The 144,179-nt window shown below is 38.1% G+C and overlaps 7 protein-coding genes across 11 annotated transcripts; all 7 read left to right on the top strand.

The window, feature by feature from the left end:
- The first annotated feature begins 28,942 nt into the window (after positions 1–28,942).
- Positions 28,943–35,119, top strand: LOC140279684 (protocadherin-10-like). Its single transcript, XM_072374845.1, has 4 exons — positions 28,943–31,557; positions 33,552–33,613; positions 33,705–33,817; positions 34,152–35,119. The coding sequence occupies exons 1-4, from the start codon at positions 29,029–29,031 to the stop codon at positions 34,421–34,423; spliced, it is 2,976 nt and encodes a 991-aa protein (XP_072230946.1). The 5' UTR covers positions 28,943–29,028; the 3' UTR covers positions 34,424–35,119.
- Positions 35,120–37,682: 2,563 nt separating this feature from the next.
- On the top strand, positions 37,683–46,691 carry LOC140280163 (protocadherin alpha-C2-like). 3 transcript variants are annotated; one of them, XM_072375450.1, is made up of 3 exons: positions 37,683–40,234; positions 43,245–43,281; positions 44,181–46,691. In XM_072375450.1, the coding sequence occupies exons 1-2, from the start codon at positions 37,802–37,804 to the stop codon at positions 43,254–43,256; spliced, it is 2,445 nt and encodes an 814-aa protein (XP_072231551.1). In that variant the 5' UTR covers positions 37,683–37,801; the 3' UTR covers positions 43,257–43,281; positions 44,181–46,691. The 3 variants fall into 3 exon arrangements, with proteins under 3 accessions (XP_072231551.1, XP_072231550.1, XP_072231549.1); XM_072375449.1 differs by having other exon boundaries at positions 44,178–46,691; XM_072375448.1 differs by lacking the exon at positions 43,245–43,281 and having other exon boundaries at positions 44,178–46,691.
- Positions 46,692–53,006: 6,315 nt separating this feature from the next.
- LOC140279786 (protocadherin alpha-C2-like) lies at positions 53,007–71,001 on the top strand. 2 transcript variants are annotated; one of them, XM_072374957.1, is made up of 4 exons: positions 53,007–55,796; positions 58,150–58,208; positions 61,757–61,842; positions 67,010–71,001. In XM_072374957.1, the coding sequence occupies exons 1-4, from the start codon at positions 53,256–53,258 to the stop codon at positions 67,321–67,323; spliced, it is 3,000 nt and encodes a 999-aa protein (XP_072231058.1). In that variant the 5' UTR covers positions 53,007–53,255; the 3' UTR covers positions 67,324–71,001. The 2 variants fall into 2 exon arrangements, with proteins under 2 accessions (XP_072231058.1, XP_072231059.1); XM_072374958.1 differs by lacking the exon at positions 58,150–58,208 and having other exon boundaries at positions 67,010–67,268.
- Positions 71,002–78,200: 7,199 nt separating this feature from the next.
- On the top strand, positions 78,201–84,040 carry LOC140279586 (uncharacterized). Its single transcript, XM_072374741.1, has 3 exons — positions 78,201–80,237; positions 81,461–81,535; positions 83,447–84,040. The coding sequence occupies exons 1-3, from the start codon at positions 78,325–78,327 to the stop codon at positions 83,664–83,666; spliced, it is 2,208 nt and encodes a 735-aa protein (XP_072230842.1). The 5' UTR covers positions 78,201–78,324; the 3' UTR covers positions 83,667–84,040.
- Positions 84,041–98,001: 13,961 nt separating this feature from the next.
- hrh2b (histamine receptor H2b) lies at positions 98,002–102,193 on the top strand. Its single transcript, XM_072374940.1, has 2 exons — positions 98,002–98,811; positions 100,973–102,193. Exons 1-2 carry the CDS (start codon positions 98,191–98,193, stop codon positions 101,444–101,446), a joined length of 1,095 nt encoding a protein of 364 aa, XP_072231041.1. The 5' UTR covers positions 98,002–98,190; the 3' UTR covers positions 101,447–102,193.
- Positions 102,194–114,440: 12,247 nt separating this feature from the next.
- Positions 114,441–132,567, top strand: kcnip1b (Kv channel interacting protein 1 b). Of its 2 annotated transcripts, XM_072375519.1 has the most exons (9): positions 114,441–114,612; positions 115,008–115,142; positions 128,527–128,651; positions 128,768–128,837; positions 128,929–128,999; positions 129,084–129,191; positions 129,282–129,386; positions 129,595–129,657; positions 131,124–132,567. In XM_072375519.1, exons 2-9 carry the CDS (start codon positions 115,055–115,057, stop codon positions 131,169–131,171), a joined length of 678 nt encoding a protein of 225 aa, XP_072231620.1. In that variant the 5' UTR covers positions 114,441–114,612; positions 115,008–115,054; the 3' UTR covers positions 131,172–132,567. The 2 variants fall into 2 exon arrangements, with proteins under 2 accessions (XP_072231620.1, XP_072231621.1); XM_072375520.1 differs by lacking the exons at positions 114,441–114,612; positions 115,008–115,142 and adding an exon at positions 124,211–124,603.
- A 2,154-nt stretch (positions 132,568–134,721) lies between these two features.
- On the top strand, positions 134,722–140,380 carry npm1a (nucleophosmin 1a). Its single transcript, XM_072374573.1, has 11 exons — positions 134,722–134,867; positions 136,041–136,120; positions 136,513–136,632; positions 136,735–136,828; positions 136,943–137,058; positions 137,161–137,219; positions 138,287–138,350; positions 138,429–138,509; positions 138,643–138,744; positions 138,877–138,951; positions 139,319–140,380. Exons 1-11 carry the CDS (start codon positions 134,819–134,821, stop codon positions 139,367–139,369), a joined length of 891 nt encoding a protein of 296 aa, XP_072230674.1. The 5' UTR covers positions 134,722–134,818; the 3' UTR covers positions 139,370–140,380.
- Positions 140,381–144,179: the final 3,799 nt, after the last annotated feature.

Here is a 144,179-nt window from a genome sequence, read left to right as displayed (position 1 = left end):
TTTGATATAGTCAATGTGTTATTTCCAGACATAATGATAAATTCCAACGAGGAATTATGCTTAAACAACCTTTCATGTAAATATAATCTAATTTATCTGACTTTTGAAAAATCCCTTTTCTGTTTTTAGATTAACTAAGAAACTATTATTTCTAAACTCATGATTGAGCTCCTGATTTGGTATCAATTGAAAATTCCAAGTTGGTAATTTCTTCTTGTTTTAAATCAATTCTTGATGTCAGTAATCACACAAATTAAATGATTGCAAAAAGCACTTTTTAAGGATTTATAAAAAAAAAAACACAATTTCCTCTACATTCTAAAAGTCAGTAACATTGTTTCCATCAATATGAATGCTGTTACAGAGAACTATGCAAAGTATGTCAGTACCAGATGTCTGAACTTAGTACAGACATCAACTTTAATGATCAATCTGAACACAGACAGCTCAGAAACTCACTGCGTGCTCACAGATTAATCTGCACAGTTTATACTGACAAACCATCAGCCTGACATCTGCAGACAGCTGGCTAAACAATATTTTCTTGCAAGGCAAGATTGAACATAGACAGACTGAATAAAGTGGCATCCAAACAACGATAGCTTGACCTCACCAGCTTCATATACCCTCCGCGGGAAAACAATTTCTCATCAAAGAACACAAATGGAGCAGGTTATCCCTCTTATAAATATGAGAATATGATTATTGTGTACTAGATAAGCAGTTAGCAACCCCTTCTGAGTCACAGCAGTCAAATAAACCAGGCATGTCCATACAAGTTGTGCTTGTTCATAACATAAGACCAATGTCCATGTAAGGTGCTAAACAAATGGAATGCTCTTGATTTGACGGACTGTCCAATGTCCACCACACTTTTGTGTCTCTTTGACTGAACCTACTTCTAACATAAAGAAAATGAAATAAGCGTTCAAATAAATTATCAAAAAATATATGAAACATTTCTGTGATTCAGTATCTTTAATGTATATTTAGTTCAAGTCATTTGGCATCCCGTCTTGTACATTTACAGGAGATCCAAATAAGATAAGTGAAAAGTTTATCTAGTAAGACTGCATTGGATTATTGGAGCTAATCAACATCCAAAGGAGCCGAACCCAAACCCAACTAGCATATAACCCTGCACTACAGTTATGGATGAACAGCTCAAATTAAAGGCAGTGCTGCGCCTCTAGACAACAAAGGAGGCCAAAGGGTCACAGCAATATGCCTGTCAATCTCAAAGTGCAGCGTTCAGCCCAGATTGAGTTAATAAAGCTTGGAGGCTCACGTACTGAAAGGGATTCGGCTCCAGTTGAGCATCTGTTATGGATTACCAAGACTGTATTTAGCTATAGACTTGCCTTAAAATCCCCCAAAAGTATCTGGATTGCAGATAAGGACACTATATGTTAATATGCTTACATAAACATTTATTTCTTATGTATTGGATAGTAAGTACACTAATTATTCTATCTATTTATTGAAAATTACCTGACTGGCCAAACATAAAATTTGCAAAAGTTAGCAGGAGCTTTGATACTTTGAGTCTGACAAAGCCAATCAAATGTTAGTCCAAGTTTCTTACCAGGTTTTGAGAATGACACAATGATGTACAATAGATAGTTTTTTTATGGGACTTATAATAATAATTCTTCCTTTAGAACTTAGTGGAGTGCATATTTGAGAAAGCACTTTAACTGTCTTTAATGCAGTCCAAAGGAAGACAACAGCTTGAAGTGTTCTACCTGAATTTACTAACAAATTAACAGCTTGCACAAGCCACTGAACACTTCAGCCTTGTTCTGTGCGAAAGTAAAAAAATGAAAGATAAGGAGTAAAATATTCTAACCAATTTGCCAGACAATGTTATAGTCGCACTACAGCTTCACAGTGTGACGGGCATGTAGTGTTGTTCAGAGCAGTAGTTTTCAGGGTCAGTGCCTTTAGATGCATGGTGCTCAGACATGAATTAAAACTGAAAAATTAAACACAAAAAAAGAATAAAGGACAGAGATGATGTTAACTACTCATTGGGATAATGATGAGAAAAGCACATTTTTGCATGCCAGCCTCTGCTCCATTAATTCACTTTATAAAAAAAATTATCTTAATTTATATTTTATGGGAAAATCACAGTGCAACAGTGAAGTCTTTTGTGCACTAAAGAAAATAATGTAAGATCCTCACATTGCAGTAAAGTGTGTGGAACCTAGGAGAAAGGTTGGACTTTCTCACAAGTACCTAAAAATGAAACCTAACTTTGTGACTGCCATGTGTGAACTGTAAGTCTGTAGATGTATGGTGTATTAACTGTCTCATATGACCTGTAAATGTGAGGATAAATCTCCATGTTCTCCCCAGGGTTGTTTCTAACATGCAGTTAAAGATGGAAGAATTACTTAAAAACATTTGTATTAACAGTAACAGGACCCTTGCCTGTAAAGTAAAGACAGATTAGGTCCACAATTTTTCATTTACTAACTCCAACTCCTTTTCTCAGAACAGCCATGTGTTATACATAGCATATGTACTGACTAATATTTCCAGTTTGTATTCCATATAGGAAAATTATTAATTGTCCACATCGGCTTCATCCTATTTGGTGTCTTTTCCAGCAGCCATTCGGCGAAAGGCAGGATAAATCCTGAATCCTGTCACAGGGACAGTCACTTTTTAACTGCAGGAAGAAGCAGGGCCACTCGGACAGAGCATGGGGAGAACCTGCGAACTCCAAACAGAAAGGCCCCAGCCGAGATTTAAACTGGGGAGTTTTTAATGTGAGGCAACAGTATGTCAGATGCAAAATAATCATAATCAAACGGAGAAAAGTTAATTATAGCTACGTCTACATCCTGCCCTCCGAAAATGCATTACTACTTCTCAAGATCAAATTCATTACATCTGCCATTTCTTGTATGTCCTTTTGATGTCACTGAACCACCAGTCAGAAGATGTAAGAATTCTTGTACAAAGACACAATAACAAATGTTTTGATGTCCTGTCCAGTAATATTCCAACAACATTGCTTCTCATTACTCGATCATATGGCTGGACATAGCTGTAAGAGAAAGAATTTTGAGGCTGCAACAGATAATTAAACTTATTCAAATCAGTTACAACATTGATTGCCAGCAAATTTCGTCTTTGATTATTTTGGTTTGTGATTCTATGTTTGGCAGCATCTCCCACTGTGGGGGCAAAAAGCCAGCAACCATTCTGCCTCTTGCAGCTCGCCTGATAAATTATGGGAAACAACACCATGTATTGCCTCTGAAGCAAAAGTTTACCGACAGAAATATCTCCTTTTGTTTTCTTGTTCCCTTTCAGTCCAGCTACAGCTAAGTGAAAATGACAGTGAACGCTCCGACAAATCCAAGATTTTAAGGTTTTAAAAAATCATCTGGTTTTAACACCTTACCAGATCTTGACATTAGGCAGATTCAACCTCAGATGAACAACAACACATGACACATTACACTGCGTCATTACTTATCTTACAAAAACTGGACTAAAAAGCATAAGCGATGTGTGAATAACTTAGTATAGCTCATGATTAAATAGATTGTCGTATCCCATTTTCTCGCAATAAATGGCAGTAAGTATTTTCTGTATGACATTTATAATCACTGACATCTTTGTGGGGGAATTTCAGCCCACTTTTCTTCACAATGCTGCTTCCACCGTATATTTATGCTGAGTTCTCTGAAACTCCCACCAAAGTTTTTCAATCTGATTAAAGTCTGGCCTTGACCAGATCATTACTACATCTGGATTATTTTCATTTTCCAACAATTCTGTTGTAGATGTGCATGAGGTAATTGACCTGATGATATATTTTTTTTTTCTTTCTATGATATCAATATATGTAAAGTCTTAGAACTGAGAGAGGTATGCATTTTCTTTTTAAATTGTTAAATTGTTTTGAGCTTATCTTCTGTATTTCTGTCTAAAAAAAGTGTTGCGATTTATGGTGTTTCTCAATGAACCCACCCTTAAAAGTCATATAGCACAAATAGAAGCAGATGCATATATTGATGATGCACATATATAATGTATAAATCATGAAAATGCTCTTTGATATCAAAACTCCTTTTTCATGGCACAAAAACTCTAAATATCCAGTCAACAAGTTTTCAAAGATGGGAATTTCAAATATTACCAAACTTGATTAAAGGACTTTCTCTTCAATAAATTATGTTGCCATATGTGTAAAATGGAGTCATTATAATGTATATAAATCAGTTCACAGCTTCAATAATATGACAAAAAATTTTTAAAAAATCATAAAGCACTTTTTTTAAGAAAGCCATATGAGCGGATTTAGTAAAGAAAGAATATTGTCTGATATTTGCCTGATTGGATGTTAACATCATGTAGACAACTGATTTATTGCATCATAGAGATTTGATTGTGGACCGCACAAGATAGGAGGTATTTGCTTGTATAAGCTGCCAAAGCCATTTTCTCCAGCTGTAATTTGGAAAGACATCATGAATCAGTCATCACTGTCCCAAAGCTGTCATAGTCTATGAAATAGTAAATGAGTTATGGCAACATAAGGAAGAGCAAGTATTGTGAAAGCAATCACTACTAGCAAAACAACCACCCTCAAAATGTGCTTTAGGAGTCAGAGCTGTGATCTGTTGTTTTACAGTATCAAATTTATAAAGATTAAAAATAAACATTACATAAACTCCATAAACTTGTTGGCTCATCTCCTCAGTTAACATGTGGGGGTGGAAAAAGGAAGAAGATAGTTGTGGCTGCATGCAACAAAATGTTTCTGAAATGGATCAAAAGCCAGAACATAACTTATTTTTCAATATCTGAAGATTTGCCTCCTCATTACGCATAATAAGACATGAACTCATCACTTAGTTTGCAGGAATTTTTTAATTATAATTAACTGAATTAGAATTAATCTGTACTTCAAGGTGGAAGCTCAGTTAGATGGACACAAATGGAAAGGTGCTGATCCAAAGCCTCAACTACTTGTACCCAAGCATCTTGATCACAGAGACAATCGAATGGGCAGTCATTACGATTAAAAAATTCCTCACCTTATGGCAGTGCCTTATGGAAATGCTGCAATGCTGTATGGATTCAAACATATCTGGGATTATTAAGAGACCTGAGAACAAGGTCAAAGACTTGCTGAAGAACACAGAGCAAGTTAAACTTAACTTCCACTTCATCCCTGAGGCTCTGAAAATACTTAGGAGATAGTTGAGGCAGGCTCTGTTGAAAGCTCCCCCGCCGGCATGCAAAGCTTTACTTTTGATGTTAATTCCTTGAAAGCTGTTTCTTTAGCTGGGGATTAGTGCACGAAGAGCTAGGCTTACCATGCTCTGGCTAATAAAGATGAAACATCTAACACAGGTACTCGTACATACACTCGCTGGGAACACTTCCTATAAAGTTGCCTTAATTATAGAGAACTAACTTCGCTTCAGTAGCTATAAGAATAGGACGACATTTGTAGTTTGAAAATGCTGTGGTATTAAATGTTAAAAATCCTCTGTGTTCTTAGGAAACAAGTCTAGAGGTAAAATAATGAGTATATAGGCACATCACTTGCTCAGCTCATGCGATCAAAGCTGCCTTTATAGTGTGCTTTCAGCCTCCCCAGCTTCAATCTCCTTACCATTTTGGAAAAGACTGACAATTATGAAGTGTGTCCATTACAGCTGCTGATTAGTCTCCGTGTCTGTTCTGGCTTGAGCGAATGTCGTAGTTAATGATTCTGTGGCAGCCTGCATAGAAAGCTGACACCACAATTCATCTGCTTGGCCAAAATCTCTGTGATTAATAGATGTTTCATAAGAACATTCGCCCTTTTGAATATTTGAAATGATTCTCCCCATCACTGAGTGCTCTGCTTTGACAGTTTAAGAAGTAAATTGATCAGTCCCATCACTGAATCTACCCTGCTTTCAAGTACAATGAATGGTTTTCCTTTCATCACTCAGTTGGCTATATCCCAATGATTAATACCAGTAAGATTAATTCCTGCGACCTTTATTTACTAAAATCATAGATGTTTAATATTGCAGTCTACTCACTGACAAGAAGACAATATTAGCAAATTACCTCAGTGAGCTTTACAACCTGCACAATGCGTTAAATCTTTAACACTAAGGCAATTCACAGTAGCCTCAAATCAAATCCAATTATCACAACTCAGCTTAGTGGAATTTCATTAGATGTTAGACCACACAGTTGTTCTATAGTGAATGTGACGATGGTTATTCATTCTTTGGCCATCTGCGTCCCGTGAAAATGTCTTGTACAAGGCATATTTTTATTATGGATAAATCTATGACCCTTATGGAAAAGGCATTAATATTCTCTGGTCACGGTTGTCAACTAGCATACAGTTACATCATAAGACAGGAAGACACAATCATATTAATGTCAATGAGGTTTGTAAGAGGATGATAAATCTTATCTATCTGATCTATGATGATATGGCTGGAAAACATATTTGTCCCATATTTGTCCCATATTATTTCTAGGTGAGAAAACATTAGACCTGCATAAAATAGAGAAAACGGACGTAAAAAAGTCTAAAAAATAAACAATTTGCACCATTGCCTCATGGGACCAGACTGTCTCTCTGGAAGATACTCCTTTAGAGTTAATAGCTCATCTTATTATTACTGATTGTAAACAGCATTGTTCTTGCATACTTCTACTATTACATCTCAGCATGACATTTGTAACATCCAATTCTTTTAGATGACACTGTATTTTTAAATTTTGCTTTGACTGAATGCTCAAACACTGCAAAAGGGGATTCACCTGTAAATATATTACTTTAAAGTCAACTTCCTGAGAGCTCCAAAGAAAACATTAAGCATCATCCTTTTGTAACTGTAAAAAAGCTCTCCAGTGCAATTTCACTGTACATTTGATCAGTGCCTTGAGACAAATTTAAGGCTGTGCAACCCACCTTTTCAGATACAAATCACCGGTTGGAATCTTCACAAGAATCAGCTTTAAACCTTATTTCAACAGATAATGCGTGGCAGGACCATACTTATGCCAACACAGATGCCGAATCAGATCCAAATGTCTCCCATTGGGCTATCTGGACATACTCGCTACACATAAAACAGATGCAAATAAAACACACTGAAAGCAAATGTTCAAGGAGCTAATGAAAATGAAAGGATTCTTCAAAATATGCCAACTTATGTGAACCATAACAGGAAAAATTAAAGTTTTTGATCAACAATCTTTTCTCCCTCCACAATACTAATAATAACACTCCTGTTTTCTAGTTGCTATAAGTGTGATATCTACAATACCTGAAACAAAAATCATCAGTTTATGAAGTTCCTCTGAAAAGATAAAATGGTTTTAATTTGCATTGAAAATCATCTGAATCTGGTTTTGTACTCTTATCTAGTTAAAAGTTGGCATTTTTGGATTTTTGTAATTACAATATTTTTCAGTCGTTTAAAAATCATTGCTATAAATTGCATCACATAAGAATTAAATTGTTACACCCAGGCATAACAGGGAGGTGGTAGTTTCATTACCAAATGATGTCATCAGATAAGTTGGCAACAGAAAGCACTTTTAAACATTAGGGATAAACGTGGCTGTATTACAAAGTCGTGTCATCAGCACATAAGTAACAGGGATTCTCTTATGGAACTATGCACGCTGACCAACTGAAGTGCTTTGGCAGCAGTTTGTATGCAATATATTTTTTCTTCTCAGTAGAATATGATTCATGCAAAAGCGTGATTAGCCAAGAATTTGTGTGAGAGCAGCAGTAAATTAAATGTTGAATGAATGGGATTGGTACCTAATGTTGTCCTGGCCTGGTTGTGGTTCCAAAATCTAAATGTACTTAAGGAATATAAATTTGTCTATACTCAATGATTTTATTCTGAATCTTGGGGTCAAGATTTATTTCAAAACTAAAGTCAATTCAGTACAAAGATAGAGGTGCAAAAAGAAGGATTAAGAATTAAGTATGTATGAGAGGCTTTTATATATTAGAAAGGTTACATCAACAGATTGTAATTGATTAGATAAATAAAAGTTGTGGGCTTGAGCTTAATTTGTTTTGTCCATAAAAACAGACATAAAGATAATAATAAAAATTAAACAATGGTATAACATATTTTAGCTCAATGTCTGTAAAGGAAAACAAACGCTGTCTTTGTAGACCATGTTGTCTTTTGAAACTGGCGACAAATTTAATTTTTGTGTAGAACTTCCTCTTCTGAAAAGCTTCTAGCTTTTCTCCCCCATCAGAATTCCTCCAGGCTTCTCCAAACTGAGAGCACTCTGTCCATTGTCTTCTACAAGTAAGACACTGGCAACTCAAAAGTATGACAAACACTCCCACTTTAATAAATACTGTGGGGCTAGTCTTCAAAAACTTCAGCCTTTGAATTCAGGGCTAGCTTTTGTTGCTCCTTTCTGCAGGTGACAGAGCTGAACTGAACAAAGTTGAACAAAAACGCAGAAATTAGCACTTAATGATCACATAAATGGTCAAAATCCCATTAAAGCTAGTCAATCAGAGCATGGCAACAAAAAAATTAACTTTAAATGACCAGTAATAATAATTATGGACAGATTATTTTACGAAACAGTCATTCAAAAAGATAGACAGGGAAAAATCTAGCACAACGTTTGATAAAATGTATTCAATACCTGTGACCAAGTTAATTTGACTTGGCGTAATTTGCTTTGAATTACTGTAAGAGACTTAAATAACAACATTGGGGTAACTAAATTGCCTCCATTAAAAATGCTCATTGATTTTATTGGACAACATCGCCCCATGTCACATCATGCATATATTAGATGTTAAAAGGGCAGCTTAAAATGAAAAAAAAAAAAAGAAATCATAGATTGGGTATAGATATCATTTAAAAACTTTGGGACTCATCAAGCTTGTGTTGTTTTCACATTAGGAGGGCAAATATATCTGGGTTTAACAGAGATAAGTCTCTTTTCAATTCACAATAACAGCTGTCCTTCAGCCTTATGTAAACATCTTATTTTACAGTAAGATAATTGATTTTAATGTAGCCTGTCAGTCAATACTTGTGTATCACCTCATTAACTTCATGTTGTTTTATGTGATCATTTTGGAATGGCCGCTGAAATGGCTGTTGATTCAATACCTTGTCTCTTAGGCACAAATGTGTTTTTAATGTTGCAGACAGATTGCCTTGTGGTGGTGATGGTGGGGTCGTGTTTTCTTATCTAACCAACTCTCTGGGCTGTTGTGCTGGAACCATGTTATTAATAGCACCACTAGTGATGAGCTGTCAAATGCTCAGCATTCAGTAAATGGACACATGATAACATGTTTGAGGCTAGGGGCCATGTTCCATTCAGGGAGCTGGGAGACAGTGTATGCAGCGTATCCTTCCTGACGCTTGTATCAACACTAATTCAGGGGTAGCATGTGTTGTTGCAAATACTGTGTGATGTGTTTTGTATTATCAGATTAATATCGTAAAACCGCTTGACAATGCCTGTTTTCTTTTAACGATTTCTGCTTTGGTGTGAATCCATGTTTGAGTGAGAGAAGTTGAATTTCTTCTGCATCTATCACATGTTGTTTGAAAAGGAGAAAACAGAAAGGCAGGGAATAAAAGTGAGCTAACCCCCTTACCAGCTTTAACGCTGTTGTACCTGTGTAGTGCCCAATCAAGATAAGTGCTTTATATTGATTCAGCAGTCTGTTGCAGCCCCTGCTTTTGATTTGCCCTATTAGGTCAATAGAGAAGGTGAACCCATTATCAGCATGCTTCATCTTGATAATAACAATTTGCCTTTTGCTTGTTGAAACAGGTTTCTCCTGTGTGTATGTCCATGAGTGTATGCGAGGAAAATAATCACAGATTGCTTCAGGCTCTCTGAATGTGACATTTAGATGTGTACTTGATCTTCAAGAGTTATGAGTTATACTCATCCCTCTCTGATATTTAGGTTTAAGTCCCTAAATACCAAAAACGAAACGAAATAAGAGTGAGTAATTTGAAATGAGAGCTGTTACGAAGGAGTTGAATAATAATCTCATCAAGAGCCTGTAGATAATCCTCTATATGTCAGTTCAAGAAAAATCGAAGGCCTTGGATTTTGAGCTGCTGTCAAATCACAGGAGCTGACTTTTTGTAATTTTACTGTTTAAGATTTTTCTTTTTTTTGTGCCACTGCGCCACAAGTTGTAGCCTGTTTGCAATCATCTATATTGTCAAGTTATAAAATTATATTTTGCCAAAACGTCAAAAAAGATATGCATTATACATGGCAACACATGTAATCACGGAAAGGGGCTGTACAAAAATCAAATGAGTTAGTAAACTGTGACTTACACTTCCAAGTGTCATGTATTGTTTTCAGTAACTGAGACAAAGTAAATGCAATATTACCTGCCACATAAACATGCTAATGGGCACCTGTCTAAGCAGCAAACAGTTTTATGATCAGCGCATTCAACAGCAGAAACAATCCCTGACTATATGTACAGTATGTTACATGATGCAATTCGAGCATACTGCAGCGTTTAGAAATCCAAAGCATATAATTTTCTGTCATCACAAAATTTGCCTTTTTTGTGTTTAACAGACACTAGATATTGTGAAGCTTGCATAAGGTGTTGCTGTGCAAAACCTGTTTCGACTGCCAACACAAAACCTTTTTTGTCAGTTTAAATGTATATTTTTTGTAATTCCAATCAGATTTCTGCAGTAGGGTCTTGGTCCAGATGCTCTGTCCACAAAAGAGATTTTAAAGTGTGTTTTACTGAATCAAAACTATGAAAACAAATCCATAGCTATGTGAATTACACAGAAGAACCAGTTTTGCTATCAGCAGAGAACTATGAATGAAAACAGAGACAGAGTCGATGGACAAAACTGAAAGGAACCTGTCTGAACAAGTCAATTTAGCATGTCTACAAAGTAACTAAGGTCTACATTGTTACCACAGTAGCCAGTGCAATAGGAAGGCAATGTCTGGACACACAAATCCAATTTGATCACTTGCAAATTTTAGTGCGGACAGTCTGTCCTAAAGATCTGATTTGAGAAACAAATTTGATTTACCTTCAATCTAAATGGTCAAAGTCATCCCACAACAATAATGAATGCAATAAAAGCCAACTAAGGCTCGACAAAGCAAACATACTTGCCTTCCTAGTTAAAAGAAACAAAAAGGTCTTATTGACAAACTGTGCAAGTACTGTACAACTTTATGTTAATGAAATGAATATGCTCTCATTTAAATACAACAACAAACACCTGCATGCTCTCTATTTATCTATTGGCTCTTCACAAAGATCAGACATTACATTGACTCTGTATCTGTTTTTGAGCGAAAACTGCATCAATTCTCCCTGGTTCAGATTCAGACGGTATCTCAGAATTTAGCAGATTAGTATGTTCCAAACGTATTTAAAAACTCCAATCTTGTGGCAAGGTGACTGCAACAGTATCACATTGATTCTGTTTTGATGTTACAGGACTCTCATCTTCCTAAAACTAAAGATTTTTGGTCACATGTTAAATGTTGATGTAATTTTGGCTGCTGTGGTTCAATGTGTAGAGCGGTCTCCCTTCAAAAAGAATATCGGTGGTCGATCCCCAACCCTACACAGGGGAAAGTTCCATTAGCAAGACACTGAACCTCACATTGCTCCTGAAATCTAATCGGTGTATAATTGTGGAAAAAGCAGTGCTTACTATATAAAGTGCACATGGTGTATAGTCTTAGAAGTGAAAAAGATTGTAAAGTATGTTTTAGAACATAAAACAAGGTTAAAAGGCACTACAGAAGTGCTGACCATTTACCTGTATCATGCTGCACAGTGCCTCCCTGATAGTATTACTCATTTAGCAGGAATTTATTATTCCAGCATTATATACTTATAGCTCTATTTTTATTCTTTGCTATGACAATACTCCCACTGTACTACTTTTACTGAAACAAACGTGAAGCACGCCTGCAAGCTGCCTATTTCTGTTTTCATTTCATGCCTGCCCTATAGAATAGGCTATTTGAGAATGGTATTCAACTTCAGTCTGGTAATATTGCACTGCAAATGGTACAACATAATATAGGTCAAAAGCTAATCCCAGCAAGCCATGTCCAAGTAATTGCTATCAGACAGCACTGTAGGCTACAACAATGGAAAACATGGGTAACAATAAGTTTGCTTTCCAAAATTTAACCCAGGTGTAATCTTGAGAAGGTAATAAATATAAATAACCAATCTATTCTGTGCACACATTGTCATATTATCCCAAAAATGTTCACTAATAAGCTTAGTATTGGCCATTGTGTCAACCTTGTTCCAATACCTAAACAGTTCAAAATTGAAAAAAATAAGAGCTGTTTTTTTCTTTAACAAAAGCAGGGTAAACATATCAGAACATATCCTATCTCAGGATAAAGATCAACAGTCAGGATTGTCCTGATATCCTCTGCAGTCTGCCACAGCTCCATTTCGTCTTGCTTCAGGGAAAAAAAAGCACTGTGTCGTCCAGCTGAGAGGGCCATTGCTTGCCAGTCGCTCTCCACTGAGCAGTCGTCTAATGCCAGAGCAAAGAGGAGGGCAGGCAGGATTGCCTCAGACTCTGCCCACCCAGGCAATCAAGTGCTGGAGGATTTGTGGGAGGTGGAATTAGCCCATCTTCACTGGCTCTGCCAATAGCTTATACAGCCTTCTCCCCATACCTGTCCACCTACTCAGCTATCCTTCCAACCTGAGTTACATCTCTTGACTGAGTGTCTTCATCTACTTCTACCTACTCAATAATCTTTTACTATCTACACAAACTGGTCGCATTATCAGGTTTGCTTTTGAGTACTGTAACCTTTCAGAAAAGTTTTGATGCTGAATGTCAGCAGTTGACATTAGGAATCCAGTTAAACGTTTCTCTGTCAGTTCGATGAGCTCAATTCCCCCTTTGCAATTTATGCTAATTAACTATATAAAATGTAAAAAAAATAAACTTTCAGATCCTAAATAATACATATAAAAATAAAAATGCAATATGTCACTATGTGTAGATTTGGTTTTTAAAAAAGCATTCATCTGCAGTTTTCCTGTGCATTTGTTTTGTATTAGGCATTTGATGGAAAAAATGTTTTTAGTTCCACTGGGAGTTTATGCAATACATAAGAATTTTATTACACAATGAAGAGTTCATTGATTAATCCACCAACACATCAAAACCATAGTCCTGCTGGAAACGTTCAATAAACAAATCTGAGAAAGCAAGTTGGCCCAGGATTCTGACCAACGACTGAGAGGTTTTTGTTTTGATTTTCTGTCAGCAGAAACCTGTAGGTGTACTATTCTATGAACAAGAGGGCAAATGATCTTACATCTACATAACATACTTTGAACATGATTCTGAACCTCTAACTGCTAGAGCAGTGCAGAGGCAGTCCTCCTATCGAGCAATGCTGCACCCTGACCTTTCTAGCTCAACACATGCATCAAATTGGTTATTTGTGTATCTATCAATGATGAGGTGTTCTTATTTATCAGAGAGGCTTAGATGATTTAACATTTATCGCTTGGCCTTCAGCTAGGGATAGTGTATCATATTTTGGGTGAAAATGTAACTGCAAAGAGCATACATCCATCCATCCATTTTCTATACACGCTTAATCCAACTGAAGGGTCGCAGGGGGGTTGGAGCCTATCCCAGCCGCCATTGGGCGAGAGGCAGGGTACACCCTGGACAGATCGCCAGTCTACAAAGAGCAGCAATCAATAAATGTATTATAAGCATTACCTAAAGCCTTGAACCTTAACAAAGTAATATAATAATCCATTTTGGCATGTTTTGACATTCAGGGATCATAAAAAGTTACATAATATTGCAAAAAAAGGGGGTGTAGTAAGTTATGGTACACCTTGTGTGTGCTCACAATACACAGTGTATCAAATATTTTAAGGCTTTAAATAAGACTTTATTTGAGACATTATTAATAACTATCCTGAAATGTTACATTGAGAGATTATCATAAAAAAATTAATGAGTTTTGATTAGTTTAAAATGCCAAGTTCTTCACTGATTGTATTATATAAAGAAATAGCACTACTTTGACATACACACTAACAACAACTGACAGGTGAAATACATATATCATTTTATCATCTATTTAAGAAAGCAGCTCTATAACTTGCTTTATATTACTTGCTACAATTCATGAATAGTTCTCTCAAGCTGTTTTCTCAGTTTTTGTCGGCAGCCCACAATACAAAAAAACTAATTTTATGCCATGAAATCTATTCATTTCTTATTACTGAATACAATGCAACGTTAATATTACCATTTTGTGCCAACAAGCTTTCACTTATAAAAGCAATGACCCCAAAATAAATTGGTGAATCTTAAGTACACTTGTCTCCTATGTTTGAAAATGATTATTTTCTGCAATGAGCATTATGCATCAAACCTGCTGGAAAAGCGTATGACAGCATTACTATATATTTCATCTAAAAGAAGAATCAGCTAATTGCAAATTTCTTCCCTTATTATTTTTTAAATCATACATCCCAAGTGGAATCAAATCTAGCATGAGATTGCTTTGAAATTGGGTTGCGAAAGACAGATCAATCATTTATTTCAGACAGTTATTTTTATGCTGTCTATATATCTGATCATAGTTAATATCTACTGTCTTATCCCCGTGAAAATACTATTTTGAGGGGGGAGGCTGATGAAACTCTGCACACAATATCCATATTCCATAAGAAAAAGATTAGACAGATGCTGACCTCTACAGGTATCATTTTGACTTGCATTCTTGATGGATACCACCTTGGAAGCAAAAAGTGAGCTTTTGAAAAAAACAAACTGAATTGCCATTATTCACAACTTACAAGCAGGTAACTATAATTAAGCTATATCTGTGGACTTGGTAATCTGTATGCTGTAGCAATGTTTTAAGATAGGCTGACAACAAGTCAATAAATTGTGCAAAATGATAAGCATGAGGTACTGTTAGGAAAATCAGTGGTGCTAAGGCACTAATGGATAATGAAATGTCTCACTGGAGCCAAAATGTAGTGGCAGAGGAACAGTGAGGCAGACAGCTAAACCAAATAACAGGGCTATCAACCTCTACTGACAAACAGCCCCAAGCTTGACTGAACTGGGAAAAATAAAGCAGTGGAGAAGACACAGTGGCAATGGAGCACAAAGTGGAGATGACAGCCTTTAAGACACAAGTGACAGCAATTGAGGGTAGACTGAGTACAAGTGAGTGTCAGGCAGAGGGAAAAGCCATACTGGTGCAACAAGCATTAATGGTGACTGCCACATGAACTAGAGACAGTCACAGTGGTCTCTCACTTACTCTAACGTGTTGTTTGCAGGTCATCTAAGGAGCATATCATGAAGTTTCACTGCACGATTTTTCAACCTCAGCTTGATGAGAAAAGTTGACAGAGTTTGCTTCGCTTTTTCATGTTTGACAATCATTTACCATAAGAGCGTTTTCTTGTAAAACATCAATTTTAGGGCATCAGGGATTGCTGAAGAACTTACAAATAGTATGCCTCCTGCCAGTCCATCCAATCCATTTCAGACCCTTCAAGCCTTTGCTATATTCAAGACTCCACTAAACCTTATAACTCCAGATTGATAAAGCAAAAAACAAACAAAAATTCTGCAGCACTGAAAGAGCCCAGAGAGAAGCTAATGCTAAATACTAATTGATGTTAAATGCTACAGCTGACCAACAGTAGGTAGAATGTAAATGCTAAGTGTTCTATCATACTATCAGCAATATTAGTACAATTATTGTTTATAGAAATTGGAAAATACTGGGACATAAAATTTTGGCCATATCACCCAAGCCTAGGGTACAGTAACTGTAAATTGGAAATTTAATTTTTGCTTATAAAACACTCCAAAACCTGTTTTTTGCAAGTATCTGTAAACCATCTTCATTCACTGTCAACTGTGTTTGGCCTCAAATCGTAGGACGAGTGGGTTCTAACCCAGCTGTGAAATAACCAGCCGCAAATTACTTCATAGATAAAAATAATCACACATTTCACATTCAATACAATAAACTTATAACTTATAACTTACAAATATGCAGTATGTTCAGTTTTTCACTCTACCTCTCTTCCTTTCACAATTGAACTTATATTGAATATTTACTTTTTTTAGATCTCTATTCTCTGGTAATTAATATTTCAATTATTTTATTCTATTGTCATTATTCTTCTCATGTTATTTATGTCTTGATGTTTGATTTATTTGGTCACCTGCTATCTTGTTATCTTCCGGCTGTTGCTGTGACAAGAAAATTTCCCCATTGCAGGGTGAATAAAGTTCTATCTAACTTTTCTTTTCTTATCCTATCTTCTCTCAACTTAACACTATGAAAAATAAGAGAATAATTAGGGGATCATCCAAAACTGTAAACAGGATCTTTCTAATTAACTAACAGAAAACACTTTTGGTAATATAAATCCTGCATGCTAAGACATGCCTACAGTATTGCATCATATCACACATCTGTGCTGGTGCAAATTAACCTTCTTGTTCACTCGTGACTGATTCAACATGCAGGGTTTGACATTAATGGTTGCCCTTTTGCCCAAGGCAACTAAACTGTGCTTTGCCAAGTGGAGTCTCAAACATTTTTTATTTTTTTTGCATTGAAAACTGCAATATTGTTTTTAACTGTACACTAGTTGACTTTACTGCTTTGTGCTGACTCTGTCTACCAATCATAGACTGCGATCATGACTCGCGGACCAACCAGACACATAGCGATCGACCAAATTTGGGTTTAAAATATCCTTCTAAGCATGCAAGTTTGACAAAGTTTGAGGAAAAACTAAAAATGCCAACATTCACGAGTAAATTTTCTAAGTTTAAAATTGGACAGCAACTTCAAAACAACAGGCATATCCACCAGGCAATATTAATGTTATCAAACTTATTCATCAATGCTGATTCGGGTGTGGATGCTCCTGAACTGTCTTCCAAATGGAAGGAACATAAACAGTTCAAAACTAGGGTGACTGGGGTCAGAGAGGATCCTCCTGCAGCGCTGGTTGTAAATGGACGGTTGGCAGCTCCGATGCTGCACTGAGCAGACTTTACCACCCTTTGCAGTGCTTTGCATTTGAGGATGGTGCAGCCGCCGTTCTAGGCTGTGGTGTTCCCAGCCAGGATACTCTCGATAGTGTATCTGTAAAATTTAATGAGTATCCTGGTGTCCTTACCAAACCTCCTCAGTCACTACAGAAAGAAGAAACACTGTCTCGCTGTTTTTCTTTGTATTGTATGGGATAGATGAATGTAGAAGTATACATAAAATGGTTTCTTATAAGCCAAAAATAATTTCATATAAACATTTTTGACAATGTCAGAAAGACGCATGTAATATTAGTTAACCATCACTACACTAACTTTAAACACTAAAATGTATGGGGAGAATGTATAATGCAGTCCCAATACCTTCCCACCACATTCATACAGTGCTTCTCCTTTCATATTGTACAATTTTCTGACACACACACACACACACAGACAACAACAAGCACATTGGGAGGTTTAATACCTTTCTGAAGGACACCTTCATAGCAGCTGAGGATCAAAACCACTGACTGGTGGACGACCATTCTACCTCAGCCAAATCCATCTTCAGGATAAAAGAGAAATGTGCTGCTTTGATCCCCTGGGCTGCATCACGGCTGATACTGGCCTCTTTAAGCAAATAGACAGAGTGCAATACTAGGTTCCAACTACACCAGCTTCCAGCTTGATACATATACTCAATTTCCCAAATCCTTGAATTTGGGAGACTATGATGTTGGATATGGAATTGTAATACCAGACATTAGTTGTTTTTTACCCATTGTTGTTTTTATTGTGTAGCTTTATAGTAGATTTTGTTTTTCCATTTCTGATTTATATCATCATGTACTGCATCTAAATTGTGGTTTTCCACAGCTAAGCTTGTCACCAAACTTGAACCTGAAGTACTCCTGTAAAGTCTGAAAATAGTGTTCACCAACCATTGTTAAATGGTAGCCTATGTGATTGTACCATTTTTCACACCTGGAGCTTTTTATCGAGTGCTTTTTTTTTTTTAAACCCGCAGATTTCACTGATGAAAACAAGGGTCAAAATGACATTGTTTTGCAGTTTATTGTATGCCTATAAAAACTCTAAAAGCACACCCCAAGATTTTGCTTGTTTGTATGATATTGTTTACCAGGATAAGGCATGTATAATATTAATTTAACGTTCTCTAAAGAACGAATCAATTACCTAAGCCGATATATATATATATATATAAAGAAGCACTATGTCATGAAATAACTAATTAAAATATCCTGAAAATCCCTTTTGTGATGAATTATGTGAATAATGACAAAACATAATCCTATTCCCATGTCATAGAAACCGTAAAATTAAACTTTTTCACATATAAACCGCAAGTTTCATGTTGAAACACATATGAAAATCCCTGCTTTTAGTCAAGTTTTACTATGTACAAGCCCAGAAAAGTAAGCCAAAAAGTTGTGTTTTTAGGATATGTCATCTTTGTCTGCATGTGACCTGATTCACTAATCCCTAAAACTTTTGATTTTGATATTCTGCATTTCAAATACATTAAGGAGATCTTACATTTATATGTATAAAAAAATACTTCTTCCACATACACTTTTGGCTATTTGGAAATTTACAAATAAAACCTTACTGTTCCAATGTGAAAGATGTTACAGATGTGCATTTGCATTTCTGTAACTGAGCTGCCCAAAATGTTGCATCACATTCACCACTGTCCTTATTTTATATCACTGTGGCGAATGAGAACTAAATGACAGCTGACACACACATACACACACATTAATGAAGCTTAGAAAATAGGAGTCAACATGAGTATTTTTGGCTAAAAACTGTCATACTGATAGCCTGACGTCAAAATACAAATGTATTAATGTGTGTTAAAGCAAGTTCATTTTCAATAATGTTTTACCTATAACTAATCACAGCAACACAACATCCATCCAGCCATCCATTTTCGAAACCCACTAAATCCAGTTCAGGGTTGGGGGGGGGCTGGAGCCTATACCAGCCGCTATGAGCGAGAGGCATGGTACACCCTGGACAAGTTGTCAGTTCGCAACACAACATGTCACGGAACAATCTATGTGACAACTATGTGAAATGAAAATACACTCTCCAGTTCTTTTAACACTGACACGGTAGCTTTTTCAAAAGACCACTCCACAATACTACGCCTCTGTAATTTTAGGCATCATTGGACTGGCCAAGTGGAACACTGTCTGTCCTTTTTCCCAAGCTGGGTCATGTATTGGCTAGAAGTGATGACAACCAGAAAGAAAGAACAACATGTCCTAAAAGATGGAAAAAAAAACATCTGCCAGTAAAAGGAAGCATTTCCTTCAACAATGCATAGATCTGTTTTTGCAAACACGGTTTACTCTGTAGTAGCTGGGTAGAAAATAATGCCCTAGTGTACATATAACACCAGAGATCAGTCTCTGGTTAATGTATAGCCTGGTACATTAAGCATTGAGTGCATTAAGCAAATAGACCAACTTTCCTCTTCATTTTAAGACTGCATTGTTCCATAGCATCAGAACTACCAAGTGTTTGTATCTGCCATATGGTCAAGGTGGTTAAAGATGCTACTTTTGCTGCATCAGCAAAGCGAGGCATCTGACATATGTGCCTGCTAATATGCGCCCGCTCCCACCTACTGAGCACACTGCAAGCATAGCCGATGTGCTAATGGTGCAGATCCTGTTTAAACGAGAGAGACGCATTCTGATTGAACAAATGGAACACGAGCTCCCAGATTCATCTGGTTTCCAGGGTAATATATTGACTGTGTGACATATGAGGAGTGCACTGTACAGATGGCAATTGTAATAATGACTTTGGGTTGATAGGAGGATGAGAGGAGAGATATGGTAGGTCGACAGTTTAAAAAAGCAGACTGTCATATGCAAATTATACCAAACAGCTGAAATAGAAGCAGTAAGTATCGAGAAACAAGTAGGTAAGGGACTGGTGCAGCAAAGATGGGCCCATATGTAAAAGTGAATGAAAAAGCTTAAATTCATGTAGTAACATCAATGAATCACTGAAAAAAATATTCTGTACAATTTACTGATGTTACAGTAAGAGGAGCCCTTTCCATTGTCAGAGCTGGAGACAATGTGCACTGAGTTGCAGTAGTAGGTACACATAGAAAATAAAAAACTATGTAAACAGCATGCATCAATATCGTTGACTCTTTAACCAAGAGTTCCATCATTTCTATAGATAAACTATCAAATTGCCATAAGCCCTGCACACTTATCACATCATTGTCTTGTTATCGCAGCAACAATTCTATAAGAAACTCAGACGCAAATCAATTCACTTCTGAGCATGTAATGTGAAAAAAGCAGTTTGGTTATTCAGCACAATAAATCTGCAGAGGAAACTCACATTTGTGTATGTGTAGAGAAAGATTTCACTGAAAAACAAAATACAGTGAGAACAGATATGTTTTTTGGAATCTTTTTCAGGTACATGGCAGCAAATCGTGTGTAGAATGTAACTCCTGTAAATACAGGAGCTACACTCTTCAAGGTTTCCACAAAGTGTGTGACTCTTAATTTAGCCTGAATTTGATCACTGTATCTAAAATTGAAGTAGATTTTTGAAGATGGACTGCAGCGGATTTATATCTGCGAACCAGGTGGGTTAAACAGGGTGATGCTGAGAAAAAAGATGGTAACAATTCAAATGCTGTGTATGGGGTGCGCAGTCACTTTACTGTTACATTAGAGTAACACTCTATTCCTCAAACATATCCATATGGACAACTACACTACTCTGTTGTAAGGATAAGTATGTTCTGTTTTTGTAAACAGGTTGAAAAGAGCTGTCCCATGCTGATTAATTTTTATACGGTGACAAAACTTGATTTATTCCTACAAACTTCCCAACCTGAATTATTTGTACATGTTACTTTCTCTACAGGCTCAAAATCGTCTTGACTCTTATCTGACTTTACTTACCGAACTACAGCAGCATTGGTTTAAACAAACTGAGGATGACAGCTGCTTGGACAAAGGTTTGCTCAGTCAGTGGCAAAAAACTGGTCTTTAATGAGTGAAGCGTGACTTAAATATGGTTCTCGTGTGTCAGGCAGAAATGGGGGCAGAGTAAGGCAAAATAAACACACATGGTATTTTAAGAAGGTAATGAAAGTGCTCATTTGAATAAATCTTTGCCAAGTGTAGGTCAACTACTGCAGTCTCAGAGGTAATGCTTTAGAAATGCTGATAAGGAGCATATCTACACTCAGGACGTACCATGTGCTTTAATGAAACACAAACTCAGGATGATGCTCATTTTCACCGTGTGACTGGTCTACGTCAAACAAAGACGTGTTAGCTTATTTGAAGGAGCTTCTACTTGATTTATTTTTTATTTTTTTAATCATGGGGGGCTTAGACATTTGGTTAGCTGAAAACAGTCCTAGTGTCCAGTGCAGCATGCAAACGCCACAGCACAAGAAAATAGAGAGACGTGTAAACTTTTATTGATATGACTAAGCTGTAAATGGTTTATACTTCCCTCAGCAAATAATCATATGTATCCACAATCGTACCACTTACATTACCTTCATGGTTTTAATCTACAAAACCTATCGTGTCCTAACAGAAAAATGACAACACTAATTTTTAACAAACTATGCAATTTTTAGGTGTAAATCTAATCATTACCCAAAACTGTGAACAGCTGGATCCCCAAATGTCCCATTCTACACTATTATTACTACTATTCTGCAAATATTCTGGGGCAATTAAACCCACACTGCTCTTCACTTCTTTGTAGCTTTGGATAAAAGCAGCTACTAAATGAATTTCATGGAAAATGTAGATCTTACTTTCACATTACAATGAGAATAATGTGGATTTAGTCCTCTGACCAGAACCTTGTTTGAGTCAATCAATTTGCAGCATTTATCAACCTTTTACGAATATGGCTGGATTATACAAAAAGCTTTAAAAATCATATTGCACGGTTAAAGATTAAACTACTGCTTTTCACCATTTTGGGGTTTCTGCCATCTTTTTTCGTTCCTGTAGTTGAGGTCACGTTTCAGATGTCTGAAATGTTAACAACTCCACCAAATACTGATTTTCTCCTCATAACTTTTCACATGGTTTGATTTAATTATATGTCCAAACCACCCAACAACTCCCCAGAAATAAAAGTACAAAAAATGTAAGGAGATTTGTGCCACAAACTCATTTTCTTCTGTCTTCTCTCAATCATCTTAGGAGCCATCAGATTAATCTGGTGTTACTGTGTATAAAACAGAACATAAACCATGAGTAGTTAAAACTAGCTTCATGTGCATGAGCTACAACCTCAAAATCCTTTGTTCTGACTGATATTTTAGTGTTAATAGTCTAATGACATAGTTTATGATAACTTGTGACTAAAAGTTAAGAAACTTTGCTAACAATATACATGTTCTAATTTACTGAGACTATTTTTCTACTTCTTCTCCTGCTGCTGTTCATTGTTTGTTCTTGTCATGCAGGATTTACTTACTTGGAAAAGAATATTCTTTCATTGTTGCGTCAGCACATACTTAAAGAATGTGAACTCTCATTATTTGCTTGATGACCCACCAACAATCTGCAGAAGGTGATTGAAAAAAAGTCATATGCAGTGATGATATTTGCCTCAAATTAGTTCCACCCTCAATAAAAAACACTTTACACGAGTTTAAAGCTCAGTAAATAATATATTCTGCTGTATGAGAACAGTTAGACTGAATAGACCTCTAGGCTTTACCAGAATACTTTAAAGATCAAGGAGGGCTGACTACCATCAATTTACTTCCATAACAGCCACCATACAATCGTCACAAAAAAAACGTACCTGAGATGGCTACAGTTTCAGTATTGCCATCATCAACCTGGACTGTCAACATTTTTTAATACATTTAAAAAAAAAAAAAAACAGGGATAATTCTACAACTCTTCAAAAAGCCCAGGAAACTCTTCTGCTCCCTCTTACTGTTGTTGCCAGATCTGATGGACCCAGTGTGCTACATTTTTCTACTATAAAGAATTGAAAGGGACCATAAAATACTCCTCGCTGCTTTGTCACGTATTTTGAATAGCCAACCGATTAGATTCACAAAACACACTGGACTCTGTGCCCAGGTTTTTTGTGTATAACGATTTCTGTCAAAGAATGGATTGAAAAACACATAGGACACACAAGACTTGGTGTGCTAGTTATTTAAAACAACTTTCAAAGTGAGAAAAAACACACAATACTATGAGTTCCCTGAATGCAATGACAGTGAAATAATCAAACACCATTTACAATACATATAACCTAAATAAGAAGCAGCTAAACGGAATTCAGATGTCATTTGTTGTATTGTTTACACCCATGTTTTTCCTAGCTTGACGTGTCAAAATGTCCTCTGGGAAAAAACCTGCTCTCACCTCACAACCTTGGACATTGGATGCTATCACAAGTGACAGCTGTGGTTGATTCAATCTCTTGTTGAAGGCAGGTGGAATTGCATGAGGTCACAGGACACATGAGGGTGACAAAGGTGTCTTTGTCCCCATGAGCGAGAACACTTACGGAAAAAAAGAAGAAGTAAAATAGTGTGGATAAAGCTCAGTTCAGGTAAAGGAACTAATCAAGCAAAACTGCTTTAGACCACCAGCGTGTTTTTTTAAAAATTCCACAGCAGGTAAAGCACTGGTGAAATTGATAAAAATCATAATAAATTCCTGCAATAACATGTCAAAGTGTCTGTCGTGAAAAGAGTGTTTTGCTCAATATGGAAATTAAACAAATAGTCTCAGAAAACTAATCGTCTAATATTTTCACATTTAATTTTTTTTTACAACTAATACTCAGTTGAAAACAATTAAGATATGATTTATTCTAAAAAAATAATTGCGGCACTAAAATTTAAATTTAATTCAGTGGCCTACTTTTTATTGGCTCATCTGACTGAATTCAAATTGCTGCCAGTGTAGCACAACATTGATAATATGAAACTGGAACACAGCTAAATACTCATTTCTTGTGCTCAATGTAACTGAGCAATAACATCCCATATTTTTTTATCTCTCTGTGATCTAATGTATTTGTCTCAACAATTTCACTGAATACTCCAATTTCATATTTTGTATCAATAAAAAAGGAACATTAAAATTGTCATACTGAATACCAGTAACAAACTCCTGCGTTTCGTCAACAAAGCAGATCAAAGTCACTCAAGAGCAATCTCAACTCGACTCTTCAGTCTGCTTCCCTCCCTGCAAAAAGTAATGACCACAGCAAGAGGGGAGAGCTTGCTGAAATTGGATGTCTAACATCCCATCCTTTTATTGAAAAATACCAAGCTACACCGACTGATCAGTCTTTCTGTACGTGCACGGTAGTGTGTTGCAGTGTAGAGACATCTGGTTGCTGGTGGGTTAATTGTTATGGTCTCCATGTCCAGCAGTGACCTAAATTACAGTAATCTGAGGCAGAACTGAAAAGGTCTGTCTTCTTGTTTTTCACTGTCTTCTTTTGGGGCAACTGTCCTCATCGTGTATTACTGATGTCTGCATGCTTATTAGGAGAAACTACGTGTGTGTGCAACGAATAAGGTGGGCACCCACAAAATTTGGTGGCATGGGGCCAAGTAATCTTTTCTAATCATCTTTTGTGCAAGTAAAGTTACTTACAAGAAGTCAAAAAGGTTTCTTAGGTAAAGTGTACACAAATATTTAGCTCATTAGGTCCAAGTTTTTTTTTACTATGACTTCATAGTACCCCAATATCTTAACAGAGATTTCAATAAAAAATAAATGTTTTTTAATAACTGTACAGAGCACTTTATAAGGTTGATAGGTTCTACATAGCTATTGCTAATGTGTTTCTCATTCAGATATACACATACATATTGAAGAATTATTTTGCTTTATGTGAGGTGTGACTGGTCTGCAAAAATGTTTAGGTAGATGCCAAGTGTTGAAGTGACATCTGTGTGAATGCCAGGATGTAGCTCTTCACCGAAGAACTTAGCACTGGGGCAAGATGAGCAGTATTACTCACTTTACCTGGTAGGTTTTTTTTGTTCTCTTTGCTTGGTATATGGATGTGGGTTTTTTTTGTCTTTTTATCACAAAACGATAAGCTTTTCAGGCATTCAGTGTGATTAGACACTTATGCACACAGAGGAGCTGGGGATCAAACAATCGACCTTACAGTTCAAGGATAGCTCTTCCCAACACAACACGTAAGTAAGTGATGGCTTAGATGACCCTGAACTACTTTGTGGTTAGCTCAGGCTGCTGGGGAACCTCCCTCCACACTCTCCTCTCTCGTCATGTATTTGTGTTCCATTATTACATGTCACAAACTATGTGTATCCTCACTGTATTTTTTGCTGTTCTCTTTCTGCAGAAACTGCCATATCTGCAGTTATGTGCATCACCAGGAAACACTGATATTTCTACTGGTAGGGCTGGTCATCACATGAACAAACACTGCCAAGCGTTTGTTGATGCTGGTTCTATTTTTCTCTCTCCTTTGCTGTTCTTTCTTCCTGTCCCTTAACCCCAAATCAGTCGAGGCATATGGCTGTTCTGCCTGCCTCTCTCTCTGCTGGAGGTTTTATTGTTTAAAGGGAGTTTTCTTTCCACTATTGCCAAGTTCTTTGAATTGTCAGGTCTTTTTAAACTGAGGGACCTAAGATGGCTTTTGCAGTGTTTTGGGGAACCTCTCAAAGCAGATGAATAAAGTGAGACTGAAAACCCACTTGTTTTATTTGCATTTACTCAGACCAAGATCGTGTAAAGGAGCTCTCCTGCACAGCCACTTTTCTCGGTGATGGAAAGCTAAAAAAATGATAAAGAAACTGTTATTTGTAATTCCCAAACACCACTACAGTCTGCAATGGGATTTCTGTAGTTTCACTCACTACAGGAGGGAAAACAAGATATACAGAGAAACCCCAAACAGAGAGGAATCTGAAGAGGCAGAAACATAATCCACATGACCTTCCAGTCCTTACTTGCTTCACAGAATATAACACACAAGTGATGTCATGAATTTCACGTGTATATTTTCTACAACATTATGAATTGGTAGATAGATAAAACTGAACTGAAATAAATCAGTCAAGTTTGCAGATGTTGACAAAAGTTGTGGCTTATCTAAGCTTTAGCAGTTTAAGACAGTGACCTCAAACTGCTATGTATGAGGGATTTTAGCTTTTCCAGAGTTTAAAGAGTAGAACGGTGTATTTTAGGGGTCATCATCATCAATAAAAACAGAGCTTAAACATATTAATGGCTTGTAGTTGATTTGTAAAGTCATTTTATTGACTTACAAGAATTTGGGACAGTTCGCAGGTATGAACTACTGTTGCCATCAGCCTGGCTCAGTAAACCACTTTCGACATGAATTTTAGAATTCATGCCATAACAACAACATGCCATAAAGTCACTCTTGCTCAGTGATTTATGATCGTAAGGAGAGAAACGAGTCATTAACTCACTCTTTTGTTTGCTGTCTTATGGCTGCCAGATGCCCACACAAGAATTTAGCACTGATTAATCCATTGTGCCAACAATCAGTTTCAGGGGGATGGGGTCATTCTTCTTCTTTCACCGGTTCTTCTCTCTGATGACATCTCAGCCAAGTTTCAAAGACAATAACATCTGAGGAGAAGGCCTGAGAGCTCCTTTGAAAACAGGAAGAAAGAGTAGTTACTCAAAAAATTCTGAAGGTCCTTTATAGACAAACTAAACAGATCATAAATCTAATGTTTATAATGATATCTGCGATTTTAACATGCTGGCTCCACAGCTGTTTCTGGATAAATAGCACAAAGACAAAAGCTTTAATGTTTCATTTCCTTTCATACCTTTCCACCATAGATTTTTCAGAGAGACGGAAAAAGAACAATCATTTTGTATTGAAACGGATTCTTCAATAATAAACACAATCAACCACAAGTATGGGGTAATATCCTAATGATTTTTTCACAGACTGGTAAATTAATTTTCTTGTTTGTTTTCTTTTTTTTTCTCTCAGCTTTGTGAAAATCTATGTTTAAAGTTGAATTACACAAAATGAGCCAAAACCCTCTTTTTTATTGTTATCTCCTTAATCAAACTTTTTCAATTAACTTAAACCATCACTGTCTTTCTGACAAATGCAAATGAATGCACACTGGAACAGCACATTCTTCACAGCCTTACCCTGCTCACCAGACTGTGTAAATACATACTGTGGGTAACGAATCACATACTAATTAATGTCTCTGTCTAGAGGGCTGTCCCTATACTGTCCCTGTCATTAATATAAGAGAAACATACAGGGATAGTGTTTATTACGTGGTGAGAGAAGAAGGAAAATGGTTTTGAGTTTCCATCAAAACCATTTTTTGTTCATATTAGATTGTGCATAACATGTGCAATGTCTCAAATGGAGTTGAATTAAATACAAGGCAGTTAACTGCACTTTGAAAATGTTGCATAATAGACATTTATAAAATAGTCCACAACACTTATTTCAACTAAAATCACATTAATGTTAAAAGCTGCAGAATATGGGCTAACCTATTCTAATCCCACAGTTTTAAGGCTAAAATGTAGTAAAAGACAAAGGGATTGATAGTCTGCTTTTGTCCTTGAGTGAGGGGAATAGAATAAGTGTGTGTGTATGTGTGAGATAGACAGACTGGGAAAGGGATGGTGACAGAGAGATAATCTCTTTTGTAGTTTTGATCCCTAAATGTGGCAGTTGCGTCCTCTTATCCCAGCTACTTAGTTTCTGCACTGCGTAAGTGATGCCATGCACTTAGGCTGCGAAAAGCAGGTCAATATGACCACAGAGAGAAAACCACATGTGCATCACATGGATAGCCTTGGGATTATTTCTCACAAAATGTCTTAATTCCTCTGTTCACTAATGATCCAGGGAAAATGCCCTCTAATCTCCATTCCATTAATTAAAAAGAGCATGAGCCCATGGAAAACCTCACCATCTGCTGCAGTTTCATTTCTGCAGACAGATTGTGTTTTTTGGTTTTCAACCAGGAGAACTGGGGTTTTGGAGCAACCGGGTGAAGCATGCATTGAAGTGGATGGTAAACAGAAACAGCTACTGCATTAAGAGTGTCAGTACACTGGAAATACAGTATGAAGCAGGGGATATCTGTTTCACACAGGACCAATTTGTGCAGGGCCTCAGGTAAAATTGTTTGAGTCTGAGCTTCTTGTCAGGAACAATTTCTTTTTTGAGATTTTGCAACCATTAACATAAAGACTTTGAAGATGTTGTGAAGAACTGCTGTGACAATTGTATGATACTCATGACTTTATCATAAGTCTGATTTTAGAAAGGTTCCAGTGAAATTTTTACTTCCCCAAACGGAATTGATTTTCACACAGCTTTTTTCACACTTCACTGGTGTTATGGACAATGAGTTTATTAAAAAGTTTCCAATAGAGTCACTCCTTTCTATAGGGACTATTTCATTTCGTTTTTACCACCCAGTCCTGAGTTTTGTGAGTTTGAGTGAATGTACCCGGAATGCACTGCAGCAAGGTGTTCTATTGGATTATGCTACATATGAGTTCAAAGTGATGAAACACTCTTATAAGAAATTGAATGTAGCAATTCTGACCTGCGGTCAAAGCCCAGAGACTGTGACATGAATTTGATCGGGCTAGTAGGCAGGGCAGATTATCCGAGCAGATGTCGTTTCCCCTCTATTGAAACTGTGGGGCCAATAATAAACACACGCAGACACACAAAACGCACACCAATCTCAGAGATAGACTCGTAGCCCTTGCACTTCCCTTCCTCTCTCCTCTCTTTTCTCTCAGAAAGACAGACGCCGCTCCAGCCCCAATGTCAAGTTATTATCACTGTTTTTTTATACAGTTTTGACTCAGGTTTGATCTAATCACCTTGCTTCAGTCTACAGATGGACATGCACGCAATGAGGAAAAAACTGTGCAGGAGATGGTTTTCGATGTACCATTTTGTATTGTTCACTTGCTTCTTGGATGCGGTCTGGGGACAGATACGCTACTCAATCCCAGAGGAACTAGAGCACGGGGCGTTCGTTGGCAACATCGCAGAGGACCTGGGCTTGGATTCGGGCAAGCTCTCTTTGCGAAGATTCCGGATAGTATCGGGTTCTAAGAAGCAATATGTGGAGGTAAATTTGGAAAATGGAGTTTTATTTGTGAATGAAAGAATTGATCGTGAAGAACTATGTGAGCAGAGTTTGTCCTGTTCTTTTCACCTGCAAGTGGTCATAGAAAACCCTCTGGAGTTGTACAGGGTGGAGATTGATATTTTGGACGTGAATGACAACTCTCCTAATTTCCCTTGGACCGAGTTTAATCTGGACATTTCTGAGTCTGCTGCGCCAGGATCCCGTTTCCCTCTGGAGAGCGCACAAGACTTGGACGTTGGACCCAACTCGCTGCGCACCTATTTGCTGAGCGTAAATGATTACTTCTATTTGGACATACAGACTCGCAGCGATGGCAGTAAATTTGCAGAACTGGTCCTCCAAACACCACTGGACAGGGAGCAGCAGAGTGCCCATCAAATGGTGCTGACGGCAGTGGATGGAGGCGCGCCGGAGAGATCCGGCACTGCACAAATTGATATCACCGTTTTGGATGCAAACGACAACGCGCCTGTTTTCGATCAGTCGTTTTACAGAGTGAGGCTCGCAGAAAATGCACAAAAAGGCACGGTTGTCATAAAGCTCAACGCATCCGATTTAGACGAGGGTCCCAATGCCGACATCACCTATTCATTCAGTGGCCACGCTCCCATCAAAGTGCGCCAGCTCTTCAGCGTCGACCCGCACACAGGAGAAATCAAAGTCAAAGGAGTGATAGATTATGAAAAAGCAAGAATGCATGAAATTTATGTCCAGGCCAAAGACAAAGGCCCATCAGCTGTAGCCGTGCACTGCAAAGTGTTGGTAAACGTCTTGGATAAAAACGACAACCATCCAGAGGTGATCCTGACATCAGTGTCTACACCTGTGCAGGAGGACGCGCCCCCTGGAACTGTAATAGCTGTCATCAGTGTAATGGACAAAGACTCAGGTGAAAACGGGAATGTGGACTGCGAGATCCCAAATCAGGTCCCATTTCAACTCCACTCCTCCTTTAAGAACTACTACACATTAGTAACTTCGGATTTTCTGGACAGAGAGGCAGTCACAGAGTACAACATCACCCTTACCGCCAGAGATATGGGCTCTCCACCTTTATTCACCAGGAAAACTATTCTGGTGCAAGTGTCAGATGTGAATGATAATGCGCCTCATTTCAAACAGCCCTCATATACAGTATACTTAACCGAGAATAACGCGCCAGGAGCGTCCGTTTGCTCAGTGACTGCGCTGGATCCAGATTTTGGTCAGAATGCTTATCTGTCTTATTCTATTCTAGATGGTGACATACAAGGGATGCCCGTGTCCACATATGTGTCCATAAATTCAGACAATGGGAACATTTACGCGCTGCGATCCTTTGACCACGAGCAACTTAAAAACTTTCAAATTACTGTCCAGGCTCAAGATGCAGGGTTTCCGCCTTTGAGCAACAACATCTCAGTCAACATCTTTGTTTTGGATCAAAACGACAACGCGCCAGTAATTCTGGCCCCTGTTCCGCATAACGGCACAGCACCCAGTGAAGCTGTGCCTAGATCTGTTGACGCCGGTTGCCTTGTCACAAAAGTCAACGCCATAGACGCAGACGCAGGTCAAAACTCGCGTCTTTTTTATCAAATGCTTCAAGCGACAGACCCGAGCTTGTTCAGCATTGGTCTGTACACAGGCGAAATCAGGACAATACGCCAGTTAGAGGGAAAGGACCCCACGAGGCACAGACTGGTCATTCTAGTGAAGGACAATGGTCAGCCACCCCTCTCGGCCACGGTTTCCATCATTCTGTCAGTGGTTGACAGCTTGCCAGATTCAAAGCCCGATCTGGGTGACCTGTCACTAAGCTCATACCGCAGCTTCAACTTCCCTCTGTACTTAATCGTGGCTCTAGGCGCAGTCTCCTTCACGTTTCTAGTGGCTATCATCGTCCTTGTTACAGTGAGGAGACTGAAGGGCAGAGCGCACAGCAAAGAGTCCAGCTTCCCCTCTATTGGCGGCTGCTGTTGCCGCTGCTCTCGTTCAGAACTGTCCACCACCACAGAGGTGCTTAAAAAGTCCAACTTAAATGTTCGCATGTCCTCAGGCGCATCGGGCTGCTCAGAGGCGAACAGCAACGGCGCGCTCCCGCAGGTGTACTGCTACAAAATGTGTCTGACTCCGGAATCATCCAAGAGCGACTTCATGTTCCTCAAGCCGTGTAGCCCGGTAATGTCAGTCCAACAGAATAACGCTAAGAGCATAGATTACTTGACTTCTGGATGGAGCGCACTGGACCGGAATGAAATGTCTAACAACAGAGCATCAACCCCAAACGAGGTAATGCCTTAAAATGGAAATAAATCCGTTTCATAGCCGATCCCAAAACTAAGTCAACCCTGTCATGGGTCTCACTTACCCCTCTTCTGCCTCACTTAAATAATTGATGCACATGTTTAAGACAGCAGAAATGCCACAACGTAGTTCGCACACTAGATGGTGCTAACACGAGCTATTGTCAGTTTTAAAAACGGTTTTAAAAAGACAGAACTTTAACATTTATATTTTCCTTCCGAATTATAAACATTTATGATATTGTGTATAAGCGTTAACCCCAGAATATTAACCATATGTAATTAAACAAAAAAAACAATCGTAAAAGCTGCTGCAATAACAATAAAGCATCTTCAAATAAAGTCAGAAAGGGCACAACTTGTAGCTTTGCGTGGAAATTTTGTGTAGTTTTACTTCTATTATTTTTCAGCCTGATGAAAGAAGTCTTCCAGAATACATTTTTAGGTGTTTATTTGACCTAACTTTGTCTTTGAACGTCAGTGCAAATCAGCATCCTCAAAACACATCTTGTTGAATGAAATGACAGAAAGAAATGGAAAGAATTTCCACAGTTATATAGCTTTCTCTCATCATAAAATAATTCCAAACATTAAAATTAATGATCTTGGTTTGGGCCTATCAATTAGGGTTCATCCATTTTAGAGTTGGGTGTGATTCTGTTTAATTGGCTTAGTCAAATTGCTTTTACTTTGGCAAAAATTCAACTAGTTGGCCACATGATATTGATCCTATCTCAGTGAATCAACTTGGGTCAACAGGAATAGATATTTTCTATGACTAAATTACACTAAAACAGTATTTCATATAAAAATGTCCATCTAAATAAAGTGCAATCAGTTTTCTCTTGTACGAACACAAAAAACATTTTTTTGGTGAAACACCATGTTACTCATGAGACCCACTTCATTCTCTTTACACTTAATCCAAATAGTCTCCCTTTTTGTCTGTGTTGAAATTAGCTACATATCAGCAAATTTGATAAGTTATATTTGATTAATTTAACTAGAAATGTGAAACTAGTTTAACAAACCCAATTGAATTAAGACTCAGTAGTAGTTTATCAGTTGAATCTGCTTTATAAAGTATTATTGACCCAATCCAAATACATAATGTCCAAAGGACAGAACTGCTGAAAGAAAGCCATATAATTGTGAATAAATCCTGCCTTTTTAATGTTTACTCAAGAAATGATTATTTTGGATGATTGATTTTGTGTCCAAACTACAAGAATGAATCATTTAACTAATGTAAACCTTTTACTTTTAACGCAAAAAGTTTAAAATGATAATTTTGCACTGTTGGAGACAGAAATTTCCACTCGAGAAAGTTTTTACACACATCGTTGTTTTCCTATTTCTAGTTTAGGTTTTAACTGCTAGGTTTTGGTTATAGCCGAGACAAAGTTATTTGTCAGACTGCTAAGAACATTTTCTTTTTTTAGGAGCGACAGAAAGAGATAATCAAACCATCTGTTCTAAGAACCTTGATTTAAATGTCAACAAAGTGCAAAAAGAACTTCCTCATCCAATCTTAATATCTAATTTTTTAATGTACTCACTTGCATATCCAGATATCAAAATTCAAAATTTGCAAAATAAAAGCTAAAATGAAATACATATAAATAAAAGTTTTCTTAAGAAAGTAATCAACTTGACAAGTTTAATTTTGATACATGTTGCTTTAAAATAAACTATTCCTCTACAACCTGTAGACACATTAAAAATTAGCTTGTGGTTGTTAGTTGTTACCTACAATGTTACATTTGTTTTACAAAATATGTAAGAAGAAGAAATCCCTAAAATTGCTTCATCTGGTAAAAATAAATTCAACAGAGTACACCTTTACAACTTTCTGGTTTAGTCAAATGATTGATTGCAATGCGTTCCCCCTATCAAACTAGAAGTCAACATTAATGCACCTTGATATAAATGTAGTGCATTGTATGCTTTTGGTGACTTAAAAAGTTTCTGTATGTGCAGCTCAAGTATTCAAACAAGGATTGGACGTGGACCAAGAACCAACGTAACTCAGCGTACAAGAGGTGAATAGATGAACCAGTTATCCACACACTGACCTGCACATTGCATATAAAGTTAAATTAATACTTCTGCTACCTCTTTTTTTATCTACAGGTATAGTTCAGCAAATATGGAGGGCAGTCTTTCACAACAACAAAAATATGATGCTGATGGGTTTTCTTGCGCTGTGGCACCACAATACTGGACCTGGGGAAACCATATGAATGGTAAAAATGTGGCTCATTATTGTTCACATGAAAGAGGATACTGCGGTGAATGAGGGTCTTTTTTTCTGCATCTCTGCCAGGGAATTTAGTCTAAGACGTAAAATGGTAAACCAAAAAAAAAAAAAACAGATAATGCCAGAACTAAAGTCGGGGGATTTTACAGCTACAACACCAAGATTATTCAAGTCCCTGCAAGGAGTGTTATTTGCAAAAAAGCTGAATTGAAAAGAGGCTTTTAAAACCAGCATATTCAGATGGAGCGCTCTGTATTTACATATGATTTCAATGCTGAAATAATCTCCAGATATAAGCTAATTTATGCACATTTTTACAGACTGCAAGAGGTCTCTTCAAGAGGGAGCAGTTCCTAACTACTCATGGACTCCAAAGTACCCTCAGCCTAATTCTGAACCACCAGACTATCAACACAACGTGTACATTCCTGGCACCATGTCTGGCTACAGCACACTGAAGCTGACACCCAGAGGAGAGCTGGATGTGTACAACACCTTCTCAACTTTTGGGAAGAAAAAGAAGTTCATCTCAAACTATGAACATCCTTTTGACAAAGATGATGGCATCATAAGCAATTCTGTCTTTAAATGAAGTGCAAGCACTATTGCGCTAGTGAATTTTTGTGAATTGAACTGTATGTTCCAGCTAAGCATTCATCCTGCATATAAGTTAACAGTGAACAAATGGAAGAAGAAAACTAATGGTAAGAAATAAATGCAGAGAAATATGCTAAAAACTTAACTAACTGTGCTAAAAATAACCATGACACTTTCTAGTCTTCTGAGAGAAAGGAGGCCTATTGTTAACTGTGCATTTCATACCTCATGATATGTAAAACGAAACTGGTGTCCTCAACAACCAACAACCTGTGGCCCTCTGTTGGTTTTATTATTCACAGGCAGATCTTTGTACAGTTATAATTTTCCTGTCAGCTTTATCTCCAGTCATGCCTAACTGGATTTACTGTTGTAAAAATGATTTTTGTAATAAGTCAGCAATGATGGTATAACCCAAAATCAATGCAAAAGGGTCAAGAAACTAACTGCAATCATAGTGTCGCCACTTTGAAGTGATCCTTTTTGCATGTGCTGCATCACTCTGACACTCAACACTGAAATGGTGATGACATTTTGAAGGGTAATGACATAAGTGAGGAGGTTTAACATTGCTGTAAAATATACTATAAGATTTAAGTCTCATTTGTCAGAAATTATTTGTATATTGATAAATTCATACATGGTAATGCTAAATTGGAGTGGTCACTCTGTATGTAGAGTGGTTTATGTACAGCCTATATTCATATCAATAAATCTCCACTATTTAATCTTTCTTGGTTGTTTTCTGTTTCATTTATTTAAATGAACACCTTAATTTTTACTTCTTGTTTGTGAACCAGTGACTCAGCATTGATATGCACTCATTTGATGAATTTGAGTATATTTACGTTCATATGAGTGTGTGTGGAAAGAGATATGGATATATTCTTTATCATTAAAAGCTGACAGCAAAGACTTTCAGTTTGAGGGTAACAGTGGAACAAAATTGATCTTAATTTAATTTACAAGTGAGAAAGTGCTTTTCAGAAAACAAACACTAAGAATAGAGATCTCTTCATTCTTCAACCAGTTGCTGAAACGTAGTTCCAGAGCGGTCAAAGCTGAGCCATGGAGTTATATTTTGGCAGTTAAAAATGTTTAATCTAAGCCTGTTCTCATTTTCAACCAAGTAAACTTGGAGATGCTATCAGAACAATCTAGGCAGCTAATCCCTGCCATGAACATCTGTGCATATGAAGGTGGTGGTAGAATAATAAGCTGTGGAACTGTGATTTAAGGCTAAGAATGTATTTTTACCTCTCAATTGACATTCTGGTCAGTAAACCTCAGGTTTGAAACAACTGCCGTGGAGATTCCCCTGAAGATCCACTGCCTTTAACTGACCTGATGTGGGCCAGTGGGTTAATCTTGGACTTCCTTGAGCCTGACTGTCTCAGTGAACTGCTTCACATTTAAAAGGCTGAGTGCCAGGGGCTAGTTTCAGATTTATTTCAAACTCTTGGAAAATCCTGACAAATGGATAAAAATAATATGTATATATACACATATATATATATATAAATGTATTCTTTTGCCCCTGACATTTGGAGACTAGCAGGGATTTAACCCACAAAAACCACAAATCCATTTAATACAGATAATTAGGCCAAGATTAATCTTTGACTGTATCAACAATAGTACAAAAAAGAGCCAAACTTAGTGGTCACTATATATTTCTTGTGTTATAAACAGGGACATCAGACAAGCTTCTGTGCCATATCAAAATCTATTTCAATTCCAACTTTTTATTTTTTTACTTTATCTCCCTTTTTCTGCCTCAAGTCTCTGCCAGTGCTTTTTAGCTCCATTCTGGACACTAGAGGGCACATTTCTCTCACAAATCCCACTTTTGAAAAGACCAACCTATGCATGAGAGTATTTTGGTATCAGTCTGTAGTAATAATTTATTTTATATTCAAATAAACACACATATTGGCTACATGCAGTCAAATATCCTTGTAAACAAGCTTGTTTGTTTTAAAGATGAGAATATGAATACATGTGTATGGTGAGTGTAATAAATGCTGCTGTTTTACATGCTTTGTTCAACTTAAAGAGAGCTGTCACACGCAGGTCTACCCATTGTCAATAACGTGTCACAACGTCAATAGCCCACCAGGGTCAGTGTGGCTGCACAGTACATTGTTTTATCATTTAACCACGAAAATACATTTGATTTCACAAAGAGCAAGGAACAAGCAACAGCATCATGGATGGTTTTCTAAAAAGAAAAGTCCCACAAGAACCGGACATGATTGACTGTGAAATGGAGCCTCAGCCTCCTTCATGCGAGCCTTTGTCCACCAGCTCTGAGTCTGCACCAAAGGTCGCAAAGGTAGATGCTAACAGTAAGGCTAAAAAGAGAACATACAATGACAATTACCTCAAATTTGGGTTCATCAGTTCATTTGTTCATTACTGTCCTGTCTAAATAAACAGGACATTTGCAATTACATTTAGACTATGCAGTGTCGTTTTTAATCATATTTTACACTGGGGTGCCTTGAGATTTTATGCACTTTTGAAAGGTACCCTGACTGAAAAAAGTTTGAGAAAGGCTGCTATAGACAACTGGACTTCAATCATTTGGAAAGGATCTTATAACCCTTCTTAGATTGATGGGCAGCAATTATTGCTTCTAACTTTATCTAATTCTAAGAGATGGGAAAGAAGAAAAATTAATGAAAGGGTATTTTCTTTTTCAGATTAGTGTATGTGATGACACCCCAATAGTCTTTTACTGAATTTTTTTTTGTATTCTGTTATATAAAACGAAAAGAGGCAAAAATAATCTATTATCTATTACTAAGGCTATTGCAAACTCATCTCATCATTCAGAGCAGTGGTGAAATTATGACCCATATCTTTAACAGATAAGAGTCACACACCAATGGACACATGGTAAGCAACATGGTCCTGTCAAAGGACAATTTGACATGTGTCTCCGGGAAAATGAGAATGAAACTGCTGATCTTTCAATTGACAAACTTTTGCACTTTCTCCTGAGCTACAGCTGCCAAGGTAGATAGTTAACTTAAACATTTGCCACTAAGCTTCATGTTCGTCACATTCAATCAACAGTTCAATCTTTTTCACACAAGATACAAACTGTTGGTTTTATTTAATTTCTTCCTATATGGGCACCACTTGATTTCATTGAGGCTACCCTTCCAACCCTCTCAGAGTTTGTATACGCCCCTGCACAGCGTAGCTGTGAGAGCTCAGCACCTCCAGCGGCACTGTGCCGTAAATGGCCCACTGCAGCTAGAGCTACAACTCGTGGAGACAAGAATGACACCGCCGCTTCCCTCCATCAAGACTACTTGATCATAAGGACGGATTTGTTTAATTTGTCTTTTAAAGCACCACAACAATGGCGTGTAATTGTGCACCTTTACGGACACGATTAGTCGTGGCTATTTTCACGTTCATTGCACTGTGGAGATTTGCACTCTCCATCACTCGGTACTCTATACCGGAGGAAATGGAAGAGGGTTCCTTTGTTGCCAATCTAGCAACAGATTTAGGTCTGGAGGTTCGTAGTTTGGAGGAGCGCAACGCAAAGCTCGATGTCATTCACAGCAAAAATTACCTGGACATCAACAAAGACACGGGGGAGCTGCTAATCCGCGAAAAGATGGACCGGGAGAGCATATGCATGACTAAAACAACCTCGTGCTTTCTGAAAATGGATGTCATACTTTCAAACCCGGTTCGCATTTTTAACATCGAACTAGAAATCATGGACATCAATGACAACGCGCCTGTGTTTCGCAGAAAGACAATGCATTTGGATATTTCGGAGGCAACCCTTCCTGGTGAGAGATTCTCATTGACGAACGCCGTGGATGCAGATGTGGGGGCGAATTCAATCAAGACCTACTATCTCAGTGAGAGCAAATACTTTAGCATTGACATACAAACCGGCAGCGATGGTTCCAAATATGTCGATTTGGTGCTCAGTGGTAATTTGGACAGAGAAGAGCAATCAGTTCATAATTTGATTTTAACCGCTGTGGATGGAGGGGTGCCTCCCCGCTCCGGTACAGCCAGCATTATTATTAATATCCTGGATATCAATGATAACGCCCCCCTTTTCAGTCAGCCTGTATTTGCTGTTAATGTTTCAGAGAACTCAGCAATAGGAACAGTAGTTATGACCTTAAACGCAACAGACTTGGATGAGGGCACAAACGCCCAGTTAGTTTATTCTTATACACTTTACACCTCAGAGAAGACACAGGAGCTCTTTTCACTTGATCCAAGCTCAGGTGAGATCAAAGTAAAGGGGGTGATTGATTACGAAGAGAGTCAAAGTTTTGAGATGCACATACAGGCTCAGGACAAAGGGACAAGCCCTCTGTCAGGTCACTGTAAAGTCACAGTCAGCATCACAGATCTGAATGATAATTACCCAGAGGTGACCATCAAGTCCCTAAAAAGAGCAGTTACTGAGAACGTCTCTGTAGGGACACTAATTGCTGTGGTCAGTGTCAGTGACAGGGACTCTGGTGTCAACGGAGAAGTGAAGCTCACCTTGAACCAGCAAGAAATCTTACCGTTCCATCTCGAAAAATCCTCAGAAGGTTACTTTGAACTGCTGGTGTCAAAGCCTCTGGACAGGGAGGTGGTGAGCAAATATGACATCACATTAAGAGTGACGGACAGAGGCTTGCCGCCCTTATCTGAGAACGAGACCATCACCTTAGAGATCCTGGATGTCAATGACAACGCACCCATGTTTTCCCAGTCCTTCTACACAATCCATGTTGTGGAGAATAATCCACCTGGGGCGTTATTGACATCGCTAAGTGCATTTGACCCAGATCTCAATGAGAACCAGTATTTGGTTTATTTCATAATGGAGAAAGAGATAGTTAACACATCTATGTCAATGCTGTTCTCCATCAATCCTGAGAATGGTGATCTTTATGCCTTGAAGACCTTTGACTATGAGAGAGAGAGGGACTTCCTGTTTCACATTGAGGCCAGAGATTCTGGTGTTCCACCACTGAACAGCAGTGTGACAGTTCATATTATCATTCTGGACCAAAATGACAACACACCTCTCATAGTGTCTCCTTGGCGAGCACAAGGCTCCATTGTAGAGGAGGTTATACCGAGATCCACAGAAAAGGGACACTTAATTGCCAAAGTGATTGCTGTTGATGCAGACTCTGAGCAGAATGCCAGGGTCACCTACCAGCTCCTGCAGATCAGTGACTCCACCCTTTTCAGCCTGGATCAGTACAATGGCGAGATTCGAACAATGAGGATGTTCAGTTACAGAGACCCAAGACAACAGAGGTTGGTAGTCATTGCCAAAGACAATGGTGAACCTTCTCTGTCTGCTACTGTCACCATCAAAATATCAACAGTGGAACACGCCATGCCCTTCTTAGAGACTACAGAGTTACCACTCGAGTTTGATGTCTTCACAGACCTAAACCTATACTTAGTGATTGGTTTAGGAGCTGTGTCCTTTCTGCTGCTGATAACCATCTTAGTTATTATTGTACTTAAGTGTCAAAAACCAAAGCCAAAGGCCATCAAGATCCCCCCAGCCAATAGGAACAGTGTGATCAGCAGGAACAGCGTTATAAGTCAGAGAAGCTCCACCATTGCAGATTCCACCCTAATCTCCAGCGATGCCTACTGGTACAGCTTATTCCTCGCTGAGACCAGGAAGGGTAAAGTGGTCGTGAGACAGCCCATAATTCCAAAGGGAGCTGGGTATTTCGTATCCAGTATACCCAGGAGCATAGGACCAAGTGAGACCACAGACTCCAGAGCATCCACACTGGAGGTATGTTGAAATGGCAGCACGGTTTGGAAGAGATTATGTACTAAAGTCATGACTGACAAAAGGTTAATTTAGTTTGACTGAATTTTCTTGCTGTTGTGTAATATGTTCTCATATAATTTCTCCCCTGAATAGCAAAGAATTGTTATAGTTTTTGATAACTACAGCTGCAATAATATATAGATTTCCCAGTATACATTGGTATGGAGACCGAGGATTCTCTGACCACATACATTTACTTACCTCCAAAATTGCACAACATTTGTCATGTGCACAACATTCTTCTTCTATAACTGCCTGTTACACTCATTAACACACACTTCCATGAACAGAGTGTTTTATATGATAAAATGTTTGTCATAAAAACCTCTTCTTTTCTCAATCCCATTAGGATCATTGTCATTCAAAACAATATTTATAGAAATGGTACACCGTGAAACTGTAATTTTCTGGCATGGTTATCACACTGTGAAAATGTCCTTACCAGGTCTTAGGGCAACACTAGAGTGATGTAAAGTTTAAAACTATGTGCTTCTGACTCGTTTTGAAATACACCTAACTTTGTTATGTACATTATTGGGCCTGAACCTGCCCATGAGCTCACAGCTTTGGTTTCCTGCCCAGCACCACATCACTCTGCTTTATGGTTGCTTGATATTTTCTGAGCTTTTGATGGACTCGTCGTGGATTCTTAAACAGTACAACAAATTCATGTGTATGGTGACGGTGGTGTTACATCCCAGAGCCAAAGATCAAAAGATTTGCCAAATTCTCTAGTTTAATTAAAAGATGTAGGTAAATGCAGCCTTTGATGATCACAACACATGACATATTACAAAGTACACCCTTCCTGCTTATAAAGAAATCAAGACGATATGTAGCAGCCAGCTGCTTTGTTTTGTCAATTTGCTGGTATGGTGCATTCAGGTGTGAGTTAACACAATGTCAAGGGGAAAATACCTCAGCAAAAATACATCTTAGAGAAGCAATTGTTGCTGCCTAACAGTCTGGGAATCATCATAAAGGCCATATCCAAACAATTTGTTAGGTTATTCACAAGAAGAAAACATTTAACATGTGTCACAGGAATTGACTTGCAAGCAAATTCACCCCAAGGTCAGACTATGCAATGCTTAGAGTGACTGCAAAAAACACAAGAGCTATATCTCAGACTCTATTGACCTAATTTAGCATGATAAATGTTAAACTTTATGACAGAAAAATTTGAAAAGACTAAACAAGTATGGCTTGTTTATGGCTTTGTTTGGAAAGGTTGCCAAGAGAAAGCCTCTGTAAAAAGAAAATGCCAGCATGACTTGGTCTGCATTCACTGTGTCAGTCAGGAACTTTTTATACCAAAATATTCTGGTGTCAAATGTGAGGCCATCTGTCCAGCAGCTAAAGCCTGGCTGAAACTGGGTCATGCAAGGGACAGTGATCCAAACACAGCTGCAAATCCACAACTGAATGGCTGAAAGAGAAAATAATCAAGGTGTTGTAATGGTCCTGTCAAAGTCCAGACCTTAACCTGATTAAAATGCTGTGGTGGAACCTTAAGAGAGCTGTGCATAAACAAAAGTCTGCAAACCTCAATTAACTGAAGCAACTTTGTGAATAAACTTTTTGAGAAACTGCTAATATGATACAGAAAGCAGTTACTTTAAGAGTTTGTGTGTTGTTGTTCATCTTAAGTTGTATTTGCTTATTCTTACAATCTGGTAAGAACAAGATTAGTTTTTGAAATTGTGTTGAGTCATGCATTTATATTTAATTGTTGTGGCCTTTTCTTACTTTCGTATTAGTATTGTTCTTACAGTAAACATATTAAATTAACTTTATTATGTTGTGTAATTTATGCCTCTATTCTATTGCCTTTCTGATGGATTTATTATCCTTATTCCACTACAATAATCTGACAGGGTTACTCGCAGCCTTTCAAATAAAGATTTTAGCCGGTTTTGGGACCCTCTGACACCCTCTTTATATGATTGAACTACTTGATTTTAGATCAAGCTCTTTTTATATAATACAGTTTGTAATTCTGTGTGGTTGACGCTGGCACCAAAAATGGCACCAAAAATTCTTCTTTCGAATAGGATTAGACCACAAATGTAACTTGGCATGTTTTTCAATCATCACGTTTGTACTTTTACTGAAGCAAAGAACACAAGCGCCACTACTGTGGATCTTTTTATTCACTGGCTGAAAAATCAAAGGTTTTTATTCTTTAGTCTGTGTCACTCTGAGGTTTTAAGCATGGAATATTCACCAACTGACATCACTCTGGGGGAAGTTAAACTCCTTTCCTGAGTTGTTTTTGTAAAAACATGATACAAATAAAATTAAAAAATTTGACCAATGTACTGTTTAACAGTTATTTCCGCAACTTGATTATTTATCATTATATTACATACAATGACTTCAGTAATGTTTAGATATAGTTAGATACAACTAAGGGGACAGAGTCCTACTGATTTTCATGAACTGGGTATTTCTAGAGCAAATTATCTACACTTTTATTGCATAATTAGGTCAGAAACCAAACCCCATCATTACCCTTCGCCTGCCAAATCTGCTAGTGTTTGATGTCTTATGTAGTATGTGGGTCATGTATTGCAGATGCAGTACATAAGACACAATCATAGCACAAATTGTAGGCGTAAGAGGAGGAGCACCACAAAGAAACCCAGATATGGAGGTCTTTTCTTCAAGGACAAGTGCTATCGCTTCACTAAATGAGATATTTTCTGAATCCCAAGCAGATCTTTTGTGCGCAGTAGATGGTCATCCCTGTGTAAGTGAGGAAAACGATCCAGATGTTATTTGTTTTTGTACAGCTGGACATAGAGAGTATATTTAACCAAGTGATCCACTGGAAGATTAAACAGTATGAATATGCATGCACAGGTGCTAATGGAGGAGAATACACACACACTTGTATATGATGTATATTTTATTTTGAGTTTGAGTGTCACACATACCTCTGAACTTGTCTCTCCTTTCTGTTCTGAAGTACTCAAAATGAAAGGAAGTCCATTCTTCAACTGGAGGTATGCTGGCTGCTCACTACATTTTGTGAAGCCACTATGATTGTTTAGATATTTTCAATAATTTTCTATTTGGTCTACATGTTCGGTTCTACTCAAAATTTTGATTTGATGAGTTGTCAGTCTTCAGAGCAAATCTTTGGTGTTATTGTTTTGGTTAACATATTTTGCCAATCAAATATAACAGACTGAAAAAGATTCCATTTGTGATTGGTCAGAATTTCCCTTACAAATTGCTCCAATCAAATGTTACTGTGAGCACTAAACTTGGAACTAGCTGGCTTCTCGAGTGAGAAAACCTGTCAATTTATGTTGACAGCCTGGATTAGAATAAAATTTGCTCTTGGTCAGATTTTTGCTGTGCCTGTGTGGCTAGCTGTGATGGCACAGAAAAAAAAAGATTAAGTAATGAGTTGTCCCAAAAAGATTCTCAGCATATAATATACCTGAGAACAGGAAATGTATAAACTATCCATCTTTACATCTCCACACAAAACCTATGTTTTAAACAAGTAGGAAATGTGACATAGAGTTTATTTTTCCTACCCAGAACTTTGTTATTTGTAAGACTGGCTGACCAAAATACCAAAGAGCACATAGTAATATCTGCTTGTGCATGCTTTTATCACACCCTCTGTTTCCATTTTATTTAGGCTGTGTATTTAAGTCTGATTTCTATTCATTATTTTTATGAGAAACACAGATTTGAATGAACAGAAAATCACTCAAACATACAAGAAAGCTCTTGATTTTCTGTTGACTCTAAGCATCCCTGAAATCCGATGACATATCACTGATGGTGGCAGTAACCAGTCACAATCCACTGTTGCATGAGTGAAGACTTTCTATAAGTTTATATTGAGGTGCTGTTGTGGCTAATTATATACTCTGTCCCTCAGCAGGAGCCCAGGAGAGAGCTGCGGTGATATAATCAATCTCTTCATGAATCTCTGGCTGAAACTCTCCTATGACTCACAAAGAAGATGTAAAACAGTTGTCCTCCCTCAGTCCCTCCACCACAGCTCTTGTTCTCTCTGGTTCTGTCAATCCCACTCACAGACATTGACCACTGATTGCCTCAACTTTCTATCATCATTATTCTTTTAAGCATGATACTGCATGATTCCACAAGTATTTGGACAACAAATTATTTACGGCAGGATGTTTGGTCATTACTACAGGCCTCATATGTGATCATTCTTTCTTTAACTCTTTGAAACTTCTCAATGGACAAATTTGTCTTCTCTACAGGGATTACGCTGTGTGCTGTAGTTCTAGAAGCTATCAGTATTTCACACTATACTTAAGCTGCTGTCATGCTACATTTTTTTTATGCAGGAGCTTCAAACACGCCTATGAATCAGGGAGAGTATGCTTCTTCCATGGATTTATTCAATTCACAACTATAGCTGGTTATGTCATTAATTCAGGCCTGGCACTTGGTGTTTTTCTTGTTTTTTTCCTTTTTTGGTATAAGAGTCTTTCAGTATAGTAAGGCTCAAAGTGTTAATTAGTAACTTTTAACAACATTGTTGTGCTCAATGAGATCTGAATGTCTGAAAATTACAAAAAAAAAAGAATGACAGAAAACTGTAAAATTGTAAAAACAAACAAAAGAACTTAGAGAGACACATTGTTTCTATTTATATTTGATTGTAGACAGTGTATTTGTAGTTCTATAGGAATTGTAATGAGGTCAAAAGAACAAAAAAACATTCCTTATTCTATTTATAAGACATGATATGCTCTGGATTATTGAATTTTCTGAATCAAATCAAAGTCTAGTATTAATTTGTGTACACTTAGCTTGTCTCCTCTTGTCAGGAAGGAGAGGAGGTTTGTTCTCGGCCATCACAAAGTTACACTAGTCTGGGGAATATTTAACACAACCAAACATAATGAAACATGTTTTTCAAAACAGGGTCAAATGTCAGTTAAACGCTCTGTAAGTACGTGTAATAATAACATTTTTCTTTTCTCAATGCTGGAAATATCAGAAGAATTGCTTTCAATCGTTACATAAAGTTCAGATTAAAAGTTAAATTAATAAATATAATTAAAGTGAAAATTTTAAAGAAAATTTTTTAGAATGTTAAAAGTTTTGTTCAATGACAAAAGTGAGAATATCAAAATGTATTTATCTTTGTCAGGGTACTAGAGGAAACAAGGTACAAGTGAGATGTTTTATTAATATTCATGTTTTTTATACACATTTTATGTATTATCTCTTATTGCTGCTTTTGTGGGCTTCTTTAAGGGTATTTTGTGTTGCATATTTGTAGTGTAGTGCATATGATGTTGTTTTGGTTGAGTGCTTAATTAAAAAAAAAAAAGAAAAAGAAAACTTTTCTTGACCTCAAAGGTAGTGTTTTTTGCACTACTGTCAAAGCCAGGACTTTTAATTTCTCAGAAACAAGGAGCTTATTAAGACCACTCATTAGGGTGCTAAATGATCAAATGTAATGGCATGAGGTAAGAAGATTTGATTATGAGAAGAAGAACTGCAGTACTTCAGTGCTGACTCTGCAGGCAGTGCATGAAATGTAATAAGCAGATGACAGCACTTTGAATTTGGGATGTGCGCTGAATCTAAAGGTGACCACAGCAACCCTCTTGTAATACTGGGTAGATAGAATATTTTTTGAAAGTATCCAGCTTCATACTCTGAGTCAGTGAAATTTAACCTCCTTTTTCTCCTCTCTGACTCTATCAAACTGCCCAACTTTAAAAGAATCTGGCTGGGTGTTTGTCAGACTGAAGATGTCATGCGATGAGGGGTGTCTTGCTGTCCTGTACATGTAATACTGTATGTGCAATCATTACCAGAACTGATTGATTCCAACAGTGTTATAGATTTTTTAATTGCACATAAGATGAGCTCCTTGCGTGCCTTCTGTATTGTAAAAGGTGACTGTTGACGACTGAAATATCGACATTTCCTATAGTATAATAAATTACAGTTGCTCCCATGATATGATATCTTAAACTACTTGCTGCATAGGGACAGCTTTTGGATTCAGAACAGATATAGACGTATATCTATTGTAAATTGAATTGCTTTATACTTTGTGTTTTTTATACAGTCGACCTTTTTGATATCTTCTGTATTCACTGTGATCGAATGGCACAAGAGGTGCTTGTGTTCAGTGTTGTAAAATTTTGTTATTTCTCATTTGTGTACACATCTAAGTTTCTTTTCCGTGGCTACCTTTCCAGTCAAACTGTACAGTATGCTTCGAGAGTTGCATCAGATGTTCTCCAGTTACATCCCACTGAGCAAATCAAAGATAGTATGGGTGAGAATGTTCTTGTTTTATTTTCAAGTCTTGTTAATTGACAGATTTTGATGTTGCTTATTTGGCTTAAATGTACTGCCTGATCATGCTAGTTTGAATAAAGCTTTTTAATCTGTCTCTTTTGTGTGTGTGATGAAGAATGAAATAGAAGTTATCAAAAGCCACTTCTTGAATGTGACACAACATACATAAACGCACTCTCCCTATCCCTAAAGGTCCCTTACGCACACACACACAGACACACACATTGTGACCCAGTTTCTCTTTATAACTCGCTGTACTAATTCTTAGAAATTGAAAACCAAATAAAGGAGATGGGCTGCAGTTTAAACTGCAGAAGGATAGTTGTCAGGATTTGTGAAAACGTTGCTCCAAATTGCAGTAGTCTCCTCTTTGCTGTGACCACACAGTGCGTTCAGTCTGTAGTCCTACACGAGTCTAAATGTTAAGACATTCATAAAACAAGCTTTTTCCATTATGATTAATAGTAATCTTCAGCAGTTGTACCCATGCTGTCAACCAGGACACTAGAAATGGTATGTGGCAAAATCTATCATATTTGTATATATAGGGCAGGTTTTACAGTGCCAACATGTTAACATCAGTTGTTTTATACAAATTCCAAGACAATATTCTGTCATAATGCCAGAGTGAAAAACTGACATGGTAAGGCATCTATCAAGTATGCTAGCTGGGAAACCAACAGTTACCATTCTCTGCAGTACTAAAACTTTTTGCAAAACAGGAAATGTTACACTGATGGCCTTGAGGCCCTCAAGTTACTTGTGCTTTAAGAGAATCTGAAGTAGGTCAGCAGAAAAAAGCAGAGCACCTGTGGCTACATTCATGTGTGTTGAGCATTGCTGGCATCAATTCTTCTCCCCGGTGGGCTACGCTTTCAGAGCGGGTGCTGTCCATGGTGCTGAAAGTGTTGCACAACCAAGATAAATCAAACCAGGACTACCAACAAGTGTAAATCTTTTGTAAATCTTTCGATTGTGTGACAGTAGAATGGTGTGTTTTTCTCTTTATTATAGCAATTGACTTTGCAGGATGCTGTTTATAATGGAGACCTGCGGTTCCATCACCTTCATTGTGAAACTGTTATTAGAGATGTGTGGATTGATGTGGATGAGTTTAACATAATGAGTCCACAAATATGTTGATTTCTGTCTCTTTGTTGAAATGTGTCTCTTTGTTGAAAAGTCATGGTATTTGCAGAGGGGGACTGGCCATCCTGCCTGTGGGGGTAGTACAGAAGAATGTACTGTTTGATTGGAATAATATTACGAAGTATGTGCGATTGAATTATTTACAGGAATGTGTATATGTAAATATTTATTTATTCATTTATTTTATTTTTTACAGCAATATGTTTTTGGAGTTAACAGACAATAGACCACAACAAAAGATAAGCAGCAGCAGTGAAAAACATCATCTGAGAAGAGAGAATGGTATCTGGAGGAGGTTACAGTAAGCAGGCCATTATACACAAAATTTATGCTGTGCTGCATTGCTTTCATATTAAGTCTTTGGGCATCATCATCAATAATTATACAATCTATCTCTCTTGCAGTGAAAAACTGCATTTGTTTGCATCAAGCTAGACTACTAGACTGCAGTGTATTGATCCAGGAAGTGAAGACTACTGTGTGTTTTTTAAGACTGAATACTTGAGTATGTTGCTCAAAGTGGATATTTTCAGAAGGCTAAGCTTTTTCAGAACATTTTAACCAGATTACATGGATTATCCCAATCTGGCATAGATGTTTATCATTCAAAGTCATTTTACATCTGTTTCGGTATTTCTATTGTATTCTGTATTCTTATTCAAAAATTGTAACCTTAGTAGACCACAACAGGGTCAATTAATTTCATCTGCAGTTGACAAAAAAATAAATAAATAAATATTCTCAACCTTTTGTGTTTGCTTTTTGACCTGAGATTTGAGGATGTTGACAGGTTAAAAGTGTATCATTCTGTGAGTGGAAGGGATCTTGGTATCTGACTTTTACAATTATTACAAACCACAGCTTTCCCATTATTCTTTCATTTTCATGTTATTATCAAGATTAGATCATCAGTGTTCTAATTAGGTCATATCAGAGCAGGGACTGGTTCACTAGTATTGCCTTATTTTCAAATCTGCTTTACTTTTAGAAATGAAACATCATGAGTCAAAGTGTCAGACATGCTGTGAGAGCTTGACCCACTTGTCCCATACTCTGGCTGGAGCCCATGCACAATGGGGTCATGAGTCTTATCACCTAGGGCTTTGCTTTGCATAACAGTTGAAAGGAAAAGCTAAGGACGTCTCCTGCAAGTATCTAGTGATGTGTGGCTCCAACAGCAGTCAGAGGGAAAATTGATGCATCATTCATCTGATTCAGAGATGGGGCTGTGTGAAAAGATAAAACAGTCATTTCATTGCTGCAGAAATTGATATGAACAGAGTGTCACTTTGATTTAGAGACGCACAATGGTCAAGACAGGTCAACAAATCTGTGACTGCATCTGTAAAATCTACCATAAAGAGCTCTAGAGCTCCACAGACAATGTCTGTCTTGTTCTCTTTATGTTACATCAATTTACATTTAGTGAGACAAATGATGCAGTATATAGAGAAAATACTTGTTCTGACTATTAATGTGTAACCATGAATGATATACAGCTTCACACTCACAGGGAATCCAGTGACTCAGACAGTGAATGATGATCTGAAGGCTGGTCTGATGGAGTGCTGTGATAGAGTTAAGTGCAGTGAGATTCAGACCTCTTCTTGAGTGACGCCTGTGGCAGGTTATTTAAGTGCATGGCTGCCCTTGCCAAGGGGTCGCTGCTGCACTACTCTGTGTAAACCATTCTGTGCTGGCTGTTTTAGATCACTGCATGTAACTTAAATTGTAATTCAAACTGAGTTGTCTGGAAATGTGACGTTGTCTGTGCAGAAATACAGAAATCTTCTGTACTGTAATGCTGCAGTGGCAGTCTGTGTGACATTTAATCCACAAATTAATGAACAGACACCAACTTGCTCAATGATTCAGTCCCATCCTGCGGCTGAATCATTTAAGACAGACAGAAACATAGCCTTATCTCTGGATAAAGAGGGTTAACTAGAGAGGATTATCGCAGTGTTTACTCTATCAGTAAGCCAAGCATTGCTCCCATTAACTTTTTTTGTTTGTTTATTTGCATATTAAAAAATATATATATCCTATTGTGCTGGTCCAATGTAAAGCAGTTCCTACAAGCAGGCAGGTGAACAATCGGCAGCATATTTGAATATAAATGTCTCTTCTTTCAATCCAGAGCATTAGAGTGCATGAAGTGTAATTTTTATATGTCTAACCAGACATGAAGGCCTGCTTCCAGAGTATTTTTCCTTTGCATCTGTAGATACTGTAGATACTAAAGGGATATTCTTAATAAAAACATATTTGACAAGTTTTAACACATATTTCCCCCTTTTGTTTTTTTTCTTAAAAGTTTATATTTTCACTTACAAGTGCAATTTATTGTTAATTAATGGTTTGCTAGTGAGGACAAATAAATGTTAGATATTAAAACACCAACCAGTAGCCTGGCTAACTGTATTCATTCACATGAAGTGTTGCAGCATCCCCCATTAGATGCATTCGTCCTTTAATCTATTCTGCTTAAGGCTATCAGAACACTGCCCTGCCAGCTGTTCTGACCGACAGTGCTTGTCTGTTTTGGATGGATTTCACAGACTTTGGCCTCACTCTGAAATGACTTACCCCGCTCTCACAGTGGCATGTTAATAATTCTTCTTTTTTTTTAGTGGTTAGCTGTTCACAGCAGAGTTTACAACTGCTACCCTGCGTTACTCCACTAAAAGCTTCACTCTGAGAGAAGAGCCATTGTTATTGACCTCACAATATCTGTTTGTGCCCATTCATTATGATTCGCTTGCCCTTTTAGTATACTTCTTGACCAATCCAGAGACCGACTTAAATCATGTGTGGATGTTTCTCTGAATCATTCAATCTGACCATGGTTAACATTTTCATTATGGAACAAAAAAAGATTCTGAGAAACACCATCTCTGCCTCGGGCATACGTCAGTGCACCACGAGCAGAATCTACACTCAAAGAAAGTACATATTGTCAGATTTGGGTAAGGCTGTTAATGTACTATTCATACAGTAACAACTAATGTTCTATTCATTAGATCCACAGGAACACATAAAAATGTCTTTACAACACAAGTTCACTCATTCTTTCTTAAACAAGAAAATGATCCACATCACCCTGGGTTTTCACTGTTAACTTAAAATGCACACATTCATCAAACTTATAAGCACTGTGCATTTTATTTGGATTGCAGAAATAAGCTCATTATGATTTTACTTTGACAGATCCTAAATCCTTTATCATGCTACAAGGTTCTACAGGCTTACTACTAACAAACATTTGACATGTAAAAAATCACTCAGAGAATTTGAAGAAAATTTTATTGTAAAAGGATGTGGTACAACACTGCTCTTCTGCAGGTTGTATGGAGCATTTATTTTCATTTTCACTTATATTTTACACTTGATATCAAGGTAATAAATAAAAAGAATATTCCATACTGTTTAGACTGCTTTGTCTTAGTCTTTTACAAGTGGTCACCAATGCAGCTTGCATCATCAGGTAATATCAGACCTATGCAAAGTCATGCACTTGCCTTCAATAAAGTTCTACCGAAACCTTCTAAGAACAAGTCTCTGTGGTCTTTAGTTTAGGCTTTACTGGTTATTCCTCACTCCAAACTCCTAACGAAAGGATGCTTCTCTTTGAAGTGATGACTCCTATAGTTGCTATTATAGCTGTAAATACTCATCCTTTTACACTTGACCTTGAATAATCATAGATGTAATTCATATTCTCCCTTTATAGTTCTCCAATAGAATATCAGCCTGTTAATCTGGGCTAGAATTTATATAATGAGACTCAGTCATGATCCTCGTGTGCAAAATTTGGAACAGCATGAGTGTTACTCATTTGCTATTCTAGTTTTCTTTTGTTTTGGTCACTGTAAAGTAAGATTATATGGATAATTACCATATAAGTCATTGGTTGTAGAAGTCAAAAAAGGACATGAGAACACTGAGAAGTGCCTTCCTTGAACGAAGCTTCCATTATATATACATATATGCTCATACATATGCTCCTGTCTCCTATCTCTATGATTTTTTTTCATATTTTTTCTGCCTCCTTGTGTCGGTATCCAAATAATAGTGTAGCCTATCAGGTTTCTCTTCGGGGTATATGGGGGGAAATTAGGTTTCCGCTCTGGCTTTATGGGGTCCACCGTGGGTAATCTTCAAAACGGTTATGCGACCTGACAGGCTAAGGTCTGCCTCTGACAGTGATCCATGTGGAGGGAAGGTTGCAATTGTCAGTGCATCGCGCCTTGCCCAAATGCTCGCCATGCGGTAGGCTACGCCTCAGAATAGCTACCGGCATATTAACAATCCTTGCGACAGGAGCACAGACAAAGGACGACAAACATAAACCAGTCCCCAAAACATGTGTCTGTGTCTGTGACCATGCTTTCCCCGCTTCGATGTCACACATTTGTAAAGAGTGCGATACCTTATCCTCATGCGCAACAGTGCACGAGCAATGAATGTGGTAAATAATACATTTTAGTCAAATATTTAGGTTAAAGCTCAATCATTAATGTTAAAGTCAAGTACTGCAAACCTGTATACATCAGTTGGATTTTATGTGTGGAACAAACGAATTGGTGTCACTGGGTGCACATATGCCTGTGTGGGCGTTATGTGCCGTCGCCATTGTGTTTTTTTTTCTTTTTTTCTGGAGGTGTTAGTCGTCTGGTAGCTATCAGACCCTACACCAACATCGGAATGGAGGGATGGAAGGAGAGAATGGGTGTGGAGGGAGGAGGGGAGCTGCGCCACCGCGGAGGAGAGAGCTGAAGTCTGAGCGCGCGCCAGGGTGGGATACCGTCCTTCCAACATCAAGTTAGCTATATTCAATTACATAACTTCCGGTTACATGTTAATAATAAGGCTGCTATTACGGAACACAGACTGGGCTCCTATAGATTGCCAATGAGGTACATCATTTAAGGATGTTTCAGCTACACAGCCCATGACTTTTATTAAACACAATTTCCTAATATTCTTATTATCAAAATAAGGGTTTGTCCGCAAATCAGATTTAAAAAAGTGAGTTCAGTGAGATAGAAATCAAGGATACACAAATAAAGCCATGACTCTTAGTCTTTAGTTTCAACTACCCTGTCATACAACCAAGTTAACACCTCAATGTGTTTTTCCCTCTTCTCTATTAGAAACAAACACAAACGTTCAGAAAGCCATGCATTTTATTCTGAAATGTTCACCTTTTCCCCGTTTTTGTAAGTGTAGATATACGACGTCTTTACTATCTCACAGCTCCAGAGGCAGGGAAACACACCCGTCAGCAGCGCGCATTGGAGACAAAAAAGCGTATCACGGACAAAAGGAATATGGGTGCGCTGGAGAGGATTCACCTCAGCCGGGGAAAGCACTGGATGAGCCACTTCTGTTCCATTTACCAGGAGATCAATTAGCCCACCTTAATGAGGTGCTGGGATTCAAGATACTGCAAGCTAAAAAGGCGGAAGGCTGCGTTTAATCCGTCTGCGGATCTTGTGAGCTTGCAATGGCTGTGGCGGGGATATGCAACTGGATAGGGAGTAATGTGCCTTTTTATTTTGTGCTTTTTACCTTGTTTTGTGGCCTTTCGTTTGGGCAGTTGAGATATTCTATTACAGAAGAACTAGAAAATGGGGCACTGGTTGGTGATCTGGCGCAAGATCTAGGGCTGGATATTCGAAAGCTCGCCACCCGAAAAATTAAGGTAACCTCCAACAGCGGTAAACGCTACGTGATTGTCAATCCCAAAAATGGGAAATTACTCGTCAATGAAAGGATCGACAGAGAGTCTCTGTGTGATTTATCCAGCACCTGCTTTATTAATCTAGAGGTGCTGGTCGAAAACCCCACTGAGGTGCATCATGTTGAGGTGGAGATCTTGGATGCTAATGACAATGCGCCGCAGTTTCCCCGAGACGAGTATCAATTGGAAATCACAGAATCTGCTTTGCCGGGGTCTCGTTACCCCATTGAAAATGCTCAAGATCCAGACATTGGGTCCAATTCAGTCCGTATGTATCAGCTTAGCACAAATGACCATTTCGCGCTGGTATCTAATAAACCCTCACTCAACACAAAGCACATCGAGCTTGTGCTCAAAAAGCCTCTTGATCGTGAGCAGACGCCTTACCATCAATTAATTCTAAGTGCTGTTGATGGTGGAACACCAGAGAAAACAGGAACGGCCATAGTCAACGTGCGGGTCCTGGACTCAAATGACAATGTTCCTATGTTTGACAGCTCGGTGTACAAGGTGAAATTGTTGGAAAACTCGCCCAAAGACACCCTGGTGATTAAACTGAATGCAACTGATCTGGACGAGGGCACAAACGGAGAGGTGTATTACTCATTCAGCAGCTACACTCCCGAGAGAGTCAGGCAGATGTTTAGCATGGACACAAATACAGGAGAAATACGAGTGAGAAGCAATGTTGACTATGAAGAGACCAACTCCTATGAGATGTACATTCAGGCGATGGATAAGGGCCCTGGAGCTGTGGCAGCACACTGTAAGGTGGTTGTGGAGGTAGTGGATGTGAATGACAACGTCCCTCAGATAGTGCTGTCATCTCTGTCTAGCCCTGTGAGAGAGGACGCCCGTGCAGACACAGTTGTAGCCCTCATTAGTGTTACTGATCGAGACTCGGGGGCCAACAAGCAGGTGAGCTTAGAGATCCCAGCAGGCCTTCCATTCAAGATCAAGTCATTCAGAAACTACTACACTCTGGTTACCTCAGCCTTCCTGGACCGCGAGACCACTGATGCCTACAATGTAACTCTGAGTGCCACAGATGGAGGAAATCCTCCCCTGTCTTCCCAGAAGACCATACAGGTGGATGTGGCTGATGTTAATGACAACCCACCACGCTTTGAACAAACTTCATATACAGTCTATGTAGCTGAGAATAATGGTCCTGGGGCCTCTTTGTGTACTGTGAAAGCTCAAGATGCAGACATCAAAGAGAATGCACGCATCACCTACACAGTGCTCAATGACAACAACCATGGCATCCCTGTCACCTCATATGTGTCTGTGAAGGCTGATACAGGCGAGGCATATGCGCTGCGAGCCTTTGACTATGAATCACTGAGAGAGTTTCATTTCCAGGTCAAAGCCCAGGATGGGGGCATTCCTCCGCTCAGCCGAGTTGCCACAGTCTACATCTACATAATGGATCAGAATGACCATGCTCCATTGATAGTCAGCCCTCCTGGCAATGGGACACGCTCCTTAGAGACAGTACAAAAGAACGCTGAGCCTGGTGCCTTGGTGACCAAAGTGGTGGCATATGATGCAGATGCTGGTCCAAATGCTTGGCTGGTCTATGGGCTGGAGACAGCTACAGACTTGGACTTGTTCAAAGTGCATGAACACACTGGAGAGATCAGGACCACCAGGAGGATCTTGGAAGACAACTCTACATCATTTGCTCTAACTGTTGTTGTGAAAGACCACGGCCAGCCTGCTCTCTCCTCCACTGCCACCATCAATGTGGCTGTCATGGAGGTACCACCAAAAGTGGTTCCTGACCCCAAGAAGACTATGCGACCTCACAGCACATTGCTTTTCTCCAACGTGACCCTCTATTTGATTGTGGCTTTGAGCGCCACAACCTTTGTTTTTCTTGTAACTGTGGTCGTACTGGCCATCGTACGCTGTCACGCCTATTGTACCCAGCCTGGTTCCTGCTCCCCTTGCTGTGTGTCACAGAAACCACCTCCAGATGGTGGGAGCAGCAGCGTAAGTGCTGGTGGGGCAGGTGGTGGTGGAGCCGCTGGACAGCCTAATAACAATGTGGTGCTTCGGAGAGACCTTAAAGTGGAGCCACACTACATCGAAGTGCGTGGGAATGGCTCCCTAACAAAGACGTACTGCTACAAGACCTGCCTGACAGCCACCTCTGGCAGCGACACTTTCATGTTCTACAATACAGGACGGCCCATCAGTGGCACCTGGGGTAGCGGAGCTGACCGTTTCTTCACCAGTGGAAGTGGATTTGTACGGAGACTGAGTATGCCTGATGCCTCACTGCAACTCTGCCCAGAGGTGTGTCAATCATTTTCTACCTTTGCAAGCATAACCAAGGGTCATGAATCATCATGTTTAGATAGCAGCACCTATGTACTGAAATTTCATTCAGCTGCAAGCAGCATTTAACACTCATAGCAAACCTGTATACATTGTTGCCATATTTATTTCACTGGTGTTATTTATCTTGCTGCTTGGAGATGACATTTTCTATATGTCATGCTTGATCCCTTCTTGTGGCAAAAAGTATCTTTGCAGCCTTCGTTCTCTTTGTTCACTTCCCACTTGTTCTGTGCATTCATGCAGTCCTGCCAAGCTCAGCACTCACTCTGAATTAGTATCAGCTGTGATGCTTTTCAAGAGACCTGTGTTATTGCTGATGACTCAAAAATCTGTACTTTAGTTTGAAGGTGTCATCACATCTGCACCACAAACACTTCATGCATTGTCTCCACTAGTGTCTCAGACTTTTATTTTTTGTCTGTGGATGTGTGTGAATGAGTAAAATGTAGCAGTTACATCTAAACAGTAACACTTAGACCTGATCTTAGACTGGCTATTTTTACATCTAGCACAGTCTGAGAGCTGTGCTCGGTGTATATTTTGGTCTTAGAGGACTGCATTATGATTGCAGTAGAGTGCTACAATTCCCTTATCCTGTTAGAATTCCAGGTGAGTGAAACAACCAATCATATCATCTATTTACATTGCAAATGATTGAACTTCTTTTAGAGTATAATGTACAACAACTGCTGTTATTAAAGGTAAGTGTTTAAGCTGCTTGCCATATATACAGTGATCATCTGTGTTGCTTTTAATCTTGAATTTGTCTGCTGGTTTTACAGAGTCTGGGTTGGACAAAAAAAATGAATGATCAGCATTCTCTGCTTTCATGACGAAAAGACTATAGAGGCTGATGATTACCATATTTGTATACTTGTATTGTATTGAAAAATATATTTTCAAATATAAGATTATCAAAGCAAAGGTCTTGGAGTTTAGTTGCATGCATCATCCTAATTATCAGAAGTCAGTCAGTAGCACATTAGTTCCGACCAATACAAGTGTAGCAGTGTGGCAGGACAAATTAGATTAACCTCCAGACTCTGTTTCTCAGCCCTGCAGATTAGATTTATTAAAAGAGGCTGGGTCTACCAGCAGAAAATACTCCCCTCTGATTTCATAAGAGGAGCATTATGTGCCATCCATATATGGGACACTTGCTGCTGCAGGTCAGCATTTTGTAGGTTCACAACTGGAATACACATAGTGCCGACAGATTTTAGCATTAGCTGTAATACAGTGTTCACTATCATTTCATGGTGTGCATGGGTACCAACTCATGAGGAAAATGATTATGAAAGAGTCAGTGATATTTAATGTCCATGAAAGGGTAGCTCATTAAAAGTACTGCTTCTCCCCCTATGGGATTTATATGGTTCTTTGGAATTAAAAGCATGACAAAGAGCTAAATTTAGCTTCATCATAGACAAATGAATCAAAACCCAGGCAGCCTGGTCAGTATCACCAATTGCCTAATAACCATAACTCAGAAAAACTATTGCAAGGTTATTTAAAAGCATTTGCACCAGGATTGAGGATTGAAAAATAAATCAATGTTTTAAAATAATTCAGATATCACATTGTTTTCCAGGCTTCGAGGGCTAATACCAAAATAGATTAATATTATAATAATATTATATTTAAGGTGAAATGTACAGTCTTCAGAATCAATCAATCAACATGTCAAAAGCAAGTAAGATGAGGAGAGATGAAGTCAGTACATAAAAGACAATAAAGCTATGATTAAATCTTGTCGATGACCTCTATCACACCAAAATACACATGAATGAAAGCATGTTTCTTGTTCACACCAGCCTGATAAATACTGGAGATATTAGAGGTGATTGCCCTGGCATTGATAGCTGTTGCTTATTGGATTTTAAAGGCAGTGATTTACGAGCAGTTCTGCTGGGAATTTCAAGCACTCAGTCCACTCAACCTCAGTCTGTACAAACACAGCAGCAGTTTGGGGACAGAGCATAACTCGTAGCTCTCATATTTTGTTGGACATCAAAATAAAAACTTTTCAAAGAACTGTCAATATGGCTTTCAGCGACTGTTCTTTTTAAAATTTTTGTGTGAATATCAATATGTTTGTGTGCTTGTGTGTGTGCTTCTGCAAAGGGGGACACAACCACAGTGTTCCTATCACATGCTGAACTGGGATGTGCATCATGATTAATTGATGCGACCATGGCCCTTTGCACAGTATGAGATCAAACTAAACTCACTCCCCCCCTTCCCCCTTTTCTGTGTCTCCTCATCTATCGCTCTTCTCTTTTTTCTCCTCTTCCTCTTGCTCACTCAGCCAAAAGCACCGAATGCTGACTGGCGATATTCTGCATCTTTGAGGGCAGGGATGCAGAGGTAAGCATTTTGCATCTTTGACTCTTTAGCAACTTTTGATCCTGTCAAAAAAAAGTTTCACTTTTTGTCTTTCTTACCATGTCTACAATGAGATATAACCTTCAAACACACAAAAATGTATAGTTATTCACCTCAAAGAAAATACTTTAATTCAGGGAAATAGAAACTACAAACATAAAATACACCAATGACATGGCCATTGAGGTTGATGGATTAAACCAAAGCAATCATGCAAAAGCTTAAAAGTGACATTTAAAAAGTAAGAGATTACCTGTCTTGAATTAGCCAGCAATAAATCCTGACCTAGAATCAAACCCATTAAAAACCCATGTAGAGAGCTCAGTTCTGTTTTTAAAGAAGCAACAGATGGCCAAAAAAACCATGACACCTTGGCTGAAAGATTGACTGCAGTCCCATTCAATTTAACTATTTTACATTTACTTTAACTGTTGTTAAAAGGACATATAATAGATGAATGTTACTAGTTTGCATGGGATATAGTAGCAACGTGTAAATATAGTTTTAACCATTTCTTAAAACTTTTTACACAAAAATGACTAAATCAATAAGCCACAGTGGATATTTCTGCATTTAAAAAAACCTGCATGTAATTTTAGTGTAAAAGGGATACAAGCACAACTTTTATTGGCATGTTAATCCCACTCATAGCTAAAATGGCGTCCATAAAAAGTGGATTTGAAAAGAAGACACTGCAGCGTAATACTGCAGTTCAATATCTTGAGTTTTCGGATATGACTGCTGGTAGTCCCTCAGCGTTTGATTGAACCTCAGCTCTGTATTCTTCCTTTGGGAAAATTCATGAGCAGCTCCATCAATGGCTGCAGTAGCACTCTTCCTCTGCAGTGTAATACTATATAGGTCATCTACATTCAGAGCGTTGCTTCCCCCTCTTACAGTCCTCAAGCAGGAACCATGAAGGACAAATAAGCTGACGATGACCTTTCTCAGATTGTGAGATGCACACAAGCAACAGTGTCTGCCTTTACAACTGCCCTGCAAGCACATATGTGCATTTCTCATGGGACAGTTTCAACTTACATGAACTCTTTCTTAAACTGAGGGATCACAAGGCTTCTTACTACACCAAATCCAATTTATAGACACATATTTAGTTACTAAAACAGGGCTATGACAAGCTTTCTGAGCCACTGGTACACTTTTCAGGTCTTCACGTGTAATCATCCAGAGATGTGTCATCTCCCAATAACATGATTTGCAAGATTTGGATAAGAAGGATACCATAGCTGTTGGTACAAAGAGAGATGTATGCATGAAAAAAAACAAATAAGGGTAAACTGAAATTAAGATGATCATCTACAAAAGCAACAATTGGACAAAAAAACACATCTGTCACATTTTGAAAACGATCAACTCAAATAAAAGTTCCAATAAAAAATTAAATGGAGTGCTTTTCTAATATTCTATGTGGACAGCTGGGACATCATGAACTAATGAGTTTTCCCTGCACATGCCCATGCTAAATCAAAATTTTCATAATTTCATGCTAACAATGCTTACAGCTCAGTTGTGCAGTCATCTGTTCCATTTAAGTTTGACTTAATTGGACATTAGTGTTAATTTCTATGGTGTGCAGAGAATCAAGTCACTATAACACGCCATGGATTAACACAAATCACCACTGCTTTTTGCCACTGCCATCTTTAAAATGACAGTGCCTGTAATGTACACAGACACAGACATGGCTCACATTAACCCTTAACCCCAACACAGGCATGATAGACTATGTCACTACACAAAGCATGTAGCACCAACAGCACTGACCCATATTCCTGGTGTAGTCAGACACTGTAGAATACACCAGTCCTATCTGTGTCATATTTTCAGAACTTGCTCAGAATATATCTATGCAACATATTATGTGTTATAGATTGAGATGGTGCTGGTATGCTGCATTGCAGAGGCCACATGTAGGTTTTATACTGTGTGCAGTAAATAGTATTTTTGCCATGGATGAATGGAATCCGTTCCTTGACATTATGTGTTTCAGTTCAGTTTTTACAAACACTTAAGTCTGACTATATTAAGTTATTAGTTTGAATTAATCAACAATAAATAATTTAGACCATAATTCATGTATGATGAATATGAAGCTACACAGGTAGCAGCCTTAGTTTAGATTAAAGGCTAAAAAGAGGCATAAGCCATTACCTAGCACTAATAGAAATCAAGTTTTCTCACCAGAACATCCAAATCTTGAAAACACATGTTGTATCTCTTTTATTACATAAAAACAATATCAAAGTGAGGTTTTTTTTAGCTGTGATACATGACTTTACATTATTTCTTCCAGCAGCAAGGTAGCTTTGTGACAAAACTCTACAAAGTGACTGATGTTGTTACATTTTTGTCTATGATTAAAATGTACATTTTAATGTATTTTTCCAAATTAGACTTAAATAAATCTAATTTTTAACTTTCTTTTTTTAAAATATTTTTTATATGGACTTTAATACATTAAAACTGAGGGTTAATCACAACAATCACATGACGGTGTTTAACAATGTGTCAGTTTCGTTGAAGTACAGAACTAATGGTGGATATCCACAGGATATGTACTTCTCCTGCACAATGCCATGTTATTACACTGCATGCCACAAATTATATTTCCATATAATAGCAGCCAGGCAGAAAAAGCTTGACTTTACAATGGTTTGGGTGTAACTCCACACCTAATTATTCATTCAATGGGATCAATAAATTAAGCTATTAAGGACCTGCCCACATCTCTGATCACCTGCAGATGACACTACCTGCTGTGTCCACTCCAACTCTGCACTAGTAACTCTGCTACTCTACATAATGTCCAATTCAAAAATTGGGTAATTCATAAGTACATATCTGAACCAAAGTGCAATTCTTGGGAAACATGAGAAGGAGCTAATTACAAAAGGTCACATGCAAGTGAAAGTATCAGAATGGAAATATTCACTTAGCATTGCTTACAATGACACTGCAGTAGTTACAATAATAGATAATGCAAGTCTTTGGCTTGACATATACATCAGATGGTTGTCTGATGCTAAGGTTAGCCAAATCCAATTGCATCGAGCACAAGGCTTTTCACATGACAAGTGGCCTCCACTTGGTTTATTTTCAGCGATACGAGGGCAGCAGGGACCTGGCTAGCAGGTTGGATGGCTGGGTAGTGGTGTGGCGTGCAAAGAAATGTGTGCAGGGATTATGAACAAGAGCAGGGCTGAGAGAAAACACACATGAAAAAATAAATGAAAAAATGTCCCCTTTGTAGGGGACATGCCTGCTTGTACTCAGTGTTGCCCAGGTAAATGATTGAGAATCAGATAGTTCCAGGTGCTTAATGCTTAATAACGAGATCAAAACACACCAAGTAGCTTCTGCTTACTTCTGCTGGCTTCTCCACTTAGCTTGTGCTAACTTCTCCTAACAGCATTTGCGAATAGCAAATTGTCTGTAAAGTCATGATTTGTCTTTTCAAATAATATTTTAAAAATGTTTTATTGATTTTGTGAAATGTATTTGCCTTCCAGTTCTGTCCACATGGAGGAGGCCTCGGTGATGCAGGGAGCTCAGGGGATGTTGGTGCAAAACTGGCCCACTGTATCCAGTGCTGCAGGTGAGCAGGTGTGCACTGTATTATTTAGGGCATAGGTGAAAAAGCTCTGTGTCTGTAGTGACAACTTCTTTTTTTAAATCATTTTTATTTTCTCATGTATCAGAGGCTCAACACAGATATGATGATGTTGACACTGGAGTATTGGTGAATTGTAGGTAAACAAAACAAAATATAAGAAATAAAAAGTCATACATCGACATGGATATAATAATAGAAGTTTAAAGTGGAAAATTTTAGCAAAAAAGTTACAACTTTATGTGACAAATACATGAAAAAACGTCACTTTGCCACTTACCATGTAGTATGCCATAATGTGGATTATCTAACCAACATATTTTCTTGTCTGTAAAAAAAATATATATTTGAGAAAAAAGATAAAAAATAACAAAACCCTTTAACTACAATGTTCTTTTTTATTGTTTGTTTAATTTCACATCTAGCCTATAAGCTGTGTCCACTCTTTAGGCTAACTTAACTGTAAACTCAAGCTCTACATTAAACACACAAACAAAAAAGTGGTATCTAATCTAATTTTCAGCAAGTAAGTGAAGTCAGTTCCCCAAAATGTCATTCTTTATCTTTAAAAATCCATCAGGGGAACTACTGGTGGGACAGAACTTCATAGCGAGCTATAAGCATTACAATGTTGTATCTTTCATGAAGATGGTATGATTCAGTCGTTGGATGTCAACACACCTTAAAGCAAATTCCCCCTGATATATTGCATATAATGATTGTTGGTTGTACACTGGTTTCTGAGGATTCAACAGAATTATTATTATGAATAGCTACATTGTCTAGTGATTTGTTGATGCAGAGCTTAGATGAGATTCCAGAAGTCTGGGGCACTTAAGCAGAGTGAAAAATGAACAACTGTATCAAAATGAGCATCTACAGACTGAAGACAGCAGCTGTTTCAAAAAAGGAATATGTTATCCTGGATGTGTGGCAACATTGAAAATATGTGGCAACACAACATAAGTGTGAATAAAACTGGTCTCTACGATGACCTGTGCTACAGCATTTGCAGAATCACTGGTTTAGAGCTAATGACTAAGAGCACTCGGGAGTATTATGGTGTGTAGAGCCTGACAGAAATGACTTCAGGACTGGGTGAAGGGTGGCATGACTGATTTTTTTTAGCAGGTTTCTGTCAGTAAACATGTTTGAATAAACCCTCTCTGTAGAAAAGCTAGCGTATTTGACTCAGATTATTCAGTTTTCTGCATATATCTGTGCTAGCTTTCTAATAGTAGATGAGAAGCTGCCACTACGATCATGTAAAGATCCAAATATTGTCTGTAGGCACAATGAAAAGCATACTGCAGTTCATTTAAGGGTGCTTTGTTGGGCATGGGAATAATTTGCTGCGTGGCATAGTGCTAAAGCAAAGACATACAATAGATTACAGTTTGACCCTCTTTGCAATGCATCAAGAGCTGCAGCCTTTTTTGTTACATTATGTCATGTCTGCTGTGAATTTTTTATCACAATGAAGTTGTAAAACATGTTGTGGTGCATCTAAATGCAGCACCCTCAAAACTGTGTTTATGTAAGTGACCCGTGGCGCAGATGAGGAGACATTTGTCTAATGCCAGAGGGGAGACCAGCTATTATCAGTAATGCAAGAGTGCCATGAAGAAAATGAGTGATCCAGTAACATTAAAAGCAATTTTTGAGAGGAAGAACAGAGCAGACGTACAGGGGGATGGAGGAAAATGTGAGGTGTGGGGGGATGGAGGGAGAGAAAGGTTAAGAGGATTGTCAGGTTCCTGCAGTGGTGTTGTTGCTAGGAAACCCATGTGACTTGTTGCCTGGCAACACTGTCTAACTGAGATATTGCTGCAGCAGCCGCACCCTCCATCAGCAGGGAGTGGGCGAAGACAGTTTCCATAGAAACCGTTCATATCTCTAAATGGAATTTTTAGAGACCGAAGTAGGAAGCAGAATAGAGAAAGAAACTGGTAAGGGCAGGTATTAGGGAGAAAGAGAGAGCAACTGAGAGGAGCAAATGTAAGAAAGTAGGATTTATTTAGCTTTGTCTTAGGCAGAATGCAAGCAACATATCACATAGCGCTACACAACTATTCTATTAGAAGGTGGGTTACAAACCTCCAGATAGATTCATTTTAGATGAAACTGTATCAAGACAGAAAATAGCATAGCCTATTTCAAATATAGGACAGCAGGTTACACAAAATGAGGCTTCGAACACCCCCACATCCTCATCAGGTGTCATGGCAGCCTCCTCACAAGGAGCCATACTGACCTGCTTACCAGCAGTCACACAATAATCCATTTCAGACACTCATTTTGGAGATACAGGCTAATTTAGAGAGATTGCAGAAGCATGTTTTTGAAACATTTGAACTAGATGGAAAACTCTTTATAGTTTAATAGTATAATCTGTACACAACCTGCTGGTTATGAATTAGATTTTCACAAACATACACACACAGAGTAGAATATCTCTGATTTACATCAGTGTTTTAATAAACAATGTCTTGATGTCTAGATTTGTCAATGCAGTTCAGGAATCCCCGGGATCGCCTTAGACATTGTAACAACAATCACTTGATAAGGGCTACACAATAAGCTGTCGTTATAGCTCCGCTGGTCAGACATAGGTATATGTACTGCTGGGACAAACTAAATGACAGAAATTCTGTTCATCGTTTTAGCTGTAGATAAAGAATTTCAAGAATGTCAAACATTTCCACATACTTATTTAGAGGCCATATCTTAACCTCTAACGGTCTTTCTGAAACCATAAGATACTTTTTAAATAAAAAGTGTTGCATATTTTTATACTTTGAAATAAAAATCAGCTACTTTTCTATGAAATGATTCCAACACCTGAATTATTTGTTAGAATTCAGTGGCATTGGCCAATTACATTGGCCACATCCTTGTTATCACATTATCACATTGTCCTTTTGGAGTAAAAAAAATTAAGCTTTTAACATATCTAATATGATATTAACATATCATATATGGTAGCCAGAGTTAGTTCATCTCAAAACAAGAGATGAATGAATACAATAAAAGTATGGTCTAGATAACATACAGTTTTTGTTTGTTTTAAGAACCCTGATCTTGAGCAAGGCCTAAGGGCTGGATTATTGATAAATTAAAGTGGAATATACATGCAGATAAAGTGTGTAACACCTGCTTTGGGTTTTTTTCAACACATCAAAGACTACCATCCTCACTCCCAGCTTGTGACATGCTTACACTTGATCACCTGATCTGCAGCTGCCTAACCAGCAGGTTATGCTACGGATCGGTACAACTATCAAGAGCAGTAGACTCATGCACATACAGTTTTTGTGCATGCATCTCAACTCATCTGTGGCATGTTTTTTTTTATACACAAGAGGCAACCATACTTCCTTACTGCTGATGCCATTTGAAAAGGACGTTTAAAAAAAAAGCATCGTGTCTTCCTGGGCTTAATACTCAGATTAAATACTGACAGACTCTCAAATGTAATAATCCTCTGAAACAGACTATCATTATGGCATTACAGCCGTGACTCCTTTAATGAGGAAATAAGATAAGATTTGACATATTATCAAACACATTAAATTACAACAGTCATACATATAATAAGACAAAATTATAAAAACCTTATGAAACAAAGGCCATGTCTTCTTTTATATATATATACTAGTACTTCACATGCTAATCACCTGGTGTTGTTGAAAATTAATACTTTTCGCTGTCTCTGGTGTTTCTTGTGATATAATCGCATTAGTATACTGCTACATCAGCCCCTGAACATGATATTTGACCTTTCTCTTTACACTAAGAAGGCCGATCTTTAATCCCTTCCTGCATAGTCCTTTCATGAGTTAACTAAATCAATTTGCGGTGAGTCTTGACTCAATAACATGTCATAGCTCGTTCTGTGATGTGCTCTGCTCCTCATCTGGGTGGTTAATCTGAGTGGTAATACAGCTATCTCTTGAATAGTACAGTATTGTCCATTTCATCTTTATTCAGTTTGCACACGTTATTTATTCTCCTGCTGGATGATCTCATTGTGGGGATTCAGTGAGACAATATACATGTGGATATCGCAAAAAATTCAAACTAGTGTTCCTCCCAGTGGGACAGTGGTTGAAACTATTTGAGCACTCCAGCAATGTCATAAATAGCCCACAAAGGAAAATCAAACAGAATCTTTTTGCAGCGGCCTGTATTTGATCTAAATAAAATCCAGACTGAAAGTAGGTCAGTGCAGAGGGAACCGGTGTGGGCCTGAGAGCACTGTGTCTGCAAAACACGCCTACCCCCATCCTTCTTACTGCTTCGCCCTCATGCTCTCACTCTCTCAGTCTCATCTAACACCCTCTTTCCTCTTCATTCAGAGATTATTAACCTTTGGATCCTAACAGTTAAATCTCATATTCCCTTTTCATAATAGTTATTTTCTATATTTCTTTTTTGTTCTGTGCCTTCTTTTATTTTTTTTCTATTTTTTTCTGACTTGCCATCTGGGCTTTTTTGTCTTTCACTTCCACCCTTTTGCACCAGAGGTTGAATCCCTGTCTCTAGCCTCCTGTGTGAGCAGGATTACGCTGTCGCCATTATCCAAATACAAAAAACTAATCACACTGCCAAGTTAAACATCCCTGTGGTGTTAAGGATATTGCCTCCAGTGTTCCATTTTGTTGTTACCCTGCTATTGTAAAGTCATTGACCAAGTTACAAAGTCTAAATAAATAAAACGTTTGAAAAATTGAACAGTTATTGTAAGCTAATTTCAGAAGTGGGATTAATGTATTAGGGTCAGAGACCACAGTGTGCTGCCTTGCTTGCCAGCAATTAAAATAGTACCAGTTGATAATTAATGTCCACATGATATAATTTATGGTAAGTATGCAAGTATGCAGTAGTATCCGGTTAACTACAAATTTAACATTTATTTTTTGATTTTTGTAATATTGTGGCAAAGCATCTTCAAAGCGGTGTGACTGGAAGCAAAAGTTTTCAGTCCCAGACACAGCTGAACGTGCACCCAACTTCACCCATAGCTTTGTTTCCAATGATTAACAGTGATTTCAGATGTCAAGATACTGACATTTTCAGTGATACAAAAGGATTTACCGTTTCACTATCCAGATTTGACAAGATCTTTCATTTTTCCCTCATGCTTCTCTAGATGGAGAAGGTGGTGGAGAACTTTCCCCCCCAGTGGGTGCTGGAGTCAACAGCAACAGCTGGCACTTTAGATACGGAGCTGCACAAGGCTACGGGCCCCCTCAGAATCTGAAGCCTGGGGAGATTCCCCCTGAAGCCTTCATCATCCCTGGATCTCCAGCCATTATTTCTATCCGCCATGACCAAGGCCCTGTTGATGACAAAGGTGACTTCATAAGCTTCGGCAAGAAGGACGAGGCCAAGAAGAAGAAGAAGAAGAAGAAAGACAAGAAAGACAAGAAGGATAAAGGAAAGGAAGATGGTGGTGATGACTAAAGGAGAAGGAGTGGCTAGAAGACAGGGCAACCAATAAACTACCATCCCTATTCCACAGCCTGAAAAAAAGCCTAATGCATATTGTACAGCCAAGGGAGCCTCCTTGCACCACATTTGCATAGACATTGTACAGTGGCCAAATCCTTATTTAATCAGGCCTGGCTCTCACATCATGTGAACTACAAATGTTCGTTATCTAAAGGCTGGACCAAATTGAAACAGAAACAAATTTATTCGCTTAGATGAGCCTTTCTGTGATCTGTCCAATACCCAAACCCCTTCCCCCAAGTTTGTACAATATCAACAAAAAAAAAACACCCAAAAAGGTGCACTATTTGTATCTGACCATTGTCAGCTTTGGCTGCTGGTGTTGACGTTTCTGGCAGCCTGTATTTTTTTGCCAAGTCAAAATGAAGTGAAAGCCAAACTCAAAAAACAGAACAAAACAAAACATGAAACATGGGCTTTTGCCTTCAGTATTATGGAGGGCTGGTGGCAGTTCAGATAATGTGGTCTTTTGTATAAAAAGATTTAAAAAGAAATAAAACAAAAAATAACAACGTATATAATACAGTAAGTGTACCATAAGATAAGCACCTTTAAGAGAATGAGGTGACTGAGAAGAGCTGGACCACATTCAAATAAAGAGCTCTGTTTCAGTGTAACATAGCACATCGCAGAAGCTGAGGACCTGCACTGGGTTGCACCAACTATGCGCAAGTTCGTTCCCAGGTTAGCTTATAAAGTAATGACTTCATAACTGCTAATTCATTTGTAATTACAAATTTCCTAAAATTGATTTCACAATGGATCATAAAGGGTGAGTTTAAAAGCTGTTTCTATGAAGATAAGTAGCTAAAATTAGTAGCTTATCAACAATCTGTTGCTGATGGGTGGAGAATACATGGATTTGTAAGTGAATAGATAGGTTTAAGATATATGATTGAGAAATACAATCTATATTTGCCTCCAACGGGATAGCACTTGTTTTTACATGTTTTAGTCCACTCCCTACAATTGATTCATTGCCAATCATTTAGAAAAACAAATCAGTGTCCTTATTGAATTGCTGTTGTTTTTCTCTACCTTGTAGGCATCTGTTTTGATGACTATACCAAAAATGAGTCAATAAGCTGGATCTCAAAACTCATGAAAGTTAGCACCATGTCTGGTTTAAGTGCTGTTTTAGATATATTTTCATCACATAACAGCACAGATGTTGTGTAATGCTTATCCAAATTAAACACTGACATGATACTTTGTGTAAAAACGTAAGCGATTGGCAATGTTATGTAATATGTAGAAAATGGACGGAAACATGAAAAATCCCTGCTACAGCCCTTAGAGTTGCAAAATGGCATGGAATTACAAAAGAAATAACACATGCTGTGTGAAAAAAAAGAGAAAAGAAAAAAATCCTGCTTAACTGTTAGTGAGTGCAGTTGTGTGACTTTGTATAATTTGCACCTGCTTTATTGCTTGCTTAATTATTTAGTTGTTGCCTAGGATTACATTACAATGGATTTTTGTGGTGGTATGGCTTGTAATTTAGTGTGAATTGGGATTAGTGGCCACTTCAGATACAACTAGGGAACCTAACATGCAGCTGATGCAACCCCCCCCCCCCCCCCCCACCCCCACCCCCACCCCCCCGACCTTGATTCTTGAAATATGGTCTTACTTCTGCTGTGTATCAGCACACCTAGTCTGAGGCACACCTCACTGTGAACAAACATGGACTCTCTGACTCTTATACACATTAAAACAAGCAAACACACACACAGTCTATTCCTCTTTTTCAACATACAGTACAAATGAACACAAACAGAATAATAATGTTCACCCCTATCCGGAAACCCCAACACTAAAAGCTAGCGCCATCCTTGGATAGGGAGTGTATTATACGGCTGAGAAGCAGGAACGTTGCTTTTTGCTTCATTTCTGTTTAAGCCTGATCCCTCTGCTTTTGTCGTTGAATGTCAAGTACTTGTTCTTCAAGCCCTGCACCACTGCTTCGATTGCTTCAGTGCTTGTAGGATTTGCTTGTCAGCTGCTTATTTCCTGCCTCTACTCCTCTTTCCTCAAAGCAACATTGTTGGAGGACATCTTTAAAGTCACTCTTTTTCTGTGAACTTTGCAGTCATAATGCAGTTACATTTGTGCATATTCATACTTACTCACAGAATGCACATGTAGTGACACGGGAATATGCTACATGAACCACAAAATGACAAAAGATGCTTCAGCCAGCATTGTTCCCCTAATTGTTCATTGTTGACAGCTGTGTCATCACTTGGGTTGTATGTTTGGCATTTTGAGGAGGATCCATATTGGTGTATTGTGTTGGTCCAGTACAGAAGAAAAAGACTACTGGACAAGTCAGTCCTCTTTTGCAAGGAGAGGCATTGCAGTTTTTTTTTTTTGTCTGCCAATATTGAAAACTTGTTGACTAAAGTGACTGAAAATGAGTGAAGCGCAGTTTGGCCGCAGGAGAAAGAGGTCGTTGGTTGAATTCAAAGAGAGGAGAAACCTCTTACATGTAAATGGTAAAGTAAAGTAAATTTTATAATGATGCAATAGTTAGAGGTCACAACACACAAAGATCATCAATCACACCTGAAAGCAGACCTTAACATTTGGAATCTTTTGCTTCATAGCAGCACATAAATGTTTGAAACAATGTCAAACATTCAAACTGACCTGCCGTCCACCTGTGAAGTGTAGTAGGCCTGACATTGCGAAACACAAGTATTGCAAGCAGTATATACTGGAACAGCTACAACATGATTAAAAGTGTCAGAAAAATTCACCTCAGTGTTCCTTTTTCGAGACCATTGTATTTGAAATCACAATTGGGGGTATGTAGGTGCTGCCATCCAGCTCCATCCCTCATGTGTACACAATCCCCTCCCTCTGCCCCTTTCTGCAGGTGTACTTCTGTGCTGTCAGATCACCAAGTGGCTGTTTGCATGTTATAAGCAAAGGAAACAGATTCTATATAGATAATATATATATATACATAGATATGTTTTTCCCATGGGAAATGCGTATTAGACTACATATACCTCTGATACACATTCCCGTGAAGACACACACACACTGAAAGACCTGCATTCCTCCATAAATTAACACATACCTACAGTACATTCAGATGCACTATTCTGAACAGTAAATTGTGGAAAAACTTAAAATAATCACATTTTTTATCCTGTTGACAATGACTTTAACCTTCTAGATATACATAATGCCATTGTGTTATGCTATGAAATGCCTTTTTTCTGTTTTTATCCATATGATTTTCATAGATAAGATTTCTTAAACTTGTGTTGAACTTCAAACAAACACTGTTGTGACATGGAATCATTTACCCACCCTCCATATCTGTTTGTTGCTCAGTAGAAAAAAAGGCAGAAAAAGAAGAAAAAAAAAAGTGTAAAAAAAAAAAAAAAATTGATGTATTCTCTGCTTGTGTATAGTGAATGTTCCTCAGTCGCTGGGTGTGGCTGCAGTGAGTGGCGCATACCAGTCAGCTTTGGCTGTGCAGATCTGTTCATAACTTTTTTGTACACCTGCTTATCATTGTCAAGGTGTGAATAGTGATTCATATGATTTCATTAATCTGGTAATGTGTTTTATTAAGAAGTCACAAATAAAGTTTTTTTTCTTATATATCTTAAATTGTGTTTTGACTTGTCCTTCCAACTTCTTTTTCTTCCACTAAACTTTCCAACTAAAGAAACTATGGAACCAGTTGCCTGAAGCCATGAAGATCACACACTTGAAAGTGGTTTAAGTTGGTAACGGATCAGAAAAAGGATACATTGCGCTTTAATCTGTAGATCACATGGCATGATCGTGGCAGCAAATGAACATGTTTACAAAATGATAAAAAAAGCTGCTGGAAGAATTTATAAAGAACAAGATGAAAGATGTAGTATCATAAGGAGGGAGTCTGGATAAGCTTTTATGGCATTATTCCACCCCTTAAGTCGTATATTTTCTTAGAAACCTTCCAGCAAATCCACTCTGTGGATAAGATGTACTGTAGTATTCTGAAACACAATTAATCATCGTATAGATAACAGGCAGTGTGAGATGTATAACATGTCATATAATGTAAGAGTTGATGCTGCTTCAAAAAATCTCATCTGCAGATCTACATAATTAACTGCATCAGTAATGAAGAATAACAAATGCTACATTTGCTTTAGTCTGTATAGAACTTGAGGAGCCTCTTTGTTTAATGTGTCATTCTTGCAAACCTTTGAAAAATGCACTTTGTTTTCTTCTCATAAAAAATCCAGTTCAACAATATCCAGCACAGAGAGAAAGAGGTTAACATACTGCCCTGAAATGATTTATGACTAAACTGATCATTTTAGTGTCCAAAATTGCAACAGCATTGTATTCATAATTCATAATGACCTTTTTGGTAGTGGTATGGGAAAGGATGAAAATGTCACACAAATCCAGGCAGTAACCACCAATTATCTGAATTCTGATTCTGCTTTTTTAGGTACCATAGTTGAACACATCCAAGTCATAAACACTGAACAGCGTGTTGCAACAGTCTGTTTTTGATTTTGGCAAAGGGTCGCTCTTTCCTTGGCAGCAGACCATATGATGAAAAAAGAAAAATCCAGTTAGTCTCTTTTTACAGAAACCATGACAACTGGGGTTAGCAGAAGTTCGGTCATCATTCCTTTGAGGGGAGAGGTCATTTTGTTTTGCATGTATAGTTCAATTCATTATTGTTGTCTTCACGTACGCTTAAAATCTGAATGTAAAAGTCTGATCATTAAAAGAGCACTTACAGTAATGTATTTGACTTTTGTCCAAGTAAAAGCAGTTTCCTGCACACCATCTGTGCTTACAATTGCTTTTTGAGCACAAAGTTATCGATTCGCAACAGCTGTGTAGATTTAAAGTTGGCAGAGACTTAAGACAGTGACAGAAGGCTTGATACAGAGTAACATGAGAACTCAATTTTTTCTTCTATCTGAACAAAGACATGTCTGTTTCTAATGCTGTCTGCTCAGGAGTCTGTTGATATCTGTATCACGGGCTCCATCTGTCTGTAGAATGGAGAAATATTTAACAAACGCCTCCCTTCCAACAGTGTCGGTAATATTTCCTGTAGTGCTGAGACCTGCTGATGAAAACACAAACTGCCAACTGTCCCATAGTCTTCAAATTCACTACTTTCTCCTTGTGAGCGTTAAGGCAAATGCACACAAGGTAAGTTGTCACATATAGCAAAAGATGTTATCAGTCTTACTTCCTAAATCCTAATTGTCTTAATTCTGGGACAATTCATCACAAATACACTGGCAAAAAAATAAATAAATAAATATATATATACATATATTCATCATAGCAGTTATTACTGGTAAAATTTACTGACAGCATAAAGGACTGAGTGAATCCACACTGCTGATGCTCTTCTGCCCCTTAGTGGCTACTTTTCATATTGCAGCTGTGTATACATAAATAAAATCCTCAAATATTCAGCACTTGTATTTTATCTTACAGTTTTATCAAATGCTAACTTCAGTCAATCTGACTACAAATTGCAACTGAAGTTAGACTAAAGGTGAAACCATGAGGTGTTTTACACATCTTTTCAGTAAGTCTATTAACCCACTTTAAGTTCAGGCTTCAGTGCTATCTATTTATGTAAGTATTTGTTTATTTATTTATATAGCAGGGAATGTCCTATTGGAAAAGATATCTTCTTCAAAGGAATCCTGGCCAAGAAGGTAGCGCATAACAAAATTTCAACTTACAAAAATACAACAAGCATATATTGCGTCTGGTTTTAAAACCATATAAAATAGCAACAAGTTTCCTTCAACACGGTTGAAGCTCATTCCATAGAGCAGTTTTACACAGCTCCAAGTGCGTCCTCGGCAAACATTTCAAAGAAACCTGGTGTGCGAAGGCTGGCGTTTTATGACAGAATGCTTGAAATGGAAGAAGGTAATTCATCTAACAATGTATCTGCAAAAAACAGCAATATGTGCATTCTTCTCCAGTTGAGTGAAGGCGATTCTAAACTGTCATTCAAAATGCATGATAAGTATGTGAGTCTGAATTCCCAACAAAGCATAGTGCAACAGGATATTTCAACTCAAATCCACTATATGGTGAAACTTTTCTCAAGGAGCCTATTGAATATTTAGTGATTAAACATAATTTAGTGACAAGAGTACATTTTCTTACCTCTGCACAAAGGAAAAAAAATTACTTATTTCACTTTTTTTTTCACATCAAAGTCTGTTTATATGAAAACAGGAGTTTAAAGCCTTCTGTGTCTCTGGAGGAGACGACAAAGCACATTACAGCTTGAGGCAACATCAGCATAACATTCAAGAAAGTACGACCAAACTGCATGAAGTTGAGTTGCCCTGAGAGGAAAAGGATGCCCCAGGTTTGAACAAGAAGGATGCATGAAATTAAAAAATGAATGACTCTGGTTTGCCTGCACAGGTCATACAGATGCCCTACTTTTCAGTAATTTTCATGTAAAACATTGAAAAACATTATTATTATTACATTATGGTACATTTGCTCCAAAAATACATTCAAGCCAAAGAGCAACAGCATTAGTTAAACGTAAAGCCGGTGCTCTGTGAACATGCTTACAGTTGTGGGTATGCAGGTGTGAACTGGTCTGCATCTACTTGTGTTCCATCATCAAACTGCAATCTGATGTTCTAGGCTCCACCTGGACCACTCATATGTTATCGGCCTACTGTTACCATGGTAACTTCAGCTATAATACATCAGTCTTCGTGGAAGACAAAAGGCTGTATAAGTTAACAGTTAAGGACAGTTAATATTGAAATATAGAATATTAAATAAATGTCTAAACATGAGTAAACTGTCATGATCAATAGTAAATATATATATATATATATACATACATATTATTCTGGAATATATTCTCATATGGATTTGTGGTCATTCCTGAGCTTACAAATGGTCTCTCTAAAATCTTTGTCACAATATGTCTGTCGCCAGGTGCTACTTTTGACGGGTCATGGATTACCTGATTTTTGTGAGGTAAGAGTGTTGTTAACAGCTTGCCTCTACAGACATTTGTACGACCCATCATATCTCTGGAAGGCACAAGTATTTTATATGTTAGAAGAAAACATCAGAAGTCACTTAAACTTAAAACAGATCTGTTGAAGGTGTCGTCAGTTTTGTGCAATAGTCAGGTATTTCCTGTACAAATCTGAATTTTTCCTGAAGTGCAGCAGTGTCATATTTTTCGATTAGTGAGATCTTCTGTTTAGGATGAAGACAATAGCAAACTCAGCCCAATCTCATTAGAAATTGTGAAATAAAGTGATTTGTCCACACGTCTAAAACATTGTACTTTCACAATCCAGGCTGAAAAATTGTGAGATGAAAATGCTTTGAAGGCAGTCGTTTTTGGCGAGTTACCAGGAACCGAAACCAGTGAGTATTACTATGCAGTCTGTGACACCCTATTGTTTACTAACCACTGGCTTGTATTTCTAATCTCTAAAACCTAATTGTCTACAATAATTTGGATTCTAATTCAATAATTTTTATCGATATAGTTTTGTTCCTAATGCTAACCAAAAGGGAGTGACGAGGAAGACTACGTAAAAGAAGAAAAGTAAAGGAAAAAACTGAGCAGCACATAATTTCAACCAACAATCTCCTGCTTGAAGATCAGAAGTTTAACACCACCCAGCAACACCTTGGTGGATTAAGCTTGCCTTAAGATTTGGTAAAAATGTGTGGCGCTCTGTTGACATCCCAATTTGCTTCGAGAAACCCCATAAAATTTGATGTGTGATGGATTATTGAAAATTAGTCTGAGAAATGTAGCACTTATCAAATGTATTAAATGCAGTAAGTCTGTTGCTATTCCCGGCTGAACAGAGTATCAACTTTGTTGCGATATCCATTTATTTCATTAGTGCCAAGTCTGCATTTTTAACTTGCTTGGTAATTTTCAGACAGTCCCTACCCCACTGATGCAAGTCACTTCCTCTCCCCTACCTCTTTCTTTCTCTCCCTTGTTCTCTCTCCACCCAGCAGTAGATCAGAACGCATTCATGTTGGGAAGGAGGACAGTGGCAAAAAGGAGAGGTTAGAGAAGCGGAGAGTGAGGAAAGGAAGAGGTAGAAAAGACCACACGCAGTAGGACAGAGTGTCTTGGAGGGCAGCGCACTACAGCAAACTGCTGTTTTCTGACAATGTAATGAGCATGCAGGACCAAAACAGGAGGAGAAGTGGATACATTGAGGATACAGCCTAATCAATATAAGGTAGATCACTTTAGACTGAGCAGTGGATAGGAGGGTTTATAATGCAACATTGCCTTTCAGGGCTGACTGCTTGCTGACTTTTCTGAGTTCGGAATCTGCAACCCAGGAATTGACAATAACAAGACAAAGTCACTCCAGACCCTGAGGACTTATGAAAACTGTCTTTTGACATTTGGAGTATCTTGCTGCCGGAATACAAAAACACGCAGGTATGCCTGATAAACAAAATACAATTAAAAGAAATAGAGACATTTTTTTCTTTTAAATGTAACAATCAAAGAAAAAGAAGTGTGTGTAGCTTATGAAGAGCATATTTTGTTCTACTCCATAAAGGAAACTTTACTGGTACAGTAACAGGGCAGACAGTTGTCACTTATTGTTAGATCGTGACAACTGACATAGGTCACTTTGATGAGCCAAATTAACATCAGATGACACAACAACCAAAATAATAATTCCCTTCAGATATAGATGACTAAATGCTCTCCTTGCAATTCTGCCATCCCTGGATAGAAGCTGATAAGAAGGAAGAAGAGGAGAAACGGGAGGCTTGTCAGAATTTGTTTGTATTATATATTTGTCATAAATTGGTGCATGTAAAAGGGTGCACACAGTCATTCTGACTGGCTGTATAGTGATGAAATGCATGCCTGAATGTCAAAACCCACTTTGTATTTCCATGTTGTTGACTGATGAACTGTTGTTGCGTAAATCATTAAAATGACCTCCTGCACAAATGGGAAAACTGGCCCATGGGAATTCAAGGATGTAATGGACACACACACAACCACACACCAACATGAAATCTGACCCTTTTGTTGAAGGGTGTTCCACTTTAATGCACAATTAATGCAAAATTTAATGAAGTCCTTACAGTATCATCATTAGATATTAGTTTTTTTTTTAATGTGATCTGAGTGTGAAGGAGAGAATTCATTTCAAGAAGTTAAAATTTTAGTCCACAAATAAAGTATTCTGTGTGCTGTTAACAGCTAGCAGTTGTTTTCAGAATGTGTGTAATGCTAATATGATGTAAAACAATTGCTTTCACTTCTCCAGCCTTTTCTTGTTATCAGCCTTAACGGACTGTTATTCCTATTTCCTATCAAGTCTGTGTCAGGAAAGTTGGAGCAGGATTTTTTTGTCTTATCTCAAATCTGCAGCTGATTTCTGATAGCTAGCTATCCATAATTACTGCAGTACTAAAGCAGTTTCTTGTTTCAATTCAAACTCTTTGCATTGTTTTCACTAATCTTGCTTACTTATGGATCTCCTTCCCAGCACCCTTTCAAACGCCTCTCTTGCATCTAGACGGATGTAATGGTGTGGAAACACTGACAATTTCTTGAATTATCTGACTTCTGAGTTGGTCAGGCAAGACATGGGGAGACGAGCGACTGACCTGACCACTCCAGTTCCAGTTTTAGGCATCCCTGCCTTGGTTGGGGTACGTGCTTGGAAGACAACAGGAGGAGACAGAAGTGGAGGAGCTCTGCTGCAGACGTGGGGACTTCAGTGCAGCGTTGGCGTTCAGACGTCCCCGGGGATTAGCAGACCACCTACTGAGCTACCTGACACCCTCTCAGACAACATTACTCAAACATCCAATGGATATGTTACCAAGAAAGCAAACGAAATACTACCACTAACAAAGAGTGACAACGAGAAAAAGGCTATTTTAAAGCAGAAAACTGGGGAATCCAAGATCAAAAAGGAAGTGACTTTCAAAGTATGTGGAGGTGATGCCTCAAAGGATGTGACCTGCTCTCAGAGGAACAGTGGTGGGACTTATTGCTATGCCAGGGCAATCAAAAGCAATTCATTCATTGCGGGGACTGTAACCAACGGCAGGCCTAAATTGAAATATGCTTCGCGTTACACCAATGGCAGTGTGGTTGATTCAGAGGCGATCGGCGGAATTAGTGTAGTTAACGATGAGACAGAGCCTGTAAAGGGAGCTGTCTCTCATGGAAGGGACCAACACAATCATTATGCAGATCAGCCTGCGAAGATGCTGCCATTATCCGCTGCCCGACCTTTTGCTATATCATGGAAAATATGCAAGCATTGCGGTGGGAGGCAGTCTATAATTTCCAAAGCTGCCAAGGAGAACAGTCCTACTCCTTATTCATACCTCGCAGATAAACCATTAAAGCAACCATTCACCGCGGTCTCGACTAATAGCCATCTCCAGGCAGCCCACATTGAAAAAGATCTCAAGTCAAACCAGCAAGTTTCTCAGAGCATCTTAAACACTGACAAAAGGACACAAATTACACTTAATCCACAAATATTACATCTTAATGAAATAAGAAATGGAAAAACTGCACACCCTGCAGACCCAATGCATTCCACAGGCAATCTGGTAAATTTGTCAAATGCACAGGCTGCCAGCGATGCTACAACCATCCTGCATGCTAAGACCAACACTGTCACAAAAGCCATGACTGAAAGCAGACAGGATTTTAAATGTTTCGCTAAATTCCCACAGAACACAGAGATGAACTTCTCAGAGTGTCTCACTGTGACTCCTCAAATGACCACAGCTACCAAATCAAACAACTCACTTTCGCAAATTTACCCTCAACTCTTTGAGACAACTCACCACAACTCAAGTCAAGATAGTGTGTCTCAAAATGTGTGCGTTTCTGTGCATGCTACACCTGAGAACACCCTGAGTCCATCTTCTTATATGTATACTGTTGCCACGGGAGCAGGAAACACATCCACTACAGACATACACAAATCAAAGACAACTTTTAAACTGAAAGCCGAGTCCAGCAATGCTGCTAACGTTGACGCACAACAAAAAACCTTGAACTCAATACAAAAAGCTCAGATAAGCAAAGGAACAAAAGCAACTAACAGCCCCAAAGTGCACCCTAAATACCCAGTATTATCACTGTCAACAGACATAATTGACCACACTGACAAATCAGAGCCATCTGTACATCTTACATCTGCAAGCCTATCACTTTATCCTGATAAATCCCAAGAGGAGCCCACGTCAAGCATATCACCAAGTAAAATTACTGACACTGTGGTAAGTTTACCTGCCTTTGCTAATCCACCATACAACACTTCACCATATTCACTTGTCAGCACATTAAATCATAAAGCTATTTCAGATCAAATTATGTCAGTGAGCACTAAACTTAAGTCTGTGGATACACAAATCAACTTAACTCAAGCTAACCCATCCAACTCTGAACCTGCGCTTCATGTTTCTGCATCATCTCTATGCACAACATCTAGCGCATTTAAACCTATCAACTCAAGAGCAAAGTTTCCTACAAGAGAAGCTCTCTGCTCCACAAATACACAATTTAATGGCACTTCATACAAAAATATAACACGCAGGACCATCACATTTGATTTTAGAAAACGTACACCCTCGGCTGACTTGTTATCATCTCCACGCACAGAAAAACTAAATTATGTCTTGGAATCAAGTCCAACTTTGCTTCAGTCGAAAGAACTTAGCAGTAATGAAGCCACTGACACAAGCAAAGCTCATCATACACGAGCAACAGACATCAGCACTCAAGAAAGTAATGAGCCTGATGTTTGGGGTGCAATTCCAACTCAGGAAAGCAAATCAACTACTCTACTCATGTTGTTTGGGCCACAAAATGTATCAGATAGTCATGACAGAGGCAGTGATGCTAGCAGCTGTAACCCTAGACAAACCATTAATCCCTATGAGGATTTGTATTCTGATATAAACAAATTCAGTGGTAATCTAATCAGTGAGTTAGTCGTGCATGAGTCCAAACACCAGGAAAATACTAATCTTTTACAGGTCACTAGACCTCAGAATTACACATACCTAATTAAGTCAAACAGCTCTTGTCTGCAGGGTTGTCTGAACACAGAACAACAAAAGCTTGCCCATTATCAAGGATACACAGGAACAGACCACGAGGGACACTGTGCAACAAGCCTAACAGTAAAACCATCCCAGCACAAAGATTCAAACACACAACAGTTTTCCTTAGGTGAATCAGCCAGGGACGCTAATAGTAAGCTTAAATCCAATACATCCAATACAGATAGACAGGCACATCCCAATTACTCATCATCCTTAGTCACACCACAAACTAACTGTAAACCCATTATCTCACACATAGACACACATGTAAAACCCATCACTCAATCGTCAGCCTGCCAAAACTCTGGCTTTGATACTACATTACTAACACAAGCACACACAAGTCCAGAACAATCTGTCACTATGCCAGCACCATTCAACAGCGAAGGGGAGCTCTGTGCACAAATGGGTCCTGAACATAATTCCATAATGCCATCAACATTGCTCTTGGCATCCAGTCCCCGCCTCCAGTACAGTAAGGAAGAGGCAATCGGCGAACCACATTCAAAGTTTAACCCTGCTCCCACTCAGTTGTGCCCAGAGGACACGAGTCTGGATCATTCCCACCCAGTGGATGCAGCCCTGTTACTGCCGCCTTCCACGCCGGACTGCAAATCAGCCCTGCAGCAGAGGCTTGAGGCCGTGGAGGCCAGCCTGGCAGCCAACAAGGACCGGATCACCACTCTACTTAACATTATCCATGACCTAGAGACGTGCCGCACTCCCACCGGCAGGTAATCCTGTATGTGTGTGTGTGTGTGTGTGTGTGCAGCAGCAGCTCATTTTTCTTTGTTTTGCTTTGGGCAAATAAAATATTGTAGAATCTGCTTGTGTTACTACGTAGTGCAGCAGAACCATCCCATGATGCATGTTAGACGCATAACTTATATTTTAACTGAGAGTTAAACATTGATTGACACATATCAAACCTGCATGCAGTGAACTATTATTTTTAACTATGGATATATTATATAAAGTCAAATACAAAAACAGATGTTAGAATGTGCTACATCACACTAAGAGCAATCCTGCAATGTTGATTTGTGTTATTTGTTCAATTTAGTGCATGAATTTTCATCCATAGTCTAGTGAAGAAACTACAGGTTACTGTGTTGGTTGTGAATAATTTACATCAGAGATCCAGATATTAAGCATTACCATCTGTTTCTGTTTTGCACCTGAATGCATTTATTGTTTTTAAAAGGATTGTTTGGGTTTTTGGAAGTGGAGTTGTGTGTACTGTCAGGAGGTTTAAATTTATGAAAAGAATATGATCATGATCATTTCTAACACCATACTTCGCCCATGTGGGAACCAGACCTTTGTTGCTGCGAAGTGTCAGCTGTAAACTTTGACTTTCTTATATTGAACTTGTTTCCACAAATGATTACTATAAATTTAGTAAGCTAAACAAAATTTGATTTGTAAAAGTCATTATGCACCTTCGGATGTAACAAGTTCCACAAACATTTGTTTTCAGGTGACCAGACAATTAAGTTACAAATGCTCAGGAATAAAAGATGGTTGGCATGATGATTTAAGGCTGGAACACTGTTACAAGCAGACAGGTTTGTGATAGTGTGTCAGAGTGTGACAGAAACCTACTTGGGCAATTTAGGAGGACTCATCTCAGATAAATTTATTTAGCCACGTTAGTCTTCTGGGAGAAATAACAAGAATTATGACAGCCTCCTGGCAATGTGTCTTTGTCAATCATTCTCATCTGCTGCTGTGTGTTAATAAGCTGTGACTGCCTCTGAGGTCATTTTCAGTAAAACCGACTTTTAATGAGAAGGACTGGGGTCTAACATAATGCATGCTAGACAGCTTATTACTACCAACAAGGCTCTGAATGAATGTCAGACATAGAGGATGAGTGGAAATATAATTAAACCATAAATCTAAGAGGATGAGAGTTTTGGAAGGTATTTTTAAATACTTCTTTTGTTTATTGTAGGCGACAGTGCTGCAAAACTGGACAGGATCTGAAAAACTGCTCAACCTTCCAGAAGACTGCTTGTATTGTGTACAGGTGAGACAATGATGAAACTGGTTGTACTGTGAGATGAAATGTTGTACTGACAAATAATAGGCAGCTTTTCTGTAATAGCAGACATAAGAAGTATTAAAAGTAACATTGCTTTGTGTTACTCTTTAGTGTGGATTATGGAAAGCCTTGATTTGTTAAAGTCAAAGGAAAGAAAATTAAGAGAGAGAAGAAATTATATTGCATGTCTGTAGAATAGTGAGCATATGTCTTCAACATATGGATTTCATTTGCAGAATCTGGCGGACATTTCAAATTGTGATGCAGTCCATTGGCCATTTCAGTTGGCAGTTCTCTGCCTGCCAGGTCATTTCCCTCCACTGAAAATAAATTGGCTTGCAGTAAAGGCATCTTACCAAATGAAACTGTACTCTGTCCTGCTCGTTTAACCCTTGCTAGGAGCACACAAGCATTTTCTTCTCTGAACACAACATAAATCTTTCAGAGCAACTGTCAAATTGAAGCATTTTCTGTATGTGACGCAGTCTATTCATTCAGTGGATTTATGGTGACTGAGATGAAAATTCAGAGAGAAAAGAAGAAGATTGAAAATAACTGAAATGAATCAAATCAAAAATTGGTTTGAAACTTTTAGCATCCATTGTTATTTTACTTCATCAATTATCATAAAAATATACGCCTATATGTTAGCTAAAAATAATTGAGAAGTTAGATGTGCTACATAATGCATGTCTGCTTTCGGCTCTGTGCAACAATCCAAACACAATAAACAATTTTACATTTATGAAGTTATCAAAAAGTTTAAGAATTAAAATTTCAAACCTATTTTTGATTTGTTGATTAATCTTTGAATAGTGTCAACTGAACAAAGACCTTCAAAGCATTACGAACCACATCCTAATGACGGGATTTAATTTAATGAAAGCAGAATCCTCTGGCAGATGAGGCGAGTTGCAAGAGGCAAGCATTTTCACCTATAATCTTAAAATTGAGATGTCTCCTTTTGACATTTTCATGCTCTGCTGCAAATCATAGGATACAAGTTCAATTATTCCCTTCCAACAAGTCAAATTCGATTAGAGTTAAACTTGTGTAGCACATCCTCATGAAGGTAAAATCAAGTTCCATGTAATTAAAGAAAGCTTATCAGCTTCTAATACTCACATTTCTTATTTTAGGACTTATCATGCAATACTGCAATACAATAAACAGATCTTGTCTTCGTTTTGCATTCAGTTGCTGAAATGTTGCATCAGGTGAAGGCAATAGAAAAAAACAAAGCAAAAACCCTACAATTGTTCCAGAAATGCTGTGAGTGGAAAAGAGGTTAAATAAAGCTGAGGAATCTAAAAGTATTCTCATCGTCTTTTCGAAAAAAAAATTAAGAAATAAAAGCTTCATGATGTACAAATCAAAACCTAAAACTACAGAGACTGTGTCTTAAAAGATTCTAAACATTTCCTTTGATCTAGTCAGTTTTAAAAGTGCTTTTATTTGTCAAAAAGACCTTACATAGGTTCATGTTCTGAAAGCTGTGTGTGACATCTGGTCCTGAAAGACCAAGTGGAAGATAAGGATATTCAAATAAAACATAAGTGCCTAAAGAAATGGAGAAAAGGGTGGAAAAGCATTCCCTGTTGTGTATTCCTGCCCAAACCAATCAGTCACTTTGAAGTCTGACAAGCACAAAGCTTCCCACATGAGGAGTACCACACAAAGCAAAGTGAACTGCTACAACACAGGTTATAATGATCTGTGACATGAACATTTTTTTGCACTTTAGAAAGAAATGAACTGGAAATGTAGAACTGACAGTTTAAGCTTTCATTTGCAACTTTGGAGAGAGCTAAAGTTGATAGATTTCATGTTTTACAACTCTGTTTTGGGGACGTTTCGTCATTTTTGGCATTTTCATTTTCATTTTTGTCTATTCAGTGTTGAGTATGACTTCAGGCAACAGGAAAGACGCTTTTTGGATGTTCTGAATCGCTCAGCAGGTGGCAACAACAGTTTCTCTGCACATCTGGCCCGGCCGTTAAACTTCAGCCTGCTCAGAAATGTCATAATTAAGAACTTAACAAAGACAAAACTGAAAAGCAAAAAGTTTGGCAAGACCCTGCTCAAGTGGCTTCCGAGGAAAATTCAGCAAGCGTAGATCACCTAAGGACACCTGTGTTCTGTAACTATAAGCCAGTGTTACAAATGACCATCAAGAGTCCTTTGCAATAGATTGTTATTATTCCCAGTGAATGTTCCAAATAGGCTCTTATCCAGGAGGATTTCACTCATTGTTCCTGACCTTTGTCATTTTAAGCTAGCATCATCTATGTTTAAGGACATCTTTAATTAACTTTTAAATGCTTTTTTGTTCTCAACATGCCTGCTTTCACTGTATGGGTAACCACATAACATTCTATCCAATTTTTACACGAGAGTTTTTTTTCCTTGCGCTGTTATGATTAATGCAGTTGATTGATATTTCCTCTTCATCTGTCCTTTTACCTGCCTCCACTAAAAATAAATGTTCAGTACACAATAAGGTTTCATTTGCTGGCTGTTGGTTTCTTTTTCTTTGTCCACAGTACTGTACAATTCTAATTTCTAAAACACTCATGGCATCCAAACCTTTTCACAACTGCTATCTGGTCATATGAATGCAGAAAATGGAGAAATATCCATTGTGCCTTTGCCAATTGTGCTGATGGTCTCCAAATCCCCAAACAATCTGTACCTCATAAAAGGTTTCTTAGTAAAACAATGACATGACAAAAGGCTGCACTGAAGCATGAGTCACAGACAGAATGGTCATGTGCACATACACTCACCCATGAACTCTGACATAAAAAGCAAAGAACAGCAATATGAAAATAGCCCCTGTGGATAGCATCATTGAACTTTTCATAAATCATCAATGCACAGAAATGAATTGAGTATTTTGAATGACAGCTTATGAGTAAGAAACACAAACATGTACACAGTTGATCTGAGCTATCAAGCTAAGCAAAGGTTGTGATTTCGAGTTTGTAATAAGCTGCTTACGCTTTAATTAAAATACCTTCAAGAAGAAATATTACCAAGTGAAAATGAACCTGAACCAATGGCACAAGAGGGAAATATGGGCTTATTAGAGTTTTTAAAGCCTCTATTATAAGTATTGCATCTCTGCTACTAAGGTACATTAAACTGATGTAAGTGATCTTTTTTTCATGGATTTCAAGCCTCGTTGTGCATTTAACAAGGAGCTTTGTTGCATTCAATCATTAAATTTATGGAAGACTAATAGTGCCATAAACCAAAATAGATTAAATAGAAAATGACCTTGATTTTGCTGATATTTAAACAAAACTTCCCAACCATCCAGGCCTCTATGTCTCTAAGACAAGACTGAACATGGATCTGGGTGTCATCAGCATAACAGTTAAAATGATGTGTTAATAAGAGATGTGTACTGATGATATTGATGTGTATAGGATGCCAATCAACAACTCTGTGGAACAATGTCATTACCAATAAAAAGAAAACAAAGTGCAGAGCCTCTATTTCAATACAACGGATCTGATAATACAAATGAAGGCCATGAAGTTTATGTTAAACAAAATTCAACAAAACCAAAAAGAAAAAGAAAAGAAAATTTAATAGGAAAGATGACTCATCAAGTTCATACGATAAAGTGTTATTCAATACATTTGTATTCAACCTTGCCTCTCGCTCAATGACAAATGGGATAGGCTCCAGCTTCGTAGCTTTACAGTTATCTGCTAAAAGGATCAGGTAATACTGAAAAGTGTTGATTCTAAATGCTACTGCGGTAACAGTCAGTTCCAAGCCCCAGAACCAAAGACAAATGAGTCTATAAAGCAAAGCATAAACAGACCAGACTACAGTTTACACTTCTACACCTTGCATATTGGAGAATATCTTTCACAGGTGAAGTGCTTGATTAATAAATGGTTTGGCAAGTCATTTTACAATATTAGCCGGTAATGTTACTATGTTGCATGATGGGACAGGACCGCCAAATTCCAATATTTCCTCTGCTATTACCTCTTTCTACTATCATTGTTGCTTTTTATTTTGTCTGGCTAAAATTGGGCAAAGCTCGTATTTAAGGAAAGAGATGGAAAAATAAAAAGGGGAGAAGTTAAAAATCGGATTCTTGAAACTCGTTGAAAATGTGCTTTTTCAAGTAAATGAAATTTAGATTTAGAGGTTTAGTAATTTGATTTTACAGGCTGATCCCATAGTTTGAGCATAGAAACCCATCCTGAAGTCAGGGTCATCACATCAACATCTACCATATTACTTTGTTTAGCTTAATAAAACGCATCCACAAGACAATAAGTAGCTCTGCAGAAACTGTAGACTTGTAACATTAGATATGATCACCATGATCTCGTATAAAAAAACAGATTGAGTTAAAATTTTGACATTCTGCCAATTAAAATTTGAAAAGCTGTCATCCAGATATGAAGCAGATTTTTGGAAAACCCTTTGATAAATCTTTCTGTAGCCATTCTTGACCATACATGACCTCAGCAGCCTGAAGCTCCCCTTTGCACTGTCCCAAATTGACTTTAGTGACCACAAATGTCTGTTTTTCTCATTCACAAGTGAATTGCAGGTGGACAAGAGTGAAATGTATAAATGGGAGACTGAGGAGAGATGGAAAGATGCCTTTATGAACACAGACTGGACTCCTGTGAGACAGAGAGTGTTGACACTAGGGTGAAGGTTTTTCAACTCCACCATACAAAACTCTTGTGGATGTCTGTTTTCCCCAAAGGGTTCAACTTAACAAGCAACAGATGACAAAATAAATAAGGATCACCACTGGAAAAGGCAAGAAGTCTTCAAAATTGGGCTAGGATGCTGAAATGGGGTTAGATAAGGAATAAAGTCCAAAGACTGATCCGGAAAAATAGGAAATCAGCATCTGAAGAAGAAAAGCCCAAAGGACTTGAAGGACTTTTAAAGGTTTGGAGAGAAGTCCTGTTCTACCATTCATTTTTTTCATTTACATTCCATTCAATGTCTATGCATAAACTCAAAAACAACTCACAAAAAAACACACATTTTCTTTCAATAAAAGGCTTTCAAAGCATAAACTATATCATTGGATATTTTATGATCTCCAATACATGTGTTGTTAGCTTCATTGTTTGCACTCTCTCTGAATGTCTCGCACATCTGCACAAAAAAAAGCTGCAGAAATTTTCTGGATAATCAAAAAAAACAATGAATAAATCTGAGGTACAAATGAAATGCTGATTTAAAGCTGTTATTTGAATGTTATTTAAATAGCATCTGTCAGCTGAAAGAATCCTGTGAAAGATGTTGTTGATTACCAAAACTCATATGATTCCATGCGCAGTTAGGTTACATTAATACTAGAGCATCCCACACAGATGAAAAGTATAACCTATATCTGCAGCTCTCTACATCCGTCAGCCACTCTCACTTCATTATTTTGGTTCACTGGTCTGTCAGGTTTAGGTCCAGAGGCTTCCAGCAGTCCCAGCATAAAAAAGCTATTGGCAGCTGCCATCTCCCTGGCTCAAACAAGCTGTAGCGTACACTGCAGCACCTGTGCATCCAAAAAAAGACAGGAGGATGAATTAAATAAGAGTCTGGTAAATAATATTGAGCTTAAGGCAATCCAAAAGTTCCTACCTCTGATTTACAAGCAGGTTTAAGTAGTTAATGAATCTATCGTACCGAAAGCTTTGTGACATTTTAAAGTTTTACATACTTATTATATTTCAAACTCATTTTAAAAAGTCACTTTCATACAAACTTTCAGCAGCCCTTATAAAAATGCTTCAGCACGTCAATTGTCCATCTGCGTTTTAGTGAATTAATTTAACATAGTTAGGAAAGCCCACACTTCTCTATACAAGAGCTCACAGCTGATGTCTGCATGTCAAAGTGAAAATAAAGCTGCGGTTGAGTAGGCTGTCCACGAGAGATGACGTCAAGGCACAAATCTGGGAAAAGATGGAGTAAAATCTTTGCCAAAAAAGCACAGCTGCATTCTTAAAAGAGAGAAGTTTTGAACCACTGACAGACTTCTAAGATATGGCTGTCCAGCCGAATTGAGAAATCTTGGACAAAAAGCGTTGTTCAGACAGGTAAGCAAGAGCCCAATGGTCACCATTAATGAGTTAAGTCAACATGAATAAGATTGTGTATATAAAGAATGGAATAAAGTTGTTTAATCAATAGTTCAATGACTCAAGTTATCTCAAGAAATCTGCTTATCTACTAACAATGTCACAATAAAAAAAGCTGCTGAAACCAGCACATTTTTTCAAATGAAGTGAAATGATAACAAGTTTTATCAATAAATACAACGTTATAGTAAGAACCATCAAACTGTTGTTTCATTTATTCAGTTTCCTCCATAATCAAAAGAAGTGGGCTGGTCTTGGACATGAAACTGCCGGTCTGAAACTTGGCACCACTCTGGCCCCGGCCCCCGTCCACGGTGGGTTTTGCAGGTGGGGGATGATCTTGAATAAAGTCACTGCTCAATTGTGTGCACAACCTTGTATTTAATAGCTGATATTCATGAGATAACTTTTTTTTTTTTGTAAAATGTTAATTTATTTATTCTTGTTTATTTACTTTTTTTATTTGCAGAGATAATGGTGATTATTGGTAAGCTATTGTAATGGGCCTTTTGATATAAAAATACATTGTTGGGGTGTTTTTGTGGGAATTAACTATTAGACCTACAAGATTTTTATTTATTTATTTGTCAACCAGGCTTAATTATGGCATCTAAATATGAAAGCTTGAAAAAGTATCAAACTTTTAATCTGGAACTGCTGTGAATAGAGGCATTAGTATAAAAAGTGTTTGTTTACTTTGCAAAAGTAAATAGATATTGAAATTATCCAGAGTAAAATCAATCTAATAATCTAGCTGGTTCCATTTTCAGACCATTCAGTAGATCAACACAGTTTAGAGTTAGACCTATATTTTTGTCTCAACCCAGATAACCATTATGAATTTGAAAGTAGGTCACATGTGATGTCAAAATTAAATGTCAGGTGTGTTATAACTCTTTATAAATATAAAAACACTATAAATGTGTCTGGGAGGCTAATACCTAAGTAAATTATATCTGTGGTCATGATGCCCTGCAACAGGCTTTGTTAGGGTTTCCAACTAAGCATTCCTGAATTGGCAGTAAATAACTTTAACCTTAATGTCATTGGATAAGTGGATAATCAGCTGATAGGTGCCAAGTATGTCTGTGTAGCTATGACAAGTTTTAAGAGCATGCAGGAGTTTGTTGTTCTCAGTATTTATGTGTCTGTTTACATCAGCTTATTTGATTGATAGTCTATTTTCTTCTATATACACCAACATAAACATCCCTGACTCTCCCCTGTTTCTTCTCTATATATGGAAACATTGCTGCCGGTTTGATTCACAGACATGACTCAGTTTGACGTGAAGACTCTGTGGCAGTATTCCTTGGGGACAACGAGGAATGGAAAGGGGCTGAAAGGGGCAGATTGTGGTTTACTCTTACTCCTCCTCTCAGAGTTAAGCATGCTCAGAGGGTCTTTAGAGGAGCAGAAATCCATTGAGAGTGTGAGAGATTGCCTTCCCCTGGGACAGAAATGTAATACAACAGCACAATGGCAAAGGAAGGAGAGAGCTGCACCTTCTAACAGGAGACCAGGCAAATGCCAGGGGTTTGTTCATGCCCTTCAACATGATATAATCAGCTTTAAAAGTCCTGCATTGCAAACATGGCATTTGTCAGTCTTTCTTTTTTCACTCCATCAAGTTCATTAATGAAGAGAAATTAGCAGGTATAAATGATAAATAAAGCTACAGACTTTGTAGTGTCAATTATGTATTCAGCAAAGACAAGCAAATTTTACTGAACTGACAAAGAACATGGTCAAACGAGGCACTTTAAAAAATGTGATATTTCCTAAAAAACTCAGTCATATCCTTTTCCCAAGAGGGCTATTAATCTGGCTGATAAAGATCAGAAAGTAATGCACACACACGCTAAGACAGAAAGTGCAAAAACAGCAAATGACTTATACACACGAACAAAATAACAGATTGAAAACCAACTAACACATTTCAAAATATGATACAAAACATGATAGCAGTTCTGGACAGCATCAACTAGGCTACATGTTCCAGCACTACCACATGCATTATCCCATTTCCTCAGTCCTCCAAGAAAGCAGAAACTATGTCACTTTACTTGTTAATGACAGCATCAATTATTGTAAAAACATACATGAATGTATAAAACTCAGCTCAGCATCTTGGTCCAGACAAAAGTAATTTTGGTCTAACAGTAAATCCTCATGATATTGGTGATTTGATGATTTCAAGTTTTCATCAAGCTCAACATCAGTTAGAAACCTCACTTATTCAGTAAAATATTTCACAATTATGAATGGGTCATATTTAACAGGTATATTATATTCCATTTGTCCATCCGATCATTTTCAACCGCTTATCCAAGGTCGGGTTGCAGAGGCAACAGATCCAGGAAAGAAGACCAGATATGTCTCTCCGCAGCAACACTCTCCAGCCTCTCCTGGGGGATCCCGAGGCGTTTCCAGTTCAGAAGGGGCATATAATCCCTCCAGTGAGTCCTGGGTCTGCCCCACGGCCTCCTCCCAGTAGCATGTGCCACTAACCAGATACTAACCAGATGCTAACTTCCTAAACAAATGCCTGAACCAAGTCAGCTGACTCCTTTCGAGGTGGAGGAGCAGCCGCTCAACTGCGAGTTCCCTTCCGGATGGCCGAGCTCCTCACCCTGTCTCTAAGGCCGAGCCCAGCTGCCCTACGAAGGAAACCCAGTTCAGTCGTTTGTATCCGTGATCTCGTTCTTTCGGTCACTACCCAGGTCTTGTGACCATAGGTGAGGGTTGGAACAAAAATGGACCAGTAAATTAAAAGTTTTGCCTTCTGAGGCAAGAACTCATCCACAACCCAGAGAGAGCATTCAATATTTCTTTGGTTAAGAACCATGGCCTCAGATTTGGAAAAGCTGATCTTCACCCTGGCCACTTCACACGTAGCAGCAAACCACTGCAGTGTGCACTGAAAGTCCTGGCCAACAGAACCACATCATCCACAAAAAGCAGATCCTGAGGTTCCTAAACCAGACGCCCTCCTCTCCATGATTACGCCCTGAGATCCTGTCCATGAAAATCACAATCAGTGACAAGGGGCAACCCTGCCATAGTCCAACACGCACTGTAAACAAGTTCGACTTCTACCAAGAATGCAGACACAGCGCTTACTTTGGTTATACAGGGACCGTATAGCTTGTGAAAGCTGCTCCAGTACCCCATAGCACCCCCACAGAGTCCCTCGGGGATCACGGTCATAGACGTTTTCCAAATCTACATAACACTTGTAGACTGGATGGTCAAACTCCCATCATCCCCTCTGCAAGGGTAAAGATCTGGTCCACTGTTCTACTACCGGCCACACTGGTCCTCCTGAATCCGAGATTCGACAAACGGTCGGACTCTCCTCTCCTACACCCTGGAGTAAACTTTCCCGGGGAGGGTGAGTAGTGTGATCCCCCTGTAGTTGAAACACACACTCTGGTCCCCTTTCTTAAAGGTATATTATATTGTGTGTCCTCTGTGGAAGAATTATATTGATTGATGACCCCTCTAGCTCTCCCAGCAGCTTGACATTTTTACTTTCAGGCTGAATATTTAACTGTTACTGGATTGACTCCCATGAAATATGGTCTCCTTTAATACTGTAATAACTGTAATGATCTCCTAACTTATCCTAGATGACAGTATCCTATCATCATGCCCAAAATGATAGTTTGTCTAATGCATTCATTTTGGGCTGTGCCTACAAATGTAGTATTTTTATATGATTCTCAGCTACACTTTAGGGATTGTTTTAATATTTAAAATGCAGTAATCAATAAGCTTGCTAAAGATGAGCATTTAGACATATAACCGAGGTAATGTGTTAGCATGTTGATAATAGCAGGCAGCACAACGGTAAAGCTGTCACTACTATTAACAAGCTGGTTATTATCATCTACACAAAAAAAATTCTATTTTCATATTACTGAAACTTTACACAGGGGCTGCATGGTGGTGTGGTGGTTAGCACTGTCACGTCCCAGCAAGAGGGTCCCGGTTCAAACTGTCTGTGGTATTTCTGTCTAAAGTTTGCATGTTTGACCCCTGTACCTGTGTGTTCTCCAGCTTCCTCCTACCATTTGTGCATCAACACAAAACAGGTCATGCCTTTCAATAGTAAGAAAAAGCTTGTTAGTCTGAAACATCTCTTCAGGCTCACTCACATCTCATTAATTCTCCAGAAAATGATGATGACAGCGGGAGGACTTTTTTAACCACATATAACTAAATAATCAGCAGCATGTGAAGCATACACACGTAAAAACATTGAACACACCTTTACAGGAAAGGGCAGGAACTTAACATTGTACAAGGCTGAATCTTGGTCAGTGTTTTGTATGAAAGTCAACTCACTCACGTTTATATTTTAATGTTTTCACAAAGAATATTAACAAAGAACAGTTTATATAATCATAAACAATACAACATTAAGCACATGACTGAGTATCTGCAAACTATAAAGCTGTTGTATTTGGTATTTCTACATCCACCTGTCTTTGACCAGTAAATAGTTCAGCCCCCTCATCAGTACCAACTGATGTCCAGCAGGTGGGAGAAGGAACTGTTAAAACTTTTTGTTGCAGCTGAGCAGAGAAACCGCTGTGCTATGTCATTACTTTATATTTCTGAATTGCTGCCAGTCATTCCATTTCACAGTCTGCTGATTCTGACATTACGGAGCTAATTCCGATAAACTAAAATACACTGATGTGTCTTCTGATATGATGTTTGTATAGGGGCTTTTTCTACAACTGGCTTACTGCTCACTGGGTATCTTTGGTTGTGAGGTGTATTGTATTTAATGATAATAACTAATAATATCACTTTTTTTTAAAAAAATTATACCAAAAATGGACTTGGATAACATCATTTTTGGGTTGCTCAGGGTCAGTTTCTGGTCTTAAACTACTCGGATTTATCTCATATTCAGAGTAACAATAAACCCCCTTTCCTTTGGTTTGCCTTTTTTCGATGTAAAATGTCATGAATATGATATATTTGTCCCTATTACCCTTGTTTATATTTATCTCATGCTGTCTTGCTTTATGGTTCCCTCTTGGATTGATGACGTTAACATTCTCATTGAGAATCTCACAAGTTTTCATTTTTGTAAAACTTCTTTTATTTTTATATCATCGGGCACTTAAGTAAAAAGCATGAAAACTGTTTACACATCTACACCTGTGTATGTAACTACAGTGCCAGATGTTCCAAACTGGACTTCCTGAGAGGGAGATTTTGAAGAATTAAAACTCTGCACAGCAGGATGCTCTGGTCCATCTGTGTGATCCAGTTTTTAAGTAACTTGTATCATTGTTTAATCTCTTTCACTGGCAAGATTCTTCAGACTAACTTTAATTGTTAACTATAATAGGGGGTACATGGGTTAAGAGTAGCCACGCTTTGCCTCAAGGAAAGCATTGTCATGTGACTTCCTAATTTGGAAGAGTCACTCATTTTTACAGTATTGTGAACAAACCGAAGTTGCCATGCACATGTAGAAGGTGTAACAGTTGAGGTGTTGAGGAGAACCAAGATTCACAGAGACAATTTTGTGTTACTTTTCAGTCACTTTGCACTTCCTGGTTGTTTTGCTTCTCATGTTGGTAAAAAAAATGTTTTTTTTAATCATCCTGTTCTTGTTTTTTTTTTTTTTTTTTCAGTTTTGATGAATCACATCAATTCACATCTAATCTACATCAATTTGAAGTCATTTCATGACTCAGTTTGAAATGTTTAGCCTCTCCACTCATTCAATGTCAAATTCTATATCTCACATTTAGTCCTGCATGGACATTAAGATCATTTTCGTTTTACACTTATCAGTTAATTGGACTTTGTGTTTTGTTATATTGAGCAAATATAAACCAGCTAATAAGCTAAACTAAAATAGTACACATTGTATACATAGCTGCTGAACTACAACATGTTAACGTTGTCATGTCGTATATTAGCATTAGTGTGTAATTGAAAGTACAGTCTCACACTGCTAGCTGCTGTGCTTGATCGTATTAAATCACATTGTCAGCAGCGTTTTATGTGTTATGTGGATATACTCATGACACGAGTCCTTTATGTCTGTGAGAACAGAGGCGGGGGGGGGGGGGGGTAGAGAGGGGGAGGGGGATGGGACACAGGGAGGGGGAGTGACAAATAAGTTTGTTCATATGCAGAATCAGGGAACCAGAGAACACTACTGGTCTGGAAGAAAGGACAGGATTTGATAGCTACATGAGGAGAACCATGTGAGGTGAGTCAACAAGCTATATTCTATGGCAACGTTCGACTAAAATCCTATGTGAATAAATAAGAGTGTTGTAAATAAACAGGACACTCTGAATGAGATTTGGTGGTTTTGCAAAGACATGTAGACAAGCAATGTAAAAATGGATATATGTGTTGCTTGGATATTGAGTCATGTCTCTTTTTCTTTGGTTACACATTCACAGCTTGTACGTCGGTGGGTGGTTTAGTCTTGGTTAAGCAATAGCAATATATAGCTCATAAACTGTCTACTTTGTTTGGTTTTACATTGTGAAATGTGTTTTTTATCAGTTTTGTCAATATCTTTTCATTTGAGATTTAAGACTAATGTTACATTCAGGCAAATATGATCATTTCTGTTTTAAGGTAATTACTTTTTCTTTTTTGTACGTCCTTAGAATTCTTTTAATCTTACCATCGTAATTGACATGGTGTGTGTTTCAGGTTTATTTCCAATTGAGGAAATCAGTATTTAAACCTAATATATATTGCTCTTCAATTACATTGATAGTGATTTTATATTGAAACAACATAGCAGCAGGGTAATTCAAAATTCCAAAATACCTTAAAAGGGTCGGTCCACTCATCAGAACCAGTATTAAAGTTTGAATCTCTAAAAGAGGCCAGGTGTTGTTGTTTTTTTGTTTTTTTTTTGTGAAATCAACATCGTTTTAACTAACTGAGGCAAAACACACATCTCCTGGATCATTTTCACATAATTCCTTCTTCCATGTCACATTCGCTGCTGCTCCTTGTTTCACTCTTAAGTGTTCATTTATTAATCTAAGCTTGCCTGCCTTCTGCTGTTCATATTCTGGATGTGTTCCACATAACTCTCCTGTTGACTCACATACCTACTTAATAATGCAGGGTACTTTCAAACTCAGGTTCTTTTACCAGAGAAACATGATACCATTTAATTACGGGTGATAGAAGGCTTTGTCAGTGGCTGACTGTTCTTTGTTGCTTTTATTCAGCAAGTCAAGCAGTACAAAGAGACACTGATACATGTTTAAATTGACATGTAGTAAGTATGGCTGTAAAGTCCTAGTCGATTGATCGACTTATTGTTCGATACGTTTTGGGTCGACCAAAATATCTTATTGGTCGATTTTTTCGCCATGTTAATTTCATACAGTCTATGGTTAACGTCATCAGGAGGAAAGTACCAAGTACTAATGTTGGTGTTTTCAGAGCACTCCTGTTCCACAGGTAACAGCCTGTCTTCAGAGAACACCCCCCTTGTTTTCTCTACTTTGGATTAGCCCAACCCAGTAGAGACAGGTAGATTGAAGAACGTCCACCTTATTCAACGTCCTGTGATTTACTGAATATTTATTTTTATTTTGAGTGTTTCATTAATAGTATGTCCTCCTCTACCATCCATGTCAAAGACATCTGCAGTGTGGCAGAATTTTACCAAAATAGATGGGGGAAAAAATTCGAAAACAGAATTTCAAAACAACAGTTTGCATGTCACAGCTCAACTACAAACATGGCGTATCATCTAAAAACGGTAATATTTCAATATTATAGGCTATTAATATCCTATTAAACGTATCTCAATAATGTAGTCAATCGTTTATTCGTTTTATAACCCGCAACAACGGCAGCATCCCTCAGATACACCCAGATCACGCTGGATGTTAAGCCTCCTCTAGCATCCAAACGTAATGCAGTAATACACAACTTTATTTCGTTTGCACTTGTCTTGATCTGGGATGTCCATGAATTGCCTTTTGTGTTTAGTGCCTTCTTGTGCTGATATCAGTATATTTTCGTTAATTATGGGCTATTATATTGCGCAGATGCATTTGATGCAAAACGCTGTCAGAGCCGTCAGACTCGAGTTTGCCCCCCCTCCCGATTAGTCGATTTTTAGTCGAAATTTCAGGGTTTTAGTCGACCAAGAATTTATTTGGTTGATTACAGCCCCAGCAGTAAGTAGTCATATGAATAGTGTTATCAAAGCATTTAGCCTATGGAAACACCTATGGAGACATGCTCCAAATACTATTTGCAGTTGTAAATTGAACGGCTGATCTTTGTATTTCTTCACAAAAACCTAAATTACTTGGATCAAAGGTTTTACATAAAAATGATATATCTATGGTGCCCAGTCAATGAGCCATTCTTATGCCAAAAATGATTGTTTTAACACCACCACAACATAAATATTATCATTCTGTATCCGCTGTTCTTATCGCCATTGCTCTCATTCCATCATAATTGTCTTAATTGTTATTACAAAGTGAACTATATTTTACTGGAAAATCCCTAAGCAGAACAGGAAGCACTGCCAAAACACTAAAGATAAAGTTGATCCTTGGTGATCCATTGCTTCCTTTGGATAGTCCTGCTTTACAGCTACTGAACACACACTTAAAATAAACACAAGTGAGACTGTCATGTGAAACATGGGCCATAAAGCTGGAGTTTTTGATAACTTATCATCTCTGCACCTTAATTGTATATACTTAATGTATGTTGCTTTTGGGGCAGTGTTTTTATAGTCGTGCATATAAGTTAGTTAAAGCCCAGTCCAGGTTTGTCATCACTCTATGTCTTCAAATACTCCATACAAATACAAATACAAAAAAAGTCACTATCAACTTTGTTGTCGTAAGTCAATGCTTTCTCAATCATTAAATCTTACTGACCACAGTGGTTTTACCTCCATTTGATTACCAGTGCTTGAAAGACAGACTGTTTCTTATGAAGTCCCTATTTTCTGTTTCTGCATTGAAAGAGAGAACACTCTCATGAGTGATGGTGTGGCAACACAAGCTGACCTCATCAAATTGAATTAGCTGTTACTGGAAAATTGGTTTAGCTTGTTTGTTGTTACGTATGATATACTGTGCATAAGTTGTATTCATCAGTATTAACTCATACTGCAAGACAGGACAGCTGGGGCTCTGAAAGTGTACATCAAAGGAAAAACACAGGTCTATGTTTGTTATAATTTTTTATTTTTTGTACTTCGTATTCAGCTCTTGCATGGCTAAAGAGGCGAATAAACATGGATTATGTTTTCTTGACATATTCACGTTGTCTTTAACATTCAAGATGCAACCAAAAGTGAAAAAAAGGAAATAAACCCCTTAAGTGGATTTTTAGCAGTACAGTGAGATGTTTTTGCTTGTTTTTCTTTTGTCAGATTATTCTAAAATGGTTAGATTTATGTATCACTCCTTCAACAGAAGTATTTATGATCTCTTTTGAAAACTTGTCTTTTGACCTTGCTGGTGATAAACTAATACAGAGCAGCCCACACTTTCTCTTCCTGGTAAATATACCCGTCTTTAGGGACGAGCTATCTAACATTAGCACATATTTCATGCAGACACATTCATTAGCTCTTGATCTCTCTCTTTTGGATCATCAAAGTTTATTACTGCTTTCATCGATATCATCATCTTGACCTGTTATACCTAAACATCTTCAAGAAGACTGTCTAATATACAACCACTTTAGCAAACATACAACAAATTGACTGAAAAGACAGGCCTATTCTGCTGTGCCACACAACAGGGTGTCTGAATGCTAATATTACAAGCATATAAAAAGGATTTAATATTTAACACTGTATAGGAAAGACAAAGAACCAATGAGGTGAACAAACTTTAACTGTTGTTTAACTTGTGGATGGACAGCAACTTTATTGGAGTATATGTACATATGAGAGTCGGATACAATGTATATGTGATGCTGTAGTTGGCCAAAGTGCTACTGTTTCTTCACTGCATAAACATCACTGCTGTATATAATACAATACAGTAAGATTCTCACTGAGAACTGGGATTTGTATTCAGTTTTGTCATAGAACTCCTGGTAGAAAACTGCCCTCAAGCCCAAATAATCTTTTTTACTTATCTCCAAGGGACCTTTTTAAGTAATGTAACAGACATAGGACTACTTCATTCAATGTCATATGGATTAAATACCTTTACTTCTGAAGTAATCAAATAATGAGCTGACACTTACGTGGTTATGTGAATTTTTTAAGTAATCACTGTTGTTCTTTTTTCTCCAGCAGCGTGTTTACTTCATGGGCAGAGACAATGAGGAAAACGTGATGTTTTCCCCTCAGTGAGCTGCCTCTCAACCTGATATCCTTTCCACACGGATGCCAGGAGAAGTATTATCTGATGGCAAATTGAACTGGTGGTGACAGAGAATACCTTGCCAAGTGGATGAGTAGTTTCAAATACCAACATCAGCTGTGACCCAGAGGTTGAAGGAATTATGTCTTCCACAGTTGTCCTTTGGCTTTTCCTCGTGTCTATTATCATTCTGACCATCGGTGGTAATGTGATGGTGTGCTTGGCTGTGGGACTCAGTCGACGACTATGGAGAATTCCTAACTGCTTTGTGGTGTCACTAGCGGTGACAGATCTCCTGCTCGGCCTACTGGTGCTGCCCTTGTCTGCCTTTGTAGAGCTACATGGTGGAAAATGGCCTTTTGGAGGAACCCTATGTAATATCTACATCTCGCTGGATGTCTTGCTTTGCACATGCTCTATTCTGACCCTCCTTGCAATCAGCGTGAACCGATATCTGGCCATTTCATCTCCCCTCAGCCACTCCAGGAGAGTTACCCCTAAAAGAGTTACACTGGCCATCGTCTCAATCTGGGTATTGTCACTTGCCATGTCCTTTTTGCCCATTAACCTGGGCTGGAACACAGCAGACTACAGTGTGCAGCACTCAGACTGGAGGATGGGAGATGAAGACAAGAAGGGACGCTACTGCCAGTTTGAATGGAATAACAACTATGTTCTTATTTATGCCTTTTTCTCGTTCTACATGCCCCTACTGCTTATGTGTGGAATGTATCTTTGCATTTTCAAAGTGGCACGAGAACAGGTCAGTATTTTGTGTAATGATTTTTGTAAAACATCTAAATCATAGTTCACTACTTCTAAAGCAGCCCTGACTGATAAAACTTGTATGACTTAAAATGTTCTAAGTTACACTCTACTCTACTACAAAAAATATTTTATTAGAAAAACAAAAAGTATAGTACATCATTACTTTACGTGAACAAAGAACTGTTGGGTAAAGGAAGTCATCTGACCACAATTTGTTACCAGTTTGATAAAGTTACAACTTTAAATGGTAACAAGTCCTTTAACTGATATAATCATATAGGTTGACATGACTGATATTGGTAACCTGTAAAGAGCTGCCCCTCAAAGTGTCAGGAGGGAAATATGGCTCATATGCACTTGTCCACATTGGAGCAGATGTCCCTCCTAACTGTTTACTTTAAGAAGGCAAAAAATCCTCATAAAGAGCTAGGAGGGGGTGTTAGGTGGCATGGTGAAATTCAGTGCTTTCAGAAATGTGTCCATTCATAACTAATGTTCAACACCAACGTATGACAACAGCTTCTTAACTTCTGAATTGTATTCAGTTGATGGCACAACACTTTACGAAATGACTTTTGTCACTTCCTGGTTGGATTTTGACGATAACATTTGTTAGCTGAAGCACACCATGAAGACGTTTTTAGGTGGGAGACAGGCTCTTTATTAGCCAGTAGTATAGACTGATTCAATTCTACATGTTGCTGATTTTTTATTGTATATTTCAGTTGAAAGGCAACAAGGGAACAAAAGCAAGTCTTCACAGTTTTTCTAGATACAAGAAGTAGCAAAAAACAGCTTCCTATAGACCTGTAGCTCTTTTCATATTATGCCTTACCAGATCTATGTGTACGTTTGTCAACTATAGCTGGTGGCTTGGAACTGGTTTTGATTGTTACTGTTCTGGCAGTCGATAAGTGGGATCAGATGCATAAAAACACAGAAAGATTATCATCTCTATCATCCTTTGTTCTAAGTAATATGAGCAGCAGCAGCAAGACATTAACTTTGTTTCATATTGTACATGCCACTAGTCACAAAACATGAATCTTACAGGCGTCCACTGCAGCTTTAGTCTTAATAGGTCATTCTTTGTTAACTGTTCTCAGCTTATCAAACCTTGAAAACCCGTTTTTGAATAATAGTTCAGTGTTGTCTTCACCACCTTCACCATCTATTTGGTTTAAATAAATAACTAACAGAGTGGAATGACCCGAAAGAATGTCTGTAGCAGCCATTATAAGAGCTGTTTGAATTCTCCAAACGTTAAGGAAAGGAGCTCCAATCCAATCCAAAGCTTAATTTAAGATCTCCCTCAGCATAGTATACATTGGAGCATTATTCATTAATGAAAGGAGATTACTTTTTCCCACAATTGCTTGCAGGTGCAACTTCCATGGTGACGCTCAATTATTCTTTAATGGATTTCCAGTCGTACTAGTTGTAATTTGTGTGGATAAATACGAGGACAGAAGGGGGAGAGTGAGGAGCCTGTTATAACACAATATTTCACTTAATAATACAGTCACATTGTACATTATCTATAATATGTGGTAACACCTTTGTGTAACAATGTGGTGATAGATGAGGTATCTAAAGCACTTCCTGTTGAATATTCTTTAAACACTTGTAGTTTCAGTGCTGCAGGATTGTAAATGTTGTAAAGGTTAACTTTTCCTGGGTCCACAAACCCATGATGTTTTCCAGGGTAAAGAAAAAGATAAAAAGAGATTTTTTTTAACTATTTGACCAGACTCTTGGCCTTTCCAGCCAGCTGACATCACCATCTGTAGTGCATTGCAACATGAATATCAATAGCGGATTTTCTCTAATGATATTAAAACAACGCCACTTTGAGTCTTTTAAATATCACATTTATATAGGCAATGAAAATGTTCATCTAGTATACCATACAAGTCATATAGTCAGGGTTCTTTTTAAGGCTTGCCTTCTGTTTTGTAACGTATGACCTCAAATTAGTAATCTGCATTTTAACAAAGACAAGTATTTCAAGGAATATTTTAATATGATTCATCTAAAGTCAAATTTGTCCTGTAAGATTAATGCTAGTACTATCAAGCCAGTGAGTGACCTCAGTCCTAAGATCTAATTTTCTGAGTCCTCTGGTTCTCTATCCCTGTCCTAACCAATCTTTTCAGGTGCGGCGTATTCGTGCCACCACCCCATCATTTGCACGCTCAGCAACTGCAGCCATAGCCCGGGAGCACAAAGCTACAGTGACCCTTGCAGCTGTGTTGGGGGCTTTTGTCATCTGTTGGTTCCCCTACTTCACTTTCTTCACGTGCAAAGGCATAAGGGAAAAGACAAACCCCCCTAATATACTGCATTCAGTTGTCCTGTGGCTGGGCTATTTCAACTCAACCCTTAATCCCATTCTGTATCCAGCATTCAACAGGGATTTCCGTCGAGCCTATGGAGAGCTGCTTCGCTGCAGAGCACCGTCATGCAGAAAACTGCAGGTTACATGTGTGCCTGTGCACAAACGATTGGCCTTCTTTAATGGATTCAGGGTCCCCCAACAGTCTCAGAAACACATAGAAAAAGTTAAGATTGAAATTGAGGAGAAGAACCTCACTCTACATAAGAATGGCATCCCTGATGAGCAAAGATGAAATGCTGTGGATACTGTTTGATGGACTGGACACTGATGGACTGTTGATACAAATGTTGTAATAACAAACTTGCTAAACCACTCACAGCACCAGATTAGCAGATAAGTCAGATTCTCAGTGAGTAGTGCCAAAGGTCATACAGTTTAAGGCAAAAACACAATGAATGTTACACAGATGTTTTGGTAGGGGACTGGATACTACAAAATACAAAATCCACAGTTCTAGTGCTTGAATGAAAGTGCACATCATCTCCTTAATTACTTCAAATATCAAACTGAAGTTTGCAGTATTGAAATGTGTTTGTTACAGTTAAGAGTTAAAAGTTGTGGAGCTGAGTGGAATGAATTGATAACTCAGTAAATGTTTTAACAAAATGCTCAGAGACACAGGTGGTTAAAAGTTTGCTGAGTGTTTATATTCTCTCCCTTCGGGCCTGCCAGTGACGGTGAATAAGTGACCACAAAGTTGATTTCATATGCAGAACATGTTTATCGTTGATATGACCTGAAGCTGGATGACCTAAACGGCTTCCTAGACATTTTAACAAATTAAGTGTAACTGAACAAGACATACTTTCCAAAAGGACATTTGAAAGTAATGACTGAAAGTACTTTATGATGAAGACTGGTTATATGGAATACAAAGTAAAAATAATATTGGAGGGACAATCTTAAATGCAATTAAATGGTTTATTAAAACTGTATTACCTGTAATGTACTCTAGGTATTGACACTGTTCTAATGTATACGTGTGACATCAGCAGATTTAATATCCTGTCTTTAGAGGTATATAATTATGTGGAGAGCAATTATAGGTGTGTAAAAATGTAAAAAAAAAAAAAAACAGAAGTAAAGGACAATGGTGGATGTTATAATGAGCAAAACGTTTCTCACAGTATAAATGTTTTGTATTCAAGGAACATATTTATTATGCTTTTTTAAGTGCTTTTTCTCAAGTCTTTTAACTTGTAATCAGTCAGTAACTCTTTCCATAGCAATAAGCCTTTCAATCTTGCGCAACATTCTCTTTGCTATTCTCTATTTTATTCTCGAGTTTATTTTTTGTTTTGTCTAGATAAAAGAATGCTTATGGGGAGGAGATATTAGATCACATAAATTCAAAATATAATGTCAGAAATGCCAGGAACTTAGAATGAAGACCATGCCATACAAGTCTTGGTTTAAATGCATGAAACCAGATGTTGCATGTTCTGTGTTATCATTAGAAATTTTGTAAAAAGAAATATATGAAATATATTCACTTTCCCCAGACATTTACTTTTGTGCTCTGATCATGGCTTATAGGAAATACAAATTGCAACAGCTGCGTGTTTATCTGTGTTATGGTATTTACCAGAGACTGAAGCATAAGTTACAACCTTATCTTTATTATCTCTGCCTCACATAAGAAAACCTCAGTTATCATCTCACTTATGTTTCAGACTAACATTTCTTCTCATACAAAAATGTTGGTCAGTCTTTGCAAATTACATGCCACAGTCTTGGAAGTTTGTAACCTTTCAAAATGTTCTCTGCTTTCTTGCAGACATAAGACTATAATATATATACAATGTAGATTACGTTGCACACTTTCACACATACCCCACATTCAGATCCCTCAAAAATGTAAATCAGAAGAAAAAAATACGACAGTGACGTTATATCCCACAACTGTAGGAGGAGCCAAAGATTGCCATAAGCTTAACTTGCCAAATTCTCTGGTGATTCTTTAACTGAGCTGTAAGGACTCTAACTATGGACAGAGGTAAACCGGTAAAGTCCCACAACAACAGCTATTAAAGGGGAAGTTTGTATTTAGTTATCTAAATATCTTCTGAAGGACGCCGACTTTCACCAAACTGTTATCGGTGAATAGATGAACGCATTTAATGCAAGAAATAAGTTCCAGGTTTGGAGAAAACGAACTTCCCCTTTAAACCCACTAAAACTAATTTGTACTCCTCAAAATTGTACATTTGAAACTTTTAGCAAAGAATCATGGTCCGAAAATTACCCGTGGGAGTGACTATTCACATGGACTCTGCAGCTCCAGGTACCAAGACCGAATACTTGAGTACAGAAATTGTGGACAAGAATGGTTCAGAGAGAAGACAATAAATTTACCAGTTGATAGACATGTCTGTTCATAATTAGTTTAGTGGTAAAACTCAGTTGTTATTGGGTCAAATTTACTGTCTGTTGTAATTCAACGTCTTTTTGGTAACACATGAAAGCTCAAGCTCCAAAAGTGATTCTGCATCTACACTCCTTTGGAGTTTAACAAACACTCTTCTACTGTCACTTAGGGGCAGTATCAGAAACATTTGGAGCAATCTGAGTTGTAGACTGCTCATTTTGGTGTTGCTGCTGTTGCTGGTCCTTTAGCTTTGGAAAAAATGGTCAAAATGTCAAAATGGACGAAAATGGTGAAAGGTGGTTTGAGTGAAACTGTGTTAAAACAATAAATATTGTACGGCGCAGATGTTGTGTGTGATTTTCACCTGTAGTTCTTTGATTTATTGATTTTTTTAATGGTTTTGCAACTTTGTTGTGACACCTCCAACCGGTCACCTACATATTGCAACTTGCGTATGCATAACATACATTTCTGAGGACGTGCACATAACACCAAACGTACGCAGGATACGCGAGGCAGCCATGATAAACACCTGTACTTGTAGATAACAGCAGTTGTATTTGAAGCTTATTAGCTTATTGCTGACTGAAACCCATGTGTAAGCAAAAATGGGCCCTTACAGAATCTGATTTTGAATAATTCTAGCCATGAGCAGAGCATGTCAAGCCTTTTTTCTTCAAAAGGAGGGCAAACACACCAAGTAGCTTCACCTCCAGGCTTTTACTATCATGGCCACCTAGGTTATGCTGACTTCTCCCTGTAGCTCACACTAGTTCCTGACTTCATAGGTTCATCACAGCACATGATGTGAAATCTGTCCCACCCTACAAGTAGGTAAAATAGGTCCCGACAGTGTTCTACATGGAACATGAAATTAGTCTTTGAAACCTCTCCATAAATGTAGGCGGCACTCTGAATATTCAAAGCAAAAAGCCAAATACGTACCAACTCATAACAGATTTTTCTTATGACACATCTTGTAAAACATAAAACATCTTACTGACAGGCTTATAAACTTAGATTTTCATCTAAGGAGGACTTTAAATGTTTCTGACTGTTTCCACCTTTTTGCAAAGCAACAGGCTGATAGTCCTACTAATGATATGCAAAGCCAAAAATCATTACGGATGTTTCTTTTTCACAATGCAACATCACATCTAAGTAAACAACCAGTAAAATGGTCAAATAAAAAGTTAAGAATCTATCATTTCTATAAAAAAAAAAATGTATTCCTGAGTTTAAATAAAACATCTACGGCCATCATTATTGTTATCATCTTAACTTTTGGGACAAACATGTTTTGAAGAAGGAAAAGAAAAATATTACTGGTGAACATGTACAAGATTTATTTTACAGGCTTGAAATTGTCCCTTTTCTTTTTTTACAACACAAGACAAAATAAAAACCTCTAATTTACTGTATCTGCAGACTGTGCAGCTTCAACCAAAGGTAAATCACTTTAAATTCAGTAACTTCATCCAGACTAGGCACATTAATCGCTGTCCTCTGTAAAGATCAGTGAGATAAGCAACATTTTTTGCATGTGTGTCTGTGTATGCAAGTTTCACTGATGGCAAAAATAAAGTATTCTTTTTCAGTGAAAACAAATATAGATCGATTTATAAAAAAATATTAAAAACATTACATGCCTGCCAAAAAATTAAGAACAAAAGTCAATTCCTGTCTTTAAGCTCTGAAATGCCTCTATTTTACCCACTGTGTATAGGAATGTGTCTAATCATCTTGTGTTAAAAGTCTGTAATATCATACGTAAACTAAAACAACAAATTACCTAACTTACTAATGTTGCAAAAAACAATTACACAGTCTGTGGACAACTTAGAAATGTGTGACAGTTCTGTGATCTATTCATTCATGATGGCAAGCGTTGTTAGGCTAAATACATTCCAAATAAATATTTATCAGCATAAGTTCAGTGCTTCTGTAAATGTTTGATATTAAATAGTGGGCTGCATAACCTGGACTGTACCACAGTCCAAAATTTGCTTTTTAATAATGTTTAATCTTAGTTCAGAGACTGACACATCCACATTAGTGCCATTTGTTGTGCGTCATCTTGTGCTTTATGAAAATATATTACAGTCTCAGAAGTGTGCAAATCCAGTATTGTGTTTGTCCCACTGTTTATATGACACCTGATACAAAGATAGCTCCTGTAATCGCAGATGTTCAGCCTCTCATTTTCATTGTGGTTATCTGTTTACTTGTACAATATGATCCATGTCACAACCCTATGGCACAAGATTACTGTAATAAAATCCCACCTGCTACACAAAGAGCAGTACACGTTATCATTGTTTCGGCGTGTGTGATTCACACAGACACAAATAAAGACAATTCACCCAGAAAATAACCCAGCAACAGAGACTTTACAGAGGTTTGTCCTTTGGTTGATATCTACAACTCCACCTCTAGATCTGACTATACATGAACTTTTGCATAATTTATGTTGTTACAGAATATTTTTGCATTAGTATATTGGTCCTTCTACTAAGGAATTCAGTGTTTCCCAAAGAACTGGATGCAGTTAATTACCTCTTGTGGTCATTTTGTGTTGACCTGTTATTCACAGCAGGGGACCCCTCAAAAGTGACAAACTAAAAAAAAAAAGAAATAAGGTAATAAAGGGGGCAAGAGGAGGAAACAAGGAAAAGATAGGAGAACAACAGATAGTATATGCTCAGCCTCCAGTGCAACAGAGAAAATATGAGGGCCATCAGCCTGAAAAAAAACATTTAAGAAATGTAATGGTAATATCATCAATCCCTACCAGTCCTATATTAAGGTCTGCTTAAACTATGCCATGCCAGCAGTAAGTTTAAAAAGATTTTGAGGTCTGGACACAGATGAAATATAAAGCCAAGGTGAGTTTAGCTGGTAATCGTGAAAAGACCAATGAATTTAAGTAGATGTAACCTGACTGGTTTAACACAGACACATTAACTGATATTTCTTATGAAGATATGCAGTTGCGATCTGTCCAGGGTATACCCTGCCTCTCGCCCAATGGCAGCAGCGATAGGCTCCACCCCCTACTACTTTAAATTGGATTAAACGGTTATAGAAAATGCATGAATGGATGGTGTCTTATATGTGGTACACTGAGACTGTGACCAGTGATGAGGGTCCATAGTAGGTCTGTTCTGAGACAACCATGTTCTCCCACTAGATGGCAGTATAGAGTAGGTTTCTCTCCATGAGTTTTACAGAGATCCAAGTTTTCAAATTCCTTTTCCCTCTTTGTGCGCTTGACACTTAAGAGACAAAAAAGATTAAGAGACATCACCGTTTGTGAGGAACTTAATACAAACACTGACTACATAATGTGGCAACAGTCAGAGACAGAGCTGAAAAGATCTCTGTGAATACAAGGAGGTCATTTGGGTCATTAAATTCATAACTCATCAGAAATGTACCAGCTGGAAAGAAAACCTTTTTTTTTCCTCAGATTAAATTATGGTGCAGTGTGAATGAGATATTCCAGTCCACAGGGACACTTTTTAGTTCAAGTAGAGAAGGATAGAAGAAAATGATCTTGGATTCCCAAAGTCTTTTTTTTCCTACATCCATGAAATTTCTTCATGTTATCTTCACATAATTTATACCCAACTGGCATTATTTAGATGCTATCTACATATCGTCAATGGAATGTGAAAACCTAAATACTAGCGAGTAGGATGTAACGTTGGTGGTGAAGAGCAAAATTTAGAGCAAGATTTATTTTTTGGGGTTTTTCCACAGCGTTGCAAGCACTCCTCCAGACTTCCTCTCTGTGTGATTCCAGTGCAGGTTGATGTTTGTTAAGTCAAACGTCCTATTTGTCACCAGTAGACCTAAACAGGACAGCAGTTGCCATAGATAATTAAACAAATTTATTCCAGAGGTTACAGTGGGAACAAATTTAGAAAATGTTCACAATTTGGTTGGAATATGCATAAGAGAATGAAAAAAGCACTTTGACTACATTTGCTTTTTTAATAGCACCTACACTTTGGGTCTCATCTTTGTTTATCTTGTGTTTCCATTTGAGAGGCTATAACTTATATTTATTCTCTCATCTTTGCTGCAATAAAATCCTTCTTGTGAATTCAGCTTTCTCATCAATTCTTTATTGAGCCTAAATTAGTACCAGATTATTGAGAGGCTTATAGTGTTTTGTGGCATTGCACAAAAGCTGAACCGATTGTGACTTTTTATAAAATCTCCCTTTTACTTCACATAACTTAGAATTGCAGGTTGGTAAATGTTACGAACAATCACACCTAAACCTGGGAAAATATGTATTGTTATGTGATCAGATTTTGTCTGTTTCACATGAAACTCACTTGAGATTGTTTATTGAAAAAAATGTATGTATATTTATCTGTGTGGCCCTGTGTATATTTTAGTGTGTGGGTTTAGTTGTTGGCTCTACCTCATCCTTCCAGATATCTCAGCTACATGGCTTCCCACTGATGCTGTCACTTCTCATCGTTCCATATAAAGATGACTGCTAAACTCCTGTCTGGATATCCAGAAGCTGGTTTGTCTGAGCATGCTCTGTGCGGGGGTGGGAGTGCTTAATATCTGAGTGTAGGAGGCAACTCAGTGCTACTGCAGGGGTCAGCTGTTTAGCTGCCTTTGCCCAATAGCAGTTGTTTGTCTTTTTTATACTGAGAGCACTGCCAGGGGAAACAGAAAATGAGAGGTTTCACTCATGAGGAACCGTGTCAAACCAATAAACATGTGTGGTTGAATTTATTGCATGAACTCTTCAAAATCCCCCAGTTCTTTTGTTCTTCCTCATGAGGAAAGTGCTTCACTATGGCAACAATATTTTCCTTAAATAAATGCTTTAGGATTGTTTTTCTGAGTTTAATTTTCACAGTAAAATTTCCATATCACCATGGACACTATTTTCCCTCCTCTTCACCTTCCTTTTGCGTTTCTTGTAATGATGACCATAAATGTGGTAGAATCTTGCTGGCAGCATGATTAGAAAAAAGCTGCTGAGTTCAATGTGGTGAGAGTTTTTTTTAAACTTGGAAGTAGCAATGGGTTGTTACATTTGAATGCCAGTAAGAACCATATTTTTGAGAACATACTGAAATTCATGTTGTCTTGATGTCACATTGGATCGGCGATTACTTTTAGTTAGTTTGTTGTAGTTTAATATTCTCCATGATAGGATTTAATGTGATATGTAAAAGCTTTGGGTCATGCTTGTGATGAGAAGCTAGATAAATAACTTGACAGTGCCACAGAGAGAGGACCCCAGAAGTGATGCAGAAATTAGACCTGTGAATTATCTGGGTTTGCTGTGTTGACTTTGCAATGACTGTTAATGGCCTCTGAGGGACAGACATTATTACAAGAAGCAAGACAGAATGCCAGAAAATTTCTCTTTGAGGTATCAAGGTGCTTTGCAGCTGTAGTAGAAATTGTATTACACACAAATGTAGATAAATCAGATGCATCTTGTGAGACTTTTGAAGAACACCATCCATGTCTTATAGTGCTAAGCTCTGCAGTTTTGTGAGAAACCCTGTTGGGTGTCAGAGACATTGAAGAGAGATTGAAGAGCAAAGTTAATGACCTTGCCCTGCAGCTGTTATGGAACTGCATGTCTACGTACTTACTAGAGTTACAACAAACAATGGATTAATTTTATCAAAAGCCAACACCACACAATGGTGGTTAGAGGTTAGTGCAACTTTTCAGAGAACTGAAGTTAGAAGACAAACTGCAGTCAGTGGACTGTTTTTTGGGCAGTGACACGTTAATGGAGTTAAGGTTCATCCGCAAGACATTGTTGACCTTTTGCAAACTTTTACCAGAGACAGCCTGGATTAATGCATGCTGTGATACAGTTTATCCTAGCTGGACTGACTCCTTCACACCGCTGGGCTCACATCAGCTGAGGCATCAGGCGCTTCACAGCAGGACATATCCAGCATCGGGAGGTAGAGGGTGACCGAAACATTTAATATCTGCTGTAGGTGTTCGTGATTTCACATCAAAGCAATTTGGTTTAACTGAACTCTGCCCTGTTTGCCTCGTTGGTGTGTTTCATTCAAGCTGATCTGCAATCTGTGAAACCAACAAGTCCTTAGGTCATGACCAACCGACCATGACTGACCAAATCCTTTTTTAGTTATGTGCATCTTTCACTCAGTACCACAGCACTTTATTGAAACACTTTTGGTACCAACATGTTGAGTTTAGGTTACAATATAATTGGTATAATTGGAATAAGAAAAAGCTCAGGTTTAGGGGCTAAAATACATTATATTATCTTCATAGATGCCATTTTTGCACTACCTCCAGAGGTCGCACATTATTTGAACATAATTGGAGATCATATCTGTTTGCATGAACAGATTACTCAAAAGCACCCTTTGGGAAGGATGACAATCCTGTCAGTTAGAGTACTCAGCGGACACATCCCAAGCGACCCAGAGCAGAGAATGAAATGCAATGAAATTCTCAAGATTTTGAAATATACAGTAATTTGATATATTTGGCAATAGTTTGAATCAAATGTTTTAAGTCATCTTTGCTTTACTTGGTGTGATAATGTGCTCCCAGACAAAGAGTTGATTCTCTCAATCATAAGGAACATTTTATTGCACAGTGAGGCTTCTGGTAGGTTACTTTAAGTGCATTTCACTGACATATATATGCTTTTGCTTTAGCTGGAGTTTGAATGCTGGACTTTTTTAGGGGGATTTGTGATGCTAGATCTAGATCTCCATGAAAGTAAGTTTAATATTTTTCTCTGGTCATGTTTGTGCTATATGCAACCTACACTAATTTCTGGCCCAACAACAACAACCAAACCGTTGCAACTGATATCACAGCTCAGCAATTTATGGGGCAATGCCATCATAGCTTCAAGCCATAAATTAGGACAAAAGAGAAAGAGAAAATGGTACTAATCTCCTTGCTGTTTACAGTGCTCACACCATCTCACTATGCTCAAAATAAGTTTAAAAGAGAAAGGATTATACAGGCACAGAACACTATATGATGTGAAGAATTGGTATTTAAAAAATAAATGGTTTGATGGATACGAAATACAGAAAAAATGAATATGTGACCCAAATGCCTTACCTCCAGATTTCCATATATCCATACATATTGTATGTTGCATAAGTGCCTATACAGTTGGAAAGTTTCATAAAAAGTCACTTTTTTTTTTTAAGCAATGATGCCAACTAGATTTTGATATCCAAATTGTCTGTCTCATTACGTATGACTTCCTAATGATGCCTTCAGGTGAAAACACTAAAACAGGAGCAGCCAAAGGCTATGTTCCTCTGACAAGTTTAGATTTTAAAAATCTTGTATCCAGCAAATCAGAAGTAAATCATTTCTCTAATAGGTCATAACTCACCTCTTGTAATACTTTCTTGGATATCCATCTCTAACTTTTTGAATAATTCTGCTAATAAATAGAAAAACAAACAAACTGACTGAAGCACATCCTTCTTACCAGAGGGAAAGATAATGCTTTTGATAACCTTGACAGTCTCTGAACACATGGTATAACAGCTAGCACATATCCATCCCCCAGTAATATAATACAGTAGAAATAGATCAACAACAACAGGTTGACCCTTTCAGTTGGTGTACCAGCGTGAAATCTAAGTTAGCAAACAAAAGAACAGTGGTTTGACACTATGATACCTCACACTCATCTAACTCCTGTCCATTCATATGGCCAAACCCTATTCTAGATGGTATTTTAGAGTTTATCATTTGTAGTGAATGGCTGATAAAAGTTAATTTCTCATCCTGCAGCTAGGGGCATATTCAAGTATTGCATCTAGTGAAACATTTTCATGATTTTTTTCATTTCCGTAGAACTGGCATAGCTGGGTGTTACCTGCTCATGCCTGCAGAACTGATCAATCAGGACAGACTGGACTTTTCCGAGGCCACCCTGCTAGTGTTCTATTAACAGGAAATGTGCACAAGTGTAAAAAGAAGTGGTTCATAAAAAGAAGTGGGAAAACATTTGTTTATTTATGTGATCTCTCAATGCCCCTGCTTTTGGGGTACAAAAGAGAAACAGACAGCGAACAGCTTGCTAATAAAGTCAACCTGTCTTTCATTAATTTCAGTGCAATCTTTTCCAATAATTTGCGGACAAATTATGTGTGATGTTTTCTGATAAAACTGGAAAGTAATACAAATGTCATACACTCAGCTTCTACCTCTTCTCCCTCTTTTTCTGGTGCTGCTCTCTCATTGTTCTTTGTAGTTTATTTCAGGAGTTGAGACACTTAGATGGAGCTGAGTGTCCAGCTGCAACCTGTCTGTAGTCAGGCTCAATCCATACATCTGCTTTTAAACCATCTTTGGCTGAATGTACACAGCTTGTACTACCCTGACACTTTTTGTTTTGTTTGTTATTCGCATTTTCTTTTATTGCCTTGAATTTTTGTCTGTATACATTGTTGTTTGACTTGCTTCTATATGCCAAACCCACACCCAAGCTTGACACAGACTTCACTGCTGATATTTTCCAGGAACTTAGCATTCCTAAGTTCCCAAGACAAACTTTTTGAATGACCTAATGTAACTTCAGTGGTGTCCCTTCCTGCTCCTGACCATAAAGTAGCCTGTATAATCCATCCATTGCCAGTAAAGCAGCCGTTATGTTGTCCATTTCTGCAGCTAGAAACAGTCAAATTAATCCATTCAATATTTCCACTTCATGCCATGTTGCCAATAACAACTCTGATTTGCTTTGAATAAACCGTCTTGTTATAGCCAACATAATGAAGTTAAATTTGACTGTTTGCTACTTTAAACTATACTATTGATCGCTTGTTTGTTTGGTGCCACGGCTGCTAATCCAGGCCTTCTTGATTTTTCATCATCTGTGCTCTGTGAGATGAGTTTGACTTCTGCTCTCTGGCCCTGATCAGGAGGACTCACTATGACAATTCATTTGGTACCTCCTTGCAGGAAATGCATTTACCAGTGTACCTCCAGTTGCTGTTGCACTACTGCAGATTCAGCACAACATACTGAGCCCTGTTTGGTCATGGTCAAGTCTTATCAGTGCAGTGCCTGTTATCGATTTGGAATCGACTGATTGGACTGCTTGGACTCTGTTATAGACAAACAGAAAATATAGAATAACCCAAAATATTAACTTTTGTTTGGGGCTAAAAAGTAAACACCGTAAAGTGTTGTTTTGCTTTTTGCTGCAGCCTTTCTTCCACGGGGATGCTGTCACTTCATGGGCTTGTAGTGCTGCAGTTGTAATGGTGTGATATGACCCTTCCAATTTACAGCATTTACAGAGCAACACATTTTTTAGTCTCAGTTTAAAATACTCCCACACAGTAAATGGCTGTGGGTGAGACTGTTTTCATTTCAGCTAGTTTTCTAGTTGTTGAGAAGTACCAAAAAGCACATGGTGAGTGTCGTTTCAAAAGAACTACACAGCAGTGGTTAAATGGTTTAATTGGTTTTCCTGGACATCATTTTATTTAGAACAATCTCATAGCATTAACTACCCAAAAAATCTGTGTTTATTAGGCAAACAACCCCACATTTGGCTACAGGAGGGTGTGAAGAAGAAATTACACATGACAGTCAAACTAGAGATTTAGCACTTGTTTGCCGAGGTTTAGGTGATCAGATCTGTCCATTAAAAATACAAGTTTTGGGCAGGTCAAAAAAGAAGCTTCCAAAAATTGAAATGAATTGATAATATAATAATGAATTAATTTTCTGTCTATTACACCATTTTAATTGATACCAGAAGTCTTGCGGCTCTATCCCTGACAGTCTTTTGTATTTTCCCTTGAACTGAATTTTATGACCTTCACAATAGAAACACAAACTGTATGATAAGTGAGAATGATGATGTTGAAAAGTATCAAAAAACCATTATTCTAATTACTAAAGTCTGCACATTCTTCTAACATTCTTCTTCTGACAGTATTTGTGCTTCTATTTTTACCACCTCACTCTTCAAGTAAAGTACTCCTCTTCTGGGATCTAAGCAAGATTCTGCAAGCAACCACCTTAAGTTAAGGAAGCTATGCCTTACCTGCTGTTGTTTTCTTTTTTACTTTCTTTCTTTCCTTTTTTTACTGTCTGACATTTAGGACAGAATCATTTTAGATTTAGACTTTCAAAATGCGACTATGTGGGCTGTGAGAAGATAAATATAATCTATGAACATTAAATATAGACAAGGTGACGGGGAGAGGAAATGGACAGAGGTAGCACTGCGTCATGCTCTCTCTGAGCATTTCCCCCAGTTCACTGGAGTGAGAAACAAACAGCTCAGTCTCCACAAGAAAATTGCAGCCTCACATAACCCGTTTCAGAGTGACTTTGACACAGAGTAGACGGCTGTGTTAATGGTGAGATGCATTGCAGTACTATGCGTTACTTTGGTACCTTGTGAGGTTTTGCTTCAGCAACGACTTAAAATGAATTATTTAAAATAATTTATTGATGATTCATGAAGTTGGTAGAACCTCTTGAGAGTTGATTAGTTTTGATAATGTGAGTTAATAATGTTTAATTGTTAAATGTGTATTTCATAGAGAAAATGGGATATTTTTTGGAGAGGACGGATGTGAGGTAGTCAGCACTTTATGCTCCTCAATCTTTGAGCTTTCAGTCTAACCCTGTAGCCCACCAAACTTATTTTTATCAAACTGTTTCTGTATTATGTATCTGTGTGTGTGCACTTGAAGAAGGTAGAATAAAGAGCATCAGCCAGACTGAGAGTAAGGAAGTGTGAATATAAGATAGAAGGAGGGAGCATAGAGGAAGAAGGGCGGGAACAGTGGTGGCTGCTGGCGCTCTCTGCAGTACTGATCTGCTGAAAGCACCGGAGCAGAGCTCCTCCACAGACCACAGCCGCAGGGCTGCCACTGCAGTTCAAAGGAAATCCTCACACAGAAATATCTTCTGCACGGGAGAAAAGATTCCAAGACATAAGAAAGGCAAAGAGGGAAACAAGGAAAGATCGATCAGACAAATCGGCAGAGAAGGTGAGAAAAGCTGATGAAGATTTCATACTGGTTCTTGGATGAACAGAACTTCCAGTGGAACAAGGCTCTTCACATTCTACTTTCGGAGTTAAATATAAATATTTAGTCTCCTTTGCATTTTGGTTTGTGAAATGCAGCTTTGTTGTTCTGAAAGTTTCTCATATGATTCTAGAATTTTTGAATGAGAGTGAAATGTACCTCAGGAAGTGAAGAGGTACTCAGGTGTAGCTGCATGAAAGAGTATTGTAAGTGTGAGTCAAATAAAACGTTTTCTTTTCATTTTCTACAACAAAGTCTTTGCTCTGACGGAAACATATTATTTCTGTAACTCTCCACAAAAACCCTGCTCCAAGGACCTGATGATGTTACAGTCAAACAATTTCTCTCCTTTTAAGATATATAAGAGGAAACCTGCCCCGTCTGCCCCTGTCTCTACCCCAGGATGGCTGGCTGTACCAGTCGTTGCCAGCAGGGTGTGCTCAAGCTAATCCAGTCCCTGCAGAGACTGGTCTCAGGAACCCTCACAAAAGGTACTGTGGCTTTTTACCGATGCATTACCCCATTTCATTACTTTTTAATGTAGATTTGATATAATATTATGTGGTCTAACAGGTAAGCTTGTGTGCAATGTTCAGATTTGTCATGTTATGATCCACTGATGCTTTCATGAAATTTGGATTTCTGATATATCTGATGCGGCCACATGGTCGGGGTGAAGAGTCCCACATAAGTTTCTGAGTCGTCTATTCCATAAGAGCCATCTGTCCTATCTTTGTATACTTGAGCAAATTATTGCAAGAAAAAGTATTTTTGAAGAAAGTCCTGTTGTGTACGAATATAACACAAGAGAAAACTTTTCAAAACAGAATTTGTTTTGTGTAAATTTGGATGGGCTTTGAGTGGTGCAATGTTTGAGGGAACTTGTGGATTTGAGACGGATAAAGCTTGAGGATTTGTGTCTTAAAGGTGTATTTCGGCGCTTTTTGTTTAGCTGTTTTTAACTTAAGTGGGTCATATGAGATACTTATGAGTTGTTAGTGTCTTATCTGCAGAAGTCAGCATAATCTCAGTTTAGAGAATCAGAAAAGATTTCTCATGGGCAAACCATGCTAATCTCTGCTCAGAACAAAGACAGTGGAAAAGAGAATTACCGCCATTTACAAGCAACAGAACGTGCATGTAGCAACAGTGTGCCACAATCTTTAATCTGGAGTTGCATGTTTCAGGAACCAACTGTATTTCAAAATATGAAGAATTAAAATCTATTCAAAGCCTAACTCATATTGAAAGTGACACAGCTCCTGCAATCAAATCCAGGGAAAGAAAAATATATATAAAAGGAATGAATACTAAATTTAAAAAAAAACAAGCTTGTTTGAAAAAATCCCCCTGTATCATCATTAAAGCAACGAACCTATACAAAATGTGTATTCTGTGTATTCATCATGAAATAGGTGTATCAGTTGTTTTTTGTGTCATTTTGAGCATTAGTCTGTCAGATTATACACACAAACAGATACACACACGTCATATGGCCTGTCAAGTTATCCCTCCATGAAGTTAGTGCAGGGACTTGACATGAGCAGATCCTGCTAACAATTCAAATTATTGGTACATTTTACCTATCACCAGCACGAATTCTAACACCCCCCAAAAGTGATATGCTCTATAATATAAACGAGCATAAATGCTTGTGAGGCCAACAGAAATCTGTAGCTAAGGTTGTTGTAGGTTTAGGTAATAGATTTGATCTCATTCAGTCTTTTTGCTTGATCTGTGCACACCTTCAATAACTGAACTGTGAGTCATGTAAGCATCATCCATACACCCTCCTCAGGCGACTCTTGTGAGGTGCTTTAAATACTCTGATTTTCTTCCTTTTCGCGTCCTCTCTCATCCCTAAGTTGCTTTCCACCTCAGCAGTAGAAAAATATGCTGAGCCACCAAGTCAGAGTGTAGCTGAGAGTTGATCTTGACAAGCAGAACAAATAACTCTGCTCTCGCGCTGAGAAAATGTGTGGTGTGATGTGCATTTAGATTCATATCTTCGTATACAGGTGCAGAAAATGCTTCACTGAATGATTCAGTGTGGACCAGAAAATTTCAAGTTCATTTTAGTTTGTTATGACCATCTTGAAACATTTCGATTCTATTACTATATAACTCAAAATTATTTTTGAGCACTACCAGAGATTAATTTCTTACAGAGCAAAGAAGAAAACTTGATCAAGCAATCACACAGAATGATAATGAAATGACAAAACTCAAAATCTGCTTTGTTAGCTGCAATGTTTTTCTGCAGTAATACATTTTTGCACATGTATTGCTAATATCATTTAAAGATAAATCTGAGTTAAAAAAAAAAGATAAAGTGAGAATGAGGTTGTGTTTTATACTGGTGACTTAGCTACTGTGCTATTTTGGAAGTAATACAGCCTACTCATGGTTGCATGGGTTGACAATCTAGGTCAAACCATGCAGCTCCATGTTAGGTCTAACAGTTGATTAAATTCCAAAGCATTTGCATTGAGGAGCTAATCACAACTGCTTTGACAAAGTAATCCAATGAAATGTAATGGGATTCCTGCATGAGAGCTAAACAGTTTTAGGATGATCTGTTTTTTTATCTTTTTTTTTTTTGGGGGGGGGGTCTTTGTTAACACGTGTCTGTAACCCTGATCTCTTTTTCTCAAAAGAACAAGTAGCTGATGAAACAGAGCATAACTTACATGAAACATCAAGTATCTTGATATTGTGCTCATGTTGCCTTTGCCCAAATGCTCTTTTGTGCTTTGCTGATTGTCACCTGCGTCTGGCCAATTTTGACATAAGGATAAGATATCTCTGTACTGAGCTGCACAGAGGCCGTGTCTTCATTTAGTTTTATAATTAAATGTCACTGAGTTAATTAAGACTCTGTAGTCACATTACTAAGATATACATTGTGTGAAAGGAAGCCATGGATTTATCCCACAGTGGGAGTTTTCAAAACCTTTGGTTTAAAGCACATTATTTGTCTATTACGTGATAATATGGACTGTATGTGTGTTTCAAATACTTAATTATGCCATATTACCGGAATAACAAGTGAACATCCCCAAGCTTTACAGGCAGAAATGAAATGCTAAAACTCCCTCTTGTTGTGCCAAACAATGAAATGTAAAAATGTTAAGATGCTAAATGTAAAGTGAGCTGATCTCTCTACACAATTTGAAGTGACCAAAGTTTGGGTGTGAGAGCAGACAGCATCATGTTCTCCCTTTTTTAATATTTTATTTTGTGTCCATAAAGAAAAGAGTCGAATAAGATTCTATATGTTACTTCTTATTTCAGTGAAAATATACAGTAGATTAATAAATACATCTGAATGTCAGCCAGCTGAACACATCCAAAGTTCAGCTGGTTGACATTCAGATGTAAGTAAAAATGTGATAAGGGCTTCTTCTCATGCAGTGTCAGCTCTGCAGATTACAGCAGAGGAGAAGCACATAATATTATATGCATGAAAGAAGATGAGAACATTTCCATACCCATGCACATTGGAAAGTTATGCAAATTACCCTGCTTTTACGTATACACTGTTTTATATATGAACTGTAAACTCAACTGTTCACCTTTAAAAATGCACTTTTCACAAGTTTAGCTACATTCATATTCATCTTCAGACCTTTAACCATTGCACACTGAGAGCAGCAGAGTTGGGGAACTAAGGGTGATGATATGCCTCAGGTCTGAAGCTGACATGACACATGCTGTTATTCATAGCTCCCTAGTGGTATGCTGTACTTATTACTTGTAAGAATGGTTTGGTTATTATATATATGCAAATACTTTCAGCGTTATAAGGGATGCCTCTATATAGTCTTTTCTGAGACAATGACAGGAAAAATTAGCTTCTCCTTAAAACAGAACATATTTAGAACTACGTTTTCCTGCTAAGTGTTTTTAATCAAGAAAATTAAAAAGAAAAAAGCTGAAGAACAACCAAAAGAAAGTGCTCAAATATCCTGAATTAACCTGGAGATGCATAATGTATGTGGCTGATAATTGTGGAGGGGGATTTGAGGTAGGACAGGACTTGATGGAGTCAGAATGGAACCACTGGGCTGTAAAGACAGTGGAACAGCCTGAGAGTAGCTTAATCTGGTTAAATTAGACCCCTGATTCTGAATATAAAGTAGAATGGATAAGTGCATTTTTCCATTTTCAAAGAGTTTGAAATTCACTCATGATGGAACACCAGGCCTATACAATGTATACCTTGGCTATGACATGATCTGCAGAATTGTTTTTTAATAATTTCAGAGAACATCTTACTCAGCATTGATATACTACATAATGAATACCTAACATTCATGTTAATTCTGCACAATATTTTTTTGTCTTTGTATTTGATTCACAAGCTCAATATCCGTTTTACTAAAATTTAATGCCAGTAAAAGCTCACCTACTATTCTGAAAGTACTGTGTGTGTGTATGAATCAAAGACTTTTCTAAACATCTGGATAAAAGTTATTTTCATCATTTAATTAGCCAGAAAGCTCTCTTTACTGTTTGTGTTAGAGACAAGATTAAGTTATGATGTCAATAATGTTGTCTTATGAATAAAAGACTAGATAATCATGAACAACATATAAACATAACCCAGTGTATATATATATATATATATATATATATATCCTGGGTTATATAAGGGTTATCGTTGTAGAAAGGAGTGATCTATTGTACTGGTAGTTCTTGCAGTAAGTACTGAAGAAGCCTCCGTCGGATGACATGCCATTATTCAGTCAGTATATTGTGTGCAGTGTGTGCAGTGTGGTCCATTATCTTTATCAATTTGTGCAGCATTCTTCAGTGCATTATCTGCTCCAGGGACTTCAGACAAGTCTACAGCACAGAGTCAGCTTTCTTTGCCAGTTGCTTTGAGTCACCTGCTCTGATACTGCTGCCCCGGTAACAACTACACTCTCCACCACAGACTGATAGAACATATGTAATATCTTACTGGAGATGTTGAAGGATATAAACTTCTTCAAGATGTAGAATCTACTTTGTCGCTTCTAATAGTCCACCTCAGTGTTCATTGTCTCAGTGTTCATTGCCAGTCCAGTCTGTTGTCCAGTTCAACTCATAGATAGCCCACAATGCACAGAATAATGAAAGTAGATACAAGTGACTTTGTAAGATCATAAAGTAAGAGCTGGGCAATCAGCTTCATCAGCTCCACAAATAGAAAATATGTTATAAAGAGCATGAAAGTGATGTGCCGCAGTCAGACTGCAGCAATAAAAACACATATACCTACTGTGTGTGTCAGTGAATAAATAAGCAGTTACTGAGTAGGCAGTTCAAGTTTCCTGTTCTCCAGAGTGAAGCCTGGAATATAATACTACCATACAGTAGGTGTCTACCTTTTGTCCAGCTTTAGGAAATGGAGCGTCTGAAGACTTTTCTTGGACACGGAAGAAGTATTGGTGGCGGACATCAAATTGCATTTGATTTGGTTTTGAGGCTCTGGAACCACTGCACTCTCTCTCCATTCATACGTGTTGATCACCATTGACTATCTCCAAAAAAATCTTATTTCCGTGGCCATTGAAATAGCATTAGAAAAGTTCTATTACTTTATTCATATTCACTAAACTTATTTTCTCCTGGTCATCCATGTGCCACGTGTTATAACCCAGGACATCAAATACTGCCATTGTGACAAAGCCCTGAAGTCTCTGAGATACACACAGAGAGCACATCCACACAAGCTATATCATATGTCAACAGCAAAGGCTATTCAACAATTATGAACAAGAGACTGAGAACAACTCCTTCCAGTGTAAGAAACAGTGTACTGTCATCCCCTCAAACTGTAGTAGTTTAAAGTCATGTTTCCTCAGAGGTAGAGATGGTTAGTGGACATGTATTTGTGGTTTCACTGAAGCCCTCAGAGCACTGAGGCTAAACATGCCATCATACTCAAGGGCTAATTATTTTGTTGATATGGGTGTACATAAATTTTTAAAAGGTTCCATGTTTTGTGTTAAAAATCTATCACTTTTTTTATCTACTCACTGTTTATGTTTAGTTTTAGTGTAGTGATTCCTTGGGTTAGATTCTAATGCAGAGTTTCACCTCAGTTACCTGCCATTCTGAAAACTGATGCCAGAGCTACTTCTCCATAGCTTTGTGATGCCAGGAGTCTTGGTAAAACATCATAACAGCAGTGTTGTTACCTGCCAACCAGTTTTATTTGACTTAATAATGATATTAGTATTAATACTCATTTGGCCTCGTGCTACCGCACAGTCACATGTGCCCTTTAAGTGCACAACCTTTCAACAAGAGTCCTCACATCCCACACTGCAGACAGATTCAAATCTATGGCACATGGCCATCAGTTATCACATCTAGGCCGACCAAAATCACTGCAGTGTTACAGTACATTACTCTGCCTTTGTGATCTCCTCCCCCAAAACTCCTTTTTCTCCTTTCTCTCTCCTTTCTTGTGGCTGTTAAAGCAGTGGATTGGAGCTGACAGTGCAAGTCCCTTTTTTTTACATTTTTTACATCACATCACTACATACTTTTATGTAACCACCCTCTCCTAGATTTATTTTTATTTTTAGCTCCTGCCTCCTCTCTCTATGTGTGTGTTCCAATAACCACCTTAATCCCAGCCAGTGACATTGTTTAGTACTTGTCATTCACATATTGAATATATTTGGTTATAGGTATAAGTGTTTGTTGCATGCTCAGCACAGTGGTTGTGTTATGTGTAGTATAAACTACATTAGAACAGTACAGCTCCTAAGTACTGCGGACATAATATTATGCTTTGTATGGTGTGTAGATTCTCTTTCATTGTGTGTTTAATCAAAAAGCAAATGTGCCTGCAGTAGTGACACGAGTTGCTGATCGATTAGGAATTGTTGCACTTTGCTGTCACCTGGTGGTCAATAAGTAACACTACAACATCACTCTACATGTACGTTGATCTCCCTATGTTGAATGTTTTGAATGTTTTCTGAATTTACTCATTCAGGTGGAGAAATGTCCTTGTTTATAATTAAGGGGAGAGTTTAATGGTAAAATGGTTTATCAAGTTTAGACTGAACACTTGTCAACAGCATTTACCTGTGTTAACTGTGTCTGTGTCAACGGACTTGCTGATTGGTTTAAGAGAGATTGCAGAGTGAGAAAAGTCACTTTTGTGATAAGTTTGCCAGCAAAGACCACTAGGACATTCAAACCATTTTCTTACATATTTCTATAGGTTATCAAGCAAATAGCTTTAAGCTGAACAACAACTTTCATCTTATTATTATTTTTTTTTTTGTCTAGACTTGGTTAAGCCTTTTCTTAACATTAAGAAATGGCTTTTGCGAAAAAAGAATGTCTGTGATACCTTTCATCTTCAGTTGAATCACTCTAAAATTGCATCCAAATTAATGCATTATTCATATGTCCATCTGTTTTAAAGATACATGTAAACAATGTGAAAAAGAAAAACATTGCATGTTCAAAACTTTCTCCCTTCTTTTCTATGAATGGCAAAAAACACTGAAAGCAACACAAGTGAAGTTTATGAACCTTAAACCCTAGAGTGTCAGTGGGCTGAGATACTACAGTTCATGACTTCCTTCCTTGATATTGCTTTAAGGTCGCTTGACATTTTTGTGGGCTTTTGAAGGCATCTTTGTGGCCTCTTTAACATGTCAAAACCAGTCATGTGTATGACTGTACATTTGCCGGGCTCGCACAGGAGCTTTGTTTTCATGACGGTGGTGTTACATCCCACAACTGTAGGGGGAACCAATGAGCAAAGAATTAACCAAATTCTCCAGTGCCACTTTAAAGCACAATGGCTCCTGATAAGGAGAGTGTACGAGGGATAGTAAGCGTAAAGGAAAGTAGAGATTGCATAACCAGACTGAAGAGCCACCTCATCAGGTCTGGCATTTTAAGGAAGAAAACTGATTCACCAACGAATATAATGAATATCACATCATAAATCATCATGTGACATTAGAATAAATACTTGTATACATTTTTTCTGCAGATATATATTTTTTGGTATGTGTCTTCTCTGCTGGTAATGGTGGGCTGCTTGTGGAGCTTGTGATTTCAAGGAAGGATCAGAGATTTTGAACCCAGACTGAAGTGCGGTGTCATTGCTGCTTGTCACTGTGCAGTGGGATATGGTGAAAAAGACACATCCAGATGGCAAATATCTGTCAAGGGGATAAGTTTAGATCACTTAAAGAAATCTGAGTACATAATTCCCATCTGCACATGTTTGTTGCATTTGTGGGCTTAATTGTGTTTGCAACCGGAGGAGGGGAGCAAAGTATTGTTCAAACAGCCACGATATCACTTACAATGTTCAGTCATGCTCACTGTCTATTTTCTTGGAAGCTTGATAAATATTTGATTTGAAAGATTCAGAGGAATCCCTTCATGAAGTTGGACATCCTGGAGGAAAAGTACTATAGATGAAATATAGAACACCAGACTTCAGAAAAATGTATTGTTTCCAATTAATTAATTTAGTAGTGGTGGTCATGTTCTAACCTCAGCTCCACAGGAGATCACTGTATTGGTGTCAACAAACCACGAACAAAATCATGCACTCCTTAATTTGAACACTTTTGGATTTTTATACAATGTGGGCAAAACATATGGTAAAAATACACTGAGAGTGATGAAAAAACGGACATCTTATGGATAAATACAGAGTTTAAGCTTTTAAGCTAATTCTTAGTGCCACTTCATTTCTTTCACGTGTTCTTTTGCTCTTTTTTTTTTTAACTGCACAACTCACGATAGAGAGGTAAAAGTGCAACTTACAGGCTAAACAGTGTTGACTAAACAGTAGGCATTCATTTTTCCCAATGTAAAAGGTTTTTAGAAGCCTTCACACACACAGTTAAACACAAAATTAAAGGAGCTTTACATTTCCGGTCTACAGCGAGTGGAATATAGTAGGCCTTCACATTTCCTGTGTTCCACTCACATGCCTTAACATGCACTTCACATACACTATGTGAAGTGTCTCTCCCAGGATTACAGTTTGAATTATGGCTGCTGGGAGAAGCTCCAGCCTCCCCTGAACAGAGTAAAGCAGGTCTAACAGAGTACATGGAGGGAAATGAATGATACTGTGATACTAAGCATCCAGTAACCCTGAATTTCTTATGCTCAGAATTTTGAATTTACATATTTTACAAACTTTGAATATATATATATAAATAATTAGCTTAATGTCTTACTGCTGAAAGAGAAATGTCTACCCATACAACTGTGGTGAAATATGAGCACATGCATACAATGCAGCCTTCACAGCTGGCATATCTACATGCTCATTATGGGTAACACTGCGCTTCAGGGAATAGAGTGCCAATTTCAACTGGTATTAAATCTGAGTGGTCATTAACCTTGTGGTTGAGCTAATGATTAAGATAACAAAATAGGAATAGATGGTTCAAAGAGGGAAAAAAAAGCAACTGAGTCAGCTTTAAGAAAATCATCGTCACCTGCCACCTCTCTCACGTTTTCACCTCTCTTTTTTTCTGCATCGCTCTACAGTAACACAAGGGCATGAGGAGGCAGGGAGTTTAAAAGAGGAGGAAAGGCTGACAGATGAGAAGAGTGAAGCACGGAAAAAGAGGGAGTGGCGCAGAAAGGCAGGAGCGGCTTCAGTGTGTGTGTTTGGTGAGGGGGGGGGGCAGAAATTCAAGAGAGTCCGATCAAAGAAGAGAGCCATCCCCCGGTGATAGATCTAAAACCCAGTGAGAAGACACAAGAGGGGCAAAAGCCCTTAAATGAAACTGAGCTGTGGAGAAAGATAAAGACAGAACAGCAAGCTGACAAAACCGTGATTCAAGCAGTGGACCGTTACTCTGTGGGTTGTTTGACCAGGCTGGTTTCCACGGTGACAACATGGGTGCAGTGGTGGGCACTTTGACCATGCAAACAAAACAGAGGAGACCATCGAGAGGTACGTCAACATTGGTCAGATAGACATGGACAGAGGATAAAAAAGCAGCAGGATATATATATCTATAGACATATGTCTATAGATATATGTCAATTTTAATCATAATATGTTTGGCAATGTGTTGTTTTTCTTCATATTTTCACAGAGGGATTTACTGTGAGCGATGTTAAAGAAGTTAGTTAACAACAACAAAAAATGACAAGCTAAAATGCAAACTAAATGTTAGATATATGTAAGCACATGGCATATATAAATTATGTGACCATTGATTCTATTTAAGTTGGGAGGAGAAAAGATCAGTGAAAACTCATTTTCAATTTTAGATCCATGCATATTCAACCGAAGAAGTGGCAGCAGAACTGTGAGGGCTCAAGCGATGCAAGTCTCTACTAAGATTCAGAGTTGTGAGCTATGACACATAATGTGGTAATGATAGAGAAACTACAGGACTCCAGGATGTCCTTGAAAGTCACAGCCTCTGACTCTATGATTATGTGTGTGTTATGTGTGCCAGTCAAATGTGTGACTGAGTATGTGAGCGAGTGATAGAGAAACATGCAGCAAAGGAGGGTTCGGCCAAGAGCGTGTGAATTAACACGCAGCTCACATATCATACCTCTCCCTGGCCTTATGCTTGAGAAGCCAGTTGTCATGGAGACTGGGTTGTAGTGGCATAAAAAAAGAATGTGAACATATACTCCATCAGGGTGAACAATGAATTTCTAGGAACATAAAATGGAGATTAAAAAAGAGAGAAAGCAATTATCATGTGACGTAAATGGAAGATCTCACAGGAAAAGGGTAATGCCTTGTATTTTTTTACATGGAAGAGATAAAATCACAAATTTCAAGAGCCTTTGAACTGAACAGGTCACCTTGTTGTTTTTTTTTTTTATCAGCATTGAAATTGTCCATTGAAAAGTGTGTTATGGTGCCAGCTGTGCAGAATTGTAAGAGATAAGCCTAGACAGATAAGACTCCATCCCCAGGAGGAGAGATAAGAATTAGAACAGAATAAGAACCAGGATACAGACTGCTGTTTGTGTCAGTAGTCACCAACACAGACACTCTACATTCATCTGTACGGTGGATACATCTGTGGTATATGGTTTGCCAGAAATCACAGCACAAGTTTGAATATAACAATATTACACAGATGACAGTCCCTGCATAAACTGAAGAAATTGACATAACTACAGACATGAATATAAGGAAAAATAGCCAAATAAATTTGGAATAAAATTCAATGCATTTGCCAAGTCCGCATTACTGACTGAAATGATTGTGAGCTCACTCGGAAATAAAGCACAACCAGTAGAACACTCCTTTAAAGCACTTAACATATTAAATGGGTATTAAATATTTAGGCATCCAATCAATAATCATAAAAGCATTAAACAATTGTGTAAAATAAAACCTAACACATAGGGTAAGATAAATAGATAAAGCACGAGCAGCTGAAGGTGAACCATCAAACACACCCAGATAAAGTGCTCCAATTGTACCACCGTACAGCTAAATTAAACCTTCCAAGTTTCAAATGTGTGCTGCTCTGGAACCCGAATATACGATCTTAATATGTCTTAGTCAGTTGTGAAAGGGAAAGAAATTAAGAAGGTTGATCTGGATGAGGAGTCATTTAAAGATCTGAAGACCTATTTTTGTAACTTAGCTTAGCTGCGTGAGAGTGTGTGCCGTTTTGTCCAGCTGTCTCCTGTCCTCAGCTAATAGGCTGCCAAACCATAATTACCACAGTTGCTGTGATCCTGGAAAAACCTTATGAGTCAAATGTGTGACTCAAATGAAGTGATCGCTACAACATTCTTATCTTGAAAATATGATGCTGTTGATAGCAAAAGAAATGGCTAAGCTCACAGTACAAAAAGTGAAAAACTGGGGAATACAGATTTTCTGGTTCTTTCAACCAGCACCTCTGAAGGCACAATCATTGCCCATCACCAACTTTACAATATATAAATATTGAAAATATAACTCATCAAACAAATCTTCACCTGAGTGTAAAGTAGAGGGAATCAAAGATGATAGATAATGCCAAAACCAAAGCATGCAGGATGTTTTAACCCCCCCCCTCCCCGCAGCGGTTGCCACTGACAGCATGACAGAGCTGATACCCACTTCTAATTATCTCAATCATGTCATGTAACACTTCCTACTAAGTAGGTGATAGTAAAGGTTTATGTACTGAGCAGCTGTTCCTTGCATATGTCAATACTGAAAATATTGGTAAAATTTCTACAGCATTTTCTTGCCTGCATTTTATAAGTATAGTTTTGTGAACTAATTATTTGTTATCTGATAAGATTGTTATTGCCAGTTAGCGTTTTAAATGCCCCCTTGCTCATCAACCTTCTGGACACGGTAGCTTAATTTTTCTAATTCAGTGCATCTCTCTTTTTTCTAAGCTTTTAAAAGCCACTATGCTCCCGTGCTTTGCCATGTGTTATTCTCCCTCTTGCCTCTGCTCCTTCTCTTTCCAATCCTCCTTGCTGCAACCCCCTCTAATCAACACTTCGACCTGTTTTCTTTTTTCACCCTCATTTCATTTCATCTGTTGCATATGCAGGAAACCAAAGCACCCTGACAGAAAGCATAAAGGTGGAATAACACCTTTTTTGTTGTGTTGTTGTGCGACATGAGAGTCTAATTGAATTCAGACAAATATACAAATTGTATATATATATATATGCCTTCCTCTTTTTTTTAATCAGTATATCCAGTATACCCACCACTGCACACATTTATCATGGCTGTCTATCTCCATGACAACAAGAGGCCGTGGGATGGCAACGAGAGCACAGGGGTAGGTGGAGGGAAGATTGAGTGAAACTGTAATAAGTAAGCATTAATTTTCAGATGAGACACAACTCTATTGCCATGACAATGTTAGATCTTAGTAAAAAAAAGTTCACAACATCAGGATCCAAATAAGGATGATTGATGATGAGAAGCAATTTTTCTTGCACGGATTAATTTAAGTTTACTGTTTGAAATTATTGTTGCAGTTTAAGCTTTTGGACATTGAACTACAGGATGTTTAATGTAAAAGAAGATATCAAATTGTGATAAAAGTAAGAGTTTCAGTGTTGAAAATTAATCGTCAGACAAATCGGCCTCACATTAATGATTCCCACCATCCAAAAACCAAGAAGAATGTTAACACTGATTCATGCACAGCAATGTTTGTTGGTAGTACTCACACAGATTCATTCATCAAATGATATTCGAATTGGAGAGGGTTTACAGTATTTGCACTTTTTCATGTTGTAATAGTCCACAAAAAGAATTTCTATTCCTTTGTCTGCCCTCGGTTGTAAATAAGGCTTTCTGCCAAACATAATAAAGCTTCAGAATTTATTTCTACACCATCTTCCCTGACGGTCTGTGTCTGCCAGTGGATGTTTGCTCATGTTTGTGAACTCATTGGTGAGTAGATTGTGTCCACAAACGGATGTTTTGCTGTTAGCATTGACCTGTATCTGGAGACTGTGACAGTGACAAACACTTGCCCACAGCGGAGGCATCTCCTCACATCATTAACCACCATCCATCTCAACAGCACCTGATACTGAGCTCTATGTTGCCATTAATAAAAGACCTTAACATCTGAGGGGCAATCAATTTGTCAAGTGCACATAGTTCTTTTCAAATCCCTCTTTTTCTCTTTATCCTCATCCTTGCCTTATTTTTCTTCTGATTCACTTCACCTCAGTGAATACTCTTTTCTGCTGTTTAATCAGATCTTTAATGTTTCCTGCCGACTTCACATTCTCAAGCTTCGCTGAGTTGCCTTTTTCCTTTTCATGGTTCATCTTCCTAAAAACTGAGAAGAGCCTATGTCAAACAAGCTTTGCAGAAATCTTTACTGTAACATGTGTCATTCTCTGACTTTTTCTCCCCTTTAGATAAAGCAGATGATGAGCTTGAGATGACAATGGTGTGCCACAGGCCGGAAGGTCTTGAGCAACTGGAATCCCAGACCAACTTCACCAAACAGGAGCTGCAGATCCTCTATCGTGGTTTTAAAAATGTAACCACACGCTTGGATTCTTTTACCAGTTTACTTTGGCACAACACATGACAGCACAACTCTATAAAAGCAAACAGGATATAGAGGAACATCAATTAATCATGTTTTTCCCTCAGGAATGTCCCAGTGGAGTTGTAAACGAGGAGACATTTAAACACATTTATGCACAGTTCTTCCCACATGGAGGTAAAGAGCACCATTTTCCACCCTCTTTCACTGCTCTTTGAAGCTTATTGTGAACAAGTGATCTTACATCCTAAATTTGTTGCCGTTGCAGATGCAAGCATGTATGCACATTATCTTTTCAATGCATTTGACACTACAAACAATGGCTCCATTAAGTTTAAGGTAAAATTAATTGTCTAAAAATACGACTAATGTATTTACTCTCTTGCACATTGTTTGCTGAGTTAATGCTGTGCCTGTTGACAGGACTTTGTGATGGGGTTGTCTACTCTGCTTAGAGGCACGCTAAGGGAAAAGCTGGAGTGGACATTTCATCTTTATGATATCAACAGAGATGGATACATAAACAGAGAGGTGAGACTGTGCTGTCACAGTTTGAAAAGTGTTTTTATGTGTTATCTCAACTCTTTGTCTCAGCACTGAGTGAATTTTATGTTCATGCAGGAAATGACAGACATTGTGAGGGCCATTTATGACATGATGGGCAAGTATACCTACCCTGCATTAAAGGGTGATGTCCCACAGCAACATGTGGATGCCTTTTTTCAGGTTAATTTCTATCACATAAGATTAACAAATATAAATACTTTATTTATAAGGTTTATGCAGTTTTATATCAATAATAATCTCGCTCCTTGCAGTCCACAGGACTTAGTTTTTGCTTAGTTTATGGTATATAGCTTTCTAAAGCTTCTGCAAACAGAGTTCTTTACAACCTGACAATGAATAACAATATTCACTGGTAATTATTCCACAGAAAATGGATAAGAATAAAGACGGAGTGGTGACCCTGGAGGAGTTTATTATAGCCTGTCAAGAGGTATGCATTTTCCTATCTGTGTTGTATAAAAGTGACAACAAGAAACCCATCCACTTTTTTTCTGTTTTTACCTATACATATATACACTGTACTAATTAAATGTTTGGACGAAAAAGTGGTGCTTTAAAGTTTGTGAGCCCTCTGGAATGTTTGATATTTCACTTTCACTTCAAACATCATCATATTTTCAACTGTACTAAAACAGTCACTAAAACAGTATTAGGTTGCTTATTCATTGAGAAATTATACATAAATCACTGTGAGTGACAAAGAACATAAACCTTCTGTATTGGTACCGAATGTTAGGGTCAAATTAGACCACTTGTACACGTAAGAGTGTAAAAGGTGTATAAGGGGTGAACTAGGATCCTTATAAATCAAACCAGGAGGCAGGTATTTTAAGTGGAATGACACTGTGAGTGTGTGGTCAAAGTCCAGGCTTTACAACATTGTTTTTGGAATTATATTTTGCCCAAATAAAAGAGATTTGCAAGGATCACAGAGAAAGAGTTGTTGACACTTTTTAGATGGAAAATTATTTTAAAACCATCTTTAAAGAGTTTGGACTCCACCAATTCACAGTCAGACAGAGTTTGGAGGATGTTTAGCAACAATGTCTCCAGATCACTGCCAGATCAAGGAGTCCATGAGGTTACATAGATGAACAAGTGAACTTATTAGCAAATAAAAGCTACTCTCGCAATGTTGCTGTGTCTGGGCTATCTGATTAAATGACAAGTTACAAGTTATACAAAATAATTCTATTAATAAATGTCTGGATAAACTGAATCTCAGGAGAGATCAGATAATTCAGCGAAACAACAACCCTTGGCACTGAAGGCTTTTTTTACTAAGGAATAACAAATGTTACTTTTTCTTGTCTCTTCTTTTATTTATTTTATTCTATTTTTTTTGAATGAGCAACTCACAGTCATGCCCATAAAGAACAGTCCATGTGTGGAAGCAAACCATGATTGCAGAGCTGTAGTTTTTTCTACAGAAGAATGAAGAAAGTTTCCTCCAAGCTAATGTGCAGAAAGAAACCAAACGTTTCTACAAACCGTTAGCTGCAGTTGTAGCTGCACAAGGAGGTCACATCAAATATCAAAAGCAAAGGCTACTTTTGCTGCAGAGTAAATAGGATAATTTTCCTCAATGAATAAAACAACAGGTATATATAGAGTATAAATATTTTTTATCATTATTAATTTACTTATTTAATTAGGTTCTCTTTATCTGCTAATAGGATTTTTGTGTAAATCTGATGATGTCCTAGGTCATATTTAAACAAAAATATAGAACAAACTGTACGGTTCACCTCATTAGAGTATCTACTCAACAAAACAGCTATATTCAGGCAGCTGTTACAACAGACAAAGCCTATCCATTCGAGAAAACTGACATATTGCATAGCTGATTGTTAAATGCATCATTCTGTTGTCATTACTCTCCATCTCTTTCTCCAGGATGAAACTATGATGAGATCCATGCAGCTGTTTGAAAACGTGATGTAGTGGAAACTGAAGGAGACAAAGACATGGGAAAAGATAGAGCTGGGTGTGAGTGTGTATGTTGTGCATATGTGCAATACCTCCAATCTATTCTCCTCCTCTTCCCCCTCTATCCAGCTGAGATTTTGATACAATCAGAATCTCCTGCGATGATGCGAATGAAGGGACTTGAGTGGAGTGCTTTTAGCCTTCTTGCCAAGTTTTGCCATGCACCAAATATAAAGTGACTGATGTGACAGGCTTGGACACTGACGCATTGCTTTCAGCCCTATCACAAGGACTGGCCTTTTAAAGATAAAGATGCTCCGATATTACAAGGCTATGCCTGACCTTTAAAGAGCCATGTGTTGAGAGGGCTGAAGTATTTACTTTTATGCCATGTTTCTTGTTTTTTCTTTCTATTCTTTTGGGTTGAATTATAATCGCATGTCTTTGAAAGAGCTTTGTAATGGGAATTCGGCCATAAGGATAACTGTATTTATTGTCTCCTGCATCTCCAGGTTGACACATTTTAAATGTCATGTGCTGGTTGTACTGATGCAGTGACCTCCTGAACTTGTGTGTTGCCTTGGCAGCTGCCTGTAAAGTCTGTCCTGTGCTTGTTGTTGGGCTGTTTAATACTTATAGTAGAACGTCAAATGATTTTAAAGTTGTACATTACATGGGTCTCATATGGTGAATTTGTCTGTCTGTTGTTTTTTTTTTTTCTATTTGTTTGTTTATGCTGAAGCTTAGCTTTTATTATTTTATATGCTCACAGGTTTCTTGTTGTCAAGTATATTTGTTGTCTAAAACATACAAAAAAATGGGAAAATGTGCATAAAATTTTAATTTCATTATGAAGTGAAACTATGTCTCTATTTGCAGTGGTGACAGGTAATCGAGATGTTGACAGTGAAACCACCATGTTAAACCTGTTATTGTCATTTTGCCAGAAACAGTTTGATGGTTGCAACTGGGCCATTTTATTGAAATCCTGTCATGAGAAACTTTTCAAATGTCTTCAAGTGAAATACCACTGAATGTCAGCTTTGAAATGTGATACTATGATGACACCAGGGGCAGCTCCTGTCGGTATTAATGAACATTTGGCACTACCTCTCCCATCCAAACTAGGACAGCGATGTCCCACTTGTGTACAAAGTACAGACAGAACAGGGTATTTTCTGCAGTTTCCTGCCTGTGGTTTTCTCAGAGTCAGGGTGTGTTTAAAAGCCCCAACATTTTACAGAATTCACCAAGATAAAGCAGCTGAAGCACTGAAATATTAATCATTGTTCTTTTTGCAGTTGGTGGAGCAGCTCTTTGCTGGTGGTATTTCTGTGACATCACAGCCTCAGATTTCCAGTATCTTGATTTGAAATAGAGTTGTTACATACTATAGACTAAAGAATATTTATAAGACATATGAATAAATATGTAAATTCTTTAACAGAGTGGTGTTTTTCTTTACATCTAGTTGCCTTTATTCTTTGTAAGATTAAATGACAAATGAATCAGTGCTGTATGTACTGTGCAGTGCCATAATTATAAGTGTGTCCAGAAAAGCTTAAAGTCCAAAATAATTTCTACAATAAGATTTTCACCTGCATATTAAAATGAGTTTGCCTCATCTAATATAACCTAAACCTAACTTTTTAAGATTATCATAACATGTACAGTAAGAATAGAAAATATTAATTTAGCCCACTTCTAGTTCAGTGTAGATGCACCTACTGTAATGTGCTGTGTGTTCAGCTGTTAAATTCTATGTTTAAAGGGGTGGGAGGCTTTGGAAGAGAAATAACCAAAACACTGGGATGATGTAAAACAGCTCCAAGACAGCTACATGAGCTGGGCGAGTATTTGAAAGCAACTGTACTATAAGTTGTTAAAATATATCACAGCAAAGGATGACTAATGACAGAGGGAGGTAAAACTGTAACTTTAAGGAAGCCAACTCGCATTGATCTGAAAAGAAAAAAAAAACAATGTCATGTATGAATTGTTCTCTGTTTAATGCCCTGTACAGTGAGACCTGCATTTCGTGGTGCTGTTACAAATTCCAACTCAAACTTCTCTCTCACTAGTGAACATCACATTTCCTCACACGGTGAACAAAGGAAATATACAGTACACACAGTGGCTCTGAAAACTTTTTATCTTTTTAAAAGTTTTCATCGTTTCACAAATTTGTCTATACCATTTCATTTCAGCCAATCAACTCTGGATAGTTATTGTGTTTTTGTCAAATACCTGTATGTGCAGTATGCTGTAACTATGTTCACACGGCTGTCTTTGCCAGAACACTCTTGCAAAAGACATATTTGATATCAGGGAGACTTAGTCCTGGTTTGATCGTAATGATAAAAATGATAATGATGATGATTAGCAGAAGAAGAAGATAACCATACAATTACAGCTGCTGTCAATGCTTATGTAGGTCAATACTGAATAATTTAAAAGATTTCAAGTGCGCGGTTTATTGGTGTTTCTTCATATCAATAACCGTATGTGCTCAACCACTCTCCCTAGAACCTAATAATCAAGTTAGAAATCTAGGGGTAATATTGAACTCAGACCTGAACTTTAACAGTCACATTAAATCGATAACATCAGCAGCTTTTTAAAATCTAAAAAACATTGCCAGAATCAAAGGAGTAGTGTCTAAACTAGACTGAGAAAGACTAATCCGTGTGTTTGTCTCCAGCAGGTTAGACTACTGCAACGGCCTGCTCACTGGGCTCTAAACGGGCTGTAAGACATCTGCACTACATCCAGAATGCTGCTGTTCGAGTTCTGACTAGAACCAGGAAATATGACCATATTAGTCCAGTGCTCAGGTCTCTGCACTGGCTTCCTGTCGCTCAGAGAATTGACTTTAAAACAGCTCTGCTTGTGTACAACTCTCTTCATGGTCTAGCGCCAAAGTACATCTCTGACATGTTAGAGCCATATGAACCAACTCGGACTCTGAGAACCTCAGGGAGGTGCTGCTGGTGCCCAGAGTCAGGACTAAACAAGGTGAGACTGAGTTTCAGTTCCATCCTCCTAAAATCTGAAACAGTCTTCCAGAAGATATGAGACAGGCCTCAACTCTGACAATGTTTAAATCTAGGCTGAACAGTTCTATTTAGCTGTGCATATGATAACCTCATAATTAAATTGATTAATGATTTTTTTTTTAGTTTTTATGGAATGATTTTATTTGCAGGTACTCTGGCTTCCTCCCACCATCCAAAAAACATGCATGTCAGGTTAATTGGTGACTCCAAATTGTCCGTAGGAGTGAGTGTGAGCGTGCATGGTTGTTTGTCTCGTTTGTCTCTATGTGGCCCTGCGATGGACTGGCGACCTGTCCAGGGTGTACCCTGCCTTTCGCCCAATGACTGCTGGGATAGGCTCCAGCCCACCCGCTACCCGATTAACGGACTGTCGGTATAGAAAATGGATGGATGGATTTTATTTGCCTTTTTGTTACTTTATGTGGAAGTAAAGCACTTTGGATTGCTGTTACTCCTTTACGCCTGTGGGTGGCGGTGTTCCTTTTTAAACTTTCTATTCAACAGAGAAGAAGAGCGGAAGCGAAGTAGCACGTTAGTTAGTGCCGACCATCACTAGTTCATAATTGTCCGGCCGTGAGCGAGCAGCTGGTACTTTTTACCTGAAAAATGAACGGGTTAAATGAGGAACCAATGGCCCCACAAACTTTTCTTTACGGTGAGATTATGTCTTCATTGGTGTGTGTATTTAAGGTGTTAAACATTCAAATTTTCCATTTCTTTTCGTTTTGATGCTAGTATGAGCACAGGAGAATGCTCCCGTTTACTTTTCAGATGCACGTGGCCCTTTGTAATAAAAGGTTACGTATTTAACAGTGTATTGGAGAATATGATAAATGTACTGTCTTACATTGTGGTTATTAATAATTGTATAGCTTGAGGTTGACTGACTCCTGGTGATCAATTTGGTGAGGGAGCAGTTCGCTACACACGTGCTTGACTACCAACATGGCGGCGCCCGTGTTTTAGAAACGGTGTTAATATTCGGTGTTCCCCCCACAAAATGTGCTGGAATTGGTGCGTAGTTTGATTTACACCCCAATTTTATTAACGATATAGTCGAAGCTAAACAATGACGAAAGCGCTTTTGTCTCTGGCCTGGAAAAATCCTCTCAACGTGGCTTCAAACACGCGGAGCGCTATCATCCCGTCCGGTTCATATTGTTGACTTTCTGCGTTTATTCAGGGAAATCAAATATTCGGTTGGCCTAACTCTGTGTTCTAGACCATTGGGTACAACTAACTGAGTGGATTGTGTACTAAATAGTGGATTAGTTGAGTGTTCTTTATATGCTTTGCTCTTTCCCACTTCATGTAGTCTCTGAGTGATATGGGGGCAGGTAAGATAACTGAGGCGCTTTTTATATGGCAGACATTAGGAAATAAAATAAAACTTTTCTCTGACGAACCCAAATTCTGAGGTCATACAGCCAGTCGGAGCAGAATAACTGTTCATGGATGTAATCTGCAGGAATGGTTCTTCCACTCTGTTTTTCCCAGTACGTTTTAAAAGGACATCCATATTCAGTAAAGGTCTAATTTGAATCATGACTTCAGTTAAATATATATATATATATTTTTTTTTAAATCCCCTTATTTGAGGGGTATTTCCACGCCTACTATGTAATTATTCTCAGTGGTGTCTCAGTGGCTCCCTCTTGTGCATACTTTAAATATATCCCTTGCAACACAAATGACGTGTTTCCAGGTTGGATTTAAGACGATCAATCAACATCCACCCCCACCCTTCCCAAAAGTATTAGTTTAAAGTACCTTACCTGTGAGTTAATTTTAGGGTTCCTAACTGAAATGTTTTATTTATTTTTGTCAGGATGTGTGTTGGAGGCCGGAAAGGAGGTAGTCTTCAATCCTGAGGATGATGACTTGGAGCATCAGTTGGATTTGAGGATGGTAAGTGCAAAATTCAACTTTTGTGAGGAGTGTTTTTATTTCTTTTGTAGTTTTTCCACTGTGTTTGGATTGTTTGCTCTTTTTATTGTTATGTTGTCTATTGTTAACCCCCTCTCAGCTGCTACTCTTAATTGTATTTCTTCTTTTGAACCATCAGGATTAACTTGAAATGCCTAATAAAAACTCAGTTTTAAACTATGATGCCTTCTATTTTCTGACTGTGTTTATGAATTGTTTTAAAGTGTTGTACATTAGTAAATAATGTTGCAGTATAACCCAAAGTCTGACCAAACGGGGGAAACACAGCAGACCTCATTTGAAAAGAGTTGCCAGATGTTTAATACCCTAAGAATGAACATCATAACAACCAGGTGTCCTCTTGCCCCCCCCAGGCCTGTGTGGACCCCACCACAAAAGATGAACTTCACATGGTGGAGGTGGAAGGACAGGATGCAGAGGGTCAGAAAGTCAAGGCAGCGCTGGTTTCCCTCAGACCTTCTACCCTTCCAAGTGTACGTACACATCTCGTCTTTGCATTGCCACACACTGAATGCTGCTCTGTGTAACACAAATATTAAGCACCACCTTTGTGGCTTTTGGTAATGTTTTTGCAGGTGTGTCTGGGGGGATTCACAATCACACCCCCAGCAGTTTTTCGTCTGAAGACTGGTCCAGGTCCAATCCACATCAGTGGACAACATCTTGTCAGTGAGTATTTGTTTGAAGAATCTAAAGCTTCATCTGGAGAAGAAAACTTGTTCTGTTTGCCCAGTCTGCATCGTTTTGGGTCAGAAAGCCTAATGGGTTCTAAATTCTTCTCAGTGATGGAGGCTGATCAGTCTTTTGATGAAGATGATGACGAAGATGAAGAGGAGGAGGAGGAGGAAGTTAAAAACATAAAGAAAAGACCTGCTTCATCACCTGCCCAAAAGTCTCAGGTATATTTTACTAATTGAACAAATCCTAATCTTCATTTGTACCTGAAATTTACCTGAAATCTAAACAGATTAAACATAACATGCATCTGATCTTGTTTACAGAAAAAAATGAAATTGGAGGAAGAGGAGGATGACGATGAAGACGACGACGACGATGATGAGTAAGAGATGAGTCTTATGCAGTCGCACAAACTTGCAGGTCGCTGTTCTGATGGAAAGTGTGTTTAGTCTACTATCTTGGCTTGGGGTACATTAGTATAGGATTTCTCTGGGTCTTTTGTGTGTGGCCACTGCTCTGTTGCTGTTTATCTTGTCCTGGTGTCTTCAGGAGAAACTAAACAAGCAGCTCCATTTGCTATGTTAAACGCCCTTTTTAATCTTCTGCTTGGTTTTACTTTCTGTTCTTTTGTGTCTGAGTTATGTCGGTGTCGGCTTCTGTGACCATCAACTTGATATTTTTGAGCTACTCTAGATGGATTTTTGCACCTTAAAGTAGTTGTTCATCTGAGTGAGATGACCCCAGATTTATTTTACTGAAATGTGCCTATGTGTGCGCTGGGGTATGTCAGACGTATGAAAATGGTCTTCAAACAGGAAGTAGATTAAGCCTGGTGTCATTTATCCAGTTCTGAGAACAACCAGTTTTGATCATCGGTGTAGACTATTTCCTCTTCAGCTATGGCTGGGAAGGGTCAGTGTTTTTAATGTTCCACTTCAGACCTCTGATATCTGATCCTAGAAGTTCCTGTCTGTGAACCACACTGTGCTACTGCTCTGCTGTCCTTGCAGTGTGTATATATGCAGAACTTGATGGGGAATTAACCAAAACCTCAGAATAAGTGCTTTTCTTGTGAATGGATTCACAATGAATGATGTGAACAATCATGCCACTTGCATTTGAATTGTATTGATACACAATACATGACAGAAGAGTCAAAAACTGACCACTTCCAATCAGCAGCACATCTGTTAGAGGATCTCTAATTGTAATTTTCAGAAGTCCCATGTACTTCGGTACAATGTTAGATAGACCAACATGTTTTCAATGGTTTCAGAATGAGTGTTGGAGTTAAAGATACTGCTATCCTCTCAGGCTTCAGATGCAAACAGTTAGGTTTGCTCGTTTTGGTCTTTGGGATGTGTTTTGGATCTCCGTCCCTGCAAACATTTCTTTTTAGCTGTTTGCTGTAATATTGAGCCTTGATGGGGTTTCTCCTATTTTTCCCAGGGATGACGAGGATGATGATGATGATGAGGAGGAGGAAAGCGAGGCAGAAGAATCACCTGTTAAGGTAAGAAAACGTTGTTTGGAGTTTTATAAGATAAAGTTGATTTGCTAATTCTTACTAACATCTTTTTTGTTCTAATAGGCTAAACCAACACCAACTAAACAAAAAGCCCCAGCTCAGAACGGCAAGAGCCCAGCGCCCAGCACTCCGGCCACAAAGCAGGTAACGGCCGGTTTTCACAACCTGAACCATTTAGACCTGCCACATACCCTTTGGACACTGTAGTATCGTTGAATGCTGAGACTGTTATTGGATACCTTTCTGTGTCCTCACCTAAACTTTTTTTTTATTGTAGCAAAAAACCCCCAAAGGGAAAGGTGAGAAGTCACCTAAAACACCCAAAGCGAATTTAACTCTTCCTGAGGTCAAAGCCAAGATGTTGGAGGCCGTGAAGAAGGTTGGTGTCAGTGGAAATCCTTCAGAAATCTGCCCGTCACTGTTCTTCTCCTTGCTTTTTAAAAGGGAAAGTGATGTGGATGTCTCAAGAACTAAAGCATTGTTTTTAATTTCTGACTCTTTGCGTGTTTAGGGTATAATATTACCCAAGATCCAGCCCAAGTTTGAGAACTTCATGAAGCACGGTCATAAAGTCACAGATGCCAAGGTACGGTACAACAGCATCATCTCAACATTTCAACAGCATTTGAGTCATTTTGTCTCGCTATACTTGTAAGATAGTCCTATAAAGTAAAATTTGTGTGTAGGAATGATCTGGGGTTAGTTTGGCTCAAAACTTGGTAGATTTTTTTTGTGGTAATTTATTGGTGCAACCACAAGGGGGCACTAAAGACCAATTGTAAATACTTGCATGTGTTGCAGTGAGATGCATAGGGGAGAAAAGAAACTATCCACAGGCTTATTTTTTTTCTTTTTTTTTTCCCCATCGTCATGCTCTGATTGTTGCTTTTAATGTTTCTCAGTCTAGTGTTGGGTCCACCGTGTTAACTGGCTATTCATGTCTTTGTCTTCAGATCATTGCAGAGCTGTGGAAGTGGAGACAGACACTGAAGGATGAAAAATAACCGACTGTAGTTTTAACTATTTTATGACTTGCTCATACCCAGTTTCTCTAAAACCCTCTGAAGCCAGTTTCTGTGCCTCACAATTTCAATTAAATCATTCTAGAGTCCAGCTGCATCCCCCTGGAGGAGATGTGAGGGATGGTTGGTTACAGTGCGCCGTTGACGCACATCATTCCACCTCCGTCACCCTCTCACCTGGGCGAATAAAATATTTGGTTTGTTTAATAAACCCTCGAGGAGCCATCTCACAAGTTTGCATTGTTGTAAATGTGTAAAGTAAATTCTTGTTAGGTCGATGGCTCCCTAGTAGGGATTAAGTGTTTGTGATATTTCTACATTTACGGTTGATTCTCCCTCATTCTGAGTAATTTGCACTCGTTACATCTTTACACCCACTCAAAAAGCACATTCAAGTCTATTAACCTTAAAAAAAAAACTTAAAACTCAAATCATTTTCAACCGCCAATATTTAAAGCAACTTCTAAGTGACCACCTTACGCTTTAATGGCATTCATCGTGGTATTGTTTCGCCTAGCATACACACGACATTCATCTCTCTGACAAATATGTGCCTGAAGTAGGGCTGTCTGAGAATATGCTGTGCTGCTGATCCTTCGGCATGCTTGGGTAGTCAGCTGACCTCATATTTTGGACTCTATACTTGACCAACTGATCAACCCCATATCATTTGCTTCTTTAAATCCTGGAGGTGGCACATGGCTTTTTCTTTTAGACCAGACAGTGTATGTTAAGTCCCACTTTTTTTTTTCCAGCTTATCTGGCATCATCAAGAACATAAATGCTCTGCACTTTGGTGAAAACGTAGCTTGGCTTTTTTTCCTGAATGTTAATGCTTCTTTAAGATTCCCAGCATCGTCCCACGATGCCTCATTCTATTGTCACTGTATCGGAATGTTCTTGTCATCTGTTTAACCGTCCAGAAGTATTCAACCATTTGGTTTTAATATAAAGCTAAATAAACCTTGAAGTAAAACACCAGGCCTATTTCAACTCCTTTGAAGAACTGTTTACCTTGTGTTGCCATGACTCCTGATGGCCAAAAGGCCAAAGGTTGAGTACTTTGAGGAGGACCGCATGCATGAGGGGGTTTGCAAATAATTAGTGTAATGTGTGTTAGAAAGTCCAACCTGTTTGAGGAGCTACAAGTTGTGTGCTTATTTGACTAGTTAAAGTTTGATTGTGAATATAAACGCGGGTGCATGAGGCCTGTTGGAGCAGACCATTCCATGCTGTCAAACAAGTGTCTCCTATGATTTTTGGCCGTTTTCCCATTTCTCTACAATGAGGGTACTGATGATCCAGTTTTCAGGACAAATGCAGTATTTTATCTTTTTTCTTTTCTCATTTGCAACAATTTACTATTAAAAGCTGATGAACTAATACTTGTATAGTTATTGCTTGATGTGCTGTGAGATCCAATTTCTTGGAAGTTTATGGAACTTTCCTTTAAATTTTGTCACCTGAGAGGTTATTGGCAGTTTCTATTTCAGTGGTAATAAAGCTGCTGTGTATTTTGGAGTTCTTTGTTTACCAGGCATCGCAGGGCTGGTATTTTGTAAAGAAAAGGTGATCCTACAGCTTAGAACAAAGATTGTTAAACTTTGAATTGTTCCACTCTGAGGAAGTGATACATTAGTCATCTGCTCAAATTAATTTGTTCTTGGGAAATTCCATCTGTGTTAATGGGAAATTGAAATGTCTTTAGTCACATGATATGTGATTAATGAAAGCAACAGACTAGTTTTTTAGATGTATATAACCCTGAGGCCAGGCTCACCGTCTTGTTTAGACCGTGTAGGTCTGTTAGTGTCTCTGAGTCAGTAAAGACCTGATCATAGGGGAACTCCACTGTTTTCCTAACATGCGCTGCAGCAGATACCTTATTTTATCACTAAAACACTGGAAGTGTTTCGTCTGCCGGGTTCTCACTTAAATTTTTCCTAATGCACCATGGGCCCTCTGTCCTACTTACCTCTTTATCTCCAGCAATACGTATTCCCTGTTGACCATTTCACAGAAGTGGCATCCTATAGTGTTTAACATTTGACATTAAGGACGCCAGCCTTGTGGTCCAATTATCCTTAATATTTTCATCAAGCCGACTTTCTTTTGTCTCCATCCCGCTGCATTACTTTGAACTTTTTATCAGCGCTCAAAAAAACTTTGACACATTTCCCTGCACTACTGCTGTGATTAGAGCAAAACTGCCAGACAAAGGGTGTAAAATGTGCAATTTGTGACCCTTGGACCAAACAAAAGAAGCATGCATGTTTTTTTTTTTTTATGGAAAATTGGAAGTCACTGTTACCAGTAGTGACTCCACTCATTTTGAAAGAGCCAGGTTGCTCATGTTTGTTGGCAGGATTTTTTTATTTTTATTTTATTTTTTTTAATCAAGCTGTTTCTTATGACAAATGTTCCCGTTTCGTTCTGTTCTTTAGCCAGAGACCAAACCCTTGAGCTGCTTTTCCATTATGAAACTGGCATATCTTGTCAGGGTCTTCTAAAAATGAGTTGCTATCTTCTCCTTTTATAACAATTTACTGTCAAGGTAATTAAGAAATGGACAGTGTAACTTTGCTATCAACATTCAATGATTCAGTAGCACAGATGATTAACTTTACAGTTACTTGGAGCCTTGCCCAGCTGATTAGATTAGAGGAACCCACAGATGTGGTCAGAATTAATGCAGGGTGACCGGTCCTTTTCCAGGAGAAAAAAAAGAATTCAGCCGAAGAAGATATTAGTCACTCTATCGGGAGTGTATATCTATTTTTTTATTTTAATTTTCTTCAATGATCTTCCAATCTTACCCGCAGTTTGGACTAGACATGTAACCTTACTGCAGAAGGATGAAAAATGTCGTTTTTGCGAGTTTGAAGAATTGAGGCAGGCTGAGGTTTGAAGGTTTGGCCACTTAGAAGCAAAATCATTGTCATTAGCTTTATAATGTGGCCTGAGGCAAGGAAGAATAATGTTCAGAAACGGGCAGGCGGAATGAGAACAGATGGAAAGTAGAACTAGAGCAAGACACTGAAGGCTCTGATAAATGACAACAATTGTAACCTCAAAAGATGTGAATGACAAAGCAAAGGGAGATGAAACGCAATGTTTAGAAAGAAAGAAAAAGACTGAAATGTGAAATGCTTCACTGTAGAGCTTTCACCGTGTTATAAAAATGCATCCAGAATGCACCCCACAGCCAGTCCTCACAATATTGGTTTTATGTTGACTGTTTGTAAAGGAAAAACAGTTCCTACAGACCCCACTCCCAACCCCCTCCACTAAAAGTACATTCCTGCATCTGCCACAAGATGGCAGTATAAGCAAGGCAACCATCTGTTTATTGGCCATTATGATGATTTGTACAAATCCATCAGGAAGAAGATGGCTTCCAGCCAAGGATAGGGAGCGTGTTCCTGACGATTACACATTCCCCTCGAAGTAGAAACATAAACTGCTACCTGAGCCTGTTATTTCTGTGCAGGAGCATATTTAATGCCAGAACAGTCTGTTTCATAGCATGCTCACACAGTGCCCCCATCGTGTTTGGGGCAAAGTCACATTTTTTTTTTATTAGTTACCCATCTGCTCCTCGGTGTAAAATTCTAAATCAGGTGTGATTAAAGTGCACATTCCAGGCTTTAATTGTGTGTTTTTATCAGAGATTACTGTCCAGAGAAGACTTCATGAACAGAAATACAGAGGCTATGCTGCAAGATGCAAACCACAAGAAGAGGATGGTCATATACAGTTTGCTGAAAGGAATTCTGGAAAAAGATGTTATGGAATGATGAAACCAAACTTAACCTCTATCAGGGTGATGGCAAGAAGAAAGTGTACCAGCTCATCTGTTAAGCATGGCGGTGGGGGTGTTATGGCTTGGGCATGTATGGCTGCCACAGTAACTGGTATGCTTATCTTCATTGATGATGTAACTGCTGATAGCAGCTGCACAATGAATTCTGAGGTGGATAGAAGCATCTTATCAGCTCAAGTTCTGGTAAATGCCTTCAAACTCACTGGACAGTTTGATCCTGCAACAAGATAATGATCCAAGACATCCTGTTAAGCATGCTTTCTATGTGCTGAAAAAGAAACTTAGAGGGACAAGCATGAGTTGAGTGTGACGGAACTGTTAGATTCTGAACTTTAGGTGGAGGATCAGAGGGGAGGGTGAAAGAAAAACGTGTTTGTCTCAAGCATTATGGAGGGCTCTGTAGTTACATGTCAGGGCTGAAGAATGATTAAGTATGTTGACCTCCACGGTAACATGAAGGCTTCTGGGAAATGGTCAGTGCTTACTCAAATGAAAAACTTCCTTGCATATAAGCCCCCCCCCCCATTTAAAATTCTTAAGTTTTAAATTTGTGAAGTACTTTGAGCTGCATTGTGAATGTGAGGAAAGTCCAAAGAAGTGTTCAGAAATGAGGTTTTCCCACTTTTATTTTATATACATACATAAAACAGAACCATCAGTTTTCATTCTTAAAAAAAGAAAAGTAACATCGGTAAGAATTATTGGCAATCTGAGTTAAAGGCATCAGTGTGTTTTTGTTTAGCAATAACTTCTGATAGAAAAAAAAACAAAAATTTAAAGTTTGCAGTGGTACTGACTGATTAGTTCATCTAATTTTTTTTAAAAAAAAGGCACAAGAGCATCAAATTTAAGGTGGAAAATTGCTTCCTGGGTGCAATATTTACTATTATGCATTCTTTGTGGAGGAGTTGGCAGTTAATCTCATTTCCATTCAGATATTCCAAACACTGTAGCGCACAGCATGTAAAG

The sequence above is a fragment of the Leuresthes tenuis genome, unplaced genomic scaffold, assembly GCF_036924035.1.
Source record: "Leuresthes tenuis unplaced genomic scaffold, fLeuTen1.0.hap1 SCAF_21, whole genome shotgun sequence".
NCBI lineage: Eukaryota > Metazoa > Chordata > Actinopteri > Atheriniformes > Atherinopsidae > Leuresthes > Leuresthes tenuis.
This window is presented reverse-complemented; position numbering and strand designations above follow the sequence as displayed.

Excerpts from the sequence above, each read along its gene's own strand:
- LOC140279684 (XM_072374845.1), top strand. The coding sequence starts at position 29,029 with ATGGACATGCACGCAATGAGGAAAAAACTGTGCAGGAGATGGTTTTCG. Across the intron at positions 31,558-33,551 it reads GAGCATCAACCCCAAACGAG|CTCAAGTATTCAAACAAGGA; the intron begins GTAATGCCTTAA and ends CTGTATGTGCAG. Across the intron at positions 33,818-34,151 it reads CTGGGGAAACCATATGAATG|ACTGCAAGAGGTCTCTTCAA; the intron begins GTAAAAATGTGG and ends ACATTTTTACAG.
- LOC140280163 (XM_072375448.1), top strand. The coding sequence starts at position 37,802 with ATGGCGTGTAATTGTGCACCTTTACGGACACGATTAGTCGTGGCTATT. Across the intron at positions 40,235-44,177 it reads CCAGAGCATCCACACTGGAG|CAGGAGCCCAGGAGAGAGCT; the intron begins GTATGTTGAAAT and ends TCTGTCCCTCAG.
- LOC140279786 (XM_072374957.1), top strand. The coding sequence starts at position 53,256 with ATGGCTGTGGCGGGGATATGCAACTGGATAGGGAGTAATGTGCCTTTT. Across the intron at positions 55,797-58,149 it reads CACTGCAACTCTGCCCAGAG|CCAAAAGCACCGAATGCTGA; the intron begins GTGTGTCAATCA and ends TTGCTCACTCAG. Across the intron at positions 58,209-61,756 it reads TTGAGGGCAGGGATGCAGAG|TTCTGTCCACATGGAGGAGG; the intron begins GTAAGCATTTTG and ends TTTGCCTTCCAG.
- LOC140279586 (XM_072374741.1), top strand. The coding sequence starts at position 78,325 with ATGTATACTGTTGCCACGGGAGCAGGAAACACATCCACTACAGACATA. Across the intron at positions 80,238-81,460 it reads TGCCGCACTCCCACCGGCAG|GCGACAGTGCTGCAAAACTG; the intron begins GTAATCCTGTAT and ends TGTTTATTGTAG. Across the intron at positions 81,536-83,446 it reads ACTGCTTGTATTGTGTACAG|TGTTGAGTATGACTTCAGGC; the intron begins GTGAGACAATGA and ends TTGTCTATTCAG.
- hrh2b (XM_072374940.1), top strand. The coding sequence starts at position 98,191 with ATGTCTTCCACAGTTGTCCTTTGGCTTTTCCTCGTGTCTATTATCATT. Across the intron at positions 98,812-100,972 it reads TCAAAGTGGCACGAGAACAG|GTGCGGCGTATTCGTGCCAC; the intron begins GTCAGTATTTTG and ends CAATCTTTTCAG.
- kcnip1b (XM_072375519.1), top strand. The coding sequence starts at position 115,055 with ATGGCTGGCTGTACCAGTCGTTGCCAGCAGGGTGTGCTCAAGCTAATC. Across the intron at positions 128,652-128,767 it reads TCTATCGTGGTTTTAAAAAT|GAATGTCCCAGTGGAGTTGT; the intron begins GTAACCACACGC and ends TTTTTCCCTCAG. Across the intron at positions 129,387-129,594 it reads ATGTGGATGCCTTTTTTCAG|AAAATGGATAAGAATAAAGA; the intron begins GTTAATTTCTAT and ends ATTATTCCACAG.
- npm1a (XM_072374573.1), top strand. The coding sequence starts at position 134,819 with ATGAACGGGTTAAATGAGGAACCAATGGCCCCACAAACTTTTCTTTAC. Across the intron at positions 136,633-136,734 it reads GACCTTCTACCCTTCCAAGT|GTGTGTCTGGGGGGATTCAC; the intron begins GTACGTACACAT and ends ATGTTTTTGCAG. Across the intron at positions 137,059-137,160 it reads CACCTGCCCAAAAGTCTCAG|AAAAAAATGAAATTGGAGGA; the intron begins GTATATTTTACT and ends TCTTGTTTACAG.